The 144179-nt window shown below is 43.9% G+C and overlaps 2 protein-coding genes across 6 annotated transcripts; one reads left to right on the plus strand and one right to left on the minus strand.

Moving 5' to 3' along the window:
* Positions 1 to 3563: 3563 nt before the first annotated feature.
* Positions 3564 to 69625, minus strand: clybl (citrate lyase beta like). 4 transcript variants are annotated; one of them, XM_068329939.1, is made up of 8 exons: positions 69565 to 69625; positions 35430 to 35643; positions 17588 to 17776; positions 10052 to 10153; positions 8538 to 8631; positions 8035 to 8202; positions 4867 to 4991; positions 3564 to 3874 (listed from the first exon to the last, which is right to left on the minus strand). In XM_068329939.1, exons 1-8 carry the CDS (start codon positions 69612 to 69614, stop codon positions 3752 to 3754), a joined length of 1065 nt encoding a protein of 354 aa, XP_068186040.1. In that variant the 5' UTR covers positions 69615 to 69625; the 3' UTR covers positions 3564 to 3751. The 4 variants fall into 4 exon arrangements, with proteins under 4 accessions (XP_068186040.1, XP_068186041.1, XP_068186043.1 ...); XM_068329941.1 differs by lacking the exons at positions 3564 to 3874; positions 4867 to 4991 and adding exons at positions 7587 to 7698; positions 7866 to 7930; XM_068329940.1 differs by lacking the exon at positions 10052 to 10153.
* A 32951-nt stretch (positions 69626 to 102576) lies between these two features.
* LOC137604885 (G-protein coupled receptor 183-like) lies at positions 102577 to 107344 on the plus strand. Of its 2 annotated transcripts, none has more exons than XM_068329099.1 (2): positions 102577 to 102711; positions 105178 to 107344. In XM_068329099.1, the coding sequence occupies exon 2, from the start codon at positions 105201 to 105203 to the stop codon at positions 106326 to 106328; it is 1128 nt and encodes a 375-aa protein (XP_068185200.1). In that variant the 5' UTR covers positions 102577 to 102711; positions 105178 to 105200; the 3' UTR covers positions 106329 to 107344. The 2 variants fall into 2 exon arrangements, with proteins under 2 accessions (XP_068185200.1, XP_068185201.1); XM_068329100.1 differs by lacking the exon at positions 102577 to 102711 and adding an exon at positions 102752 to 104662.
* The last annotated feature ends 36835 nt before the right edge of the window (positions 107345 to 144179 follow it).

Raw genomic sequence — 144179 nt, forward strand, 5'->3', positions numbered from 1 at the left:
ATTAGGGATATCCAGAGAACCACTGGCGTCAAAAGTCTGTTTAAATTTCCGATCTCCCTGCCAGTGACATCCAGACAAAGACCCCCCCCCCCCAGTGAAGTTAGTGATGGTCCTCATGATCCTCAGGCTGCGGTGAATTAACGCAGAGGAAGTTACCCCCCCCCAAAAAAAGAAAAAAAAAGAATAAAAGCGTCTGTGTGCTTAAATGTAAACCTTTCTGATGTTTCTGGAGAAAATATCACACAGATAATTTAATCCAACATTTAGAACAAATATCACACAGATAATTTAATCCAACATTTAGAACAAATATCACACAGATAATTTAATCCAACATTTAGAACAAATATCACACAGATAATTTAATCCAACATTTAGAACAAATATCACACAGATAATTTAATCCAACATTTAGAACAAATATCACACAGATAATTTAATCCAACATTTAGAACAAATATCACACAGATAATTTAATCCAACATTTAGAACAAATATCACACAGATAATTTAATCCAACATTTAGAACAAATATCACACAGATAATTTAATCCAACATTTAGAACAAATATCACACAGATAATTTAATCCAACATTTAGAACAAATATCACACAGATAATTTAATCCAACATTTAGAACAAATCAGAAAATGAAAGAAGAAAATGTGTGTTTTAAAAATAAATTAATATTATTAATAATTGCGAAATTTTCTCATTTTATTTAAAAATATCCTAAATTTTCCGACTTGAATTATATCTAAATTTTTCAAATGTAGAATGATTAATTAAGAAAAGATAAATAAAAAGACTTTAGTCATTTTAATGTTAAATCCTTCCTATAATTTTAGAAAAGGGATTATTTGTCAGAAACAAATGTTTGTCTTCCTGAAAATGAACAGGGACTTTAATAGTTCTGCAGCAGACAATGGATTATTATAGAGACGTGGAACATGTTCTAATTTATTTAAACAATATTCCTAAATATTGAAACAGAGTTAATTATCTTAAACTAAATGTTTCACGTTGATCAGCTCCGCACACGTTACGTTTTAAACCATTTTAGTTAATAGCTTTACACTTCTCAAACTGTGCTCCAGTTACATTAATGAGCTATTTTATTGCTTTAGAATAATCTTGTGCAGCAATTACTTTGTCATATATTGTCATTAGAAGCCTATTAAAACATCAAGTCATTATTTGGGCCTCCCCCCGGCGGGGAATTAGAATGAAACCATCTCTGCCACACGGGTCCTATTTAGATTAATGGAAAAATATGTAAAACATTTGGTTTTAATTTTCCTCTGACGGTGTTTTGCATACATGCGTTTCCTCCGCCCGCGTTGTCTCCCGTAATTTATGAAGCAATCCGGGCTCACATGACGGGATTAGAATATCTGCTCCAGACTAATGGATTCCGTCACAATTTGTGATGTTATAATCGTATTAATTGTAATTTACTCTCTGAGGGAATAACGGAGATGTATTTATATAAAGGAGGAGATTCTATCGGCTCTACTAGAATAGAAATGTCACGTGACTCAGACAGGGACGTCACTGACACGTTCGGTTCTTTCAATTCCAGATTATTGGATCGTAAAATCGTGAAGGAGCAAAGAAACGGAAGGAAAAGGAGCTCCGTGAAGACATTTAATGAGGGGTGGGGTTACTGGATGGGGACAATAATAAATGTGACACTCGGGGAAGTTTTGTTAAACATAGTCAAATCATTTCCTCAGGAAAGCTGCCCCCCCACCCCCCGCGAGTTCCTCTTGCTGTGTGGGGGGGTACCTGTTGGTGCAGAGTGGAGCGGAACGCCCCCCCCCCCCAAACACAAACGGAACCCACACCTGAACACACCTTATTGATCAATAAGGAGAAAACACACAGAACTCCTCTGAGTTTATTCATGGAGACAGAAGTTACTGTGACTTTGGTAACAATCCTGTTATTATTATTATTATTATCATTGTTATTATTATTATTATTATTATCATTGTTATTATTATTATCATGATTATTATTATTATAATATTATCATTATTATTATTATTGTTATTATTATTATTATCATTATATTATCATTATTATTATCATTGTTATTATTATCATTGTTATTATTATTATCATTATTATTATTATTGTTATTATTTTTATTAACAGAGACTTTTGTCTTTATTTTAACAGGAACAATCATTCTTCACACTCATTCATTAAAGATGAAATCAACCCGACCTGAAGGTCAACAGAGTTTAAAACAGGAACGGTTCAGAGTGGATTTCATCTGGAACAGTGTTTAATGACAGAACACACCAACCCGTCACCCCCCCTCCAGAAACACATCAACACATCACCCCCCCCCCCCGAAACACACCAACACATCACCCCCCCTCCAGAAACACACCAACACATCACCCCCCCCCCCCCAGAAACACACCAACACATCACCCCCCCTCCAGAAACAGAGTTGCACACATCTGAGGCGTGTTTAAAGGCCGTGGGGGGGGGGACTCCCTGAAGGACAGCCTCCCTTACAGCAGCTTTGTCCGTTGATCTGGGGTGTAACGGGGTAAAACAAATAAACATGCTGGATGTGAATCACCAGCAAAAACAGTGAGGGAGGGGGACAGAAACCTGTGAGGGAGGGGGGACAGAAACCTGTGGCCAAATTCCACACCGCTCCGTGGGTGTTTGGGCTGGGTTCCATCTTTGTTCCTGGTCTGGTCTGGCACGCACCCCCATCCTGTCCCTGACACAGTAGCTCATACAGTACCGCAGACGGGGGGGGGGGTGCCTTTCATTACCATGGTCACCAATGGCACTATAAACCATTCAACACCCCCCCAATTATCCTCCCATCCACACCAGAGAGACAAAGCCTGAGTCCTGGTCTGTGGAGCAACACGGCCACTAATCTGCCCCTGACACCCCCCCACTTGACTGTCTGGAGTCAGAGGAGCACACACACACACGTGTGTGTGTGTGTGTGAGACGGAGACACGACTGAGGTTATCTTTAATAGACTGAGGAAATAATGTTTGAAGAAGCTGCCCGGATGGAGTCAGAGTCAGAGTCTAAGTCAGAGTCAGAGTCAGAGTCTCAGTCAGAGTCTAAATCAGAGTTTAAATCAGAGTCAGAGTCTAAATCAGAGTCCAAATCAGAGTCTAAGTCAGAGTCAGACTCTAAATCAGAGTCTGAGTCAGAGTCTAAGTCAGAGTCTGAGTCTGAGTCAGAGTCTAAGTCTGAGTCTAAGTCAGAGTCTGAAGACTGGGGCCCAATGAGGAGAACCCCAACAGTGGTGGTTGTGTGTGTCTACCCCCCAGCAGCTGCCTGGACCACAGAGATGATTGTCCATCATGACCTGCAGACGGGGGCACACACACACACACACACACACACACACACACACACACACACACACACACACACACACACACACACACACACACACACACACACACACACACACACACACACACACACACACACACACACACACACACACACACACACACACACACACACACACACACAGGGTGTTAACCCATGGTATGAACACACCGCCCGATGTTTGTACGTTTTATTTCACACGTGTCACAACAACGACTCTCCTGCTCTGAAACACTCCAAGTGTGGATTTGATGTCAGACATCAGTAAAATCGAGTCTCCACCACAATCTGGGGTCTGAAAAGGACAGAAAAAGTTTCCAGAAGCGTTGTTTTAGTCATGAACGTGGCGGCGTCTCCTCTCCCATCAGCCTCTAGACGACTCCTCCTCCAGTTGTGTCTGCGTCACGGCGACGGACAGGCTGATGATGTTCTGGGCCTGTTTGAGCGCCGGCAGGTCGATCATGACTCCACGGAACGTGAACGCACCCTGAGCAGAGAGACGTTCAGGGGTGTCTTAGCAGTGATTAGAGGTGTTTCATGTCACCTTTAAGGTGGAACAAATAATACAAAATAAACACTTCATTATAGGAAACAGAAAAAAATGCAACAACAACTGAATAAAAATTTAGATGAATAAACTATTTTATAAAATCAATACATATAGAGTCAATAGAGTCAATAGAGTCAATAGAGTCAATAGAGTCAATAGAGTCAATAGAGTCAATAGCTGGAGGGAGGAATTAAGAAAATAAAGCACCTGTCGTTCTGTAAAAGAAAGGAACTGACCCAACACACACACACACACACACACACACACACACACACACACACACACACACACACACACACACACACACAGCGTGGCAGAGGGATGGGTAGGACATGACTCCCTCGGGCGGCGCTGAGGAACAGCCCTGGCAGGGGGAGTTGGGGCAGATTGTGTTCCATCAGCTGATCGCCCACAGAGATCCACACACAGGATCCAGCCATGCACTAAATTAGGTACAATAATATTGTACATCTAATTGGCTCTGAGAGCCACCAGGGGTGTACAGTATGTATTTCTGTGGGACTACGGTGTCAGTGGGAACGCAAACGAGCGGTCCGAGCCCCCCACAGCAGACACACACAGTGTGTCGCCCTGCACACACACAACACAAAGTTTTAGTCAGCAAAAGCTGCTCCACTATCTGAAAGAGTGATGAAACTGATTTTATCTAATTACTCAAGTGACATTAAATGAGATTATAATCTGAGGGGAAATCCCAGAAACATGTAGTGTAATAAAGAATGATGGGCATCATCTGTTTACACCACTGTGGGCTCAGCAAATTACACAACCGTCTCTCAGATTATCAATGTTGGTTTAAACAGCATTGAAGCCCAGATAATCTCAGCAGTGATTATTGAACCTCTGTGGTGAAATATTCCAGCCGGAGACACTGAAGTGATGGAACCCCCCCAGGACGTTATGGTCACCTTTCCCTCTTTCTGGTGCTGTTCGAAGGCAGCGATGAGCTCTGTGGCCCACTGGACCCTCTGAGGGTGGGGGGAGAACTCCTCCTGCACCACCTGGACCTGCCCCGGGTGGATGACCTGCTTACCTGCGGGAAATAAACACAAATCTGTGTCCTCACATCAGAAGAATTTCAGTCTGGTTTTAATAAAAAAAACAACTCCCAATTAATAATAACAATCTTGATTTTCTATTGAAAAGAAAATACAAAAATCTGTCCAGATTGGATGAAAAAAATATCAGCAGAGAGGAAACAGGAAATGCAGGAGAGGGAAATGTGTGAGCTGGCCTCTGGTGTGGAGGGGCGTCTGACGGCAGCGCAGGACAGAAGGCCGTTGTCATGTTTACCCCCCCACGGGGCAAAGAAACCTTCTGCACATTTTATTTGACAACGTAAATTTATACTGTAAAGAAAAGCATCAATAGAATAATTGTTACATCTGTGACCATCTTAAAAAATGTATTATTACTGTGTTAATACCTGAAAAAATGTATTACTGTGTTAATACCTGAAAAAATGTATTATTACTGTGTTAATACCTGAAAAAATGTATTACTGTGTTAATACCTGAAAAAATGTATTATTACTGTGTTAATACCTGAAATTTTTTTTATTGTTTTATTACCTGAAAAATTTATTATTACTGTGTTATTACCTGAAAAAATTATTGTTTAATTACCTGAAACATGTATTATGACTGTTATTACCTGAAAAAAAATTATTACTCTATTATTACCTGAAAAAAATGTATTATCGTTTTATTACCTGAAAAAAAAAGTATTATGACTGTTTTATTACCTGGAAAAAAAAGTATTATTACTGTGTTATTACCTGAACAACGGCCATGAAACGACCAGTCCTTGTGTCACACCTGAAGCCTAACATGGATATAAGGTTGTGTGTCACACTCCTCATCCTCACACCTCCCCCAGTTAAACGTGACTAACACACAGACGTAATCCCAGTACAGTCACAGGTCAAACTAGTCTCTGTAAATTCAGGTTATGAAGCGTCTGAACGACGGCTCAGCGGAGGCAGCAGGAACACACTGCTGTCCCCGACAGAAAAACCCTTCAATTGAAAATACCCCCCCCCCCAGGAGACAGGAGGAGAGACGGGCTGGGATGGAGGAGAGAACCATTCCCTTCATCCGGCTACACTCACCTGGGTTAACCTCTCTCACACACACACACACACACACACACACACACACACACACACACACACACACACACACACACACACACACACACACACACACACACACACACACACACACACACACACACAACCAGCAGACTGGATCTGACGGCTGGATTATTAGATTACTAGATGAGTGTATAATTCAATAAACTGTGACTTCAGACTTATGCTGCTGCAGAGGGTCACACTGCAGAACATGAGCGTGTGTCTGTGTGTGTGTCTGTGTGTGTGTGTGTGTGTGTGTGTGTGTGTGTGTGTTCTCTTCGTCGTTCTCTCTGCCACCTGTTTTTCTTGTGGGCTGCAGACGGGAGTGTGTTTCTACACTCAGACAGGCTTAAATACAGTCAAAGAGGACATGTGTGTGTGCGTGCGTGCGTGTGTGTGTGTGTGCGTGCGTGTGTGACAACAGAATGACAGGGTACAGAAACAGCCGGGGTGACTCAGGTGCCCTCGGTTACACCCCATTGGTTCTCCGATCAGGCATCGCTCATGCCCTCCAGCCAATCACAGCCTGCCGTGTGGAGCTGACATTTGATTGGATGATAGCTATTTAGCAAAGTGCTGTGAGGCGGATGATGGAGGGGTCCTGGGGACAGAAGTGGGTTTTGTGGAGCCGCTGTGTGAAGTGGAGGTGAATGTTTAAACAGAGACGGACGTGATTAACCCTTTAAACCCCTCACACACACGTTTAATACGTGTTATATGTTCAGACCCTTGTATGTCAGCGGCGTGTTCGTCGTCCTGCTAATGGACTCTGATCTGGATTATGTGTCACCAGGTGGATTATCAGTGCACAGGTAGCAGCTCCTGGACGGAGTGTGTTATTACTGAACACACTCCTCCAGTAACAGCTGCTAATGCAGATTACAGAGTGGCTTTAACACTAATCCACCGCTCTGAACGGTGCTGTTCCATTTCAAACTCTTTATTTCATTCTCAGCCCGTTTCCATTATTAGCTGTTAAATCTGTTCCTCTTATGAATCACACATGTTGTGTGTCCACTACACATCTCTGATGCTGATGATTCCAACCAATCCTGAGTCCTTAAATAAACCACCTGTGAGGTGAGATTCACTCAAGGACTCACAGTTCTACAGCTCCAGAAACGTGTTCATATTTTATAGTTATCTTTACGATGTCAAGTTGACAAATTGCCGAAAATAAAAAATAAAATAAATAAATCTATTGAATGAATCCATGCACCAACAACCTCTCTAGTCAGTTTATGTGGATCCAGAATATGAAGGATTATGGAATAAAAATGTGATTAAAAAACAAACACAAAATATATAGAAATAAAGAAAAGGAGGATTAACTGAAACATCCAATTTTGGAACAGGTTGCCCTTCTTTCTGTGGCCTGTTATATGTACACACACACACACACACACACACACACACACACACACACACACACACACACACACACACACACACACACACACACACACACACACACACACACACACACACACACACACACACACACACACACACAGTTGCCTGGCTACAGTAACTCCTCTTTTTCCTCCTAACAGCCCTAATTCGTCGCCACACACTGGTTTCCACACACAGGTAGTCTCCAGCCGTCCTGCAGGTGGAACATGAATGTCAGACAAACATTTAAGAGGAAATTGTTCAGAATTTATTTCAGCTGCATTCAAATAGCAAAAAATAACAATGAGTTTGTTGTAAAAAATATATCGGTGTTAAATATGAATGAACCCCCCCCAGCATCAAAATAAACTTTAATCATACGTCTCGTCACAGGAGGAACCCCACGCAGGAGCCGGGGGCCGGTGAGAAACCTGCACCAATGTTTCCTGAGGATCAGGTGAAGTCCATCAAACACACACACACACACACTAGGAGCAGCAGGAGGTGTCCACACACACGTTAAGGTCACGTCAGGTGTGACACACGTTACCTGTGAAGCCCATGAGCGCCCCCTCTCTGGCTTGTCGCCTCAGGCCCCCCAGGTCCTTGTAGTCGATGTGGACCAGGTCGATGGCCTGCAGCCCGAACGCCTTGGAGGTCACCACCACCTTCTGCCGCGCGTACAGAAGCTCCCCCGCGCCCTCGGTCCGGGTGGCGCCTAAAGCCCCGGGGCAACAACAGACGTATGAGGGCTGAGTGGAGGGGCAGATAAACACGATGGGATGAGGTGCAGATGATGATGATGATGATGACGATGATTATGATGATGATGATGAGGGACAGAAGCCAGAAGATCAGCTGCACTGAGGAACTCCTCACACCTCATGGTCAGAGTTTAAATAAACCTGAAGCCTCTTTAAACACGGATCAGGTCAATGGGGGGGGGGGGGGGGGACTTTAAACGTGTCTTTATTTATTCAGAGACATTGTGATGAAGGGTCGGACATGTGGACAGGAAACGCATCACCATCAGGAGGAGGCGGAGCTAATGACCTATGCTGGCGCAGAAGTCGTCTGAGCCGAACACCACGCCGTCATGGAGGAGGCCGGCCTGGGGGGCGAGCCGACGGATCTCCTCACATACCCCCTAGAGTACAAACACAGGATGAGTTCAGGGAGGGAGGGGGCAAAGCAGGAAGTTGCGGAAACAAACGCAAACCTGTTTTTATTCCGGTAATCTACGATATTCCAGTGATCAGGATTTAATCCACTGAACTCACATTCAGCTGAGTCAGAAGATTATAGCAACACTTTGGTTCTAAACACTTTAATCTGGATTAAAAGTGAATTTGTGCAGAAGTTTTTGCATGACTCACCAAAACAAGGTAATAAAAGTTAAATCATTTTGTTAAATACATAAATTATACATTTAAAAAGTGAGTAAATTCAGGCAGGAACTGAATTAGTAGATAAAAACCTGAGATATATAACCGCTGGTCCAGATTTGACTAATTAACAAACTGATCTCATGAGGAATGTTAATATTAACATTAATTAAATACTAAACAGCTTCCATTCATCAGACAGACGGATGTGTTTTCACTACAAACCACACCACGCTCCTGTCGTGTGTGTGTGTGTGTGTGTGTGTGTGTGTGTGTGTGTGTGTGTGTGTGTCTCTGTGTGTGTGTGTGTCTGTGTCTGTGTGTGTGTGTGTGTCTGTGTCTGTGTGTGTCTGTGTCTGTGTGTGTGTGTGTGTGTGTGACTGTGTGTGTGTGTGTGTGTGTGTGTGTGTGTGTGTGTGTGTGTGTGTGTGTGTGTCTGTGTCTGTGTGTGTCTGTGTGTGACTGTGTGTGTGTGTGTGTCTGTGTGTGTGTGTCTGTGTGTGTGTGTGTGTGTGTGTGTGTGTGTGTCTGTGTGTGTGTGTGTGTGTGTGTGTGTGTGTGTGTCTGTGTCTGTGTGTGTCTGTGTGTGACTGTGTGTGTGTGTGTGTCTGTGTGTGTGTGTGTGTGTGTGTGTGTGTGTGTGTGTGTGTGTGTGTCTGTGTGTGTGTGTGTGTGTGTGTGTGTGTGTCTGTGTGTGTGTGTGTGTGTGTGTGTGTGTAAGGTGTGTTGAGTCTTGAGACACGGGGTGTTCAGGAACGCAGACAGACCATCATCTCCATCACGACACACACATTAAATAAACACACACATGACCACAGACAGAGAATCAGAAGTGAAGACAAATGAAAGCAGAAGCAGCTGGTTTGTGGCTGACGTCCTGACCCCCGGCTCACGCCCCCCCCAGATGAAGGTGTGATGGACCAGAACACAGAACGCTTTGATGCTCACCAAGATATCATGAGAACTTCTTTCACTCTGATATTAAAGATTCTAATTAAAAAGCGTCAGAGTCTGCTGGGACACAGACAGGAAACAAAGGACCGTCCCAGAGCGCCCCCCCCACTCCATTCTGGACACTTGAAGTCCTCATCCCGCTGACACACTCTTTAATCTCGAGTGAACAACTGACAAACAGCAAAATATCTGACGCAGGCAATTTTGGGGGGTTTGTTTGTAATCTACCTTAAAATTGAGCAGACCCACAGCCGTCTCCACAAAGGTGACGAGGCGAACGGGTTCCGTCAGCCGACGGCCCCCCAGGCTGCTCCGAAACCTGTCAACAAACTAAAGACAGGAGACGGCCTCATCAACAGCAACCCATAACGTCCACAACAATCACTGCAAAGCACTCGTCACATTTATATACATTTATTACACGTTTATACATATCTATTACACATTTATATATTCTGTTACACATGGTGACGTCCATCATGAGACCGACCGTCTAACAAACCTCTGCTGGTCTGGATCTGCTGCAGAACATGTGGTGAAGCGTGTTGTCGGTGACACGAACGAGAGCAGAGGAACCCCACACTGAGGACGAGGCTACCGCTTCACTCCATTTAAATGAGGAAGAAAGAAACGCTCCAGTCCAAAAAAAAAAGACGCCATATGACACATCTTCAAAATTCACAGTGGGGCCAAACAGACGGGGGAGGAAAGGAAACGTGAACATGAAGCCTCGCTTCTGATGACACACTTGACACATTTATTATCTGCATTCAGTTGTTATTCAGAAACAAATCTACCCGGGTTCAAACGCCGACCAGAGCGCAGGAGAGAGGTAACACAAGCGGGGGGAATGAAATATTTTACATTATCACCAGGGTTCCCCCCCGTTTGAAGCGCTTCCTTTTTTCAGAGCTGCAGCAGGAGCTCCCCTGAGACACACACATGTTAATGCACACACGCACACGCACACGCATGGCCAACCAAAGACGGAACAAAATACCAAAAAGGGGAGAAGAAACAAGATTTGGGGTGTCTTTGCAGTACTCTGCCCCCCCCCTCCATGGCAGGGAACATGGAGGAGAGGGTGTGATGCTCTGAGGCCTTTATTCTGAACGACTCCTGCTAATATGCACGCTCACCTAAGTAGGGCTTTAAATCCAACTTTAATTCTTTGAAGACCAAAGCATTTCAATGTTTTCCAGGAGACCGGTTCACAGCTGGCCCTGGGCTGCCAGTGGGGTCGCCCAAATTCCAAAATCTATCATCTGGAAACACACAAAAGCCCCCTCCGTCAGATATTTCCTTTCAAAGCCAGTCAGAAAGAGAGGAGAGAGCAGAAATGTCCGACTCCATGTCCCCCCTCCTCTCCTTTCTTCCTGCTCTCTCTTTGACACGGGGGGGACGACAGATAGAAATAACCTCAGGTACGACGGGGCTATTTTTTAAACCAAGAGCAGAATTACCCCCGCGCTTGCAGTGGCCATTGCAGTGAAAGAGAGGGCCTCCATTGAAGGATTTCAGAAATCGGGGTAATTTTAATCATCTCCATTCAATCTCAGTTGGATAAATCATATCTGAGAGATTTGCATAAATACAAACCATCAAAGACGCTCCGTCTTCAAAGCGCTTTGGGGACCAATGGGCTTTGTACTGTAATCATCTGAGGTCACAACCCTGTGGGAGCAGGGCTGCTATGGCAACATAAAACTAACGCTGGGGGCTTAGCATAATATCCCCCCTCCCTCGCTAACACAGGAAGAGATGGGGGTGGGGGGGTCCGAGAGGGAGTGTGAGACCAGGGTGTAGATAGACCTGTTCTGTGCAGAGGAACCTGGATGGGGAGATGGAGGTGATGTCATACAGAGACGCCCCCCCCCCCCACACTGAACGCGGCCCCAGTAAGTTGTGCAGGCGGTTTGGGGGAAAACAAACGCTGCTCAGCGTGACGCCCGTGAATAAAACGTGTCTGATGACATGTTTGTGTGTAGACGCCTCTCCACTCCGGATCACCAGAGGACCTGATTCACCACTGAAGAGCACCACTGTCGTGTTTGTTCAACGCTCCTCTGGAACACAAACCTCTAGCCGCCAACGGCTTTCAGAAGCACGCCATTCAGACCCAAGTGAAGAAAAGAAACAGAAATAACACCTCTTCCTCCGCTCAAAGCCGGCTCCAAACGAGGAGAACCGCAGTTTTGCCTCCCGATCATGAAAGGAGAAGGCGGGCGAGATGGAGCCACAGAAAGGAGGCTATAGTGGGACAAGTTTCAATTAATTTTCTTCAAAAGGGGGCCAGATTAAATGTTTCCGGCCTGCTGAAGTGTTCATTTCACAGAGGGGGAGCGGAGAAAGGGACGAGGGGCGGGAACTGGAGGAGGAGGAGCAGGACAGGGTGCGATTCTTTGGGTCCCGCTGCACACCAAATAGTGTGGTGGGCAAAGAATGCACACGCCTCCCAATGTGTGTGAGAATTGTCCCCAGACAAAGGAGGGAGTTACGCCTGTTACAGCCCAATAAGGCCTGTCAGTCACACAAGGGCTGGGGGAGAGGAGGCCGGCTCAGCTAAAGGTTCCACACAAAGGGAAACAAGCAAGTCCATCTTTTAGCGACAAATCAGTCTGAGGTTCCTGAGCCACTACCAATAAAAAAAGAGAAAAATAAACAAGTGAGGGATTTACAGCACGGCCTTACAGCGGTGAAGAAACTCAGACACAAGCCCACAACACCGACACAAGAATGAACACGCAGCCCTCAGAAGAGCATGTGTGACGACACGTGTGGACAAACAGTTCTACACAAAAACAACGAGCTCTGAAAACACCACCAAAACAACAACAGAATAATAGTGGGGGGTATCGGTGGCAAACAAGCAGCTGTGAAATAGCTTTTGTTATTATTACTGTTATCATTATTATTATTATTATTTATTGTAATTATTATTATTATTAACGATATAATATTAATATAATAACAACAACAATACTACCACTAATAATAATAATGATAATAATGATAATAATGATAATAATAATAATAATAATGTTAATAATAAAATGTAGCCGCAAGAGGACACAAGCCAGTGTCTTATTGTGCCGGTCTCAAGCCCGGATAAATACAGAGGGTTGCGTCAGGAAGGGCATCCGGCGTAAAACTTTTGCCAAATCAAAGATGCGAATCAAACCTATGACTTCCATACCGGATCGGTCGAGGCCCGGGTTAACAACGACCGCCATCGGCGCTGTTGACCTACAGGGCGCCGGTGGAAATTGGATTACTGTTGGTCGAAGAAGGAGAGGAGGAAAGTGCGTTCGCACGAAGAAAGAGAAAAGGAACACCAAGAGTATAGGACTGAGAGTAGGGACGTTGAATGTTGGAACTATGACAGGAAAAGGTAGAGAGTTGGTTGACATGATGCAGAGGAGGAAGGTAGACATACTGTGTGTCCAGGAGACCAGGTGGAAAGGTAGCAAGGCCAGAAGTTTAGGAGCAGGGTTCAAGTTGTTCTATCATGGTGTAGATGGGAAGAGAAATGGAGGAGGAGTTATCTTGAAGGAGGAGTTTGTTAGGAATGTCCTGGAGGTAAAAAGAGTGTCGGATAGAGTGATGAGTCTGAAGCTAGAAATAGAAGGTGTGATGTTCAATGTTGTTAGTGGGTATGCTCCACAGGTAGGATGTGAGCTGGAGGAGAAGGAGAAATTCTGGTTGGACTTTGATGAAGTGATGCAGAGCATGCCTAGAAGTGAGAGAGTTGTCATTGGAGCAGACTTCAATGGACATGTTGGTGCAGGAAACAGAGGTGATGAGGAGGTGATGGGCAGGTTTGGTATCCAGGAGAGGAACGCAGAAGGACAGATGGTAGTTGACTTTGCAAAAAGGATGGAAATGGCTGTAGTGAATACTTTCTTCCAGAAGAGGCAGGAACATAGGGTGACCTACAAGAGTGGAGGTAGGAGCACACAGGTAGACTACATCTGGTGTAGACGGTGTAACCTGAAAGAGATCAGTGACTGCAAAGTAGTGGTAGGTGAGAGTGTAGCCAAACAGCATAGGATGGTGGTGTGTAGGATGACTCTGGTGGTAAGGAAGATGAAGAGGACAAAGGCAGAGCAGAAGACGAAATGGTGGAAGCTGAAAAAGGAAGAGTGTTGCAGGACTTTTAGGAAGGAGTTAAGACAGGCTCTGGGTGGTCAGGAGGTGCTTCCAGATGACTGGACAACTACAGCTAATGTGATCAGGGAGACAGTTAGGAGAGTACTTGGTGTGTCATCTGGAAGGAAAGTAGATAAGGAGACTCGGTGGTGGAATGAGGAGGTGCAGGAGTGTATACAGAGAAAGAGGTTAGCTAAGAAGAAGTGGGACACTGAGAGGACTGAGGAGAGTAGACAGGAGTACAGGGAGATGCAGCGTAAGGTGAAGGTAGAGGTAGCAAAGGCCAAACAAGAAGCTTATGATGACTTGTATGCTAGGTTGGACAGTAAGGAGGGAGAGACTGATCTATACCGGTTGGCAAGACAGAGAGACAGAGATGGGAAGGACGTGCAGCAGGTTAGGGTGATTAAGGATAGGGATGGAAGTCTATTGACAGGTGCCAGTAGTGTGATGGGAAGATGGAAAGAGTACTTTGAAGAGCTGATGAACGTGGAAAATGAGAGAGAACAAAGACTAGAAGAGGTGACTGTTGTGGACCAGGATGTAGCAAAGATTAGTCAGCATGAAGTGAGGAGGGTATTGAAGAGGATGAAGAGTGGAAAGGCAGTCGGTCCTGATGATATACCTGTAGAGGTATGGAAGTGTCTAGGAGAAGTGGCGGTAGAGTTTCTGACTGGGTTGTTCAACAGGATCTTAGATAGTGAGAAGATGCCTGAGGAATGGAGGAGAAGTGTGCTGGTGCCCATTTTTAAGAACAAGGGAGATGTGCAGAGTTGTGGCAACTACAGAGGAATAAAGCTGATGAGCCATACAATGAAGTTATGGGAGAGAGTAGTGGAAGCTAGACTAAGGGCAGAAGTGAACATTTGTGAGCAGCAGTATGGTTTCATGCCAAAAAAGAGTACTACAGATGCAGTATTTGCTTTGAGGATGTTGATAGAGAAGTACAGAGAAGGCCAGAGGGAGCTGCATTGTGTTTTTGTAGATCTGGAGAAAGCTGATGACAGGGTGTCCAGAGAGGAACTGTGGTATTGTATGAGGAAGTCTGGAGTGGCAGAGAAGTATGTTAGAGCGGTGCAGGACATGTATGAGGACTGTAAGACAGTGGTGAGGTGTGTGTAGGTGTGACAGAGGAGTTCAAGGTGGAGGTGGGACTGCATCAGGGATCAGCTCTGAGCCCCTTCTTGTTGCTATGGTGATGGACAGGCTGACAGACCAGGTTAGACAGGAATCTCCATGGACTATGATGTTTGCAGATGACATTGTGATCTGCAGTGAGAGCAGGGAACAGGTGGAGGAGAAGCTAGAGAGGTGGAGGTTTGTCCTGGAAAGGAGAGGAATGAAGGTTAGCCGCAGTAAGACAGAGTACATGTGTGTGAATGAGAGGGACCCAAGTGGAAGAGTGAGGCTACAGGGAGAAGAGATCAAGAAGGTGGAGGATTTGAAGTACTTAGGATCAACAGTCCAGAGCAATGGAGAGTGTGGAAAAGAGGTGAAGAAGCGTGTCCAGGCAGGATGGAACGGGTGGAGGAAAGTGTCAGGTGTGATGTGTGATAGAAGAGTTTCAGCTAAAATGAAAGGAAAGGTGTACAAAACTGTGGTGAGACCAGCGATGTTGTTTGGTCTAGAGACAGTGTCACTGAGGAAAAGACAGGAGACAGAGCTGGAGGTAGCAGAGATGAAGATGCTGAGGTTCTCTCTGGGAGTGACCAGGATGGATAGGATCAGGAATGAGTACATCAGAGGGACAGCACATGTTAGAGGTTTTGGAGATAAAGTCAGAGAGGCCAGACTGAGATGGTTTGGACATGTCCAGAGGAGAGATAGTGAATATATTGGTAGAAGGATGCTGAGTTCTGAACTGCCAGGCAGGAGGCCTAGAGGAAGACCAAAGAGGAGGTTTATGGATGTAGTGAAAGAGGACATGAAGGTAGTTGGTGTGAGAGAAGAGGATGAGAAGACAGGGTTAGATGGAGGAAATTGATTCGCTGTGGCGACCCCTGAAGGGAAAAGCCGAAAGGAAAAGAAGAAGAATAAGAATGTTAATAATAATAATAATAACACAGAAATTCAAATAGTCTAAATGCTCCTTTCGTTAAGTCATGAAAAAGCTGAACAAAGGGAAAGAATTAGTGAACACCTGTCAGCAATTACACGTGGAAGAAAGAAAAGGCAACAGGAAGTAGATGTGTTCTAATTAAAACCTCAAGTTGAAAACTTCCTGCCTCTACTCCTAAGTGTGTGTGTATGTGTGTGTGTGTGTGTGTGTGTTTATGTGTGTGTGTGTGTTTATGTGTGTGTGTGTGTGTATATGTGTGTGTGTGTGTATATGTGTGTGTATGTGTGTGTGTGTGTGTGTATATGTGTGTGTGTGTGTGTGTGTGTGTGTGTGTGTTTATGTGTGTGTGTGTGTGTGTGTTTATGTGTGTGTGCGTGTGTGTGTGTGTGTGTATATGTGTGTGTGTGTGTGTGTGGTGGGGTGTGTGTGTGTGTGTGTGTGTGTGTGTGTGTGTGTGTGTGTGTTATAAGCCAGACTTCTTTATTCGTCCTCTTTTAATAACTAAACTCTGTTCCAGAGCTTTTCAGCGTGACGACACGATGGAACAATCACTGATGTAGTTTAGTGAACGTGTTTCAGTCGAGAGCTTCCGATGTATGAACGTGTGACAGGAGGGCTGAACAATATTCAGACAGCCCTGCTCCTCCATATGGAGCTCATCATAAAGACCCACATTAATGATGTCACTGTCCTCTGACCTCTAGTGACCTGACATCCGTACAGCACCTTTATGGGAAGCCAGAGGGACGGTGAAGCCTAGCACACGCTCCCAGCACATGCTCCCAGCACACGCTCCCAGCACACGCTCCCAGCACACGCTCCCAGCACACGCTCCCAGCACAGGCCCAGTTGAGATGGACATGGAGCAAAGCCCTGGTGTGTTCGATGGCACCAGTTTTAAATAGAATCATTTTCATGTCATTGATTTGTGTTTGGAGAATTAAAGCGGTATCTTCAGAACAGGGTCCACAGCAGGTGGGTCTGTGGTCTGACTTTAGTTTGTTCTTCAGATCAGAATCACACGTTCACCTTTGCATGCAAACCTTATGGAATGATGAATAAGTGAATATAAAGTTTACGGGATGTTTTCATCCATTCTGATGGCTTTGACTCTGATTTGATTCATTCAGAGTCAGAACACGAAACCAGTGTCGGCCGACCCCGGGGGGGTCAGCGTGGCAGAAGGCTCCGATGTGTCGCTACACAAAGGTATCAGCTTCTGAAGCTAATCTGGAGAAATGTCATCCTGTTGTTGAGCAGCAGCCAAGAACAGCAGCGTCTGTCCCGGTCCTGCTGGTGGGATGGGGGCTTGTTGTGGCTGCTTTGAACGCTGCCCAGGTATCCTTTTACTTCATGACTTTGTGGAAAAGCACCAGTTTTTTTTTACCACTCTCAGCGGTAAATGAGTTATTAGCTTTGACATATATCACAGTACTAGTGTTTGTTTCGCTTCATAGAGGTTATGACAGAAATCTTCTTTAAGTGATCCATTCAGGACGCTAACAAAAGAAATACTACAGGAGTCTTTGTTAAGGATGTAAATGTCTGAGACTCACCCACTGCACCTCCGTCACCTCCTCCACCTTCGGTAACATGATGGCCGGAGGGAGGAGCGCCCCCTGCAGGATGACCTGCAGGTCAGCTTCAGCCAGACCGCTGGACACCGAGTTCACCCTCACACACTTCTCTGTGCGACCCAGGTCCAGTTCCACCAGCATCCTGGGGATGGTCTCTCTGGCCTCCGTCTGCAGCGACACACACACACACACACACACACACACACACACACACACACACACACACACACACACACACACACACACACACACACACACACACACACACACACACACACACACACACACACACACACACACACAGGAAGAGTGATGACGAGGATAAAAGAAAGATCCAGAGTGAAGTCTCTCTTGTGTCGGTAACACAGTAGCACACAGCGCTCTATTCAAACCAGATGCTGGGCCACAAGAATTCAGAGGGCTGGGGGGCTGGGGTGTGTGTGTGTGTGGGGGGAGCGGCCAGTGAGAGGAGAGGGTCTCTGGATGAAATGTGGTCTGAGTTAAGCAGCATTAGGAAACAGCAGCTCAGGAGTCGTCAGGTGGGATCAGAGACTCTGAGTGTTTCCGGACGACCAGAGAGAAGATCTGGAAAGAAAAACTCTCTCTTCTTCTCTGGTGACGTTTATTCATTAGATTCAATGTGGGACATTACAGGTAGTGAAGGTAGTCACTAATGTCACTAATAGATGGTGGTGAACATGCCAATCATGAATACTCACACTGATGGGAACTTGATGACACCTGAATACATCCAGTACTCTGGATCTCCTGGACTGAGAAACACCTGAGAGGAACACCTGAATGAAGTTGTTAGTGGACCAATCAGTGAAGGGTCTGGGGGTCTGAGGGAGAAACCAGTGAAGGGTCTGGGGGTCTGAGGGAGAAACCAGTGAAGGGTCTGGGGGTCTGAGGGAGAAACCAGTGAAGGGTCTGGGGGTCTGAGGGAGAAACCAGTGAAGGGTCTGGGGGTCTGAGGGAGAAACCAGTGAAGGGTCTGGGGGTCTGAGGGAGAAACCAGTGAAGGGTCTGGTGGGTCTGAGGGAGAAACCAGTGAAGGGTCTGGGGGTCTGAGGGAGAAACCAGTGAAGGGTCTGGGGGTGTGGGGGAGAAACCAGTGAAGGGTCTGGGGGTGTGGGGGAGAAACCAGTGAAGGGTCTGGGGGTCTGGGGGAGAAACCAGTGAAGGGTCTGGTGGGTCTGAGGGAGAAACCAGTGAAGGGTCTGGGGGTCTGAGGGAGAAACCAGTGAAGGGTCTGGGGGTCTGAGGGAGAAACCAGTGAAGGGTCTGGGGGTGTGGGGGAGAAACCAGTGAAGGGTCTGGGGGTGTGGGGGAGAAACCAGTGAAGGGTCTGGGGGTCTGGGGGAGAAACCAGTGAAGGGTCTGGGGGTCTGAGGGACAAAATCTTTTGTAAAAACAGAAGTGGATTTGAGTTAACCTGACTTTAGTTGTCTGAGCGCTTCTGGAGACCCCTGAAGGGTCAGAGGTCAGCTCCTGAGACTAAACAGCACTCGCACTAATCTCCTGGAATGCACAACTGTACCTGATATCACCACGACTCCTCCAGCACCAATAAAACACAGTATCATCTACATATCACAGATTTAACAGGGGTCATGTGGATCGCTGGTGTCACGTACACCCCCCCCCCCCTGAATGAGACCAGAGGGACTGTCCCCGTGTGACGAGTGTGCTGGGAGCGTTCACCCTGATACCCCCTCTGATACCCCTCCTCACCATAAGCCACCACAGACCGGTCACCGTATCCATGTCACTGAGAACGGGTGGAGCGTTTACTCACCCATAATTCACTCTTCATAAAGCTGCTACTTGAGGATAGAATTCAGTCTGTCCCTCCCCAGGTCTGAGACCCGATAAATTATCTGTGACAATCGCTGCTCGTCTCTCATTGGTCCTCCTGACTAAAGACACAACAATGTAGAACTGTTCGTGAACGACTCACGGACCCGACGAGTCCTGGTACACCAGCAGTCTGAGCATGTAAACACTCTTCATGACGGGGGGGCTGCTCATCACCAGGACGGAATCACTTTACTCCCTCCTCACAAGTTTTCCTGAACCCGTGTCACGATGGTGAGGTAGACCCTAACCGATCCTCCTTTCATCTCTCGTTATTATTCGGCCCAACTGGACCCCCGTGGGCTCCATGACGGCGAGCGTGAATAAAGCCCTTTGAACGGATGTATTTTACATTAATGGACGGCCGTCCAACAAGTGTCTTCAGACCTCCGTCCACAATCACCCGCCGTCCCACGGCGAGCACTCCCCAACGCCAGCCCGTCTGCTTTGATTTCATCCATCATCTTCATCATTAGAAGCTGACACACAAGGCAGGTGGGCGGACGAGCAGTCAGCCAGGCGCGCTGGGCCGACACACACACACACACACACACACACACACACACACACACACACACACACACACACACACACACACACACACACACACACACACACACACACACACACACACACACACACACACACACACACACAAAGGTTTTCAGGAGCAGAAAGGCTGACCTTCCACAGATGAGGTCAGGTTCTCCACACTCAGCCTGACCGTGATGCTCTACAGAGCGCTGCTATCCGTGCCCAGCGTGGACACTCCCTGGTAGACGCCAATCTGACGTGTTTCTAGCATCACCTTCCTGTCCAGCATCCAATCATTATCACCTTGAAACAAAGCAATGCCAAACATCCCTTTTGAACAAAAGACTCTGGATTTAAGCCCTTCATTCAGTTTGAACTTCTCTCACTAAAATGTGCACAACTCATGCAATATCAGTCCCACAAAACACAGTCTTCACAAACGTCCTCCTTGCTGGGGCTTTGGCATCACGGTGGTTTGCTGCACTAGTGGACTGGAGTGGGCTTGTGGTCTGTCTCTTCAGAGGGTTCTCCCCAGGAGTTTACAGACACAGGTGAGACGTCAGACGGCAGCATCAGCACCAGAGCATTCCATGACGGCAGTGGGTGTGATATGTAGAGCACAGGCTGAACACAACGGTTACCACAACGTTTAAATACAAATGGCCTGCAGCTCATTGTCTTCTATTATGTCCTCTGTCTCTAATACATGCTGCATCATTACACAACACAGCCTTCATCTAACCCTGTCTTCTCATCCTCTTCTATCACACCAACTACCTTCATGTCCTCTTTCACTACATCCATAAACCTCCTCTTTGGTCTTCCTCTAGGCCTCCTGCCTGGCAGTTCAGAACTCAGCATCCTTCTACCAATATATTCACTATCTCTCCTCTGGACATGTCCAAACCATCTCAGTCTGGCCTCTCTGACTTTATCTCCAGAACCTCTAACATGTGCTGTCCCTCTGATGTACTCATTCCTGATCCTATCCATCCTGGTCACTCCCAGAGAGAACCTCAGCATCTTCATCTCTGCTACCTCCAGCTCTGTCTCCTGTCTTTTCCTCAGTGACACTGTCTCTAGACCAAACAACATCGCTGGTCTCACCACAGTTTTGTACACCTTTCCCTTCATTTTAGCTGAAACTCTTCTATCACACATCACACCTGACACTTTCCTCCACCCGTTCCATCCTGCCTGGACACGCTTCTTCACCTCTTTTCCACACTCTCCATTGCTCTGGACTGTTGATCCTAAGTACTTCAAATCCTCCACCTTCTTGATCTCTTCTCCCTGTAACCTCACTCTTCCACTTGGGTCCCTCTCATTCACACACATGTACTCTGTCTTACTGCGGCTAACCTTCATTCCTCTCCTTTCCAGGACAAACCTCCACCTCTCTAGCTTCTCCTCCACCTTTTCCCTGCTCTCACTGCAGATCACAATGTCATCTGCAAACATCATAGTCCATGGAGATTCCTGTCTAACCTCGTCTGTCAGCCTGTCCATCACCATAGCAACAAGAAGGGGCTCAGAGCTGATCCCTGATGCAGTCCCACCTCCACCTTGAACTCCTCTGTCACACCTACACACACCTCACCACTGTCTTACAGTCCTCATACATGTCCTGCACCGCTCTAACATACTTCTCTGCCACTCCAGACTTCCTCATACAATACCACAGTTCCTCTCTGGACACCCTGTCATCAGCTTTCTCCAGATCTACAAAAACACAATGCAGCTCCCTCTGGCCTTCTCTGTACTTCTCTATCAACATCCTCAAAGCAAATACTGCATCTGTAGTACTCTGTTTTGGCATGAAACCATACTGCTGCTCACAAATGTTCACTTCTGCCCTTAGTCTAGCTTCCACTACTCTCTCCCATAACTTCATTGTATGGCTCATCAGCTTTATTCCTCTGTAGTTGCCACAACTCTGCACATCTCCCTTGTTCTTAAAAATGGGCACCAGCACACTTGTCCTCCATTCCTCAGGCATCTTCTCACTATCTAAGATCCTGTTGAACAACCCAGTCAGAAACTCTACTGCCACCTCTCCTAGACACTTCCAAACCTCTACAGGTATATCATCAGGACCGACTGCCTTTCCACTCTTCATCCTCTTCAATGCCCTCCTCACTTCATCCTGACTAATCTTTGATACTTCCTGGTCCACAACAGTCACCTCTTCTAGTCTTTGTTCTCTCTCATTTTCCACGTTCATCAACTCTTCAAAGTACTCTTTCCATCTTCCCATCACACTACTGGCACCTGTCAATAGACTTCCATCCCTATCCTTAATCACCCTAACCTGCTGCACGTCCTTCCCATCTCTGTCTCTCTGTCTTGCCAACCTGTATAGATCAGTCTCTCCCTCCTTACTGTCCAACCTAGCATACAAGTCATCATAAGCTTCTTGTTTGGCCTTTGCTACCTCTACCTTCACCTTACGCTGCATCTCCCTGTACTCCTGTCTACTCTCCTCAGTCCTCTCAGTGTCCCACTTCCTCTTGGCTAACCTCTTTCTCTGTATACACTCCTGTACCTCCTCATTCCACCACCAAGTCTCCTTATCTACTTTCCTTCCAGATGACACACCAAGTACTCTCCTACCTGTCTCCCTGATCACATTAGCTGTAGTTGTCCAGTCATCTGGAAGCACCTCCTGACCACCCAGAGCCTGTCTTAACTCCTTCCTAAAAGTCATGCAACACTCTTCCTTTTTCATCTTCCACCATTTCGTCCTCTGCTCTGCCTTTGTCCTCTTCATCTTCCTCACCACCAGAGTCATCCTACACACCACCATCCTATGCTGTTTGGCTACACTCTCACCTACCACTACTTTACAGTCACTGATCTCCTTCAGGTTACACCGTCTACACCAGATGTAGTCTACCTGTGTGCTCCTACCTCCACTCTTATAGGTCACCCTATGTTCCTGCCTTTTGTGGAAGAAAGTATTCACTACAGCCATTTCCATCCTTTTTGCAAAGTCAACTACCATCTGTCCTTCTGCGTTCCTCTCCTGGATACCAAACCTGCCCATCACCTCCTCATCACCTCTGTTTCCTGCACCAACATGTCCATTGAAGTCTGCTCCAATGACAACTCTCTCACTTCTAGGTCTGCTCTGCATCACTTCATCAAAGTCCAACCAGAATTTCTCCTTTTCCTCCAGCTCACATCCTACCTGTGGAGCATACCCACTAACAACATTGAACATCACACCTTCTATTTCTAGCTTCAGACTCATCACTCTATCTGACACTCTTTTTACCTCCAGGACATTCCTAACAAACTCCTCCTTCAAGATAACTCCTCCTCCATTTCTCTTCCCATCTACACCATGATAGAACAACTTGTAGAAAAATACAAACACAATTTTCTTGGTATCTCTTGAGATCTGAACTGAACCTGATGTGAAATGAGCTATAGTGTATCTCAAGTGAAAGCCGCCTCAGTGAATGTGTACATAATTATTCAATATATGTGTGTATGTGTTGTGTGCATGTGTTTGTGTTTGCAGGTTTCATTGTGGATGGGTTTTGACAGGTGACATGCTACCCCTAAATCTTGTAGAGGTGTGCAGGAGGAGATTGGGGCCTTCCTTCCTGTCAGTTGGAGGCTCCGTCGTATCTGTTGAGCTGTTAGGCAGCAAAACAACACCATCAGCATGGAGAAAGAGGAATTTAAATCCTGTCACCTGCTCGCTTGTTCTGCTTAAAACTGACAGCCGGCTTAGAAACCGCTAATTATTACACACTATTTATCCACTTTAATTAGCTATGAAAAGATCTCATTACCGTGCTTTGGTTACAGCTCATTACAAGATGCAATTTAATGGGTGTTTCTGTTTGTCTTCCTTTTCTTTTTTTAAATCTGAATTCCTGAGGGTATGTATACATTCTGGTAGAAAATGGAGAGCGTGAAACATTCAGTATGTCGACAAGGCCCCTCATTTGTTTTGGAATAATTTAAATTATTTACTGATTTTTCTACATTACCGAATATTTGGCCATTCTTACTAATTCGTGTCTCATTAACATTTTTAGATGCTGAATTCTAAAAAGTAAAATAAAGTGAAAGGTTCACAATAAAATCACATGTGACCTGCTGATGCTCCAGTCATTCACACAGATTCTTGACCAAACACATTTTGCCAGGGATCAAACCACCTGATGGTCTCCTGAGCCACAGACGACCCAGACTCCCTTCTCTCCCAGGGGGAAACACGTTTTTCTCAATGCGTATGAAAAATACAACTGCTGGATGCCAGTGATAGGCTTTTGACACTGGATCACCAGCACCACACTGGACACAGCTTCAACGGGGGGCCTGCAGCAAAGCTTGAACTTTACATGAGGTATTTAAAGAATTATTTGATGATCTTCTATATTAGAACTGTGTGTTAACATTAGAGCGCTGGCTGGACTCTTAAATCCTGTCATTTCAACAGAAAAGCAGCATTTCTTCTTCCCCCTGTGGAATGCACCAACATCTGCTGCACGCCTTTCTTCTCCTTGTCACCTTCTCCATCATCACTTCTCCAACTGGGGTTACTTTCTTAGTGCTGTGTTGCACAACTAATGTAGAGCAGAGCTGTGCACGTTTGCTGCTCTGCCAGTGAAAACACACCCGTGTAACAGGATAGAGAGAGAGGGCCTCTGTTCTCCATGGATCAGCACTTTCAGATTCCTGTCAGCCTCAATCCTCGTCCTGAGCCTGGAGCAGCCCTGAGTCTGTAGCTCCTGATCATTGACCATTGATTACTGTTCAATAAAAAGTTACACATGAGAAAATAAAGTCAGAAGCAGACAAACCCTCTCTGCTCAGGAGGAACGAATGCTATCAACACTCACCGTGTCACACCAAAGGACTTCTATCTATGGCTCACATCCATTAGCAGCCTCAGACACTTTCTCTCATGAACGTTTGCTGTGTTGAACACACCAGTATATAAATCCATGCCTGCATTTAACGTCCATTGATGGATGTAAACACAGTAAACAAATGTTCTGCATCAGAATTCCACTGGATAACATTTTTCCCAGGAGCTTTTTCTGTCAAGGCTTTAGTCATTTGAATCCACTCCAATGGAAAGCAGATCTTCCAGTGGAATAATGCAGTGAGCTCTGAGCTGAGGTCATGTTTCAGTTGACAGTTGGCTGCATAATTTATGTTAAGTTTAAAATCTCTGGTGTCACACACAGTTCATGCGTAGACCGTATCTTATACACTGACTGTGGTAACAGACCGTAATAACGTCCTCCTCTCTGTGTGTGTTTTCTACAGCTGCCTGCCCCCTCACTGCAAACACTGTCCTGGACAACACCTGCAGGTTTGTCTAATGAATGTCTTTTAATTCAATACTAAAGTTTGATAATTATAATCACATCTCTATCATCATAAAAGTCAGATTTAGTGGCTGTGAGCTGAATGAACGCTACACTGAAGGTTGTTCAGCAACAGGCAGATACAAGTTGAGAAACAAGTTTAATCCCCTCCCGACTGAGCTCACAAGTCAACACCATTTCCCCCCTTGTAAAATAACTAAAATCATGTTAATCAATTGGGGGGGGGCAGTGACTCAGCGGTACAGCGGGTCGTCCAACGCTCCCAAGATCGGCGGTTCAACTCAATTACAAAAAAGTCCCAAACCCTCTAAATTATGGCAAAAAAGACGTCTTTTATCAAATAATTACGTTGCATGCTAATAATTATATATAAGATATGGAAACAATGATAAAGTAGGAAAAGAAACACAGAAGTCATGAGAACACACAAACTAGGTCTTTACACAAACTAGGGGCGGCAGTGGCTCAGCGGTAGAGCGGAAGTCTTGGAACCAGACAGCGCCCAGCCATCGGCGGTTCGATTCCCGCTCCAGCCAGACATCTTCGGAGTGTGAGCTGACAGTGGGAGGTGTCAGCTCACCTCCCAGCCACTGCCGAGGCGCTCTTGAGCAAGGCGCTGTCCCCCCCACAAGCTGCTCATTGGGGCGCACCCCCGAAGTTGCGACCCGTCCCTCCACCTCTCTTGTACTCGTCATTAACTGGATGCCTACAGGCCCCTAGTGTGTGTTGTGTTCAGGGGCCTGTATACAATGTTGTGTGTGTGTATTCTGACTAACATATATATATATATATATATATATATGTACAAAAAAACTGGAGTGGAAAACATAATTTCCCCATTGTGTGGTTGAATAAAGGTGGATTATTATTATTAATACTGCACCAAATACAATGAGATCCGGTCTCAATGATGTTGTATCCATCCACCAACACGTGGTAAAGAACGAGATCCGGTCTCATTGATGTATCCATCCGCCAACACGTGGTAAAGAATGAGATCCGGTCTCAATGATGTTGTATCCATCCACCAACACGTGGTAAAGAACGAGATCCGGTCTCACTGATGTATCCATCCGCCAACACGTGGTAAAGAATGAGATCCGGTCTCAATGATGTTGTATCCATCCACCAACACGTGGTAAAGAACAAGATCCGGTCTCACTGATGCTGTATTCATCCACCAACACATGGTGTTGTCCCAAAGGACGACTCGCATCTTTCTAAATTGCTCTAAATCTCTCTAAATGTTGAATGAAAATAGGACCAGAGTGACGGCTCCTATCTCTAATACTCGTGTATTGAACAGGTGGTATCTTGAGGTACTACTGTATTAGAGATAATTTACACACATGTCAAAGAAAAAGCAACAAATCAACTCAATTTAAGCACAAACCAGGGATTTGATATCCACTAACAGGGACTACAAGACATCGGACCTCTGACATGTTTGCGTGACGTACAGTGACCTACAGTGACCTACAGTGGCGTACAGTGACGTACAATGATGTACAGTGATGTACAGTGACATACAGTGGGGTACAATGATGTACAGTGACATACAGTGACATACAGTGGCGTACAATCATGTACAGTGACGTACAGTGATGTACAGTGACATTCAGTGGCATACAGTGATGTACAGTGACAAAGAGTGGTGTACAGTGACTTACAGTGACGTACAATGGTGTACAGTGACTTAGAGTGACATACAGTGGCGTGCAGTGGCATTCAGTGACATACAGTGATGTACAGTGGTGTGCAGTGACTTAGTGACATACAGTGGTGTACAGTGACTTAGTGACATACAGTGGTGTACAGTGACGTGCAGTGACATACAGTGACGCACAGTTTCATACAGTAGCTCGCAGTTGTGTATAGTGGCGTACAGTGACGTACAGTGATATACAGTGATGCAGTGACATACACTGACGCACAGTGTCATACAGTAGCGTGCAGTTGTGTACAGTGGTGTACAATGACGTACAGTGACATAGTGTCGCAGTGACATACAGTAGCATGCAGTTGTGTACAGTGGCATACAGTGATGTACAGTGACGTGCAGTGACATACAGTGACGCACAGTGACATGCAGTGACGTACTGACTGTCCATGTTCACATGTTTGTGTGCACATGTCTTAATGTCTGTGTCTTACAGGTTCACCCTGTGTGTGTGTGCATTGTCTTGTGCTCTGCATGTGTCGGGCACTAGTGTGCGTGTGCAGGCGCATGCTGGTGTGCAGGAGGGGCTCCCCGTGGTGTGGGCTGTGCCACTACGCCATCTGGAGAGGAAATGGAGTGTGAAGTACAGTATAGTTTGGGACCAGGCTCCGTGGCAGCAGCTCAGCAGTTAGTTCATTAGTTCTAAACTTGCAGGGATTAGGAGAGCATCTCTACAGGAGGCAGGGAGGGGGGAGAGGGGGGGGCAAGGAGGAGGGAGGCAGGGACGGGGGAGAGGGGGGGTAGGGAGGGGGGAGGCAGGGAGTCGGGGGGAGGTCAGGGAGGGGGGAAGCAGGGAGGTTAGAGGGCTGCATGTGGGGAGGAGAGAGAGAGAGAAACACCAGGAGGAACACTGGACCGTAGGGCACTAAGAGACAGGGGCAGAACATCAGGGGCAAACAGGCTCACTCTGAGGAGAGAGGAGGAAGGAGGAGAGAGGAGGAGGAAGAGGAGGCGGAAGAGGAGGAAGAGGAGGGAGGATGAGGGAGGAGGAGGAGGAGGGAGGAGGAGGAAGGAGGAGAGAGGAGGAGGGAGGAGGAGGGAGGAGGAGGAAGGAGGAGAGAGGAGGAGGGAGGAAGAGAGAGGAGGAGAGTGGAGGGAGGAGGAGGAAGGAGGAGGAAGGAGGAGGGGGAGGAGGGAGGCAGAGGAGGAAGGAGGAGAGAGGAGGAGGGAGGAGGAGGAAGGAGGAGAGAGGAGGAGGAAGGAGGAGAGAGGAGGAGGGGGAGGAGGAGGAGGGAGGAGGAGGAAGGAGGAGGAAGGAGGAAGGAGGAAGAGGAGGGAGGAGGAGAGAGGAGGGGGGAGGACAGGTGTAGCCGTCAGTTCCGCTCTGGGGTTTCAACCTCCCCCCCCCCACTGATCATACAGATATGATGATATGTGTAAGAGTGTTAGAGCAGTCAGCCTTGTCCCCCCTCCCCCTCTGGGAGGCTCATAGCCTTAACCCCCCTGTCCCTCCCCCCCGCCTCCCCAGAGCAGCATTACTTTCCAGAGAGAACAGACAGGCCATTAAAGCAGTTTATTGTGGGGGGATGAACTGACCTTCATGACAAACCTTTTAGTAATGAATAACCCCCCCATTTAAGGTGGAGGTGAGTGATAATGAAGAGAATTCATGAATGAACATATGACAGGAGGGTTTAATGCCCCCCATGCTAATCCAGTGGGGTAACTAACTTGCACCGGGGTCCTTCAGAGGAATTTAATAGCAGCTAAATTATTCAGTTTAAACCTGTGATGTCAAACCATTTCTTTGTGTGGCTCACAATCAAAACTCACAATCAAACCCACAATCAAAACTCACAAACTCACAATCATACCTCACAATTAAACTCACAATCAAACCCACAAGCAAAACTCACAATCAAATTCACAATCAAACCCACAAGCAAAACTCACAATCAAATCCTCAATCAAAACTCACAAACCCACAATCAAAACTCACAATCAAACTCACAATCAAACCCACAATCAAAACTCACAATCAAACCCACAATCAAAACTCAAAAACTCACAATTAGAACTCACAATCAAAACTCACAATCAAACCCACAAGCAAAACTCACAATCAAAACTCACAATCAAACTCACAATCAAACCCACAAGCAAAATTCACAATCAAAACTCACAATTAAACTCACAATCAAACCCACAAGCAAAACTCACAATCAAAACTCACAATTAAACTCACAATCAAACCCAAAATCAAAACTCACAAACCCACAATCAAAACTCACAATCAAACCCACAATCAAAACTCACAAGCAAAACTCGCAATCAAATTCACAATCAAACCCACAAGCAAAACTCACAATCAAAACTCACAATCAAAACGCACAAACCCACAATCAAAACTCACAATCAAAACTCACAATCAAAACTCACAAGTAAAACTCGCAATCAAACTCACAATCAAACCCACAATCAAAACTCATAATCAAACCCACAAGCAAAACTCACAATCAAAACTCACAATCAAAACTCACAAACCCACAATCAAAACTCACAATCAAAACTCACAATCAAACTTACAATCAAAACTCACAATCAAACTCACAATCAAATTCACAATCAAACTCACAATCAAAACTCACAATTACACTCACAATCAAACCCACAATCAAAATTCACAATCAAAACTCACAATTAAACTCACAATCACACCTACAAGCAAAACTCACAAACCCACAATCAAAACTCACAATCAAAACTCACAATCAAACCCACAATCAAAACTCACAAGCAAAACTCGCAATCAAACTCACAATCAAACCCACATCAAAACTCATAATCAAACCCACAAGCAAAACTCACAATCAAAACCCACAATCAAAACTCACAAACCCACAATCAAAACTCACAATCAAAACTCACAATCAAACTCACAATCAAAACTCACAATTACGCTCACAATCAAACCCACAAGCAAAATTCACAATCAAAACTCACAATTAAACTCACAATCAAACCTACAAGCAAAACTCACAAACCCACAAGCAAAACTCACAATCAAAACTCACAATCAAACCCACAATCAAAACTCGCAATCAAACTCACAATCAAACCCACAATCAAAACTCATAATCAAACCCAAAAGCAAAACCCACAATCAAAACTCACAAACCCACAATAAAAACTCACAATCAAAACTCACAATCGAACTCACAATCAAACCCACAAGCAAAACTTACAATCAAAACTCACAATCGAACTCACAATCAAATTCACAATCAAACTCACAATCAAACCCACAATCAAACTCACAATCAAACCCACAGGCAAAACTCACAAACCCACAATCAAAACTCACAAACCCACAATCAAACTCACAATCAAAACTCACAAGCAAAACTCACAAGCAAAACTCGCAATCAAACTCACAATCAAACCCACAATCAAGACTCATAATCAAACCCACAAGCAAAACTTACAATCAAAACTCACAATCAAAACTCACAATCAAACCCACAATCAAAACTCACAATCAAACCCACAAGCAAAACTCACAATCAAAACCCACAATAAAAACTCACAATCAAAACTCATAATCAAACCCACAAGCAAAACTTACAATCAAAACTTACAATCAAAACTCACAATCAAACCCACAATCAAAACTCACAATCAAACCCACAAGCAAAACTCACAATCAAAACCCACAATAAAAACTCACAATCAAACTCACAATCAAACCCACAATCAAAACTCATAATCAAACCCAAAAGCAAAACCCACAATCAAAACTCACAAACCCACAATCAAAACTCACAATCAAAACTCACAATCAAACTCACAATCAAACCCACAAGCAAAACTTACAATCAAAACACACAATCAAACTCACAATCAAATTCACAATCAAACTCACAATCAAACCCACAAGCAAAACTCACAAGCCCACAATCAAAACTCCCAAACCCACAATCAAAACTCACAATCAAAACTCACAAGCAAAACTCGCAATCAAAACCCACAATAAAAACTCACAATCAAAACTCACAATCAAACTCACAATCAAACTCACAATAAAACCCACAATCAAAACCCACAATCAAAAACTCACAAACCCACAATCAAAACTCACAATAAAACCCACAATCAAAACCCACAATCAAACCCACAATCAAACCCACAAGCAAAACTCACAATCAAAACCCACAATAAAAACTCACAATCAAACTCACAATCAAACTCACAATAAAACCCACAATCAAAACTCACAATCAAACCCACAAGCAAAACTTACAATCAAAACTCACAATCAAAACTCACAATTAAAACTCACAATCAAACCCACAATCAAACCCACAAGCAAAACTCATAATCAAACCCACAAGCAAAACTCACAATCAAAACTCACAATCAAAACTCACAATCAAACCCACAATCAAAACTCACAATCAAACCCACAAGCAAAACTCACAATCAAAACCCACAATAAAAACTCACAATCAAACTCACAATCAAACTCACAATAAAACCCACAATCAAAACTCACAATCAAACCCACAAGCAAAACTTACAATCAAAACTCACAATCAAAACTCACAATCAAAACTCACAATCAAACCCACAATCAAAACTCACAATCAAACCCACAAGCAAAACTCACAATCAAAACCCACAATAAAAACTCACAATCAAACTCACAATCAAACTCACAATAAAACCCACAATCAAAACTCACAATCAAACCCACAAGCAAAACTTACAATCAAAACTCACAATCAAAACTCACAATTAAAACTCACAATCAAACCCACAATCAAAACTCACAATCAAACCCACAAGCAAAACTCACAATCAAAACCCACAATAAAAACTCACAATCAAAACTCACAATCAAACTCACAATCAAACTCACAATAAAACCCACAATCAAAACCCACAATCAAAAACTCACAAACCCACAATCAAAACTCACAATAAAACCCACAATCAAAACCCACAATCAAACCCACAATCAAACCCACAAGCAAAACTCACAATCAAAACCCACAATAAAAACTCACAATCAAACTCACAATCAAACTCACAATAAAACCCACAATCAAAACTCACAATCAAACCCACAAGCAAAACTTACAATCAAAACTCACAATCAAAACTCACAATTAAAACTCACAATCAAACCCACAATCAAACCCACAAGCAAAACTCATAATCAAACCCACAAGCAAAACTCACAATCAAAACTCACAATCAAAACTCACAATCAAACCCACAATCAAAACTCACAATCAAACCCACAAGCAAAACTCACAATCAAAACCCACAATAAAAACTCACAATCAAACTCACAATCAAACTCACAATAAAACCCACAATCAAAACTCACAATCAAACCCACAAGCAAAACTTACAATCAAAACTCACAATCAAAACTCACAATCAAAACTCACAATCAAACCCACAATCAAAACTCACAATCAAACCCACAAGCAAAACTCACAATCAAAACCCACAATAAAAACTCACAATCAAACTCACAATCAAACTCACAATAAAACCCACAATCAAAACTCACAATCAAACCCACAAGCAAAACTTACAATCAAAACTCACAATCAAAACTCACAATTAAAACTCACAATCAAACCCACAATCAAAACTCACAATCAAACCCACAAGCAAAACTCACAATCAAAACCCACAATAAAAACTCACAATCAAAACTCACAATCAAACTCACAATCAAACTCACAATAAAACCCACAATCAAAACCCACAATCAAAAACTCACAAACCCACAATCAAAACTCACAATAAAACCCACAATCAAAACCCACAATCAAACCCACAATCAAACCCACAAGCAAAACTCACAATCAAAACCCACAATAAAAACTCACAATCAAACTCACAATCAAACTCACAATAAAACCCACAATCAAAACTCACAATCAAACCCACAAGCAAAACTTACAATCAAAACTCACAATCAAAACTCACAATTAAAACTCACAATCAAACCCACAATCAAACCCACAAGCAAAACTCACAATCAAAACCCACAATAAAAACTCACAATCAAAACTCACAATCAAACTCACAATCAAACTCACAATAAAACCCACAATCAAAACCCACAATCAAAAACTCACAAACCCACAATCAAAACTCACAATAAAACCCACAATCAAAACCCACAATCAAAAACTCACAAACCCACAATCAAAACTCACAATCAAACCCACAATCAAACCCACAAGCAAAACTCAAAACTAAGAAGTGCTTCAGTTTCTCTAAACTTTGGATCACACTCTCAGCCTCTTGATGGTTAAAACTCATTCAAAATAAATTCTGAATGCGTTTCATTCCCTCGAGAGCCTCCAGGTCATTAACATATTGTTTTTGTCCAGCCAATGGGAGGAGACCCTGACCCCAGCACTGGGGAGGTCCACGTTCCTACTGGACGTCATTTTGAATCAAGGAAAACCTGATATTGTGTCCTAAACTACCCAGCATCCTTCATTGTCCCCACCAGTGAGCACATTGAGAAGATGTGAAACCTGCACACGGACATGTTCACGAGGAACAGGAACACGCCTGCAGTTCAGGAACATGCCTGACTTCAGGTGCTTTTTCTGATTCAGAAGGAAAACGTGCAGAAGAGTAGTTGTTTCACTGGTTTCTGCCGTGACTCTGTTCTGGTCAGATTCTAGTTTTGAAAAAGAACTCGTGAAAATTGTGCTGCATTGATGTTTCCACATCAATGAAACACTGTGTGTGTGCAAATTCTGTAGTCAGATTAACATCTGATAACTTAGTGGACAACAAGGTGCAGCAGCTTTTTCTGCACATTTCCATCCATCAACTCTCATTTTATCAGAGGAGCAGCGTCAAATACACCCCGCAGGACTCTAAGTCAAATAAAAAACAGTTTTCATGCTTAGCAACCAAATACACAATACAAATTCAAATAGTACATTTAGAAAATATTTTGATCTACACACACACACACACACACACACACACACACGCACACCCATGGCTTTCCATTTGCCACAGTGGAGTAACCAGCTGAGTGTGTGAGTGAAGAAAGGGTGGCCGTAGGAAAGGTGTGTTTTGTTATCGAGTAAATAGCTAATTTTTATATTACACAGTGTGAGTTAACAAACACACGATGGGTCACAGGATTTCTTTCACACTGAACCTGATTCTTAACACGGTCCTGTGGCACAAGAAAGAAAAGATGAAATCTGTCCTGATGCCGTTCTCACCCCACGTCAGCAGCATCACCAGGAGCAGCGGAGGTAAGTCAGGGCAAACACCCCACGTCCACTGTTACTGTACACAATATAATGTAGGTATTTCATGTTGGTTATGTAGAACAGCACTGGTGGATGACACAGGATAACCGTGCTGCAGGATGCAAAGGTAAAGGATTAAATCTGAAGCAGTGTCAGTTTATTTTATCGGAATATAAAATTTGCCGTCTGTTCTGAAGCTAACTGAAATGAGAGAAGACACACGTGGAAAAGTCAAGAATAAAGTTAATCACATTGAAAATTATACTCAGAAGTTTCCTGAAAACTGAAATAAGGTCTTATGTTTTATGTGAAATATGTGGGCAGGAGACAGAAGTGGCTGAAGCAGGGCGCCTGTGTTAAAATGAGATAGAGACACGACGCTGTCACAGCTGACAGCTCCTGACTCCAGTCTGAGGTCTCCTGAAGCATCGATGCTGCTTCAGAGCAGCTTCAGAGCAGCTTCAGAGCTGCTTCAGCGCTGCTCCCTCTCAAAGTTTCCCCTACTAAAAGCCAAGGCGCTGACACGCAGCAGCTCCACGGCGGGGTCAGCGTTCAGCCGTCAGTCACACGGCCATCATCTCCTTGTCTTTGTCTGCCACAGGAACGGCCTGGAGCCACACCAATCGTCTTTATTAACATGACTTAAAACCTTTGTGAGGTAAATTCTCACCCTGGCCCCTTCTTTATCCTCTGCTCCAATCACAATTTCATGGGCAGTTCAGCAGAGCCAATGGGGAGGTGGTGTGGGCGGGAAAAGAATGCTTTTAACCTGGTGCATCTGGTGCTTTCCCGCTGCTTCCCCAGTGGGACATGGTCACCTTGTTTTAAAGGACACTCATGGGGGGGCACCGCTGCCTTTATGCCACCATAATGGGGTGAAATGTGCTTATTTCAAACATCTCCCTGAGGTAGTTTTCCTTTCAGTGATTAAGAAAGAGCACCTGTCTGAAGGAGGGGAATGGAATTAAAACAATTCAGGATCACACAGCCGTGTGTGTGTGTGTGTGTGTGTGTGTGTGTGTGTGTGATTGTGTGATTGTGTGTTTCTTGAAATAACCGTTCACACAAAGCTGTATTTTCTATGATGACACCTGTGTGTATTCCTGTACCTTTTTGCTGAGGGCTACGCCGTCCTCACAGTCCAGGACGGCGCAGTCGACATCCAGAGAAGCCAGTTTCCTCAATTTTCGCTCATCATTACCGGGGCAGTAGAGAACTGCCCTGCGGGGTATGTAGCGCGGCGAGAGGCCCGCGGAGTGATGGCGATGACGCCATGCTTCAGCACACAACTGCCAGGATGCAGGCAGGAGCCAACTGCTGTCTCTGTCAACACAAATATACACATGTATGAGCACAAGGTGCACACGGAGATAGACCAGTCTGCTTTGTGTGTGTCAGAGTAAACATACTCCAGACACACTGCCATCAATCAGTAAATTAACACTTTAGTGAATCATCTGTCATGTGTACACAGCATGGATAATAATGAATGAATGGATAATAAAGGTAGTTGGTCTGTCTGGAGTATCTAGACTCTAGAATCTAGTTTGTGTCACACCTGAGGACAGAAGGAGTTCTCTGCTTCTAGACTGAGAGAAACTTTCACATCCTTTCCTTTGGGAGTTGGGTTTACCCCTCAGCTGTCCATTGAGGTGAATGACAGACGTTTACTCTCTTTGTTGAGAACAAACTCACCCAAACACTGACCACTCATATGCTAATGCAGCCAGAAAGAGAAGTGTGTGATCAGGAGTGACAGTGGTGTCTGCAGCTCAGGCATGTAAAGATAAACTACAACAAATAAAGATTTAAAGAACAGCATGTTCCCTCATTAAAGCTCTAAGAGCCATTTGTTACCAATCTGAATACGGATGGTAGAAACTACTTCACTGAGGATTCGCTTTTTTGGTGAAACATGACCAGATGGAAACAAATAATTAAAAGGATTTAAAGGTCTTGTTGGAGATTTTTCAATGCTTCATGGAGAATTCACCAGCAAAAACTCACTATTTTTCTGTTAATTTTATTGCATGTTGTACAGCAATATCTTTTTACAAACCATCCAAGGTAATTTGAGATGTTAATGTCTTTGAAAAATACGTCTTAAATTGCTTGATTCAAGAAAAGCCCTCTTCCAGATAACAACAAACTCAATCCAGTCCAAGCAGAGATTGAAATCATGCATCAGAAAACTTATAGCAGTGTGTCATCGACACAGTATGTGCAAAAAACAACAAACTAGTTACTGAACACCTGAGATAGTTCTCCATGTTTACAGAATCTGATGGAGTCTATTATTTACATCATTAGTTAATAAGTTGATCGTAAACATGAACGAACATGCATTCAAAAACAATAACAATAATAATAATAATTAATAATTAATAATAATAACAAAGTTAACAGTAGAAATAAATGTATTTTGTCCACAGATCATATCATATTGATCCTGCTATACAAAATTCCCTATTTCTAAAGTTTACATTATCAAACATTAAACATTCTCATTAGTTTATTAGTTAAAACCAGCTTTAAAAAAAAGTGAAAAGGAGTGTTTCTGTTCAAAGGAACCAGAAGTCACCATTTTCAATGTCTGCTATTAAACCTCACCAGACTTTACCAGACCTGGTGCTCCTTTACTTTTTGAGGGTCCATCTTAAATACATGCGCCTGTTGGTAGTGGTGTGGCGCTCAGGAGTTATAATAATACTAATAATACTAATAATAATACTAATATTATTATTAATAATAATAATAATACTAATAATAATATGATTATTATTGATAGTAATAATAACAATAATAATAATAATAATAATAATATTAATAATAATATTAATAATACTAATACTAATAATAAAAATAACAATGATAATACAATAACAATAATAGTAGTAATAATAACAATTATTCCCTTAGGGAAACTTCTTTTTTTCCACTCTAAATATTGACACACATATACTGTATATCGTACAGGCCTGTACGTACACACACACACACAAACACACACACACACACACACACACACACACACACACACACACACACACACACACACACAGACAGCCACAGACACAGACACACACAGACACACACACACACAGACACACGCACACGCACACACACACACACACACACAGACACAGACACACACACACACACACACACACACACACACACACACACACACACACACACACACACACACACACACACACACACACACACACAGACACACACAGACACACACAGACACACACACACACACACACACACACACACACAGACACACACAGACACACACTTGGTCTTTGTGCCTGAGGACAGAGACAGAAGCGACCTCACGTCGGCTCTGGTGTCCTGTGTTCAGGCAGTGAAGGTGAAACGTGAGCCTGTTAGCGCCGCCTCTGACAGCAGCGGCGTTAGCATCAAAACACACATCTGTGTTAACAGCACGAGGCTGTGGCCTCATTCACACAAGACCCAAACTAAAAGACAGGCAGCAACCAGCGAAAGAAATGAACATCTGGCTAAAACGTGTTGACTTCTGGGAGCTCCAACCATCACGTGACAGAGGAAGTATTAACATGTTCTGCTGCTACATATCACACTTCTTTCCACAATGCAACACGCTACACACGGGACCAACATGGTCTGGCTGGCATTGTTCAGCGTGAACACACACTAGTGCTGTGGAGACGTGTCAGTGTGAACGAGGCTTCAGAGGGACGGGGTTACCCCTCTGTTCCAGCCGGATGACTTACTCCCTGTTCTTGCCATTTGCTCTCTTAAAGAGCTAAAGTTGGTTCAATAGCCTTTTAATCCCGTCAACTATGCTTCAACATGCCCTCCAGTCCCAATCAGCCTAATCTGTACTTAGAAATATTGGTTTCTGCAGGCACTTTAAATCAATTCAGGTTTTAGTGAAAGTATGAGGGCCTCAGAGATATTCCAGGGAAGAAATCAGGGTTTGTAAAATGTACAAAATGTTCTGGAGTGGCATTCACGTTCCTGCCAAGGCCAAACAATCCTAATGTCTGCTTCGCCTTACCCACACCCAAAAACCTCCATTTAAAAAAAATGTGCGAAAAAAAAAAAAATCCAACTAACAAACTCATGCTATATCAATGCTGAAGAAAGTGGAAAGAAATCATTCTGTTCTGAAAACATAAAGCTGGAGCTGAAGAATGCAGACACCTTCTGGATAGAAATCAAGCTTGATGGAAAAGACCAAATCTGAACTCATCTTTTCAGTTCCAATGTTTTCAACGATGTCACATTTTTAGAGGAAAAGGTTCTATTCCTGTGAGCAGCGTGTGTTCCTACGTTACTGTTTCTGTTCACTGGCTTCCTTTCTTTTTACATGAAAGGTTATAATAACACAGGCTGTCTGCTACGTTAGCAGCTGTAAAGTGGGGGGACCCGGCCGCGGCGGCTCTGTTTACGGGTCTGAGATCAGAGCTAAGTGTGTGTTAGTGGGTTTATAAGATGCTGAATGGGACTGGGTCTCATTAGCAGAGGACCCACACCTTACGGAAGTGAAGGGGGAGGATGAGGGGAGGATCGGGGGGTGGTGAGCTCAGATGAGCTGACATAATACTACAGACCCGACCAGGGGACAGTATGTCTACTTCAGACAACAAATCAAGAAATGCTATCGGTGGCTAAAGGTTATTCTGACAAACAGTTGGATTTTGTTTCCTTTACGATCCTATGAACAGCCAACAGAACAGATTCTGCACATGTACCCCCACATACAGGGGTATGAAAAGGTTTGGAACCCCTGATCATTTTCCAGATTTTCCTTTATAAATCACTGGTTGTTCAGATCAACAATTTCAGTTAAATATATCATAGCAGACGAACACAGTGGTGTTTGAAAAGTGAAATGAAGTTCATAGGATTTACAGAAAGTGTGCAATAATTATTAAAACTAAAGTAGGCAGGTGCATACATTTGGGCACCTCAAGACCAAAATTACACCAATATTTAGTAGATCCTGTTTTTGCAGGAATAACAGCCTCTGAATGCTTTCTAGAGCTTCCAACGAGGGTCTGGACTTTGGTTGAAGGTATTTTTGACTATTGGTCTTCACAACTCTTCTCCAGTTTGTCTAGTTTCATGGTTACCAGCATGATCAGCACGCTTTAAATCACCACAAATTTTGACAATATCCATGTCTATTTCAGAACATTTACTTGTTCCTCTGCATGAATGTCTTAGAAGAATCTGGACAGCGTTTAGGGTTGCTGTCCTGTTGACCTATCTCTGATTCTGTCTCTGATTCTTAAACATTGTTAGAATCTGCTGATACAAACTGGAATCCATGTGACCTTCATCTTTAACAGGATTCCCAGTCCCTGTACTGGACACACACCCCCACACCGTGATGAAACCACCACCAGATTTTACTGTGGGCAGCGAGTGTTTATTTTGGAACACTGTTTTCTTCATCTGCCATGCGTACCCCCTCCCCCCCCCTTGTTTTGTCCAAACAACTCAATGTTAGTTCCGTCAGTCCAGAGAACCTCATTCCAAAATGAAGCTGGTTTGTCCAAATGTTCTTGAACACACCTCTAGAGACTTTGTGTCCTGTGTGCAGACAGAGCTTCTTCTGCATCGTTCTTCCACAGAGCATCCCTTTGCACAAAGTGCATTGAATAGTTGAACGATGCACAGTGACACCAACTGCAGAGAGATGATGTTGTAGGTCTGTGGAGCTGGTCTGTGGGTTGACTTTAACTTCTCACCAAACGTCGCCTCTCCTTATCTGACATTTTTCTTGACTTGTCACTTCAGGCCCTAACTACAACAGTTCCTGTGTTCCTCCATTTCCTCACTATGTTCCTCTGAGTGGAAACTGACAGCAGAAATATCTGAGCTAGCTTTTTGCATCCTTCCCCTAAAGCATGATGTTGAACGATCTTTGTTTTCAGGTCATGTTGCCACCCTTCAGAGAAGATGCACCAAGGAGGACAACTTACAATTGGCCACCGTAAATACCCTTCCTCATGATTGGCTTCACCTTTGTATGTACTGTAGGTCAAGGGTCAATGAGCTTACTAAACAAACTTTGTGTTCAAATAATTGGTGCTAAAGGTATTCAAATCAATAAAACAACAAGGGTGCTCAAATGCATGCACCTGTCTTCTTTAGTTTAAATAATTATTGCACACTTTCTGTAAATCCTATAAACTTCATTTCACTTCTCAAATATTAGTTTGTCTGCTATGATATATTTAACTGAAATTGTTGATCCAAACAACCAGTGATTTATAAAAGAAAATCTGGAAAATGATCAGGGGTTCCAAACCTTCTCATACCCCTGTAACTATGTCAGAGATGTACTGTCTTGTTTCATCTCCTCATGTGTTACCCTGTCGTGTAAATCAGAAAAGTGCACCAATATTTGTCTACGTAGCAGATGTGTCACTCACAAATGTCGAAGGATCTGAGACGTCACACTACATGGAAGACAACTGCATTAGACTGCTTCATACATGAGATGTGCTAAAATCTAACTTTAACCAAGTACTTAGTTTAGCACAAACCATGATAATGCTGTTCTAAGGCAGTCTTCTCACTAGTGCAAGGTGAAAACATGTAGTTTAAACTGTTCCCATAACATCACTTCCTCTACCCCGTCAGTCCAAAGAAAAAAAGTCACCAAGTTCTACTCAACTTTCCTTGAGTCTAATTTTTCAGTTTACATACAGGTCATCATTTTGTTTTACACCTATTTCTTTGTGTTAAGGAACATACAGGTATATAGCAATTTATTTACACAGCATTTACATGTTTTATTACACCACTAAAAAATAATGGAAAAAAAAATAGAAATGCACTTTGATCAGCAATAACCAATAAGGATTCAAGCAAAATTTGATCATGGATTGAAAACTGGGCCCAAAAACTCCTTTAGATCTCCTTTGTCCTTTAGATAAAATAATGAGTGTTTACCCTTAATCATTAAAGGACAAACTGTCATTACTAGTACAACACTACAGATATATGATATCCTTTTTGAATTACTGTAAAGCATTCACCCTTCAATAACAGTCAAAGCATAATCCCTCGTACTTCTGCGTTTCATCAATCTATTATAAAAAAATGAAAATATAATTTAGTAAAATAAAAATCACATTTAATTAAAATAAATATGAATCAAAGACAGCATGTTGCTGTGAACAATAATTACATATCAATTTAAGTTTATCAAATATGTGTTTTCTTCATAATTGCTATAATATTGTATTTAATCAATGCAAAATGAAAAACAATATACTATTAGCAGGGGCGGCAAGACGGTTCTGGGTTCGAGTCCCACTCTGTGTGGAGTTAGCATGTTCTCCCTGTGTCTGCGTGTGTTATTTCCCAGTTCTCCGGCTTCCTCCCCCCTCCAAAAACATGCAGCTTAGGTGAACTGAGAAGAACAAATTGTCCGTAGGTGTGTGTGTGTGTGTGTGTGTGTGTGTGTGTGTGTGAGTTGTTGTTTGTGGTTCATGTGTGTCTGCGGTGCACTGGCGTGGTGCTCAGAGAGTCCACCGCCTCTCGCCCACAACATAGACCATGTGCTAGTGCAGGGGGACCTGGTTCTTCCTGGTTCATGTGGCTGAAGTATGTCAGCAGGTCCTGAACGGTGAAGACACTGATGCTTTTGCCTGTTCCCCAGACCTTAGGCCAACATCTGGGACATCATGTATCGTAGCGTCCACCTCCACCACAATGGACCACAGACTGTCCAGAAGCTTGACTGATGCCGTGTTCCAGGAGACCATCCATCGTCTCATCAGGAGCATGTCCAGATGTTGTAGGGACAGCATGCGGGTACATGGGGGCCACACACATAAGTTGATCTGCCTACGAGCTTTCCACTTTGACTTTGGGTAGAGTTCTGAAATCGTTCCTCATTGAGCTCATAGGTTTCTACTCCTTCAATTACTTTGACATTATTTTGCTCTCAATTAATTACACTATGGACTTAATAAAGATTTTCAACTTTCAATATTTAACTTACCGACATCTGGGATGTGTGATTTAAGTGTTTCCTGTATTTTCTTTATTTTATCATTCAATCAGCCACAGTAGTCTGAAAAAAATGACTTAGTCCACATGAAAACCCTTTAAATGTCTTTAAATGCATCACATCATTATTTTTTTCCCAGAAATAATTTGCAGTTGATTGTTATTCACATGGCATAGCTTCAGCTATTTTATCTACAAATATGAGTCTCATGTAGGGGTTTATCTGAATATTTTTTTTTAAATTTACAGTAACATGAAGGAATATTTCTATTGATTATAAGAAAATATAGATGATAGATAGCTAGATAGATAAATTAATAGTTGTACTCGTGCTTTAAAAAGACCAACACTCTTCTTAACCCTAGATATTAGATGTTGCCATAGATTCAAAACTATAAATTGCAACAATAGCAAAATGAACCACTTTAGCGCATCGTTGATATACAGTATGTCTACAATTTGCGTACGATATATGAAATAGATTTAAAGTGTCAGAACCCAATCAAATAGCAGAGTTCTACTCTTATGTCCAAATGAGAAAGATGTGAATGTTAGAAGTTCAAAAACACAAAAAGACACTGTTCTTGCACGTTTGATGGCATGTCAGGAAAAAACAAATGGAAAATCTTTTTTTTGAGCTTCAGTCCAAACAAATAATGTTCACAGGTAGATGGACTGTCAGATAGCATATGCAATACATATACAGTACTGTTAGCTAATGGCTAAGAACTAATTAACTCGCTGCTATCCACTAGATCTCCATACTTCCACACACACTTCCACACACACTTCCAAAAGAAGGAAGGACGGACAAGAACATATTAGAGCTCAGTGAATATCCAACTACGACCTATGATATAATACACTGCTATCGTTGCCAGTGGTCAATACTCTATAATGACTAGCTTGTAGTAACTGCTTCATTATCATGAAATGATGTGGTTATTTCCAGTGGCTCGACTGGCTTCCACCTGGCAGCTTAATAGCCTAATTCAGTTGGTATTATTCATCGTACCACATGAATTATGGCAGATAACAAGAGACCCACTCCAGAAAACAGATCCTGACGACAGGCTCCCTCTCAATATGTAGATTCACACAATTATCTCCAGCATGGTGGTGGAGGCAGAAGCTGTGTCTAAAATGCACAAAATTAAAGATCTGTTTTTCTACCCTGTGATAATCAGCCACTTCTTAATATGCAAACTACATTCTGAGGTCTCCAGTGCTTAAGATTTCAGATTAAATTTGGTGAAAATAGCGATGAATAAAGAATAGGGATGAAATCGATGTTCATGAAGCATAAACAGTTTCACCATCTGCAGAAATCTGTCTGTGGGAGGGAAATTAAATGGTCTAAAAATCATCAATATTTACCTAGCTTGATGTCAACCTGTCTATCTGACACTCTTTTGTGTTTTTGGCAATAAAAAGAGATGAAGCGTTCCCCACACACGGCCCTCTTGCCAGCGTGACGCTGGGTGTGTGTTTTTCTTTCATGCAGCCTCAGGTCTGAGGACACAATTGGATGCCACAAAAAAAATGCTAAAAAATTAACCAGAGACACCAAAGGCAGGGAAAGGAAAGAAATCAAACGCTTGTCCTGTACCTTTTCTCTTTCTGCCTCTTGCTTTCTTTGCTTGCCCTCCAGCATTTTGAAGTTTGGAATGAACACTCCGTTCCCTGAAGATCAGATTAGTAGGAAGCCTCAGAGTTTACTTGGAGTTGGAAACTATTGGACTTATGATCTGGTTGATGATTTATTTTAAGAACAGACTGCCCTGTGCATTCGAGGAAGAGCTGGGTGATAACTTCTGTGTCTGCTCATGTGTTCCTCTGTCGTCATAAAAATATAACACATCACATTGAGAAAAGATGAGGATTTATCCAAGTCTAATCTAACTCCTCAATTAATTTAATTAATTTCAAGTTTGTTACGTAATTTTTAAACTTAATTTCATTGGTCTAAGTCATCATTGTAACTATCTTTCCTTTTCCTGCTTTGTAAAGCTAATTCCAACACTAATGCCCCTCACCATCAACAATTTGCCTGCCGTCTCCTCACATCTTCCCCCCCTTTCTAGTCTCATTACTTTTGGTTTTTATGCCTTAATCTACACAACAAGGATGCATCTCTGGTTATCTCCAACAGCTAATGTCTGCCTTTCTGTAAGCCGTCAGGCTGACCAGCGTCCTCCCAGCACACAAACCAGGACACAATGATTTAAGACAAGGCAAGATTTTAATGCCCACAGACGACAGCGCTTTCTTGTTTTGTCATCCTTCAGCATAAAACCAGTGACTTCCCGCCCCTCTTTGGAGGAGTATGTCTTTATCAAAATCTCATGTGATTCAAAGCTTAAAATGTAAAGGACACAAGAGCAATCATTCGTAAGAATTCCCGGCTGGAGATGACAAAGTTTTCTGTGTTTATTGTCTAAGCAGCTGTCTCTCTTTCTTTCCCTCCTGCCTGTCACAGGCAACTCAACACAATAACTGAATAGAATTCATTTCTACAAATAATACAATTCAAAAATTTTGGACAACATTATGCTTTAGATCACAGTAAAAAAATAATGAATATATCATTAAAAGTTAATTGAGAGGGGAGCACAAGAAGGTCAAGCAAGTCACTTCAGTCGCAGGGCATGAGGGGGTTAGCTTTTAATTTAGCATTTTTATTGACTCTGGCAAAACAAAATGAGCGGGCTCTGTAGGATTGTGCACTCTACATTGGCCTTTCAGGCCTTCAGAGTCCCATTGTAATACTTTGAAGAGAATGAAAGGAAACCCCACTGGTGGAAATGCAGTGGAACAGCCCCACAACAGGCCACAACTGTTCCCTTATGCATGAAAGGCAGGGACATAAAAGACAAGATGGACTTCTGAGGTAGGGCCAAAAACAAAGGCAACAAAAGTGTTGATCACGAGGGGATGACACGACTCGTCTCGGCAGAAGGAGCAGGAAGAAAAGGGGCAGGGGACAATAGAACTCCCCACCAAATGACATGTTGAAGAATTGAAAAATCCACACAAGAAGTGTCTTCTCAATTGACTAAACCCACAAGAGCGGGGTGACTGTCATCTGGACCTGGCCAGTCTGAAGGGGATGGACTGTAACAGCCAACATCTTTTCTCCCTGTAACTTTCTTTGCCCAAATCTGTCCCTGTTTTGGCAGAGTCGGAGACGCACTGAGGTGATGGCTTTAGTCTGGGCACACCAAACTGAAGCCAAGCCAAACCAAACCTAATCAAAGCGTGGTGGCTTCCGCTCCTGCAGCTTTCATTTTGATCTGTTGGCTGTCTGCGTGTCTGATCCGTTTCTGTGTGAGTCCTAAACACAATTATGCTGCTGCCTAACCTCCATGGAAACAGTCAGACAGACAAAAACATGTTGCTCTCATTCAGAAAGGATCCTTGTTTGAGGGACACAGTGTAATGACTGCTGACATCTGAGCCAATGTTTCAGAAGTCATTCTAAATAATGCTTCGTTAATAAGAACGCTTCCTGTTGATTTTACACGCTTGGCTTCCAAGCTGGGAACAACAGAGTTTCTTGTGTTTCCCACTGTAGAAAATTAACATTTTTCTTTTTACCACGATGAAGCAAACACAGCAATATTTTCTATGGGTGGGAAACCTAAAATGGAAGGGTGGGCAGAATTTAATCCATCAATGTTGATACATCCACCAAGGACAGGAATTTGTCTGATAAGATAGTAATTATGGGAAAAACAGCTTCATTTTGCTCACACCAATGACTTCTGCTCATTTTTTCACCCAAACATTTACATGATAAAAAGGCTTGTTCTCGTAAATGACGGCCCTATACCTCTAAGGAAATGGTGAGTACTACCACATGCCGAATAGCGCACTCCACAGGTGAAGGCCCTCCTTCATGATAGCCTAAGGCCTATCCTACAATTCTTCACACATACCCACAGGCCCTTTCACTGACCATCACCCTGTCTGATTAATGGATAGATGCTGTAATTGATTAGTGAAGAGGAGGTGGGAATAAGAACACAGGTCAAACGTCAATAATGTCCCCCTAACAAAGGCGGAAAACGTATCAGTGATAGCCTGCAGCCAGACCTCTACCCATCAAAGCCTGGCAGGGCTGACATGAAGGACCAGGCCGACTATCCAGCCTGCCTTGCCCTTCCTCCCCAATCCTCCTTTTCTTTTGGTAATGCTCTGTTTAAGTGACAGGAACTATTCTGGGAGCTGCTTGTCAGCTCACCTTCATAAAACGAGCCATAAAGCAGCAAATAACAGGCTTATACGGCTTCATTATGCTGCCTGTGCTGGATCACAGCCCTGGGCTGAGGGCTGAGGGGGGTCCCGGGGTGTGGAGAGGAGGGGAGAATGTTGGCAGGACAGCCGAGTTCTCGTGGAGGTTTGTTGCCCCTCCGCTGTCACCATGTCCATGTTTGCTCAGGATACACAGCCACTTGACCCCCCACCCCCAACACTATCTTTCCCAAATCCAAAGCAGGACAAACAAAGTGTTATGTCTCACTTAAGTAATGCCACTGTAGATCTGAGTTTTTTATTTTTCCCTCCTGCTGAATATATTATTCTGACAAATGTAAATATGCCGTGCCTTACTGAAAAATAGACTTTTTTGAGATAAAAGTTGAGACATTGAACAAATATATCTAACACCAACCATGATGGTGGCTCTAAACCGTTAAACACTATGAATGAGGAAAGCAGGGCCAGATGGAGCATGCATCTGCGACAGTAAACCTTTGGCCATGGCAGGGCTGGACGTCAGAGATATTCTCATTTATTTCATGCAAATATCTCTGGGCTGTTTTGCAGCCTGACAGTGGGGGCTGAGAGGTGGTCAATATCTCAGGCTCGGGCTCCAAAACATTTCCCCGGCTTTCCAGAGTCAGCTAGTCCCTGACAGAGAAGTCACCAGGAGAGCACCAGTGAAGTGAGTGAGTGTACTTGTGTTCATTCACGTCCATGAACCCATTCCTCCTACAGTACTTGTTACAGTACCTGTTACCAAGCAGAAATTCAGCCCTTTCAGGAGATTAACCCTTGAAATCTAGCTTCCAAAGAGCAACATGTATCAGGAAATGTAAGATGGGCAGTAATAGTCCAACAATGATGAGGCCTCCATTATGTTTTTTATAGCTTTGACATGAACTCTTGATAGTGCTGCTGTTGTTAGTAAGTCGTATATGCTGCATTGAAGGGCTGCTAGACATCTGTCAGGGAACTCACTATGATCACCAGAAGTAACAGTGCTCATCTGCCCCTTTCCCCACTCCCAGTCACATTGATACCAACGTCTTATCTCTGTAGTAAGGCTGTGAGGCAGCTGTACAAGTGCCCTCAATGTGATCATTGTCCGGTTAATAGTCACTTCCATCAACATTAGCACACTAACATGTTATCCAGAGGGGAGACGCTCTATTGTGTGACTGATACTTGTTCTCTGAGGAGAGGTTTTCAGTGCAGGGATTCCAGTTCACGGGAGAAAAGAGGTGGAGGAGAGGTGGCGAGCTTCCTGCACAACTCATGTCACTTGGTCTGTTTTCACTGGCAGCAGAGGGAGAAAGAGCGTCACAGAGACAGGGAGGTTTGATTGGTGTTTACTTTTAAGCAGTCTCTCAACCAATAGAAAAGACAACTGTCCTCACTTGATCTACCGACCCTGGCTATATGGGCAACGACCAGACATAGGTCACATGGCCTAAATAATCTCACTTTGTTATAAACACCACATAAAAACATATTGTGGGTTGTGATGGGGTTGATGTAAAGACAGTGACACGTGAAGATATAGCGATTGTGTTTGGCTAAAGGCCAGAATGATTCAAGTGTGTCACCATATGGGAACATGCACCCAGCCACATACATCCGGACTGTAAAACAACATTGCCATCTTGAGCCCCCTGCATCACTTGGGCCATCTGACACTGTGGAGCCTGAACGCATTACGACTGGCAGGGTGGCTGCACACTCCAGCTCCACTGGCACAGTTACATAACCCTCCATGATATCAATGCATTACTACCGCAGGTGAGAACACTGCTCACTTCTCAAGTACAGTGCAGTCATTTACATCATAGATAGTGTCACTAGTGGATGTCAAATTGAATTATCTAGACAGCAAAACATCAAATGATACACGCTGGAAGAAGCCTGTCATGGGAAAGCAGGATGGATTCCTCCTCACTGAATGGATTCTTTAAAGATTTAGTCTTGTGTTAGATTAGATGATGCATGAATGACTCTACAGGTGTCAAAAGGCCTCTGGTGGTGAAGAGCAACTGATGGGAAGAGAGGGGGGATGAAAACGAACGGGAGATAATAAAGGGCAAGGCTGAGTCTGGCTTAAAAAAACAGCAGAAAAATACAGAGCGGTGAGCGTGGTAGAACGGCCATGCTAAGGGATGGTCTTTTAACTAGCACAAGATCGGACAATCTGGGCTGGGGTGTGCTTAGATGAGACCTGGATGCGGATGTGACTGGTACAGTAGATCAGATGGTACATCAGACTTTTAGGATGGTTGGCTTACGATGTGATATGCACCGCGTCTGATCTCTTGCCCCCACCCATCCACCCATGCGGGCCCAGACACAAACACGCCCCTGTACCCCTCATCAGACCTCAGTAAGAAGTCTAACAGATGGGTGTACTGGAAAGATCCACTCAGGAGACCAAAAAATACTAAGGCGCTGTCGGTCTGACGTTTGGAGTTGGAGGGAAAGGACGACCACAGAAACACAGCAGAGAAAAACGGACATCTGTGGCATTTGTCTTATTTCCTCTCTAGTGGGGCATTTTTGGACCATTTTCATTTAATTAATGACACCCCCATTTTCTCTCTCTACCACACACACGCACACGCACACACACACACACACACACACACACACACACACACACACACACACACACACACACACACACACACACACACACCAACTTATTGCCTCCTGTCTCCTCCTTGTAAGTTGCCTGTGCCCCCAAGTGGTTGAAAATGAGAACTGCATCATCTTTAAATTTGCAAACAAGAACAGTAGCCAAGACCAAACTCAATAAATAAAACTTTACCTTTAAGTTGTATTTTCATGTTGCACGTTCAGTTTAACTGAATAGTCAGTGTACTTGAAAACATAAGATTAAGTCTAGCTGCTTAAATATCTCTTTCATATGAGCGAGTGTTTCTTTTCTTTCTCAGGAATTCAAGATCAATCCTGCCATTTTCCAACATGAACAGAAGTAGTCCCAAAAGAATGGAAATCTGCTCTGCAAGTTTCAGAAGATGCTTTAGTTTGGCAAATAATGTACCATCAAATTGGTAAGCAATTTATTCATTTTAAAATAAGCATTAAATAATCAAAATATGAGGTGACATCTGTACACTGCCAATATGCTGTGAGTTTGAGCTTCTCCTAATTTCTCTGAAGGATAACAAAGACATTCTATCACTGTTGAGACTTTTTAATTTGAAGGGGAGACTTTTTACATTGAAGTAATGAAGCCAATGCTGAATATAGAGTTGATATGACAGACAAGTCATTCTTTTACCCAAAAGGGATGTTTTTTGCCCTTACTTCTGCCCAGCCCCAAGCCTTTAATTAAGACTGGCTTAGGCCCTATTGATCCTGACACACCAGGAAGTTTCTTGAAAATCTGACTGCCAAAACCATGGAAGCATTATATAGGCCACAACCCCCTCCCATAGCAGCCCACAGCCCCTCCCTACAGTCCACATTAAAAGGATAGTTAGCTGGAAGATGGGAGCCCTTCTGGTTGGTCCATGAGACCTCGCATGATTAACGTATGGCTTCACATTCAGCATTGTCAAGCGTTAAAATGATCAATATCTTTCTTACACACAATGCTTAAAGCGGCATTTAATCTACACTGAAAATGGTTAAAACATAGTAACATTACTAATTTGATAATATTAAATTCTTAAATTGGCTTACATTTATCAAGCAAACGCAGGCATCCTCACTCTCTCCAATGACATCAACAACACATTTGGTGTAAGTAGGAACCAGGACAGACACACACACCCTTAAATTTAAGATTGCATTTTACATCAGCAGAATTCTCTGATAATGTTAATATACACAGTAGTTCACTAAAAACATCTTGTAGTTTATGATTTAATGTTATTAAGATCATTGGTTGGCTCATATCTAAGTGTAGAAATTTGGAAAATGCTCGTTTTTGAATGAAAACACATCTGTGTGAAATACAAAACTTTTTATTTCTACTGAAATCAGCACCCAACTCAGTTCTTGATGATGTGATCACTGAAATGTTTTCGTGTGTCTCAGCTCAGTATCACCTTAACCTTTGTGTGAGTAACCTACAGCAATGGTCCCCAACCTTTTGCACACCACAAACCAGTTTAATATCACACTATATTTTTAAGGTGTGCTGGAAAACAATATAAAATGATACAACCTGCATAAAAACTGGTATTTTGCAGCTCTCTTTATTTTTGAAATCACAGGTTCTTCTTCTGTCTCCTCACTGGCTCTTTTATCAGGTGCAGTTGGTTTACTGTTTCTTTTGCTAGCTTGGGAGTTTCAGTTTAGCAGTAATGTATTCTGTGTTACCGGCAGGAGCGGGTTACCTGCCTAAGAAGGTAGTCAGGTAACTGTAAAGAGTCGTAGACAGATGTAGTAGAGAGAATCCAGCACTTTGCTTCTGTTCCTGTCTCAAAGATCTTGGCTGTCTGAATTTACATGGATCACAAAAATGACAAATCGATTTCACAAATTGTACCCTCACAATATAACTTTCACACAACAACCTGAAGGTCTCGGGTGTGTCTAACAGCTGAATGTCTAGATTTACCCAGCTTTTTCAAGGTGTGACTAGTGTACCGTTATCCATACATACAGTATGTTCCATGGAAATGCAATAATGGCATAATGTAGGTCTATTTTATTCCACCTCTGTGACATCCATATAGATAGAAAGATAATTGAATTAGTCTTTTGTTTGAATGTGACATTAATAAGTAGGATGGGGCTGTGAATTTGTAAGACTCTATTATGTATGCGGTTCAAAACAAAAGACTTGGGAATCAACAAGTAGAACTAAACTCACATTACTCAACAAAGAAAAAAAATCTTCAAAGTGTAGAGACAGAATGTTTGGAAGCTCTTTGTCGTCCAATTAGAGGATGAAATCAACCGTCTTGTAACAAGGAAGGTACATTTTTTTGTGTAATGTTTGTCCATCCACCCATTCTCCCATTCTGTTATAGATCTTCTTTTGCTAATGGATTGATGCTTACAATTTAAAATTACACACTAGAACAGTGTTGACGTTTTATTGTCTTAGACTTGGTAGGGAAAGGATTTCATTGCAGCAATCTCAAGAGGTTTTAAGACTGACCTGCTAGAGAAGAGGTCCAGTTTAGCTGTTACTATGACGAGTGAACAAAAAAAAGGTGTACAATGCAATCAAATACAAGTCCCATTCAGTACTGTACTAGCACACATTTAGAACCATCCAGCATTTCAAACCTGGTCAGATAGCATGAGATCACCAGCATCCATCCCTTTCACTGATGTGGATGGACACATGACCCTTCTCTGAACAGACAGGTTTGGGCTATTTTAATCATGAACACTAATTATATGAATCCTGTATTAACACTATGGTAGATATATGTAGGTCCTCTTGACCTGTAAACATAAATTGCATTCTACATGAACAAATGTACAAAGTATAAATAGTTATGACATTGTAAGTCCTCAGAGAATACTGCTCACAAATCATTATGTGACTAACACAATACAGCAACATAGCAAACTAATTTCCTTACAGCTAATAGAACTGACTCACATTCAGGGTTTCATCAGCAGCCTGTTATGTTCTGGCAAAACTCTCTGAATACATGTCTTTTTTTTTTCAGACCAAAGGAGTATGAGAGATTTTAAATATAAAGCCACACAAAGAGAAACAACACTTTTCTTTTCCACATTAAACACAATAACATTCCACTCCAATGGCTCAGGAAAGGAACAAAGGCTGACAATGAGCTGCCGTCATCTGGGCTGTACAGCTGATGCAGCACTCCTAAAGGTGGTGTGGAAGTCTACGAAACATTCAGAAACATAAATACTGCTCCAGCCACAAAGTGGAAAGATTGGGCCCTCGCTTAGCCCCTGTCTCCATTACAGGTGTGGTCTGGGTGGGAGTGTGCAAAGACCAGTGCCCCTTCCTTCCCTTACTGGGAGGATCATGGAAAGTCAATATCAGATTTTGTACTTGGCACCAATGCGTTCCAGGACCAGACAAACTGAGAGTGAAGGCCTCGTATATGTTGTTAGTTAGCCAATCAGATCCAACCACGACAAATGTAACTTCACAATAAATCCATCAAAATTATTTTTATTCTCCACAATGTAATTCACAAGAAACACAGTTAAACCAATCAAAATGTATTATTGATATCTTCTTCTCGAGTAACTACGTATCATCAAATGATTCCAGTCCATTGTTGGATGCATTGTCTGGCACTCGGGGTTAGATCAGCTAGGTCCTCTTGGGTGCAAGAAGTCGGAAGGAGTGGGCAGACAAGAAGATGTTGCGTGGTCTGATCCTCTCCACACAGCCAAGAGATGTCGCCATTCTCATTAAACCCCCACTTTGTCAAGTTTGTTTTGCATCGGCCGACAGCAGTTCTCAGGCTGTTACGGCAGGACCAGAGAGGCCATGCTTCACTGGCGCCAGATGGAAGAGATTCGCATGGCCTGGTAGAAGACACTGTGTGTAGGGCATGGGTAAGGTGTTCTGTCCACAGAGTGACACGCTGCTTGTCCGGATTTCTGTCCAGAGCCTCTACAGAGCGCAGGAAGCTTTGCCTTGACTTTAGCCTTTTTGCTGTTGGCTCTTGATTGTAGAGTTGGTGGCGGGTGGGATGCAACTGTCCTCCAGATGCTTGGTGGAGCGATCCCGCTCAGTAGGTATAGGTCATCAACCTTTGTAGGCTTCAAGCAGCCAGTGACAGCACGGCAAGCCGAGTTTAGCACAGTATCAACCCTGGTGGCATGGGCTGATCTACACCAGACCGGTGATGCGTACTCCGCTGCAGAAAAGCATAGAGACAACGCTGTTGTACGCACTGTCTTGGCATCAGCACCCCACTTTGTGTTGGTAAGCTTCCTGAGAATGCTGTTCCTTGATGCAACTTTAGCTTTGGTCTTTGTGATGTGTTCCTTGTAGGTGAGAGACCTGGCAAGTGTCACCCCTAGGTAGACTGGATTTGAGATGTACTGTAGCCTCTTCCCGTACCAGCTGATCTGTAGCTTGCGATCGGCTTCCCTGTTTTTCAGATGAAATGAACAAATTTGTGTTTTGCCTGGGTTGGCCCTTAGGTGGTTGATGGAGTAGTAAGGGATGAGCAGGTCCAGTGCATTTGAAAGGGAGACTTCACCTGCTTCAAAGGTACTCTTCTGGGAGGCAATACACAAATCATCAGTATAGAGGAAACGTCTTGTGTCTGGTTGGGTTGGTTGATCATTAGTGTAGATGTTGAACAACAGGGGGGCGAGCTCACTACCTTGAGGGAGTCCGTTCTTCTGTGTCCTCCATCTACTCCGACTACCATTCAGGTCTACAAAAAATCTGCGATTTGATAGCATATTGCAGATCAGCTGGGTGAGCCTGACATCTGGCGTCATCTCATGCAGTTTCCTGGTTAGTATGCGGTTGTTGACTGTGTCGTACGCTGCAGATAGATCAATGAATCCAGCACCTGTGATTTTCTTCTTCTCAAAACTATCCTCAATGAACTGGGTTACATTCAGCAATTGGCCTGTGCATGACTTCCCAGGTCTGAAGCCTGCTTGCTCTGGCATAAGTAAGTCATCAACAAAGGGAGCTATGCGATTCATGAGGAGGCATTCAAACAGCTTGTACATGTGGCAGAGCAACAATATTGGTCTGTAGCTCTTTGGGATGGCAGGATTTTTGCCAGGTTTCAGTAGGGCAATGACTCTTGATTTTCTCCACATCTTTGGGATCATGTTGGAGGCGACACATTCATTTATCAGACTGAGAAATTATTGATGTGACTTAATGACAATGACCTTCCAGCAGGATATGTTAATCTGTTCTATTCAAAGTAAGTATGTTTGTAAGTCTTGGGATACAGCAAAATTAAGAAAAAAACAATCATCAAACATTAGCTACTAGAAAATTAGACTGAAGAATAGTTTGTTTTTTTTTAAATCCAAGCCAAATTCACAAATTTGAAGTCCTTTCACACAAATGGGTGAAGCAGAAATCTCATATACATATCAGATGTAGTGACACGGTGGTGCAGGGGGTAGCACTGTCACCTGACAGCAAAAAGGTTCCAGGTTCCATTCCTGAGTGTGCGGACAAAAAACATACAACTACACGTAAACTGCATGTTTAGGTCATACATACGGACTAAAAAATTGCCCATATGTATGAGCGTGTGCGTGAGCGATTGTCTTTTGTGTGGCCCCACAATGCGACCGTGATGTAGCACACGTCTCACCCCGAGGAAGCTGGGATAGGCTCCAACAACACCCATGACCCCCAAGGTGCAAAAGTGTCTGAATACCAGACAATTACAGTTGTTTCATCTTCAAGATGATGGATGGGTGGATGCAGGAATACAGAAACTGATTCCTGCTACATCAGGGTGAGCAGCACTAGCGTCGGACAGCGTTCCATTAAAAGTAAATGTGTATCGATCACTGCAGATTTTTGTGTCTGGCTCAAATTAAAAAATACCTATCAGCCCCATCTCAAATCATTATTATAACTAACTTTAGGGGATCTATGAATGTCATACAGATAGAACCCTGAGGAACTACTACTACTGCTTCAAAGGGAGTTCATACTTATGGGCTGGAAGTGTCACACTGAGCTGACCAGAGAATTCACAACGTTTTCCTAAATGGTGATTTCTGAACACAACAAAAAAGCTATGACATGGTCAAATGCTGTGGACACAATAAAACCAACCTCTGGACAGAATTCAGGCAGCAAGTGAATGTGTTAGGTAAAGAAATATTCCACTATGAAGTGAAAAGTTTCCTGAACACAGTGCATGATGGGTGTTGGCATATTGTTCCTGGAAATGTCTGCTGACTGACACGAGGGCATGACGGCTGACATGTGGCAGACATCTCTGATGTAGCCTCATTACTAAAGTGTTTATGACATTCTATGGAAAGTTTTAATCTACCCTGCTGCTGCAGAATAACGTGAATAATTTGTGAATAACGTGGTTCAGATTTCAACGACACAAAGCCTTTGTGTTGTTGAAGTCAAACTCAAACCTCTGTAAAGCAGATGGGGGCGACTGGGGTTCTGCTCCAGGTCAGGCCTGGACGCTGCCTTGTCCCTCTCAGCATTAGGGTCTTACTTCAAAGGAGCCGTATTGCTGTCACGTTCCCTCTGAGGAGAACGTAATGGAGACCGGATGCTCAGGCTTACACTCGGTCAGACCAACACAAGGACTAGAGAGAAAAAATGCTTTGAATGCTACCTTGTAAAAGGAAGAGCTCCTGTCTGGGCTTCCTGGCCTCTCCACTTCACTTCCTTCCTGAGAAGGAATGCTGTGTCAGAGTTTCTTAATTCATAAGGAATGGGTTCTTCTCAGATGCCCCATCACTAAAGGCAACAAAACTGAGTTCTCCAACCGGAGAATTTAATCCCATCCCATGGATTGCTGCAATGACTTTAAGTGTAAAATATGCTCCACTGTCATTTTATTAAATACCAATACAGTGTATTTCTGAAGCTATTGTAACATGCAGTATGTCATTACACTCCTAGACACAAAAGAAGCTTTCTTTTCAGGAGTCCTACAGTTACAGGATTACATAAATGGTCCTGTTAGCATTTTGCACACCAGTTAATCTAATCTAAACAAGGAGAAAGCTTTGATAATATGTTTTTTTTTTCTTCCTCCATCTTTGCTCTGGGTAACTCAGCGTAACACAAGGTCTCTACTTTGACTGTGGCTTCATCCTGTATTTTCCAATTATCACCTTTTAAGGGCCAGCTGGGTGCATTCCAAACCATCAGGGGGCAATTCCATTTCCATTGCTCTGAGACAAAGTCATTCTTAAGTACTTTCATTCAAAAGTTTTTAACCATCTAAATATATGCTATAGCTGCAGGTAAATGTTATCTATTCTTATCTATAGTGTCAAACTGAAAAAAGATGCACTTACTTTTAACTGTTCTTTTGCTGACCTAAGTTAACAAAAAAAAAAACATCCACAGTTTTAAGATAACAAGTTTGCTTTAAAAACACAGCTTGACCCAAACTTTCTCATTTGAGACTAATCAATGCAACTCTCCAGTGAGTGTTTAGCTCTGTTTACAATTACAGCTCATTATGCTGATTTTATTCTTCTTTTTCCATTGACTTGATTTTTAAGTAGCTCCAGGAATATTTTACATCTATCTTATTGTGGTCTATTTTTTCTGCCCCTTAAAATTCCTCACAATCAGAAAGCCTTTCCCCTTCTATTAAAATGGCCATTGCATCCCTGTGTGCGTGTGTGTGTGTGTGTGTGTGTGTGTGTGTGTGTGTGTGTGTCACTTGGAGGTGCAAGGGGGATAGCTGTTCCATTTGCTTTGCACATTAATGAACACTGCCCTCTCTGCCTGCCTTTAGGCTCTCTTTCTTAATTCTAGGGCTGTTCGCTAATGTAAAACTGTGTTTGATTTTTCCTCTCCGCTCCCTTTCAGACTGCATATAGCAGCATTTAGCTGTGAATTAATTTTCATGTTTGGATATACCCTGCTGAGGTGAGATGCCGGTGGCGCATAATCAAAATCTGCAACACTACATATGGGTAGAAAGGGCTTGTGGGTATTTTCACAGTGCAGATTTGTAGCTGGGTGGTGAAAACTAGAAGCAGGCTGGGTCTACAGGAACGGGACACCAGGAGCAGGACAATCAGGCATTTAAAAAACAAAAGGACAAATCTATTGTATTCTACTATTATGTAGAGCAGACTAACTTTTTGCAGTGTGCTGTCCAGCTGTGAGTGTAGTTGTGATAATGTGCATGTCTCTAGCAAAGGGACAAGATACGCACCCAAAGCCACAGCCCCAACACCAGCAGCACTTAACATGGTGTATCTAATGCCCCTGTTCAGTGTTGGGGGGCAGCGGCGCGTGTCCTGAGGTTTTGGAAGGGGAGTGTGGATAGCACCTAGTCTGACAGCTGTGCCCCCAACACGAGACAAAAGCCTGAGAAAGTAACGCATCATCGAAGACGGGACTAACAGGCATGTCGATTGGCTCGTGGTCTCGCCTGTGCTGCCGGCACAACATTTCATGGCCAATGTGACCCTATAGCAGGGGCTGGTTGTTCTCTCAGGATGGAAGCTTTAACTGGGAGCAAATTCCAGTCAGGACAAAGCGTCATGTGGTACATTCAGACTGAAGACAGAAACACAAACTGATTCATGTCACACAAACGGAGGGAACACAGCCCACCTTTGTGCATCAGGACTTTCATTGAAGTTTATTTGTAATCCTTTGATGGGGGGGTCTCTTTGTCAATCGGGACACATCAAAGGTAAACCAATCTACCACGCTGCTTGTGTTTGTGTGTACGCCTGTATGTCTGTATACCAGACTTTAACATCACAGCAAGGCATGCTTTAATCTGTCGGTTTAAAATGCTAAGGTAGCAGCCGTTGGCTAAACAAACTGGTTGTGAGGCGTCTGTCACAAAAATAACGCCAAGTGCATGAGGAACTCACAAAGTATGCAGCTTGCTTTCTGCATAACACAACTACTTCATGTGACTGTATATTTCTGACACATCTGTCATCATGAAAGCAGCTGTAGATACACTCAAACACACAAACTTGTTGGAATTACTGAGATACAGCAACCACAAAAACAAATCCAAATTTAGGATATTTTGCTGGGAAAAAATCTAGAAATGTAATCTACGAGCATTTTCCACCAGGATGACGTTTCCTCGATGGATGAAAGTAATTTATTTTGTGTAGAGGAGTCTCCACTCATGGGTTGGGCTGATGGAAGCAAACCAGATAATAATTACTTGTTTGTTGCTGCATCAACTATTAGGTGATAATTAGGCCAGGGCGAGAATTTTAACAGTTCTAAATGGTTTGTTTGATCTGAACATGGGCTCCCTGATGAATATGTGTGCTGCATTAATTGTTATTGCAAATGAAAGGCCAATCAAGCCTGTGCAAAACTGGATCTAATGGGTTATTAGGCAGTTCCCCTCACCACAGAATGAACACAAATATTACATGCTGACAGAAATACTGAAGAGGCAAACTATTAGAGGATACAAATTTTATCATGGAAGGAAATTTAAAAATTTATCCAAGGAAAACTGACATGCAAACATTACAGCCAAACCCCGAGTGGTGTCTGGTCTATCATATGCCCTGATCTACAAGTCACTCCGACTAGCCTATCCCTGGACAGATGCATTGTGGGGTCGCACCATCAACATGTGACGACAGCCAAAAAAGAGCACAGAGTGAGACAAGTGACTGAGTTCAGATGGCAGGAATTATAACCGACGAAGAAGAGCTGCGCACAGAACAGCATGAACAACGGACTCAGCCTCGTGGTTTGGGCCGCTGCTCGCACTCAGCTGTTGGTAAGTAATGACATCACTGACATAATCATCACTGACATCACCGTTTCTACGTGATGTGGTGGATCATAGCATCACCTGGAGCACAGCAAGTCAAATGAAACATCAGTGTAAAGTGAGGTATTCACAAGAGGGTGGTGCAGCCTTTTTAGTCTCCATATCAAAGACCAGCTTTGTTGGAAAATGGAAAACCTAATATGTAAAAACAGCAACATAGGAAAACTACCTCAACCTCACTACCTCCTGTTCCAATCAGGCCATCAAACAGCTGGCTGTCTGCTGTCTCCTTTGAGTGTGTGTGTGTGTGTGTGTGTGTGCGTGTGTGTGCGCGTGTGTGTGCGCGTGTGTGTGTGCGTGCGTGTGTGTGTGTACTGACCAGGTTTCTGACCTCTCAGTAGAATGAATAAATCTGTGTCAACTCATTAAAACAACATCAGCGATGGAGGAACCACAAACAGAAATTCCCTTTATTAGTCCCTCAGTGGAGAAATTTGCCATGTAACAGAACCGTAGGAGCGGGTGGTGGAGTTCAGTGCCTTGCTAACGCGCACCATGGCAGTGGCTTAGGAGGTGAACTGACACCCCTCCAGCTATCCATTCTTTTTTGTTTGCACTGGTCTTGACCCTGCCACCCTCCGGTCTCCTTGTGGACTGAGCTACACAGCTGTTGTCGGGTTGACAGAAATACAGCCCTGGTTCCTAAAACGTTGATAGTGTGGAAAACATAAACCAGGTTTATTTTTGGCTAAACCTGAACTGGGATGTATTTTACTGTGAGATGCTGATCAATCCATCCATCTTCTGTGGATGAGACACTCGTCATCATCTCATCTACAGACCTCAAGGACCTGCTGAGGCCTTTCTCGACTGGCTTTCTCCGAGAGACGGGGTGCACCCCAGATGAGATGCCAGCTCATCGCAGAGCATTTACTAAATGATATTTACTGAATTATGCTAATGTTTACAAAATTATTAATTTTTTGTCATCCTTCTACACATCCATCCAAACATCTCTTTTTTATAACTGCTCATCTGAGACGGGTTGCGGGGGCCTGGAGCCTATCCCAGCTGACATTGGTCCACAGGCAACATACACCCTGGACATTTCACCAGCTGACCACAGTGTTGACATGCAGAAATACACAAACATTCACACTCAAATTCACACCTAAAGGCACCAATTAACTACATCGCACGTCTTTGTGTTGTGGGAGTCGACACACCAAGAAGGAACACAGGAGGAACAAGCAAACTTCACCCTGATAGGATGCAGAACTTTCATTGTGTGAGCCAAGATGCTAACAATCACACCACCAGGCTACACTTCACAGCTCTGTGGCAACATATGCCATTATGCAAGATATACAGTGAAACTCTGATGGGCAAAAAGAGACTTCAGGTAGGCCTTTTATAAATGATCGATTATGACTGGCTCATCTGACCTGACAATTAAATTCCTGTTTTTGTCCGGTGTGAGACAGATTATTACCACCTATTAACTCCAGAGACCTGTCAGTCATACCCCATCATTACTGCACTGCGTTGTAATGTAGCTGCAGAGGCTGGCATGAGGAAACAGGCCCTCAGTGAGAGTGGTGGTTTCCGTTGAGTGCATTAAACAGGCATTATCTTGTTGTGCCAAACACCCTGGCAGAGGGCCTCGTAGTAAACTCTGGGTGGAACAGGGCAGTTGGAGTTTTTTAGCCGTCCTGGCACCGAGATATGGGTCACGCTAGGCTGCACTCTCCCTCACCCCGGCACCAGAGCCCGGTCTCTGACGAGATTAGTGGAGCAGCCAGGCGCTGTGTGGTGGTACAAAACTAATGCCTCCACATAGAACATTTACAATGGGCCTCGTCACACGTCAGCTCAGATCCCTTTGGTGCTGGGTCACAAGCGGGTGAGGCTGGTGTCTGTGCAAACACCTTGAGAGACCCCAGAAAAGGTAATAATCACATCATCCACCACTCATGCTATGACTTTCAGTGCATGAAGAGTTGTGCATGTACACAACCAGTACAATGGAGTTTACAACGCTCTCATATTTGTGGATATATCTCAGAATGAATGATCTACACAAACTGATATGTTTTTGTGGCTGGGTCTGTGCCTAAGCTACTCAGAGTTAAATCACTGGTAAAAATGGGATTAGGCAGGTTGGAATGCCAGGGTAATCACTCATGGAGCGGCAGCCAGTAGAAAAGGCCTCCTTAAGGAGAAGGGCTGAGAGCTTTGATTACTGCTCCGTCTTAAAACCGCATCCGATGAGTAAAGACAAGCGCTGGTCCTCCCCCACATTTACTGGGCAAGCTGCCCTCCTGGGTTCCTGTAAATAAGTGATGTCACAGGGCTTAATGATACCCAGACTAAACTGAAGTAGGTCCTGAAAGAAACCTACCACCAGCTTCAACAGGGCTGTGAGGATGCTAAAAAAACTGTCATGTCAACAAAAACAACATTTGTGCACATTGTAGTGAACGTCTCTGTGGGACTGCTGATGACGCAGTTGATGTTGGGAGTAATGAGCAGAATTGAGCGCATCCTTTTTATTCTATGAAGACGATAAAGTTCATTGTTAGGAAAAGAAACAGCTTCTCATCTATGATGAACGCACTGTCACTAATGCAGATGGAGAATGCTCACAAACTAAAAATGCAGTGTCTTTGGGATCTCTCCTGCTTTTCCCAACACAGACTGGTAGTGACAGTTGTTTCCAGTTGCTACATATAAAGGGCCCATCATAAAGCCCAGCTAGAGGAAACAGGATAAGCGCTTGAGCCAAGGCAGTAAAAACCTCTCTGGGAACTTGAAAGCTGCACAAATGAAGTCTGGTCTGCCATCTGGAAACAATGAACAAACAAAACCCAGCAGCCAAACAAACACCGTGAACGGCAAAGGACGAGAATGATGGAAGAGACGTAGAAATAGAAGGCAAGATTGAGTGTGAATGAGTGTTAAAAACGTGTGCAGCACGCATCATTAGCAGACGCTGATGGGAAGACAGACACAAGCCTTTGTCTCAAACCTCCTTTGATGCCAGGGAGATGGCCCTGCTGCCTGAATGTGTGTGGCTCCACTGAAACCTGCTTCTAATGAAGTACAGCCAACGGCCGCCTGTCTGCAGCTGGAGATGTGACGACAAGTTAGAAGTCACTTCCCAAAATGATAACACACTAAACATCCATGTAAATCAGGAGTAATGGGTACATTTTCTATAGACTCAGAGAGACGGTCCCGTCACAATCAGTAACATAGCTGAGCAATATAGAATTAAATGAGAAGTCTGCAGCCAGTGGAGAATCTAATGGCTACTTATAGAACATGAACATAGTACCTACTGGTACTGTAGGAGCCAAACACTACATCATTTGTCCCATATATGAACGGGTGACACGGTGGTGCATTGGGTAGCGCTGTCGCCGCACAGCAAGGCGGTTCTGGGTTTGAGTCCCGCTCTGTTGCATGTTCCCCCCGTGTCTGGGGGGGTTCTCTCTGGGTTCTCCGGCTTCCTCTCCCCTCCAGAAACATGACTTCAGGTTAATTGGCTGTTCCAAATTGTCCGTAGGTGTGAGTGTGTGTCTGTCTATATGTGGCTCCGTGGTGCACTGGCGTCACGTCTGGAGTTTCCCCTGCCTCGTGCCCTCAGTCATCTAGGACTATATACAGTATATATACTGTATAAATCATCATAACAGACCTGTCTATGGCAGTGAAAGTTGTGTAAATACAACAGATACTGAAGATGCATCCACAACACAACAGAAGCTCATCGGTTATGAGTCCAGTTCTCCTCACTGTCCTTAGATATGTAGATGCAGAGATAAAAAGAAACAGAAAATTAACTGACAGCCACTCAAAGCGTTCATTTATTAGAACTGTTCTGCACTGATGTGGCTCATTTGTTTTATAGTTTACGACAACACACAAATGAAATAAAAGGGGATTTTTATAAAACAGCAGTCGATACTGACGACCCTTCTTGAGCTGGTCGGACTATTTAGTGAAACTTCCCTTCAGTCACCAACATGTCAGCCCTCTGTGGGGCCGTCACCACGGAGACCAGATTCAAGCCTGACACCGAGGGGTTAGACCCAGAACTGCAGCCCCGTGGCAGAGACCCCAGTCCCACCTGGAGGTGTGCATGTGCTCACACACACACACACACACACACACACACACACACACACACACACACACACACACACACACACACACACACACACACACACACACACACACACACACACACACACACACACACACACACACACACACACACAGCCCCCTGCTGTGTCTGGTTAACAAACACTCTACTATAAAAGCAAGTCTCTGACTCATTAGGATGCTGTGTATCAGACAGGAAATGCTGGGTAAATTACACCTCATCGCCCTGGAAGTAGCCAGCCGTCACCATGGCAATGAGCCAACCTCAGCATTGTGAGAAGACCAAAACATCACTGAGGCAAAGAAAAGAGGGCAGATAAGTTTACCCTAAGAAACGATAAAAGGCTTCTTGTCAAGGATGCAAATGTGCACCACCGAGTCCCTGAGGTGGAAACGCAGCCTAAACCTGTGTCTATTTAATCCACCAAACAACTCTTTTGACCTTTTGACAGTAGAGCTGACTCCAAATCTGGAAGTAATATCCTGCCCACACGCAACTCTGACTGGTACCCAATTAATGCTGTTTGGGCTAAACTCCACCAGCCCACCACCATCTCTATTACAAGTTATTAGCAATGCCTACAGTAAAAGTGTCTGTGTTCACAAATTGATCAACGCAAAATAAAACTGCCCTGACCATCAAAAGGAAACGAGTCTCTGTCTTTGAGGAGGTCTGAGTTAAAATAATATTAATTCAGTCCAGTATCACCATTACATGTAAAATACCAAGAAATCCATACATGTATGAAAACTACACCACAGCAACAAGACTGATCGAGTGAATCTTTTGGAAATGTTTGATCAAAATGCAATTTAATCAGATCATTATAAGACAAAATCATTAATTAATTCTCATTGTCAGATCGATTTCCCCTCATGAACCTCCTGTCAGCCAAGTCCACCTAAAGCTTGTAGAACAGAATTCTTTTGTTGCATTATTCACACATTCCTCCCTGTCCGTGTTGATACAGATGCGGTTCCATGAGCGCTCTGGGGTCCAGAGAACTCCTGCTCTGCAGCCAAAGATGTGCTGTTGATCAAAGGCCTCAGCGCTGAAGCAACGACACTTGTTTTGGTTGGACTATTTTCTCTGCGAGGATACGGGGTAACATGTCCATCTGTTGACCGCATGGATCCACCTTGGTCAGCACTGGGACCAGTGTAGGCCTCTCTCTCTGCCATCCCTCACGGCTCCTTCAGCTACGTTTACTCAGCTGGTCGCCACGCCAGTCACCAGAGCCGTGTTTTCACATAGCAACATGTGTTACCTAACGCTCTGTAACACATTTCAAAGGCAGGACGAGCTGGGTCAACACCACGTAATAGAGCCATTTATTGATTCATTGGCTTAAAAAATACAAAGTGTAAAAGAAATGCCCCTTTAAGCTAGGGTAAATCCACCCACAGACAGGGCAGATGTAGTTCACCTGAACCTGACAAAACAAACAGAACATCTCATAGACCAGAGACAAAGAGGAACACAGGCTTTCTAAAGCGGCGCTACGGTGACGTCATAGCAGATAAGTCGACTCGAAAAAAGATTTAACAATTAATACTTCAAGAAAATTTTTGACCAAACTGCTTGACCCCAGTCTGTTAGGAGTCTGGTTACACAGTCACCTCGGTTGTTTTCTTGCTTGATTGGATTATGACCACACACCTCAAGCTCAGCCTCCTCCACCAATCAATGAGGAAATGAGGTGTCAACACACTGCTGTTTATTCAACACTCATTTATTTTTCTACCGGAAGCCGAAGCCGGCCCCGATCACAGAACATACCAGATGACTTCAGGGATTTTGTTTGAGCATTCTGAATAGTTTCTAATCTCTTAGAATATTAACAACATAAAAATTTCTAATTACATTAGCAAAACTTGTTTCTTTTTAATTTCCTTCAAGTGTATCTTATCTTTTCTCTTATTTTACAACAATATTAAAAAGATTTGACTGTAAAAATTAAAGCCAATCATACTTTGTGCTAATTAAGAGAATATAATCTTGGTAGTATTGAAATCCTGTCTTAATGTCTTTTACTACTAAGAATATGAGGCTTTTGAACTTCAGGCTGTGCGTCCATATGACCAAGCTAAAGGAACTGGTAATGGGAAGTCACCAGGAAGTCTGTAATGCTTCCAGTCAGCATGAGATGCCATCAAAATAAAATTCTGCACAGGAGCTGCTGCTTTAAAACAACTGGGGCAATTGAAACGTCCCCTCCCAAATTATGCTAAATGCCGCATTATAAACATTCTAGCATGACTGCCAAGTGTCTGCGCTGCTTTATGCTCCTCATCTTAATTGAAAACGTTATAGGGGTGCATTACACTGGGGGGTTTTATAAACTGTGCTATAAAGCCCTAGCAGGCCCTGAGAGGGGAAACTGCCCATTAACTTATAAGGTCCAGGCCTTGGCTCTCCTAATTGACAACCTCTAGGCTACTTTCATCACTTGTCGACTTCATAGCGGCAGCCAATGCTTCCTCCAGGATGCTGTTGCATCTTTGACACGAGGGTGTTTGTGACAAAGAGCAGTCTGCCGCCAATGCCAGTGTGAGAGCTCTAGGCCGTCCATAAAAAACACATACACACATACACACACACATACACACACACACACACACACACACACACACACACACACACACAAACACACACATTCCTCCCCGAACGGCAGTCATCTGAGAGCGCTGCGTTTAACCATGTAGCTGCTGCTCCCCCCAAACCGCAGACAAAAGTCTACATGAAGTCAGAAACGTCTTCTATTTGTGTCTATTCAGCGTTTAAATCAGCAAAGAAAGGCAGCGGACAAAGAGTTTCTGAAAACTGAGAAATAAATGTCTTTATAACCGGTGCAGTTTATCACAGAAAGCACAACACACACACCCATAGAGAAAAACACACACACACACACACACACACACACACACACACACACACACACACACACACACACACACACACAAACACGATCACCAGTAGTCACTTCAGTCCAATGTTACACTGTCAGGTTCTTCGATACCCACATTCAAATAGCTTGAATGTTTTGTGGGACTGAAGGGAACCCTGGATAACCTCAAATGAGGTCTAGAGTGATTTTCTAGAATAAGCGCCGTACCTCCATCAACTGGAATGAGATTCGCAAAACATGGAAACTGCGTTTAATTTAGTGTCTTAATAATAAACTAAAAGGAAAAACAACAAAAAAATGATCGTAGTTGTTAACTGGCTTATGAAATGGTTATTTAAGAATACAGTTGTGAATTAATTTATTACAATGCCAAACAGCATCACTGCAGTAACAAAGATAATCCATGTAATCTGGGCACATCAGAGACCTTTGCTTCAGATTAAAATGTTGCTGGTCTATGTCAGACTCAGCTGTGGAACTGGTTTAATGGTGGTTTTCATTGATAAACATTGTTACCAGAATTCCATGATGACTTGTGAACCAATAGAAACAAAACACTCAGGTCTTAAACATTACTGCTGTTGGCAGCTTTCACACACATCTAGAGCACCTCTTATTGACTTCATTGATTTATCTCTCTTCATTTACTCTGCTTATCTGTCGCTGCATTTTATTAATAATGTCTTTTGTAATTTCAATGTATTCCAGTGCTTTACTGGTATGTCATGCTCCAAATGTATTATTTCTTTAGCATGTTTTCATTGGGGTTTTTTTGTTAATTCATCTGATACCTCTTTATTACCTGAATTAATAAACTGGATAAATAAACTCACTTTTCCCTGGAACGGGTGTTGCAGTTCTCTAAATATCAGATGCTGAGACAACAATGTTTTCAGGTCAAATGGCTTGAAGTCTGTGGGTGTGCAGGGGGAACGAGAAGGGCTCCGATTACAGTGAAACAACAGTGAGTGTGTGACCAGTGAGCTCTTGAGCAAGGCCATCAGTTTCAATCCCAGAATGCACCAGAGAGGGAGGCTGTGAAGGGCCTGATGGTACTTTATAAAACATTATCATGAACTAAAATATCACAGAGATCGCAGACATCTCCAAGAGTTACTGTGTGTTATTATTCAGGAATCCAAGGATCTCTATGATTGTGAAGTCCTGGTGAAGCCACAGACTGAATATTTCCCCTATGAAGCAGTCTGTCGCCTCACGCTGGTCCCACAGTGTGTGTGGAGACGTGTAGCACTGGACCAGTGGACCACTAGACCAGTGGACCACTAGACCAGTGGTCCACTGGTCCACTGGTCTAGTGGTCCCTGGCTAGTCTTGATCCCTCTGTTTCTCCCCTTTCCTGCATTATTTAGTATAACCCTAACCCTACACAACACGCGTGTGTATTATGATGTATCAGCGGTGCGGGTTTGGATCTGTGGTGACCTGCAGGACACGACTACTACAGGTGTGGTGGTTCTGTCATGTATTCGCTCCATATTCATCTCATTCACTGTTTAGTCTGTCAAAAGTAAAAATCTAATCATCATGTTGCGACCCACAACAGTGGATATGAAAATGAAAAACAAAAAAAAAAAAGAAAATGAATAAAATACCTTGATATTAAACAGTAAATATCAAGGGGTGGCAGTGGCTCAGCGGTAGAGCAGATGTCTCGTAGACAGATCGCCCCAGCCATCGGCAGATCGAATCCTGCTCCCGCCATGATGTCACCGGGAGTGTGAGCTGACAGTGGGAGGTGTCAGCTCAACTCCCAGGCACTGCCGAGGCACCCTTGAGCAAGGCGCTGTCCCCCCTACAAGCTGCTCAAATTTGGGGCGCGTTCCAAAGCCGTCACTCTGCCTCCCTGATGTGTGTAGTTTAATGTGATTGTACTAACTGCATGCTTACAGGCCCCCTTGTGTTCAGGGGGCCGGTATACTTGTCAACTAACTGAGTGACTTTGTAATTTCCCCTTGCGGGGATCAATAAAGTATTCTTCTTCTCTTCTAAATGTTGGTCACATTACATAAAATGTTATATATTAATCAAATGAATGATTATTGTGCAGAATGGGAGCTCGTCTGTTGGCTCTGTCAGCCTGTGGAGGTGGAACAAAGGATTGAGGCGACTGTACTATTAATTATACTATGAATCTACTGCAGTAATGTTAAAACAGACTTACTCAATGTTAAATCTGATGTCTCAATCCAGTACCTGAATACTGTACATGTGTTTTTATTAGGAGGGTCACGAGGGTTCACACTCGTGTTTGTTCACCAGCAGAAAACACAACTGAAGTGGAACCGAATGGGGAGAGAAACAGAGAAGGAGGTGTGAACGGACCCCTGACCTCACTGTCCAATCAGCTAACAAGACGCTACGTTACAGCCACACAGTACACACACAGTACACAGTACACACACACAGTACACAGTACACAAACACACGCAGTACACACACAGTACACAGTACACAGTACAAAAACACACGCAGTACACACACAGTACACAGTTCACACACACACACAGTACACACACAGTACACAGTACACACACACAGTACACACACAGTACACAGTACACAGTACACAAACATACGCAGTACACACACAGTACACAGAACACACACACAGTACACAGTACACACACACAGTACACACACACACACACAGTACACACACAGTACACACGCAGTACACACACACAGTACACAGTACACACACAGTACACAGTACACACACAGTACACAGTACACACACACAGTACACACACACAGTACATAGTACACAGTACACAAACACACGCAGTACACACACAGTACACAGAACACACACACAGTACACAGTACACACACACAGTACACAGTACACAGTACACACACACACACAGTACACAGTACACACACACAGTACACAGTACACACACAAAGTACACAGTACACAGTACACAAACACACGCAGTACACACACAGTACACAGAACACACACACAGTACACAGTACACACACACAGTACACACACACAGTACACACACAGTACACAGTACACACACACAGTACACAGTACACACACAGTACACAGTACACAGTACACACACACACAGTACACAGTACACACACACACAGTACACAGTACACACACACAGTACACAGTACACACACAGTACACAGTACACACACACAGTACACAGTACACACACACACAGTACACAGTACACACACACAGTACACACACACAGTACACACACACAGTACACACACACAGTACACACACACAGTACACACACACAAACCCTGACGCTGCACCTACAGCCTAAAAAAACGGAACCAGTAACACCGGAGAACGGAACCAGTAACACCGGAGAACGGAACCAGTAACACCGGAGAACGGAACCAGTAACACCGGAGAACGGAACCAGTAACACCGGAGAACTCGGTCGCTGCTCCATCGGGAGTGAACCGATGGGAACCCGCGGACGGAGCCTCAGAGCCGGACTTACTTCGGACCAGACCTCCGGACCCTCCTGACGGATCTGATGAGCGCGGCCATGTTTCCTTGATGACGTCACCGACAGCGGGAAGCGATTGGCTACACGGTCTTTTCCCTGGTCTGAAGGAGCTATCTGATTGGGTGAAGCGCGGAGAGGGCGGGCTTTGTAGCTCTGTACGCACGTGAGAAGGTAAACAGCGGACAGGCGGGGTGGAGGTGGGGGTGGGGGGTTCTTCTCCTTCTCCTCTGGGCTTTTCCCTTCAGGGGTCGCCACAGTGAACCACATGCCTCCTTCTAACCCTGTTTTGCAAAACCAATATTAGATTTATTGGTCGCCATCTTCAAACACTTCATATTTCTTTTCTAATGGACAAATAATCAGAATCCGAATCCGAATCAGCTTTATTGGCCATCGTTTGTAGAAAGCAGACGAGGAATTTGTTTCCGGCAGGTGGTGTCTCTAACTGCATTCATAACCTAACTATTCTAAATACTTAAATATTATAAATAACTATAGGTGATGGGATAGCACTCAGAAAAAGACCCGAAGGTCGACAAAAAACACAAAATAAAGTAGAACAAGAGAGAGCTCTGTGCCGAGGCGTCCATCCGCGGCGCCATCATGCCATGAGAAATAATGAGAAAAATATTATTTTTTATTGTGTATTTTGAGTATATTTTATGCATGTTAATATTAGACTTAGACTTAGACTTCCTTTTATTGTCATTGCACAGAGACTCAGAACAGTGAATCTGGCGATGAAATATCGTTGCTTGGCAACCGGAGTACACAGCATTTGTTCGCATCGCTATTTCTATAGTGTTAGGAAACATATAAACAGTGTGAGGATAGACATAGACATGTTTTAAGTGTTATTAATAGTATGAGTCTTATAAATAAAATTTAATAAATAAATACATAATGGCGGCACGGAGCCTAAGGCCTGGCATGTAAACTTGAAATGTTGAAAGTTTTATATATATATATATATATATATATATATATATATATATATATATATATATATATATATATATATATATAGTGCAGACCAAAAGTTTGGACGCACCTTCTCATTCAAAGAGTTTTCTTTATTTTCATGATTATGAAAATTGTAGATTCACATTTGAAGGCATCAAAACTATGAATTAACACATGTGGAATTATATACTTAACAAAAAAGTGTGAAACAACTGAAAATATGTCTTATATTCTAGGTTCTTCAAAGTAGCCTCCTTTTGTTTTGATTACTGCTTCACACACTCTTGGCATTCTCTTGATGAGCTTCAAGAGGTAGTCACCTGAAACTGTTTCCACTTTACAGGTGTGCCCTGTCAGGTGTAATAAGTGGGATTTCTTGCCTTATAAATGGGGTTGGGACCATCAAAGTTGTGTTGTGCAGAAGTCTGGTGGATACACAGCTTATAGTCCTACTGAATAGAAATGAAATGTTGAAAGTTTATATATATATATATATATATATATATATATATATATATATATATATATATATATATATATATATATATATATATATATATATATATATATATATATATATATATATATATCCTGTACTATCCAGCCGGCTGGATAATACAGTGGTACAGCCGGCTGGATAATACAGTGGTTAAGTCAACTGACTTGAATGCAGGAGGTTGTGGGTTCGAATCCCGGTCGGGACAAACACTATCCAGTCAACGTGAAATGCAGAAAGGGGCGTGGTCTGGAATGCAGGGGGGCGTGGGCGTGGCTTCGAACCCCAGACATGGCGGGCACTATCCAGTGAGGGTCCTTAGGCAAGACCCTTAATGCTATACGAGCCTACCTCAAACAAGAGTGAACACAATAATGACAGAGTCATACCGGCTCGGACGTCGCCCGGGTTAACAAGGTCCGCGTCAGATGCTAGGGAAGAAGAAAGAGTGGAAGAAGAAGAGAGAAGAGAAGCAGAGAAAGAAGAGGAGGAACCAGAAACAATGTTCACCACCAAAGGCTTGTCAGAAGGCTTTTCCCTGTTAAATAAACTCCGTGCACACTTTGGAGAAATGGACATAGAACATAGAAACATTTGCAAGGATTGAACGGATGGAAAACGACGCTTTCCGTCCATATCGTGAAATTTATGAGGAGAAAAAGAAACAAACAATTCAGACAAAGCTCACAATGATTATGAAAAGATGGTCTCCCGCTCCCACCAACCCACACGCTGCCCCAGCTGACGATCCGGACGACCCCCAGCCATGAACCAGCGCTGCTGGATTGAATTTTTACTTAAGAGTCGATTTACGACCAAGTCGAATTACGACCGATCTGTCGGGCCCAATCGCGGTCGTAAGTCGACGACTACCTGTATATAATTATGTACAGTATATTTACTTAGCAGCTAACATTAGAGAAGAATATTGCACAGGGGAATGTTGTAAAAGGTGAGAAGTGCAGTTAGTGATCATGAACGGACCGGGGGTGATTTATCTAGCATTTAGCAATCAAATGGCCAGGGGAAAGAAACTGTTTTTTAATCTAGTTGTTTTGTAGCGGATGCTGTGGAACCTTTTGCCTGACGCCAACAGGGAGAACAGTCCATGGCGAGGGTGGGTAGGGTCAGACTGAATCTGGTGTGCTCTGGCTAGGCAGAGTCTATGTGCAATGTCCTAGATGGGACATATGTCATGATATTTTAAATGAAATAAAAAACATTGTTGTTTCCACAACAGTCACTTCCATCACTTTATTTATTATGATGGAAAATATGTGTTTTGATGGAAATGAGAGTGTTTGTGTTATGAATGCATTTATTCAGGTTATCTCACTTAAAATATTGTGCATTCAGTTATACAAAAGACTTCTTCTTCTTCTCCTTTGGGCTTTTCCCTTCAGGGGTCGCCACAGCGATCAATTGCCTCCATCTAACCCTGTCTTCTGCATCCTCTCCTCTCACACCAACTACCTTCATGTCCTCTTTCACTACATCCATAAACCTCCTCTTTGGTCTTCCTCTAGGCCTCCTGCCTGGCAGTTCAGAACTCAGCATCCTTCTACCAATATATTCACTATCTCTCCTCTGGACATGTCCAAACCATCTCAGTCTGGCCTCTCTGACTTTATCTCCAGAACCTCTAACATGTGCTGTCCCTCTGATGTACTCATTCCTGATCCTATCCATCCTGGTCACTCCCAGAGAGAACCTCAGCATCTTCATCTCTGCTACCTCCAGCTCTGTCTCCTGTCTTTTCCTCAGTGACACTGTCTCTAGACCAAACAACATCGCTGGTCTCACCACAGTTTTGTACACCTTTCCTTTCATTTTAGCTGAAACTCTTCTATCACACATCACACCTGACACTTTCCTCCACCCGTTCCATCCTGCCTGGACACGCTTCTTCACCTCTTTTCCACACTCTCCATTGCTCTGGACTGTTGACCCTAAGTACTTCAAATCCTCCACCTTCTTGATCTCTTCTCCCTCTAACCTCACTATTCCACTTGGGTCCCTCTCATTCACACACATGTACTCTGTCTTACTGCGGCTAACCTTCATTCCTCTCCTTTCCAGGACAAACCTCCACCTCTCTAGCTTCTCCTCCACCTGTTCCCTGCTCTCACTACAGATCACAATGTCATCTGCAAACATCATAGTCCATGGAGATTCCTGTCTAACCTGGTCTGTCAGTCTGTCCATCACCATAGCAACAAGAAGGGGCTCAGAGCTGATCCCTGATGCAGTCCCACCTCCACCTTGAACTCCTCTGTCACACCTACACACACCTCACCACTGTCTTACAGTCCTCATACATGTCCTGCACCGCTCTAACATACTTCTCTGCCACTCCAGACTTCCTCATACAATACCACAGTTCCTCTCTGGACACCCTGTCATCAGCTTTCTCCAGATCTACAAAAACACAATGCAGCTCCCTCTGGCCTTCTCTGTACTTCTCTATCAACATCCTCAAAGCAAATACTGCATCCGTATTACTCTTTTTTGGCATGAAACCATACTGCTGCTCACAAATGCTCAATCCTGCCCTTAGTCTAAGTTTCCCATAACTCCATTGTATAGCTCATCAGCTTTATTCCTCTGTAGTTGCCACAACTCTGCACATCTCCCTTGTTCTTAAAAATGGGCACCAGTACACTTCCCCTCCATTCCTCAGGCATCTTCTCACTATCTAAGATCCTGTTGAACAACCCAGTCAGAAACTCTACTGCCAGCTCTCCTAGACACTTCCAAACCTCTACAGGTATATCATCAGGACCGACTGCCTTTCCACTCTTCATCCTCTTCAGTGCCCTCCTCACTTCATCCTGACTAATCTTTGCTACTTCCTGGTCCACAACAGTCACCTCTTCTAGTCTTTGTTCTCTCTCATTTTCCACGTTCATCAACTCTTCAAAGTACTCTTTCCATCTTCCCATCACACTACTGGCACCTGTCAATAGACTTCCATCCCTATCCTTAATCACCCTAACCTGCTACACGTCCTTCCCATCTCTGTCTCTCCGTCTTGCCAACCTGTATAGATCAGTCTCTCCCTCCTTACTGTCCAACCTAGCATACAAGTCATCATAAGCTTCTTGTTTGGCCTCTGCTACCTCTACCCTCACCTTACGCTGCATCTCCCTGTACTCCTGTCAACTCTCCTCAGTCCTCTCAGTGTCCCACTTCTTCTTAGCTAACCTCTTTCTCTGTATACACTCCTGTACCTCCTCATTCCACCACCAAGTCTCCTTATCCACTTTCCTTCCAGATGACACACCAAGTACTCTCCTAACTGTCTCCCTGATCACATTAGCTGTAGTTGTCCAGTCATCTGGAAGCACCTCCTGACCACCCAGAGTCTTAACTCCTTCCTAAAAGTCATGCAACACTCTTCCTTTTTCAGCTTCCACCATTTCGTCCTCTGCTCTCCCTTTGTCCTCTTCATCTTCCTCACCACCAGAGTCATCCTACACACCACCATCCTATGCTGTTTGGCTACACTCTCACCTACCACTACTTTACAGTCACTGATCTCCTTCAGGTTACACCATCTACACCAGATGTAGTCTACCTGTGTGCTCCTACCGCCACTCTTATAGGTCACCCTATGTTCCTGCCTCTTCTGGAAGAAAGTATTCACTACAGCCATTTCCATCCTTTTTGCAAAGTCAACTACCATCTGTCCTTCTGCGTTCCTCTCCTGGATACCAAACCTGCCCATCACCTCCTCATCACCTCTGTTTCCTGCAACAACATGTCCATTGAAGTCTGCACCAATGACAACTCTCTCACTTCTAGGTCTGCTCTGCATCACTTCATCAAAGTCCAACCAGAATTTCTCTTTCTCCTCCAGCTCACATCCTACCTGTGGAGCATACCCACTAACAACATTGAACATCACACCTTCTATTTCTAGCTTCAGACTCATCACTCTATCTGACACTCTTTTTACCTCCAGGACATTCCTAACAAACTCCTCCTTCAAGATAACTCCTACTCCATTTCTCTTCCCATCTACACCATGATAGAACAACTTGAACCCTGCTCCTAAACTTCTAGCCTTGCTACCTTTCCACCTGGTCTCCTGGACACACAGTATGTCTACCTTCCTCCTCTGCATCATGTCAACCAACTCTCTACCTTTTCCTGTCTTAGTCCCAACATTCAACGTCCCTACTCTCAGTCCTATACTCTTGACGCTCCTCTTCTCTTCCTATGAACACACTTTCCTCCTCTCCTTCTTCGACCAACAGTAGTCTAATTTCCACCAACACCCTGTAGGTCAACAGCACCGATGGCGGTCGTTGTTAACCCGGGCCTTGACCGATCAGGTATGGAAGTCATAGGTTTGATTTGCGTGCTTGATTTGGCGGTAATAGTGAATAATGGTGAATAATGGTGAATAATGGTGCATAATGGTGAAATACGTGTATAGTCTGTTAGAAAAGGTGATTCTAATGAAATAACACATGTTTGGGAAAATGAACTCTTTTCGTGAACAGTGATGATGTATATCACACGTCACAGATGGTGTCTGCTGCTGTGTGAGGAAGACCGGAGGAGGGAGATCAGAGGGCCTCCATGGCCCCCCAGGAGGTTTCTGTCACACAGGGATGAATCCAGACCACTACCAGCTCCAGGTCCAGGTGTAGGTTAGAACCACCGTCATGTGTGGTCAATGTAAATGTGTCCTACTAGTGTCCTTCTGTCACATGGGGTCACGAGGCCGTTCACTTACCTACCACCAATATAACACGTCTGTTCACATTCCAGAGTATTTTTGGGGGGTGAAGTAATATTTTCAATAAATGTGTTTTTTCTCCATTCCGACAACTGTGAACCTGCTGGTTCTCAGAATCTACGTCTGTGAAACATCTCAGTGCTTGCTGCTTCTCCAGTACATTCATAATCAGATAACACAATTTGGATTATTTATAAAGATTTTATCCCTTAACAAAAGGGGCTTAGGTGTGGATCCACTCCTACATGGGATAATAACGCAACGGAGTTGGAAAATTCCATCCATGGGTTACTTGGAAACTGCCTCTTTCCCTCCCCCGACCGTTCATTTGTTGTCTGCTAATCCAGTTTTGATAGCATTTGGCACACTTTCTTTGGATCACAGCAAGATGCTCCACTTCCATTCTGGTCTCCCCTAGGAACCTCTGAGCCCCAGAAAGCAGCCGACACCGGGTCGCGCCGGAGCGCGGGGGTCCTCTGTGTCCTCATAAAGCACAGAAAATTATTTTCTGATTCAAGTCATCCCTTGTCACACACACACACACACACACACACACACACACACACACACACACACACACACACACACACACACCTTCACGATAATCATCAGATATTCTCAGTATACATTAATGCTTGTCAGTCTGTTCTGCTGCTAAATGTTGATCCATAGAATGAACCTCCTGTTTGCTGATAGAATATAAAATATGATGTCAGCGGTTGAAGCGTTTTCTCTTTGTCCATTCTCCGTCCTCTCTGATTCAAATGGACAATGCATCGCTGGGCCTGACGCCTCAGAAGTCTGGCTTCATTAAAACCTTGAACGCGTGCCAAAGCTGTAGTCATAGATAAAAGATATGAAAGGATAACGAAATTTATGGATGGTGAGTCACAGCTCACCCTGGCATTTATAATAAACAAATTGTATCTGTTTCCAATTTGAATTTCTCATTATACTGTGACTTCTGGAAAATGTGTTTTGATTTACTAATATTTTATCTAAAAAAACTGTATAATTGATTAGTTTTACATGGCTCTGATTTTAATGCTGATCGCCACACACTCCCCCATAGCTAAACGTTAACCAAAAAAAGTAATCCAAACGGCTTCTGAGGTACAATAACATTACACAAAAGGAACTGAAATATCAAATGCTTTTTTATGATAAACTAATTGGGTTTAACCAGCGTAATTCATCCCTTTGAAACTAACTTCTGTGAGGTTACCACAAAAAATAAAAGATGGTGGGATAGACTTCACAGCCCAAGTGAGTGAGATGGATATCAATGCAGTACGCCGGCCATGGCTTTATTAACCCATGGCTAAATCCCATCACACAAATGTCAGTGTATCCGTTATGAAACCATGACATTTAGATCCAAGGTCTCCATTGTGGTTTTAGAGAGAGCTGACGTTTGTCCATTCTTTGCATCCATCAAGCCTGCACACCACTAACTGTACTCTAGACACAAAAGGTTAAAGATCATAAGGGCTTATGTGTGTAAGTTTATTGCATAATAGATACTGTGGTTTGTGTAATGTTTTGTGACGGGACGGTCCTCTTGGATACTATTACATAAATTAAATATTTTAGTTATTTAATTACATTATTTTTACAGTATAGAGGATTTAAAGGACAGCGCTAGATGGAGGAAATTGATTCGCTGTGGCGACCCCTGAAGGGAAAAGCCGAAAGGAAAAGAAGAAGGTTTTTACAGTATACAAAGATTTGTGTTAATGAAACATTTCCTAGTTACACAGCAGACATTTTTTGGTTGTTTTTAATTCCCATCATTTTACAAAAGTACATTTAGTCTTAAAATGTATTTTTAGTTAGAAAAGCTTCAGCTGGCTTTTGTCTATATAGAATGTTTTTTGTCTTGAAAACACAACTTTTTTAGTGAAATTACAAATTCCACAATTTTTTTTGACCAGTTAACAAATTTTACTGGAATTCTTAAGCACATCATACTCCTCTAATGTACCATGTGCAGTATTATCCTCCTGCCGCTGCAAACACACAGCGACCAGGAGTCTGACGCCATTAGGAGCAGGAACCACGACGCATCACAAAGCCCGCACCTCGAAGTCACTTGGCTGAAGATCACAAGACGTTCAATGATTGCCTCTTTACATTAGGCTGGATCCCACTCCCCACCCCCCAGCGTAGGTTTCGGGGTAGACTGGGGGTGATGAGCGAAAAGGGTCCTGACTGGTGGAGTTGGCGAGCTCCTTCATTTAGAAATCTCTGTCTGGTTCTGTCATTTTCTACCAATGGCAGCCCAGGAAAAGAATTAGATATGATATCATGACAATTTTTCATGCTCTTCAAACCAGTGATGTTTTACCGACTCATTTGCTATGATACCTTGTTACGGATCCAGCTGTGAATCAGAGACGTGTCATGGGGCTAGAAGCCCACCCCCCGCTGAGCCTGGCCAATGACCTGGAAGGCAATAGGGGATGCCAGTGCCTGCAGCATGTGCTGCACTGACAGAGCAGCAGGGCACCGTCAAAAACCCTCTCATACAAACTTTGCAGATCACTCTGTTTTTAACAGATGAGTAAGCACTGATGCCGACTCTCTTTCCTCTGCTCTAACACAAGCTTTACAGATTTCCCTTTGCACGGCTGTGGCTGTGGCTGGCACATAGCAAGACCCTTTTCCATGAGGGGAATAGTGCAGTAGTGAATCTGGGATAGAAGTCTGCAGATAACATGTGGCAGGGTCACTGCGCAGGTTAAGCAACAATTCATCTGAGTGCCTGTAAAGGAAGTGAACTATGGTCGGCAAAGACCAGCGCACCAGCAGAAACAGCCACACAACCCACATCGATCTTTGACCTTTAAGCAAAACTACAATTCATTTTCAAAGTATTTTTGAAAAATTCTTATTTATTTCTGCAATTATGTAAGAACATTTTGAAATGCTCCAAAAACACATTTATCAATATGGTTATTTAATGACACAAAGCAGCAACTTGATCCATTCATTATTTTTTGCTTCTATAACAAGTGAGTTTAATCTGTTTGGGTTTCCAGATGAGAGCCCCCACGCAGTCCCAGGCCCTGATCACTTCTGCATTACCAGAGTAATGTGTCTGGGACTCGGAGCCGACAGCGTCAGGAGGTATTAGCCTTCATCGACCAAAGATGGTGGACAAAATCAGACAGCGACCCCTGACCCAATCCACCGCCAAGTTACTGACCCAGCTATGACGGGAGAAACAAAGAGCGTGATGGAACGAAAATCAAAAAATGTTGGGAAAAAATAAGGTGAGAAAAGTTATGTGAGTCCACATCCGTGTTGAAAGACGAGGATGAGGATCGAGGGAAGAGAGGCAGACAGACGGAGGCTGAATTTTCTGCATGTTAGCCAAATCACAGGAAATGGTTTTAAGGGCTTTTTTCCCTTTCGATTCACTCTGATTCCTCCTCTCTCACTTCATTTAACTGAATTAATGAGCAGGTCCAGCCAGACCTCCGAATATTTACTTCCTGGGCACCCGTTATTTTGTTTCAGGGCTGGGCTGTGATTGTTCATGTGCAGATCTTCAACAAAATAATAATTAATAAAATTTGCAATGAATAAACACGCTTAATTTTTATTTTGAATTTATTTGGTCAATTTTTTTCGGACATGTCATTACAACAGACTTCACATTCGTCATCTCATTTGTAACATCAACAATGTCTGAATAAAAGGGCTGACGGGTAGAAGCCATTGGGCCTGTGTATTTCAACTAAAGACCTCTGTCATTACAATATGTTTTCGACCAATTCATGTAAAAAATACAATAAATTTTGACAGTCATTGTGGCTCATTGTTGTTTCTTTCAGTCCGAGTAGACACACATGTCTTCACACGTCTACGTTTGGAAAGATATCTCCCTCTCAAAGACCTCAATAGACAGTAGAAAAGAATAAAAACTATTTCCTAGATCTACAATTGGAGTTGTGGGGTGTCCTGGATGTGCTTGTTCCCATAATAATACTCATCTCAGCACCGGGGACAAACACAGTGGGATTATAGCCTTCCACCACAAAGCTGGCAGACGAGGAACACCTACATCAGAGGGACCTAAAGCTGTGTACACATGGTCACCTCAGGACGGCACAATGTCAATGTGGGCCCCCCTCTGTGCTCTCCATTGAATGCATGTCTGTGAGGGTACAGGCAGCCTACCGATGGGTGGCTGAGGGTGGATCATACAGGACTGTTGCAGCTAAAGTTGTGTAAAAAAAAAGTTTGTTTAAAATGCCCTGCTTTTATTTAAAGGTGAAATCCAGTGGTGAGAGAAGCCCTGACTCCTCCATATGTTGTACATCCCACCTGATTTATGAAATAACACGACTTCATTCATTATTCATATTGGTAGTGGAATTATTACCATTTTCCCATTGGGATTGCTACTGATGCCATAAACATTATGAAATCACAGTTGGCCCAAGGCATCGCTGCTGCTGTGAGAAGTGGTCACATTTGACTAGTTAGCACAGAGCTGCACTCTGGAGACAAGCACTAACTGGCATACAAGTGACCCGTGAATTTTTAATACAAGCAAAGTGGTGACAATAAGACAAGTGACAAGGAAGAAAAATGAGTGTGGAGCTGGATCTCACTGAGGCGTGCTCCGCTGAAAACTCCGGGTCGAGTCCTGCTGTTTGTGCACCTTGAGCTGCAGCGGGGGCAACAGGAGGCGCTACGTCAATGTAGTCCACACTCTGAATGCACTGTTGTTACACCGGGACCCAACTTAAAAGATACACGGTGATAATAAAGCTACATTCATTTACAATTAATAAAGGCTTTACATGAGAGCTAACGTTGTTCTAAGTCACTATGTCGAGGCTCACTGAGACCGGTTCACCCTGATCCAGTTATTAACAGAATGGGCTGCAGGACAACCCCCTTTGTTCCACCCTTTCCTCCTCCAGCGATGGCCAGCCTGTAAAACCAGGATGTGTTGGCACCTTTATGATATAAATACCCTCGCACCCTGGGCATGAGAAAGCTGTCAACAGAACATTTGTTTTCCATTTTTCGCCAGCCAAAGCTGAGGGGGAAAAAGAAGACAAGGTGTTAAAAACGCACCGCAACACTAACTATTTTGCCCCTTGGTGAACTTTGCTGCTTAAACAGATGGGGCTTGAACTGATTCACTTTTATTTAGTACAACGGGATGATTTTTCTTTCCAGATCTGACCTCCTCATGTGTTTAGTGGTGGAACATTCATTCTAAAGGCTGCACATTCAGACACACAGCAGCTCAAAGCTTTCTCCCAAGCTCCATTCATGACTCTTTGTTGATTGGAAAACACAAGTGCATGTCAAGTGAAGTGAAAGACAAGAGATGTCAGAGGTGCGTGAGCTGACCCACGCATGAAAGCAAGCTATTACGACCCCACCGTCCCTCCAACATACCGTAAATAGATCAAAGCACATCTGTTTCTGTGTCCAGCAGCCACGTCTATAATTGCAAACTGGCCTTAATGGCTCAGAGCTACACATGAGATGCTAAGCAGTTTGGACACTGGAGATGCTCAAGCATATGAGTGGAGTGCAACCACAAGTAATTGCTGGACAAGAAACTCTTGGGCGAAGTGACGGCTGTCTATTTACCAGAAGACTGAAATAGATATCACAACATAGCCCAGGGACAGGGGGCCTGAGAGACCAGCGCTAACCTCACTGATGGAGGTAGGGGCAGCCCATCGGTCAAGAAAAGGGATACCACAGGGATGGAATAATTAATGAGATCAATACAGCTGGGGAACGTGCACTCAAGGAACAAATTATGTTGAAGGCAAAATATTGTATGTTAGGCAAATTACAGATGCCAAATAGTTAATGGTGTGAACTGTAGTCTGGAAGAGTCCAAGCTGGTCTTGGCTGAGTGGATTAAGTACTGAGTGACGAGAGAAGCCTCAAGTTGGCCAGTTGTCACAGTATGACACTGATTCGACCTAATGAGCGTAGTGCTGTCACTGCACATCTGCATCTCATTCACTTGTAGAATCTGGCAGACTCAAAACCTGCTGGAGTCGCTGCTAGATTCTGGAATTCAAGATATCCTCCACCTCGTTGCATCAGACGCAGAGCTAGGTGATGGAACAGGAACTTCACAAAACACCTCGCACCACAACACCAACAGCAATGAAGAGGCATGACCGCTGGTGATTTGCATGCAGTGAAAACACAAGAATGACTGAAGAACAATCTCAATTTGAATAAAATTTTTATTAACTTTCAGGAAACAAAATGATTTGATGCATTGTACTTGTTTATATTTGCGTTCTTGTAATTGCAAACATATCTTTTAATAAGATCTCTTTTATGTAATGCCAAAACTCATTAGCTAGTTGGTTATTTAATTAATAAGGTAAGTTGGTGATTCGTCTTTGTGAATACAGACATGGAGCTCAGGTCAGGCACAGTCGACAGTAGGATCCTGTGTTTATAAAACCACTTATATTCATTCATTCATCCATTCATTATCATCTACAAATGAGAATGAACTCCTTACTCATTACATGATAGTTTCTTAATCAAACGACCACCCAAGGCATCAAAATGCATTTCTAATAATGTAAATGCCATATCAGCTCAAACTCCCTCAATGTGATTCAGAAGACGTTACAGTGATGGACCTGGAGTACGTATGGTTGGTATGAGCCTTTGTGTTCATTAGGAGACCCAACAGAAACAATGAGGATGACTGTATGTCCTGTACGTGATGATGATGATTAGGTCGTGATGTCTCTGATCTTCAGAGGACAGCAGTCTCCCATCTGTCCTGGCTTTGAAAGCCTCACTGCAGACCAAGCAGCTACTCAGAAATTCCTTCTGGGCATCCTCCTGGAAAATAGCACAAAGGTTTACTAAACATCATTGTAGCGGCGGCACCAATTATTGTTAATATACATCAAATAGCCTCAGCCGAGGCCGAGAAACAGACTGATCACTCCAATGACGGCAACTGTCAGTCTGCTCCCCAATGAAGAGAGCTGCTGAAATAATTAGTCCATGCCCTGTCAATAAAACAATAATACAGCAGCCGAGGTGACATCCAAAATATGCACATCGCCTCAGATGACCTGAAAACCTGCCCCGTCGCAGGCTGGAGAACAAGGACACGTCTTCAAACGCGGCTGCAGATGAGTCCAGGCTTTGTTTCAGGGGAGATTTGACCGGCTGGGGGGACACCAGCAGGGGAACAATGAGACACAAGACAGTGGTGTCGGGATTTGACCCTAAACCCGTGTTAAGAATCTGCTGCACTTTAAACTTGTATATCAGATTTCATTAAAATTCAAAAGTGAACTAAACCAGGTCCTATGAGTGACAGCAGAAAAGCGAAATTGAAACACAGGCCATATATTATACATGAGAATTGAGGACAAATGCGATAAAAACCAACAGAAAGGGAATAACCAGTCAGACAGAAGGATTATTGTGCTGCAGATCCTGAAGATGGTGCTGCCCAGCTGCAATTCTCCTCTTCAGGTTTTTGAATAGCAGAAGTAAACACCCAAAACCACACTGTGCTGGAATCTTGTGAGACTCCATGCTGTTTAAAGGTGCATGACCAAATCCCTGCCACCTCAGGGGGCTGTTGCTGACCTCTGATTCACCCACACATGGGGAGTGAAATGAGAATCAATGGTTTATCACAGTAATGAAGTCATCTAAAAGTGATTTAGTCAATCAAATCTAAAAATAAAAGTTTCTGTGTCAGCAGTGTGTGTCTTTGTTGAGAGACTGATGAGTACAGGACTATTTTTGTGTTCTCTAGCTTTACCACTGTATCCATTATTCAGTCCTCAAATCCATCGGAATGTACTGTACATATGTATTCATTCTGCATGTCTTAATCAAACACTATAAGAACCATGCTTTCTACACCTGGCAGTAGCATCATTTTTATCCAACACTGCATATTCTAGGCTACTGTGGTTCAGCAATGTTAGAAAATCAGGTGAAGGTGCTGAATGTGTCTCACAGTAGAAAACAGTTCATTGGACATTAATCAAGAGCCGCTCTCAAGTTTTAGTCCTTAAGTTATGTTGAGTATATAGATGAGTAATATCTGTGTTCTGTTGTGTTGAATCAGACCCACAGTAGATCTACTTCAGTCAGTTATTCTTCAGACCACTGAGCTGAAAATAACCAGGAGACAGGATTAATAAAAACAACACCGAACGCTTCAAGAAATAACCACAGTGTTGTTTTTTCTCTACACGCATGCACCTTTTAAATGTACTCGTAAACTGTAGAACACTATCACTGAATGGCAGTAATATCATGGCCCCCCTTTAAATCTTGATGGGTCACAGTGGGCTTTGTGCCGTTTTTCCTTCTTTTGGTTGTCTGAAGCTACAACAAAGCTTTTTCTGTCACAATGTTTTTGATTAAATGCCCAAAACCCATAAGCAACTTCTGAGCTACTAAGAAGAAGCCTCTGGCACCAACGATCAGACCGCAGAAAGTCATTGAACTCCATCCTTTTTCAAGTCTTAACAATCAAGAAAACACTGACTCCCTCAATGTGTGTGAACCAATCAGAGTTCACCATCTGTGGCTGCTCTTGTGAGTCGTGTGTACGCGTGATGAGCCCATTAAACTGACTCTGTGTTCCATGAGATTTTGTTACATGTGGGAGAAAGGTGAAAGTCACAGCATGTTGGTGGGTGTGAAGTCAAAGGGACACACAATGAGCTGGTGTGTATTTTTCACAACCAGTGGTGCTCGTGTCACCACCGCGACATGTTAAGAAGCTCCAGTATGAAGGAAAGGGATGGGAGGCATTCTTTGAACTGTTGTCCACAGATACCTCTGACATCATATAATGATGGTCCTCGACAGTCACATGACCTCAGTCAGCAAAAGAAGGCTCTAATCTGCATCTCAGAACTATGTTAAACATGTAGAGCGGAGGATCACAGATTATCTCAGCCTGTGAAGGAAAGGGTTAAAAAATAGCTGATCAGTGATGAAGGTGACAAGTGTGAACGGAGTGCCTTCACACGAGCGTGGCAGTGGGGCAGGGACGAGGCCTGAGCGGGGCAGCAGGGCAGATGAGGGGGGAGATGTTGATGATGAGAGCCGACAGGAGCCACATGAGGCCCCCTCATAACACAGGGGGGGCCCGCGGTATGCCCAGCAGTCTGCACACACACACACACACACACACACACACACACACACACACACACACACACACACACACACACACACACACACACACACACACACACACACACATACTACACCTAGACATAAAAAGGCGTTGTTTTTTATTAAGTGTTATTACTGAATTACAACAATGTAATGTACGTATATTATATAAGAAGTATATATGTATGCATATATATTGTACAGTGCGCCCTTGTTACTTGAGGTTAATACGTTCAAGGAATCACCCGCAAAAACGAAATTTCGCGACAAACTGTTTTTCTTATTATTTACAGTAATTTCAACGTTTCTGAACCCCCCCATACTGATATTAAACCACCTTCTCTCTGTATCACCTTTAAAACACTCTGATAGACTGATTAAAACACTTTTGTGTCTCATGGAAGTCGGAGACTCACAGAACGTAGAACACTTCCTGATGCCGTCAACCAATAGAATGCTAGTACAGTATCACATGACTGCCTACTAAAAATCCGCAAGGAGGGGAAGCTGCGTGTTGATGCGCGAATGTGCAAGAGATTACTGTATTTGTATATGTACACACACACACACCCACACACACACCCACACACACACACACACACACACACACACACACACACACACACACACACACACACACACACACACACACACACACACACACACACACACACACACACACACACACACACACACACACACACACACACATTCATTAAAGCTTAATGAAACTTCCTGGACTGAATGCAGTCTTAATGTCTTCTATTTCGTTCAGGTCCCGTTGTCTCTGTTTAGTGGGGATTGTGCTCCCTCTAGTGGTCTCATGTTTTATAGCAGCGTAACTCTGGAGACACATACAGTAAAGAATTTTGACATCTGTGTGTGTAACCTCACTGTTTCCAGGAAGTCCTGGCCCACTGATAAACGACGACACAGCTTCATTTAATTCATCGGCTGCTGAACGGATCAACCAGAACACATTTTATCTGACTTATTTGTGGGGAAAGTTTCCTACAAAAATTCATTTTGGCAGTGGAAAAACATCCCAGATGTGGTCAGGCACCACTGGTGGACCCACGCTGGCCGCTCCACACACCACAAGTCAATCCCAGTTTGCCTCACCAACACAGCACTGGTCATCCTCCACATGAGGGTGTCTTTACCACAGAATGCCTTCTGGGCTGCTCTTTTATTGGCTGCCGTTGCAACATAATTGTGTAACGGTGCTCCAATCAGTTTGTGCCCCCACCCCCTCCTTTTCAGCCCACCCCTGACTTAACAACCAGAAAAAGGTCACGTTTCTGAGAAGTGACTTCCGTACATGTTCCATGCTGTGTCGTCACTTTCAATTTCTTAAGACCTTTCATGACACACTCCCGTCAACTCACTGCTGCAAACACCACACACACTTTGTTGTGGCTGTGGTGTGAAGTAGAAAACGGAGTACTGGAGTGTTAAGCAGAACGCAGCGTGTGGATTTCCTTTTATGAGTAATTGCTAAAAAAAAGCTTCAATTTTTCTCCCTTATTTTGAATCAATCATGTTCCTTCTTCTCTACAAAATGTGAATGCATGAGCAGCAGTGATCGTCCTCCACCCGTCACATCACCTGTTGGGCACAGAGGCCCGGCACACACACCTGTCTGGTCCTTTTCCGGTGTTCCATTCAGATGATTGGACGTGTTTAACTGGACTCCACATTAATGGAGCGATAAATACGAGCTGAACCTGCAGGTGACACGTCTACATCAGGGAGGTCAAAGGTAAAATAACTAACGTGCTTCAAGCCGAGGGCCGGACTGGTTCAATGTTTATTATAACATATTGAAATGAACATAGCCTATTGAACCAAGAGCTAACACAGTGCATATTATGTAATGATTAAATAGATAAAACAATAATTTCTTATGGCTCTGTCAGGAACTTTGAGGGGAAACATTTTCAACAAACAGCAAAAAAGTAAATGTCCTTCAAATTAATTGTATGGATCATAAACTGAAAATCCATTATTGTGCATGCATTATTGCATTACAATAATAATGTTGTGCATACACAATAATAATGCATTATTGTTCCAAAAAAAAATCTTGTTTGTGCTGCTCTACGATCCTACTGATCACTGGTTTCAAATAGTAAAATAAAAAGTAAAATCACTTGTATTCTGTCTCATGGCTCTTATCTGCAATTTTCCCTGAGTCCATTCAACTGAAATAAAAAATAAATAAAACAAAACACGAAAACCAACGGCACACAGAAAGAACAATACTTCCTTCAAGGAGACGTCACGTCTTGTAGAAACAAATGTAAAAACTGAACTGAATTTAAAACTGAAAATAGGTTCCTGTGAGGCTCACTGGTCTGAGGCTGACCTGATGTTTGATGGTGTCTCATCTTTAGTACAAGTTCATCAGTGTTCAGGGTCAGGGGTCATTCAGGTTCATTCAGCTGGTTAAGGGTGTGAGGCGGGGGAAACTCCGGGCCAGTGCACCGCAGAGCCACACAGACGACCACACACACTCATTTCTTCGGTCAACTTGGAGCGACCAATCAACCTGAAGCTCATGTTTCTGGAGGTGGGAGGAAGATGGAGAACCTGGAGAGAACCCCCCCAGACACGGGGAGAACATGCTAACTCCACACAGAGCGGGACTCGAACCCGGAACCACCTTGCTGTGCGGTGACAGCGCTACCCACTGCACCACGGCACCGCCCTGCTGATAAACAATGAAACCAAAGCCTGCTTGTTGCACTGCAGTGACTTCCGCTACTGTTGCATTGTGGGGAATTTATTTTTGGTGCGTGCAAAACACCAGCGTGTCGATGTGGCCTGTGGGCTGGTTCTAACAGTAATTCAAAATCATCCGGCGGCCCATAAATAATTTGCCGCGGGCCACATCTGGCCCGCGGGCCGTGACTTTGACATGTGTGGTCTATGATGTTCTCCTTACATTGTAACCACATCTGACTGGTGACTATTAGTGACCTGCTGCCCATCCAGCAGCCATCCTGTTCAATCACAACCACCTGAAACAGCTGTGGGGGGTGAGTAACAGCAGCCTGTTTGCTTTACTACACTTCTGCCTCTATGGGTCACGGAAACACCCCCCTGGTCTGACTGCTGGAACATGTCTTACATACATGTGCATTCCACAACACCCCATAGAGTCACCTGAGTTAAAAGTCTTTCTTAAAGACAAGAAAACATTCATTTAATTAAGGAGAAGTTTGCCCCCATCCACTTTTGTCTGAAGAACAAGATTTCCTCAGCAGAGCAGCTCTCTCCTCACATAAGTGTAGATCAGACCTTCTTTGCTGACATGAAACACGTCGCCCTTCCTTTACTTTCATATTTAAACTCTTCTAGGAATCGAACGTGTTTTCCCTTTAGATCAGGTTTGAATCTTCGTGGGTGGCTGGTGATTGACACATGAAGTTGCTGCTCGTGTCGGTCGCCCACACATCACAGGATTGTGACACGGGTACGACTGATTCACGTTTGCAGATCCCACGGAGTTCACCCTAACCACACAGAAACGGACTGTGGCAGGACCTCAAACCTCACCTACTAACAGTTCATCTAACATCTCCAAAGCAGCATTAGTCCTGTAAATGCTTGTATCACATCATTAAACTGTTGTCATACAGAAACAAAGAACCGTTCTGGACCGTATTTACAGATTGTGAGGGATTAGTGATGAACGTTTCTGGTCTGAAGGTGGCAGCATAAACCTCTGGACACTCCAGAAGCTCTGCTGGAATCTGAATCCCTTTACAAACTGTCCGTTTGTCGTTGTGCATCTTGTACCGGCTGGGGTGACAGCAGGACAATATTCAACATATTTTTCCCCCCAAAACAGGAAGGATTTCAGCAGTGATCTTTTCCTGATTGTCTGCTCTGGTTTTCATGATGGGGTGTGGAGTAACAGGCTGGTGGCTCTACTAATCTATGGGAGGAAGCAGAAGGTCAACCCTACCTCCATGTATCTGTGTTCACACTGGCACTGCTGGCAGAATGAACAAACCTCTCTGATTGGCCCATTGGTGGTTCTTTGTCCAAGCCAGTGATATTTTATAACAATGGTATACAGTACATCATACCATGTATCAGTGTGGACCAATCGCTGGCCATGGTGCATCCACAGAGCCCGGAGTGTTTGTTCAGCATGGAGGTGGGGGTGTGTTTGGGCTCTGGTTTGCCCACAGACAATTCTTCGGTTCCACAGTGGGCAGAAAAATCACCAGAGAAAAGAACGTGAACTATGAGCACTCCCACGTACCTCATCTCCTGCTTCTGGACTCTACCATCTCCTTTTCAAAGAAGTTATGGTGATTTGTTTTTGGCTTTTTCTAACCCTGTGTGTTTGCCGCCGTAGTGATTGTCTGCCCCGCCCTGACTGCTTTGCACCTGTTCCACCTCACCTTGTGTACATGTAGTCTTGTCACGGTTCGGCGTGGCAGTGCTGGTGTTTGGCAGGGAGATGGGCCAGGCTTGTGGGTAGAGCCACGGCTCCACACCTGAAGCTCATCCACACACCAGTAACTGATTTTCACACCTGAACACCGTTGGTGTTATCATGATGAGGCTTTTTAAGCCAGGTGGGAGTAGCGCTTTGTTGCTGAAAGTGATTTTTCTTTGAACGAGTACAGCACTATCTGTATCTGTTTAACCATCTATATCATCTGTACCTGTACTTGGAATGGGCGGGGCTTAAACAGGAAGTGGGTGTGGTTTGACCAGAAATGGGTGAGGCTTAAAACAGTACATTATTTTAAATCTGAAATTAATATGGATTGATCAGAAGTTGCTATATTGTTTATTTTAAAACTTTTGACAGAACAGCCTCAAAATTGAGATTCAAATCAATGTTTTTGATCACAAAAGTAGGAGAACTATTTACAGAACATGTTTTTTATGAACTCACAACATGAAGTGCATTAATGAATACAACACATGCAATAGGAAATTATGAACTACAAAGTATGCTAGAAAACATGCTACCGGGCTGACAGAGCGCTCGCTGAGGGGGGGAAGACCCGCGGCGGGGGACTCTGTGTTTACATCAGGGATGCTGCTGTGGTCTGCACACACTGCTCTCCTCTGGTGGAGCTCATGATCATCAGATGCCGGCCATTCTACCTGCCCAGGGAGTTTTCTGCCATATTGCTGGTGGCAGTAATCATCCCTCCCCCCTCCAGCAACAACAGGAGTGAGGCACTGAATGATCTCTACCATCTCATCAGTGAGCAGCAGACAGCCCACCCAGATGCCTTCCTCATTCTGATCAAATCATTCTGGTGGGGCACTTTAACCACGCAAACCCCAAGAGTGTGTTTCCAAAATGACATAGACATATCAACTTTGCCACCAGAGGAGCTAACATCCTGGACAATGTCTACACAACACATAAAGATGCCTACAAGGCCCGCGCCCTCCCCCACCTTGGGGCATCAGACCATCAGACCATTCAAAGACGCAGCCACCCACAACAACACCACAGACCTCCAGGAGTACATGGAGACCGTCACTGCATACATGAGGAAATGCATGGATGATGTCACGGTCACCAGAACCATCTCCGTTCGAGCCAACCAGAAGCCTTGGCTGACAGGTGAAGTCCACAGGCTCCTGAAGGCGTGGAACGCGGCCTTCAGAGCTGGGGACGAGGTGGACCTAAGGACAGCGAGGGCCAACCTGTCACAAGGCATCCGAGTGGCCCAGAGACAGTACTCCAGGAGGATCGCCACCCACTTCAGCGACAGCAGAGACACCAGGAACCTGTGGCGGGGGATTCAGTCCATTACGGACTATAAGCCCCTTCCACAGTCCCGCGACAGCTCCACCACTCTGCTGAACCAGCTGAATGACTTCTTTGCATGCTTTGAGGCAGACAATGGCATCCCGGCACAGAAGGCTCCACCCCCTCCTGGCGACCAGGTGTTGACACTTTATCTGGACAGCGTGAGGAAAGTCCTCAGAAGGACCAACTCAAGGAAAGCCCCAGGTCCTGACAACATTCCTGGTCGTGTTCTTAGACACTGCTGATGAGCCCACAGATGTCTTCACAGACATCTTCAACATCTCCCTGATCCAGGCTGTTGTCCCCACCTGCCTCAAAGCCACCACCATCATCCCAGTCCCGAAGAAGTCGCCCCCATCTGGCTTCAACGACTACCGCCCAGTTGCACTCACTCCCATCCTCATGAAGTGCTTCGAGCGGCTAGTCATGCAGCACATCAAGTCTGCCCTCCCTTCAACCCTGGACCCCTTTCAGTTTGCTTACCGGTCCAACCGCTCGACCGATGACGCCACCTCCACGGCCCTACACTCAACCCTCACCCACCTGGAGACCAAAGTGTTGCTCCCGTGTCGACGAGCAGACCACTCTGCTTGACACGACGTTCTTGCTGAACCTCGGCACCGCAATCATTCGCTCAGAATGAGTACTCGCTGCTGCTGCTGCAGCCCTCAGACACTTTCTGCACATCATCCCGCCTGCTGTCTCCTCCTGCAGGCTGAGTACCGGTGCGTGGAACTCTGGCAGTGCTCACACCACGGCTGCTCTTCACACATTCTGGCAATGTGTCCCCGCATGCCACACCGGAAACACACGACATCACCGCTCCCAGGCCCAGCTCCTCGTCGGCGCCGGTCACCTGCACCTGTTCGCCTCACTGGAGTTTGCATGGCGTTGTCGTCCAGGGCTGCTGCTTTACAGATCTTCTCCGTGTCCTCGAAACTCCTGAGCTTGGTTTTAAACTCAGAAAAAGACACAGTCCTCTCTGTGCTACATGCACCACAAATGGTTTGAATTCCTCTGGAAGTCCTTTCAAAACCATTCCTACCATCCATCCGTCACTCAATGTCTTTCCAGCATTTCTCAACGCCGTTATGGCAGTTTCTGCTCGGATCACATGATCAGGTACACTTTCATTGCTCCTCTTCTGCAGTGAAGTCAGTTCAGTGTATAAGCAAATGACCCGCGGCTTACCCGTGCCTGCATAGTAGTCTCTCAGAATCTGAAGTGCCTTGTGTCCATCATCATTTGCCTCTCGTATCACGAGCGACAGGCTTTTGTTGTCCAAGAACTGTATTAATTCGGCATACGCCAAGGCATTCTTCTCCTGGTCAGCCGCGGTGGCAGCGGCCGCATCTTCTTCCTCACCCTGTATGGGCGGGTCATTTAAGATGGTATTCTTCAGCCCCTGTAATCGCAAGTGAGCCAAAAGCTTTGCCCCCCATAGTTCATACCTCTGCTCCGATCCGTCAAAGCAGAGCCGACTTGACAAACGACTAGAGTCCTTTTGTGTCATGTTGTCCCGTTAGCTTAGCAGCACGCCAACAAACATACAAACAAGAACTTTCCACCTCGAAAATAAATCTGGCCACTCTGGGCCCATAACCTGTTAGCAGAGCCACACTGCAGTGGTAAAAACGTAGGCTATGCCAGAAATATTTAGGTGAGAAAAAAGAACAAACGGAACGCAGAATGAACGAGCCAGGAGGCATCAGTATTTCTCATACAACAGATCTGCTCGAGTTTATTTGGACGTCATTAAATACACAGTGTAACTATTACTTCCGGTCTAGCCACATCTGGTAAAGTACTTCACAATAAAGCATGTATTTTGTGATCATGTGATTTTGTGATACGTCAGAATGCTGTTCATCGACTTCAGCTCAGCATTCAACACAATCGTCCCCCAGCAGCTCATCTATAAACTGGACCAGCTTGGACTCAACACCTCCATACGCAACTGGCTGCTGGACTTCCTGACAGGGAGACCACAGGCAGTTTGAGGTGGTAGCAACACCTCCAGCACCATCACGCTGAACACAGGAGCCCCCCAAGGATGTGTTCTGAGCCCCCTCCTCTTCACTCTGTTGACCCACGACTACACACCGACTTCAGCTCCAACCTCTTCATCAAGTTTGCAGACGAGACGACTGTGGTGGGTCTCAGGAACAACAATGATGAGACAGCCTACAGGAATGAGGGGGGCCTCCTGGCTATGTGGTGCAAGGACAACCATCTCCATCTGAATGTGGAGAAGACGAAGGAGATTGTTGTGGACTTCAGGAGAACACGCACCCAGCATGCTCCACTAACCATCAACGGTGCTGCAGTGGAAAGGGTCAGCAGCACCAAGTTCCTGGGTGTGCACATCTCCGAGGACCTTTCCTGGGACCACAACACCGCTGGCCAAAATAGCCCAACAACGCCTCTACTTCCTCCGCAAACTGAGAACAAGAGCCCCACCCCCATCATTATGACTTTCTACAGAGGCCCCATGGAGAGCATCCTGACCAGCTGCATCACCCTGTGGTACGGCACCTGCACCGTTTCCTGCAGACCCTGCAGCGCATCGTGAGAGCAGCTGAAAGATCACTGGTGTCTCTCTCCCTTCCCTCACAGACATTTATAACACCCGCCTCACCCGCAAAGCCATCAGCATTGCAGTTGATCCCCCCCCCCCCCCCCCCCACACACACACCCTTTTCAGCCTGCTGCCATCAGGTAGGAGACTGCAGAGTCTGGGCCAGAACCAGCAGGATCAAGGACAGTTTTTGTCACAAGGTGGTCAGGAGGCTCAACTCCCTGTCATAGCCTTGAACTCTACCCTCACACTGCCCTGCCCCCCCCCCCCCAGCTCCTGACTACCTATCTCTCCCTCCCCCCGTCAACTCAGGGACTGCGCACACGTCACTTCCCCTACGAGATTAGAGAGTATAGAGATGTTAACCATCCGTTGTGTTTTGTCCAATACTCGGTGTTGTACTGCCTGTGTTGTCCTGTCTGTGTTGTATTGCCTGTGTTGTACTGCCTGTGTTGTACTGCCTGTGTTGTACTGCCTGTGTTGTACTGCCTGTGTTGTACTGCCTGTGTTGTACTGCCTGTGTTGTACTGCCTGTGTTGTACTGCCTGTGTTGTAATGTCTGTTGTACTGCCTGTGTTGTACTACCTGTTGTACTACCTGTTGTACTGCCTGTTGTACTGCCTGTTGTCCTGCCTGTTGTCCTGCCTGTTGTCCTGCCTGTTGTACTGCCTGTTGTCCTGTCTACCGTGGGTCAGAGAGGACTGTAATCTCATCTGTGCTGTATGTCGTGCATATATGGTACATTTGAGAATAAAGCTGACTTTGACTTTGTATGCATGAACAAGAATTGTCAGACTCAACACAATTTTCTAATTTTTTTCTTTTAAATGTTTGTTTTTCAATTATTTACTTTTACCACTTAATGTTCTTGCCATTTAAAAAAAAAATTTATACAATGTTGATTAAGGTGTGTGTGGGTGTGTTTGTGTGTGTCTGTTTGTGCATGTGTGTGTGACTGAGTGAATGTGTTAGAGGGAGAAAGAAAGATAGATGGAGAGAGAGCATGTGTGTGTGTGTGTGTTTGTGTGTGCGAACGCGCTATGTAACAGTTAAAACATCTATACAGTATATAAGTTTTTACTTTGAACTGAAGTTAGAAAGTGTCAAACCAAGAGCAAGTAGGAAAAAACCCCAAAAACCGTCTGTAGTGGAGGTGGTGACCGATGCGACACCAGCAGTTTTCAGCTCTGGTTAAATGCACCGCGTACATGCAACAAAACAAGTTCACCAAGTAACCAAGTAGACCGAAATAGAGGCAAACTGAAGAAAACCTAAGGCACATGTGTTAAACTCAAGGCCCGGGGGCCAAATGTGGCCCACCACATTATTTTATGAGAGCGTAAAAGGTTAAAAGTCTACCTTCCTCCTCTGCATCATGTCAACCAACTCTCTACCTTTTCCTGTCATAGTTCCAACATTCAACGTCCCTACTCTCAGTCCTATACTCTTGGCGCTCCTCTTCTCTCTCTTCCTACGAACACACTTTCCTCCTCTCCTTCTTCGACCAACAGTAGTCCAGGGGCAACCTTGTACCCTCTTAGAGATAGGGTGATTAGCTCAGTCACCAGGGAGGAGCTCGGAGTAGAGCCGCTGCTCCTCTGCCTCGAGTGGAGCCAGCTGAGGTGGCTCAGGCATCTGTTCAGGATGCCTCCTGGACGCTTCCCTGGGGAGGTGTTCCGGGCATGTCCTACCGGGAGGAGATCTAGGGGAAGACCTAGGACATGCTGGAGGGATTAGGTCACTTGGATGGCCTGGGAACGCCTCGGGCTCCCTCCGGAGGAGCTGGAGGAGGTGTCTGGAGAGAGGAAAGTATGGGCATCCCTCCTGAGACTGTTGCCCCGGCGACCCGGCCCCGGATAAGAGGTAGATGATGGATGGATATTAGTTACATCTGGCCCTTTGAGGACAGCCGTGAAAATGAGTCTGACCCCCCTGACCTGAGGAGAGCAACGTGAGCTACAGTGAAGCCACACACAGACAGATCAGTCAATGTGTGTGTGTGTGTGTGTGTGTGTGTGTGTGTGTGTGTGTGTGTGTGTGTGTGACAGAGAGTGGGGCAGCGATGCTCTGCTCTGGCTGCAGTGATATGTCTTTGTGGGGAGGGGTGGGTGCTGTGTGTGACTGGCCAATCACAAAGCGTGAAGACAGTCCGTTGTGAGGATTCTCCTTCACTGTTGTTTGAGTATGGACAAACTTTACTCATATCGCGCTCGTACTCGTTAAAAACGTGTTATCCGTTCCAGATACTCGTCTGAAACACGTTCCCAGCTCCGCCCTTATAAAGACTGTTTGTGTTGTCATGAGGTTTGTATAGTTGGGTTCAGTCGGTTCAGTTGTGACATCTTGCTGTCCACTTCTCATTCTGGAGTCTCTGTGCTCTATGTTCTCCCAGGTTTTTCTCAGGTTCACCCCCCATCCGCCCATCTGCTATGGACCTGCTCTTCCCATCCCACCAGTACCACCCCTAACCTAATTATTGGATGGGGTCCGGCTTCCTTTTTCCTCCGCGCCACCATACTGTTCCACCCCTCATCCACCCATCCGCTGTGGACCATCTGCTGTGGACCTACACCTCCCATCCACCAGTATCACCCCTCACCTAACCATCGACTGGGGTCCTGCTGCCTCTCTTCCTTGGTGTCATCTTACTGTTCCACCCCTCATCCGCCCAGCCGCCGTGGACCTTCCTCTGTAGACCTGCACCTCCGAGCCCACCAGTATCACCCCCATATCTCCATGTGCTGTGGACCTTATCCTCCAAGCCCACCAGTACCACCCCTCAACTATCCATCGGCTGGGGTCCTGCTTCCTTTCCTCCTCCTTCCTCCATACAGTCATCCACACAGCTGTAATTGTGCCTTGACTTTATCAACCTTAACCATATTGATACTGTCTCTCTCTGGCCTGTCTCACTCTCTCTCTGTCTCTCTCTCTCTGATGCTGTTCTTATCTTCCTTTGATTTCTTTTCCACCCAACCGGTCGAGGCGGATGGCCGCCCAAAAGAGTCTGGGTCCTGCCCGGAGTTTCTTCCTCATTGAGGGAGTTTTTCCCCGCCACTGTCGCTTATGCTTGCTCTGGAGGGTTCAGTTGGGTTTCTGTGTCTGTTAAAGCGCTTTGAAATGTCTGCTGTCATGATTAAGAGCTATATAAATAAAACTTGATTGATTGATTGATTCTAATGTTTGATAGGCCAAGACCTGAAGTTGAATGCTGTGGCCAAGCTGCTCTCCATATCTGGTCAAGAAAGGGTTAATCACAGGACATACATCCTCCTCCTCCTATATCTGGTCAAGAAAGGGTTAATCACAGGACATACATCCTCCTCATCTTCTTCATTTTGTCTTGTTGTACTGTCCATACCACCACAATGTAATGCTGTCTCTGTTCAGAAAGACGCACCACCAGCCAACCTGTGAGGAACTAGGGACCTTAAAGTATCCTAAAAAAGGTTGTAAAAAGAAATATATATTTTTGATAGAATGTTACGTATGCCTACATGTGTATTTTGTGTGTACTGTGTGTGGGTGTGAATGTGCATGTGGGTGTTTGTGGGAGAGATGGATGTGGTGTGTTGGTGTCCTGTGTGTTGTTTTCCCTAGACCCAGATCACCCAATCCAGCTCCAGTGCCTGCCTGGAGCTGTCCAACAAGGAGCTTCCCATTACCTGCTGGTCACTCCACCTGCTGCCAATTACCTGCCAATTGCATGTCTCGCCCCAAACACACCCTATATACGTCTTTTGTTTGCCGTTCAGAAGGAAGCTATATCTACGATCTCTATCTCATCTCTCACATCTCCATCTCATCTCTTTATCACATCTCTCATCTCAGCTCTCATTCTGTCTATCTCAGTTCCAGGTTCTGTGTGGTGAGTAACTGCTAGTGATGGGCAGATGAAGCCCCATGAAGCATTGAAGCGTTTCATCCCAATCGGTTCACGGTGGTTCGGAGCTTCATGAGGCTTCATTTGCTCTAGTACGACATCTACTGGATGCTAAAATATCAGGTGGCATGCGTTTGAAGTGTGCGGCATTTTGCAGAAAGCCTGTTAATAAAACTGTCAGCAAAAAAAAAGAAGTATGCAAAACATGTATAGTTTAGTGATTATAATATATATATACACAGTATATAATATATACAGGCAAACCTCAGTTTCCGACCACAATTTGTCCCGGAAGGCTGTTCAAATAGCTATTTGTTCGAATTCCAAATACAATTTTCCCATTTCAAATTATTTAAATGGTCTTAATCCGTTCCAAGATGCTAGAAAATTAACTGTTCTGGTAATTCAACATGTTATGTCATTTATATATCAAATTGTATAGTAATGAAACATATCAAAGAAATGCAAAAGAAAGAAGCAAACATGAGAAAGAAATCTGGTTAGCCCAAGATGCAAGTTATTGTCGTCTTTGGGACCGAAGTTCACGGTACCGTAACTCGTACCATAGGCAATGGAACGCAGATTAAGTGGAAAATTATTGAATGCAGTGAGGGGAGGGTGGTTGGGGTTGGGACAATGATTGTGTTTCTGTAACACTGAGGTATAGCCAGTGATTATACTCAGTGACATCATTGGTTTGTATTTAGAAACAACATTTTCTCCACTGGGGCAGGTTCCATTTCCTGATTCTCTCCCCTAAACTGACTCTCTCCACACTATCTATACCTCGCTCCAGAATATATCTAACGCTATCTAATTTCCTAATTGTCTCCACACTATCTAACCACAGCTCTCCACCAATCAACCACATTCTGAATGGAGTGTGATGCTTTATATCGGTGTTAGAGCGTGTGTCGCTTGCCGAATCAGTCACGTGGTATCGGTCGCGTAGCGGGGCGTTTCCGTGATGGGAGCTTCGATATGGAAGACACGTCCGATGCCTCGCTGCCGGCGAGGCTTCGGACGTCATTATTTACAGCTCCTCCCATCGATGAAGCAAGCCTCAATTCGCGCTTCGTGGGAACGCCCCTCTCCTGTTCGGCACACGCTTCGGAGCTTCGATCCCCGGCGTCACATCGTTAGTCACTGCCACTTTAGTTTAGTTAATCTTTGTTAGTTATTTGTACTGTATGTTCTGTTAGTCCATGGCCTAGGGGTAGCTAGACATACCACCCTTAGTTGTCCTTTGTCTAGAAACACCAGTTAGGAGGATGTTGTCTTTGTTGTATTTTGGTCAGTCTCTGACTGTCTCGGTAGTGTAGTTAGGCAGGGCTTTTATTTTGTTTAGTTACCTGCATTGTTTGGCTTGTGTTCTAGATTATTTTGTTAATTTTGACAACATCCATTACCCTAGATCGTGTGACATTATTTTTTAGTTTGGCAGTCTCACTGGTTTTGTGTTAAAGTCTTGTCTTAAAATATATAAAATCATCTGTTGCAACGGAAAAGTCTTTTGTGTTGGCTCCAGTTTATTTACATTTCAGCTGCTCGAGTTCCTGTTTGATTATTTTCCGGGTTTTTGGTTTTTGTTACTGCCATTTCGTCACATACTGTAGTCAACATTCTGCAGGGTTGTAACACAGAAAGGTGAAGGCCCATGGAACAACACATTACATCTTGTGGAGATAACGTCCATATCATCTGAATCCAGACTTCTTTTAAATGAATCATTACCATTGTGACGGCGTAAAGGAAGTCTTGAGTTTCTAACTCAATGTGCCCACAATACCTGGCAAAAAATACATGTCATCAACACATGGTGTAACGTCAGAGCATGCTCAAGTATTACAGATAACAGCTGAAACAGTTACAGATCAGCAGCTAAAATTAAATTAAACTGCTATTCTGATAAGGTGTGTCTTCAAAAGTTACTGACGGAGATCCTGAAGAAGACCGGCATGAGGAGAATTTTTTTTTTCTGTTTTCATTGAGCCATATGATGAGGGTGAACTTTAATTAATTTCATTTTAAATAAACTCATATTTGGTTTAACCTATTGATTTTAATATTTTGGTTTAGTTCATTTGATTACTGGATGGCTCTTTGTTTGTGTGCAGGGTTAAAGACGCTTTCCAGCCCAGATAAGACAAACCTGTAGAAGAGTGTGTAGTCATTAATGCAGTGCAGTAATCATGTTCACTTCCTGTTTTTTTCTTTTTTTACTTTTTTTGTCACATGTCAAGACGTGTCAAAGGTGATGTTTGTTTGTGCTTGATCTTGGCCACTGGACCTTACAATTAGAGAAGTCTGTAGTTTTTGTTTCATTAAAGAACTCAAATGACAACGTGCCATTTATCTTTGTCACAAGTTGAATTTTGTGTCGAAGTGTGTAGATGAATATCATCACCACTTCCTCACCCACCTTTCTTTCTCCCCCTCAGAGGCCTCATTCTGTCTGTGTGTGTGTGTGTGTGTGTGTGTGGTGTGTGTGTGTGTGTGTGTGTGTGTGCGGCAGGTGCACATTATTTGTAGTGCCGAGTCCCATATTTAAATGTATCCATTAACGTTTGTTGGGTTGTTGGAAAGGCTGCGTGGAGTTGATACCTTAGTTCCAGACTGTTTCAAATGATTATTGATGGGTTTCATGCTAATTTTGCACTGGATTTATTTTTCTAGACAATACCATTCTCATATTTTTTGTTAACCTTTGAGTAACCAGGTGTCTCATTTACAATCAGAACAAGGTACAAAAATGATAAAATCAATGGTCTACAGTAAGAATGGACGGAGTTAAAACCGGCTATTTTCTGACGTCTAACAGCTCCACGTCGACAACGTGCTGATGAACATGCTGACAGCTGGATATTTGTCTGTTCATTTATAAGTCATCAAGTTTATATATTAATTTATCCATTCATTCACGTTCCTCGCCAAAGATGCCAGTTCTGGGTCGGACCAGTACGCCCCGCCTGCTGGTGGGAGAACTCTGATGAGTGTGCTTGGTTTATAATACCAATACACGTGTTTTCATGTGTTTGATATGAAGTCTGATAGTTTTATTGTGGAATTTACACAGGTTACCGTGTGTGTGTGTGTGTGTGTGTGTGTGTGTGTGTGTGTGTGTGTGTGTGTGTGTGCGCAGTGAACCTGCTTGCCCAACTAATGTGTTTTGTTCTTCTGAAGAAGTCAGAAGAACATTACGGAAATGTCCTGTACAACTTTTGCAACCTGATGTGAACCACAGGCTGAGCAGCAGCAGTGAGTCCTGCTATCACACTTTAACTCAATGTAGTTCTACCTTGTTTTGGTACTAACAGCAGTGTGAACTTAACAATGGAGGTTTGGCCTTATACAGAGTACAACATCACTGTAAATACAATCATGTTTGTTTCTTCTTTTATAATCTGGATTATTAATCATAGAGGATCACATGTTTACATTTTAGCACCAAACTTTAATCAGATTAAAGCTAGTATAGAATAAGATAGACTGACCCTCCTCGGCAAAGAACTCAACAGGATATTTGTTTTTAAGTTTCTCCCTCATGACCCATTTGTTATGCACAGGTGTGCTGGAAGCTGACTGGTATCAAATCCTGTGAAATGTGCTCAGGTGCCTTGACTTTCGGTTTCTGCACAATGATACTCCACAGCGTCATCATGGTAATGGGTTTGACTTTAATTTTGTAATAAGGCCCCGGTAAGAACAAGACCAGTGTAAAGACACAGAAAGGACCTTTTATTAGCATTCAGCCCCATTGTTGGCTATGAATAGCCATGGCGGAATGGCGTGTCTGTCAGCAGCAGGTCTGCTCTGACTGTCTGGTGCCCAGAGTGAGTCAGATCCACAAGGCCGGGCCATGAGGAAGTCGGACTGCTTCCTCTACATCACACTGGCCTTGTTTTTAACAAAGCCAGGCCGCGGTCAATCACAAAACACACTGATTACCATCGGAATATTCTGTTTCTATTCAGTCATATTTAACCATCAACAGTATTTGTCACATTCCAGATGAATAACCATGGAGAATGAATGAATGAATGGATGAATTACTGAGTGGAGGAAAGAAAAGAAACACGTGAAAGTTTATGCATGTATGGTTGTGCTAACATAATGTAACAGATGTAGGAGGAAGTACCCAGAGTTTCAGGGGGATTCTGTTTGAAAAAAACAGGAAAGGAGTTCATGTACCCACAGATAAACCCCCGCCACCCAGTTACACCATTCTTGTGCATGAAATTAAACTGAATTTCAAATGTATACAAATATTTAGCAAAAAAAGAAAAATGTTTTTTTTTTTACCAGTTATTATCTTGTCTCATCCTTCCTGTTTGGTCAAAGCCTTTTTTCTTTCAGTTCAATTAATTTAATTTCAATAAACTTTATTTGTCGTCAGTGTCTCTGCTGTCACATGGACAGCATGTTGGGAACCTGGCAGTGTTTTTCATTTATTTATTCATTATTCTTTTGCTGATACATTTTGACTGTGGGGGTCGATACACCCTCACCACAAAACGTTTGCAATTCTGGGTCAAAAAGTCGTAGCACACTGGAGATCGTGGTGAAAAATCTGGGGCAGATTTTGGATTTCAAACCCCCCCCCCCCCCCTAACTGCTCCACCCCCTGCGGAGTTGAAGTTTTGAAACAGAAATTGTTTTTAACGAAGACATTTGAGAATCAATTTTGACAGTCATTCTGAGAACAAAACAATCAAAACAAATGGCAGAGGGGGTAATCCAGGTCAATAATAAGAAACTGAAACAAGAGACTGAATTTAATCTGGGGATTACCAGAGATAAATCTGAGTGCCACAGAGAGCAGCTTTGGTATTTCTTCACATCGAAACAACAAGGTGATAAAAATACCTGATGAGTCCTCTATGCAGCTGAAGCCACATCCTCCCCAGAGGATGGCATGAAGCATGAAGCACACCATGAAGCATATCCTTTCTCTGAAACGTAGCACAGATGGCACACACACACACACACACACACACACACACACGCACGCACGCACGCACACACGCACGCACGCACGCACGCACGCACGCACACACGCGCGCGCACACACACACACACACACGTGTTGTCACTCATAAAGGCCAAATTAAGAAGCTACATGCACCCATTTAGTCTAACATGACATTGCACACGTTTGGTACATGTTGTCAAAAATGTAAGAACGTAATTCTGAGAGATGGAACGTTTGAGAGAATGAAGAAAAAGAAGATACAAGGAAATGAACACACCAACAGAGAGAGAGAGATGGGGGGGAGAGAGAGGGAGAGAGGGGGGGGTGAGAGGGAGGGAGAACAACAGGATATTTTGTCACCATGGTTACTGGCAGTGGATCAGTGTGTCATGCTGTCCTCACTCAGGGCGGTGTGGTTGTAGCGTTGTCAGGACAACATTATGACTGAGATTAAGCTCACACATTGACGATGTCTTCTGGGGTACCGTGGCTCCACTACACATCAGCCAGACTTCCACCGGTGGGGTAAGTTCTCGTTACAAACTGTACGTCTGTTGGTGTCAGGGAGAAAACTTCATAGTGACATGGAGATGTTATGTGGGACAAACCATTTGCATCATACAAAGGTTGTTTCAGTCTGCAGTTTAATTTAATTAGTCAGAATCTTCTACATATTGTCTACATATGTACATTAAAAAACAACTTGAAACTATTTTTTTCTTATGTAAAGTTGCTCTTAAACTGTAGAATGACATTTCAGGCTGTAAATGAGCAACATTTACAATCTGTTTATCACACTTCATATTGGATCATGGAACAGTATTTGATTTCTCAGGACATTTTTAAAAACAACTTTCTGTACCAGAGTGAACACAACCAGTCAGTTACAACACACTCAGTTTCACAACGCGTCGAGGTTATAGGCGGATGTTTTCAAGCTCTTGGAAGGCGGGTAAGACTGACACAAAATATGACAACAGAACCGCATTTCATTACATTTATCCACCTGCATTAATATTTTGGATTTAGTTATTATTATTAGTTATTAATTTACTTATTATCTTATGGAAACTGTATGAAACCAAACAGTCATGTATCTTGTTATTGTGTCTTGTGTTCTTTTATAGTGAAAAATGTGATTCATCGTTCAACCAGAAACCCATTCATGGTCCTCTGAGGGTCCCTGCCCCCAATTTGAAAACTAGGAATTACAGCATTTTTGGAAAAAACAGTTGCATTAATTTATAGACATTACTTTTTATAAGAAAGACTTACAATTAGTAAAAACATACAGCTGCTGTATGTTTGCATGAATGAGCCAGGAAATGTGCATCTCCATGTCACCATGTGTTCAATTTCAGCTCAAAAGTCTCAACTTTCCAGCAGCCTGCCATTCTAAGGCAGAGCACCCTGAGGAAGTTGACTTCCTCATATGCAAGGTCGTCTCTCAACACCATGTTGTTTTGCATTCAGAATCACAGTAAAAACTCTTATTGTTCAGACTTCCTTTGTGTCACTTTTAGCGGCAAAAAGCATAAAAAAGGAATGTCCTGTGAGTTAAATACGTGCATCAGTGGGTAACACCACAGAAAAACAAGAAAAACAAATCGTTCTTTTGAATTCTGTGTTACTTAAATAATATGAAGACAAATTTAATGTGAGGCTTAACTAAAGGCTTTTAGGTCTCTTTTGAGCATTACTCAAAAAGAGCCACTAGGTGGCACTACACACCTCAATTTATCCACTACAGGTAGTCGTCGACTTACGACCGCGATTGGTCCCGACAGATCGGTCGTAATTCGACTTGGTCGTAAATCGACTCTTAAGTAAAGATTCAATCCAGCAGCGCTGGTTCTTGGCTGGGGGTCGTCCGGATCGTCAGCTGGGGCAGCGTGTGGGTTGGTGGGAGCGGGAGACGATCTTTTCATCATCATTGTGAGCTTTGTCTGAATTGTTCGTTTCTTTTTCTCCTCATAAATTTCACGATATGGACGGAAAGCGTCGTTTGCCATCCGTTCAATCCTTGCAAATGTTTCTATGTTCTATGTCCATTTCTTCAAAGTGTGCACGGAGTTTATTTAACAGGGAAAAGCCTTCTGACAAGCCTTTGGTGGTGAACATTTTTTCTGTTTCCTCCTCTTCTTTCTCTGCTTCTCTTCTCTCTTCTTCCACTCTTTCTTCTTCCAGCGCGATCAGTTCTTCTTACAGCGCGATCTTTCGTGAGTTCTCCAAGGAGAGGTTTTTTGCCAGTTTCACTATTTTCTCCCGAATCTGATCAAGTTCTTCGTCACTTTCAAATCCAGCAGAAGAGTTCACGTAACGCTTGACAGTTTTTCCATACGCCATTCATACATTTCTCCGTCACAGCCTCCTAAGCAGCCCAGCCCATCAGTAGTGGGCTGGGCTGCTGATCTCAGTGTGACTGAACAGCATGTGTGCGCCGTGGGGACTGGAGAGAGTGCGGGAGCCTCAGAGCGTGAGTACTGTGGCTGGAGGGAATGCCCGCGTTGCCCGGACATTGTGGTCGTAAAGTCGGTCGGTCGTAAGTTGCATAGGTCGTAAGTCGACGACTACCTGTATCTGAAAGGACAGGATATCCCCAGTCTTCTGAAGTCAGCTGTTGGGACTAAGAGTAAAAGTGCTACTGAAGTCATATCACCCTCGCACCATATTTTCTGATCTGTCAAATATATGTTGAAATAATAAAAATCACTGTTTTTATTTTTGTCTGATTCACATTTCACAGGAACCTATTCTGTTGTAGACACACAGTGAGAGGTTATGTTGAGTACCAGGTATAAAGATGTCTTGCGTAACTTTCGTTACATCCTGTCTGACATAAAAGAACCAGCGACATCTAACGTTGACACCGACACAATGCTTCATTTTTCTTTTAAATAAAATGGGAAAAGGAAAAATAATATAATATGAAAGCATGTATGAAGAAAATTATTTATAATCTAATTATTAACATTTCTTTTCTTTTTACAGTTACTGCTACTAAAAATATCAAGATGAGCGTTACCAATATGCCGATGACCTTGACGTCTTCATCCACCACCAATTCCTCTGATAATGCTACATGTGACACCCTGTATGACCACAGAGACTATGCCAGGGTCCTCATATCTCTTGTCTATTGCATTGTCTTCTTTGTTGGACTTTTTGGTAACTGCCTCGCTCTGCACGTCATCCGTCCCAATCTGAAGAAGATTAACTCCACCACTCTGTACTCTCTCAACCTGGTCATTTCAGACATCCTCTTCACCTTGTCACTACCTGTGAGGATTGTTTACTATGCTCAGGGCTTCCACTGGCCTCTGGGTGAGGTGGTATGCAAGATCTCAAGCTTCATCTTTTATATCAACACCTATGCAGGGGTCAATTTCATGACCTGCCTCAGTGTTGACCGATTCATTGCTGTGGTCCTGCCTCTGCGCTTTGCTCGATTCAGGAAGGTCAGTAACGTGCGCTACATTTGTATTGGGATTTGGCTGCTGGTCTTAGCACAGACCCTGCCACTGCTGGGCATGCCTATGACCAGAAAGCAACCTGATGGCTACATCACCTGTATGGAATACCCCAACTTTGAGGAGGTTGAGAACATTGCCACTATCCTGATTGGTGCTGTCTTCCTCGGTTATGTCATCCCTCTGGTCACCATGCTTGTGTGCTACTCCGGCTTATGTTCCAAACTCAACTTCATAGCTAAAACCAATCATTTAACAGAAAAGTCTGGCCGGAGCCGCAAGGCCATCGGTGTGATCTGCTGCGTATCCCTGGTCTTTGTTGTCTGCTACAGCCCCTATCACATTGACATCCTGCAGTACATGATTCGCAAGTTGGTTTCAAGCCCTGACTGCGCTGATCTCACGGCCTTCCAGATATCGCTGCACATCACTGTGTGTCTCATGAACCTGAATGCCTGTTTGGACCCTTTCATCTACTTCTTTGCCTGTAAGGGCTACAAGAGGAAAGTTTTGAAGCTGCTGAGGCTACAGGTCAGCATTTCCTTCTCCAGTGTAGTGAGGACTTCGCCAGAAGGCTCCTCCAAGGATGTTATAGATGGGAACAAGATTCCACTCAACAGTTCTTTTGGACCAACCAGTGACAGGCCTGCAGAAAGACGACCACTGCAATGAGTGAGGAAATGCTGGGACAAGAACAGGATGACAGACACTGCATTTTGACATACATTCATTAAAACCAGTCAAATACTGTGGATCATACCAGTGGGGACACTTGCTACTAAGCTTTGGACAGTGAGATCTTTTGGACTAATTTAATTTAGACTAAAGAAGACAAAGAAATGACTGAACTTGCTGTGTTTCCTCATTCAATTTAGTAAACTATGCGGAAGAGCAGAAACAATTGTAGTTAATGAGTGAAACGTGGACCCTCGTCTCCACCTGACACTGAGTCTTGATGTATGCTGGAATTTAACACCTATCTGATGACTGAAAGCTGAAAGCAACATCAGTCAATGTTTGCAGGTCCATCTGATTTGAGTTTCTGTACAGTATAATCAATTCAGTAACTTTTTTGGATGTATATGAAAATTTGCCCCCCAACAATGCCTTCATAATCCAGTCCCACAACCTGACATGAAAAAAATAAAAATAAGTTGTTATGGTAAAAGATTACAAACATTGAACTCCAAAATAAAAGGAGACTCAAACTATCCACTTACTTCACGTTTCAGGTCAACACAGCGTTATATCAAGAAAACTTTCAGCTGCACTGAAATGATTTTTTCTGTCTGCCAACTGATGAAGCTTATTTTTTTGGAGAGCACCATGGATTTATCGAACATTCCATTGTGATGAAACTGCATGTGATTTGTGATGTCACAATTTTAAAACTAATCTGTGGAGATTTCTCCTAAAGTTATGTTTTAATTCTGTTAATCACAGCAATACTTTACATGAAGTGTTTGTTATCTTGTCTTCCTCTTCATTGTCTTTGGCTGCAAACTCTTGATGTGTAACCACCACTTTTTTTTGTTTTTGTAATAGTGGGACCAGAAGTAGAACTGTGAAATTGTATAAAGTTAAATAAATTACATTTTCAAATTCATTGAAGATGTTTTAATGTCACAGGGAATTTAGACATCAAATTATTGTTCTGCCAGAATAATAAAATATTTTAATTTTGTTTATTTATTTATTTGGTTTATTTTTTTCGGACATGTTAATATAACAGCCCCCCTCTCTTTTCCCAGGTTTTACATCCAGAAAAGAGCTCCTTGTCTTTCTGCAGGAACCTGACACACGCAAAAGCTGGACATTACCAGTAACATCTGTAGACTCATCGATGGCTAAATATATGCATGGTGCTCTCTGAACAGCTGCATCCAGCTGTAAATATTTCTGATCTTCTGGTTGCGATTGACATCGGGATTGGTTTGATTTTTTCACACATCTCATCTTTCTGTTTTCCTTCAAATAATGTCTCAACAACAGGGTTTAAGCACTCCTTCACAACTGTCCCATCACTAAAAGATTTTTTATGTCCACCATGCCTTTAGTGAAGATTCGTTTGCGTTTTGCTCGGTTATTTCGTCTTCAGCTTCAGGGGACTTCAGGGGATAACTTTGCTCAACAGAAAACACAAAACTGCTCTGTTAAAATAAGGAAACTGAAAGGAACTAACATATTCATCAACGAGCATCTGACCAAACGAAACGCTGATATCGCCAGAAAAGCGCGGCTGATGAAAAGGCATGGGAAAATACAGAACACATGATCGAACTGTAAAGTCTTCATCAAACTGAACGGGACACCAGAGCAAGCTAAAGTACTGGTCATCAGGAATATGGAGGAACCTGACAGGTATGAAGGAGCACTATCCCGGACTCTAAGGTAGGACAACACACACAACATACCATCATAGTTCATTCATGTCCAACTAGGGACAACCGGGAAATATTACAAAGGATTGCAGATCATGATAAACTGGAACTTAGGACATTTCAACACACTGACCATGATCTGCTGGATCTGGAGCATGACATAGACCCGGACAATCATTTCTTCTCCAGCATCAACAACTAGTGCTGCTATTACACAGAGGAACAACGACACCATTAAAATGGACAAGAAACTATCAATAATACATTTCAATAGTAGAAGTTTATATACAAACTTCAATAACATCAAGGGATATTTAAATCAGTTTATAAAACCATTCCAAATAATTGCAATCTCAGAAACATGGATCAATACAGTCAAAGGAATGGATTTTGAACTGGATCAATATGAACTTCACGTAGCAAACCAAAGGAACAAGAGCGGGGGAGGGGTCGCTGTGTATGTGAACAAAAACTTCAATTACAAAGTAGTAGACAATATGACAACTGTGATTGATAACTTGTTAGAATGTATAACAATTGAAATGTACAGTGATACCTCTGTACTCGACCGCCTCTATACTCGACCAAATCGGTGCTCGACCAAAAAATTAGAGTAGAAAATGTATCGGCCCCTGAACCAATTTTCGGTGCTCGACTAGCCGAGTCGACCCGAACGCGCTCCTCGGCTGTGCTCCTCGGCCTGCGGGTAAGCGTCAGTTCGACTCAGACCGCCAGCAGAGTAACACGTACGCAAATTACGTACGCAAATTACGTACGCAAATTACGTACGCAAATTACGTACGGAAATTATAGCAAAATATGAAAGTAGTGTACGAGTGTCCGACCTCGCGTCGCAGTACGAAATGGCAAAGTCAACCATTTCCACTATGTTGAAGCAGAAGCAACTGACAATGGACAGGTTCCTTCTTAAAGAAAAGAGGAAGGCTACTGCCCAGCCAGATTCACCTCCACGGAAGAGAGAGAGAAGGGAGAAAACCCCTGGAGGCGCGTTACCTAGCGTCATCATGGAAGGGATTCCCCTTCCATGATGACGCTATTGCCATCAACCGCTCTCCAAAACGTAAAGTAAATTATATAAAATGGTTTATAATGCTTTATCTTTATCATGTACTGCTTGTGCACATTTACGTCTTCATTGTTGTTTAGATACACGTTCTTATAATATTTTAGGTATTTTTCTAAATGGTAAGAACGGATTAAAATACTTTCCATTATTTCTTATGGGAAAATTGGTTTCGGTGGTCGAACAAATCGGTGCTCAACCACCACCTCAGAACGGATTATGGTCGAGTACAGAGGTATCACTGTATAATGAAAAAAGTAAAAATGTAGTAATCAGTTGCATACACAGAGCACCAGGCTCTAGTGTTGACGCATTCAAGGAATGGATGGGAGAAGTTTTTTCTAAAACTAACCAAAAGGTTGTTTGCATCTGTGGTGACTTTAACATTGACTTGTTGAATCCTAATAAGCACCAAATAATTGATGACTTCGTCAATACAATGTACAGCACGAGTTTATATCCAACAGTCACCAGACCCAGTAGAATCACCACCCACTGTGCTACTCTAATTGATAAGATTCACATTGACAGTGAAAGTAATACAGTAAGCAGACTATTAATCAATGATATCAGTGACCACCTACCAGTTTTTGTAGTTTATAATAACAGCCAGCAGAGAAATCACCCAGAGGAGAGACTAAAGTACAGGCGAGTGAGGACAGAGGAAACTATGAACACATTAAAGAATGAATTACTGGCAAAAATTGGGAGAATGCATATAATGAAAAAGACATTGATAGTGCATATGAAACTTTTATAAAAAATATTCACATCATTACATAATAAAAATTGTCTAACAAAACAATATGACAGAAATCAAAAGTACAAAGATGGACCGTGGTTCACAAAGGGATTACAAAACGCCTGCAAAAAGAAAAATACACCATATACAGAGTTCATTAAAAGACGAACGAAAGAGGTAGAAAATAAATACAAAACATATAAAAATAAGTTAACTAATATTATACGGGTGTGTAGAAAGGAATATTACAGCACAATATTATGTAATAACAAAAATAACATTAAAGGAATGTGGGACATATTAAACAGTATTATTAAAAATGGTTCTAAACAACAGAGCTACCCTCAATATTTTGTTGAAAATAACATGAAAATGGATAATATGGATGATGTTGTCGACAGTTTGAACAGTTTTTTTGTAAATGTTGGACCCAAACTGGCAGATGAAATCCAGATTCATGTTTAGATGAGAAGTGGAGTGACAACCTTATAGAAAGAATCCCAGTTCAATGTTCCTCACAGCAGTGGAAGGAAAGGACATAATAGATATTGTAAATAAATGTAAAGGTAAAACATCTACGGATATTAATCAAATTGATATTGATATATTGATATGAAAGTTGTAAAAAAGGTGTGTGTGTGTGTGTGTGTGTGTGTGTGTGTGTGTGTGTGTGTGTGTGTGCGTGTGCGCGTGCTATGTCAGTTAAAATATTTATCAAGTATAGAAATTATTATTTTAACAGAGTTTAGAACAAACAGGAAAAAAAAGATGACTGGAGTGGAAGCGGTGGTTAAATCCACGCGTACGTGCAAAAACCAACCAAACACTGAAATAGAGGCAAGCTGAACAAAACCTAAGAAGAGGTGAGCTACGGTGAAGCCACCAACAGAGAGATCAGAAAATGTCTGCGTGTACCAGAGTGGGACAGTCTGTAGGGAGGGGCGGGAGGTATGTGTGACTGGCCAATCACAGAGCGTGAAAACAGTCAGGAGAATTTTCCTTTAGTCCGAGCACCAGTCAGTCAGTCATTTTCTAACCCGCTTAATCCGTTTACGCAGGTTGCGGGGGAGCCGGTGCCTATCCCGGCAGTCTCAGGGAGTGAGGCGGGGGACACTCTGGGCACGACGCCACATAGAGACAAACAATCACTCACACACACACTCCTACAGTCACTTTGGGACCGGCCAATCAACCTGAAGTGCATGCTTTTGGAGGTGGGAGGAAGCCAGAGAACCCGGAGAGAACCCCCCCAGACACGGGGGGGGTTCCACACAGAGTGGGACTCGAACCCGGACCCACCGTGTTGTGAGGCGACAGCGCTACCCACTGCGCCACCGCCGAGCACGGGTATTAACGGGTTATATTCGTGTCATACTCGTACTCGTCAAATATGCATTATCCGTACCGGATACACGTATGAAACGAGTATCCGGCTCAACCCCAACAGACACCACTTCACAGATTACAGGCCTGTTTCCTTGCTTCCACAATTCTCCAAAACCCTAGAAAACTTGTTCAATAACAGACTGGATAAATTCATCAATAAACATAAATTACTCTCTGATAGTCAGTATGGATTTAGAGCAAACAGCTCAGCATCACTAGCATTGATAGAATCAATTGAGGAGATCACCAAAGCCATAGATCATAAACTGCACTCTGTTGGAATATTCATAGATCTACAAAAAGCATTTGACACAATCAATCATGACATTTTAATCAATAAACTAGAGAGGTGTGGGATCAGGGGGTTAGTACTGCACTGGGTGAGAAGCTATCTGAGCAACAGGAAACAATTTGTGAAGGTGGGTGAATGTTCATCGTCATGCTTGTACGTTGCTCGTGGCGTCCCCCAGGGGTCAGTGTTGGGTCCTAAACTGTTTATTCTTTATATAAATGAGATATGCAAAATTTCAAAGGTATTAAAACTAGTATTATTTGCAGATGACACTAGAATTTTTTGTTCTGGGGGGGAATTGCACAAACTACTGGGGAGGGTCACTGATGAAATATGTAAATTAAAAAATGTGGTTTTAAGTTTCAAGTTTATTTATTTTTATATAGGCCAGATCCACAAACAGTGTCTCAAAGGTCTTTACAATCTCCACATGGACGATATCCCTCTGACCTTTGTGTCCTGTAGCAGTACGACCCTCACATCGGATAAGTAACAACTCCCCCCAAAACACTTTTAACAGGGGAAAAAATGGATGGGAGAAACCTCAGGAAGACTGCAGAGGAGGGACCCCTCTTCCAGGAGTGGACAGATGAAGCAATAGATAGGACATGTACAGATTAACAACACAGTAATAAACAATGACAATAACAATAATAAATGTATGACAAAGACACGCTGATCCATCCAGTAGAGCGAGTCACCACCAGCCGATGAAGCACACAGAGGTCAACGATCAGAGGATCCACCACTCTGAGGACAAACCAAACGGTGCCTAAGTCATTGATCTCAAAAAAGTTATAGTTTAAGGTTACTCTGCCAAAACCCCAAAACCACAGCAGAACCAAATGAGGCAGAACCAGACTCTCCTAGTGGATGGTGAAAACAGGACCACTGTACAGCTTGTGATATCGCCAGCCACGGAAGCAGACAGAGGTAGCCGATTGCCGATGATCCATCACACAAAGGCCTGTGAGAGAGAACAGGAGAAGGAGGGAGAGAGATGGAGAGAACAGGGGGAGAATGGTGCTAGAGGGACCAGAATAGCAGAGGATTAATGGGGGACAGGGGCCTAACTAAGAAATCCTACGGCTCGTCGGCAGGACTAGGCTAAACCTAAACATTGAGACTGCCACCCCCAATATTACTTATATGTTAGGTCGAACAGATATGTTTTGAGTCTAGATTTAAAGACATTTACAGATTCAGACTGTCTAATACCTATAGGGAGGTTATTCCACAAGAAAGGAGAAGGCCCTCTGGTCAGCTGACTTCTTTTTAACTCTAGGAACACACAAGAGACCTGTATTCTGAGAGCGGAGAGCCCTAGTCGGCGTGTAAGGTTTAACCAGATCAGACAGATAGGTTGAAGCAAGCCCATTAATGCTTTTGTATGTCAATAAGAGTACCTTAAAATTGGATCTAACATGAATCGGGAGCCGATGTAATGCAACTAATACTGGGGTGATATGGTCAAATTTCCTAGTTTTAGTTAATATTCTTGCTGCTGTGTTCTGAACCATCTGAAGGCCCCTAGTTCTAGACCGAGGCAACCCTGATAACAGAACATTACAATAGTCAAGTCTAGAGGACACAAAGGCATGAATCAAAATCTCTGCATCAGCCATAGACAGAGAGGAACTAATTTTGGAGATATTACGTAGATGAAAGAAGGCGATCTTTGTCACCTCTTTAATATGCTGGTCCAAGGCAAGAGTTGAATCTAACGTTACTCCAAGGTTCTTGACTGTTGAACTATGGGTTATAACACAGTTATCTACAGATATTGTTAGGTGTTGAAATTGGTTTCTATGTCGGGCAGGGCCAATGATTAACATCTCAGTTTTGTCTGGGTTTAGGAGCAAGAAATTACTGGACATCCAACTATTCATGGCGGAAAGACAGGCCTCTAGTTTAATTCAGATCGATCATCTGCTTTTATGGGCATGTAAAGTTGTGTGTCATCAGCATAACAATGGAAACTTATTCCAAAGCTGCGTATAATTTGACTAAGAGGTGCAACATACAGAGAGAATAACAGAGGACCAGTGTCAGACCCCTGAGGTACGCCATATTTGACGTCGGAGAAGGCAGAACTTTTATTATTGTAGGAGACGCATTGAGTCCTATCAGATAGATACGATTTTAACCAAGCAAGAGCTAACTCAACTGTTGAGTTTGACTAAAACTGTTTGACAGGAACAAATCATTAGATCCAAGTAAAACCAAATTTGGACCACAGGTCACTCCACATTCTCTTCTGTTCTCTCATTTTACCATATTTACATTACTGTGCAGAGGTCTGGGTCAACACATATAAATGTACAATAAATTCATTATCTATATTACAGAAAAGAACCATAAGAATAATTCATAATGTCGGGTATAGAGATCACACAAACCCACTATTCTTAAAATGTAGATTATTAAAAGTCACTGACATTGTTCATTTTCAAACAGCACAACTCATGGACAAAGCAATACATAAGACACTTCCTGGTAATCTACAAAAAATGTTTTTAATAGAGAAGGGAATTATAACCTGAGGGGGGAGCACAACTTAAGCATCAGAGGACATGTACAACACTGAAAGGTGTGTTTGTGTTTGTGGAGTAGGGGTGTGGAACAGGTTGTGTGTGGAACAGGTTGGGTATGGAGCTCAAGCAGTGTCCAAGCATGATCCAGTTTAAGAAGGGCTACAAGAACATGGTTTTCACTGGGTACAGGGGGGGGGGGGGGTCTAACAATCAGGTGTTTTTATTAATTCTATTTGTTACTTACTTTTCTGTGTATTCTCTTTTCTTGTATATATGTATCTGTTTAGTACTTCATTTGGTTATTTATTTATTTTTTGTACTATGCACTCTATTACTATCAGTAGGGAATTCATGTTAATGGAGAAGTGAAGAAGGGGTAGGATTAAATACATTTATGCTTCATCCTACTCATCGAAATTAACTTTTTTGGTAGCATTGGTGCTCCCAAATTTAGAAGTTACTGTAGTAGCACCAGCAAAGACTTCAGAAGCACTTACCCAGAAGCAAGGCAGTGACGGAGTATTAAAGATGCTCTATCCATGTCCGTTCCTCCTCTCTCCCTCGCTCAGGAGAGCAGCCGCAGCTGCGCTCTCATTGGTTCCTGGCAGGACCGCAGTCCTGCTCAGACTGTTTCACACATTCTCAGGCAGGTCCACACTCACGTGTCCGCATCAAACAAACTGTCGGTAGTGCGTTTGAGGGTGCACACTCGGCGCCTACGCGTTTACCCCACATCTACACAAAACTGTACGAGAGACGCTCACCTGAGGATGTTGCGTTGGTCCGCCTCCGGGTCAGGGGCCAAATCGAGGCACTACCTGGGTGTGGCTTAAATAGCGCATTGTGGCGCGCTGTCAGGCCAGCCCGGTACCTGGACTGAACCATTTTGGCTATTAGTGTATTGTTTTGTATTTTAAAACATCACTAAAAGCTGTTTTATGTTGCCCCAAACTCCACCATGCCTTTAGTGAACATTCGTTTGCATTTTTCTGGGTCATTTTGCCCTCAGCTCGGACTTCAGGGGTTAATTCTGCTAAAAAGATCTGAGCTTTGTTTCATAGTGGTGCTTCATGTCACCACTTTTAATTCATGCTACGTGTTCAGACCATATGAGGTAAAATGGTTTGAACTGCCTGACGGAGGAATAAACATACATTTGGTCCACTCATTGTTAACCAGCGGTTTTCCTCGTTCACCTCCTTCGTTTGGAGCTCTGCTGTCTCCCTTCTTCTGTGCTCCTGTAGCGGTAAACTCACAGCGGTAGAGAGCTGTCTCACTTCCTGGTACGGTGACAGACAGGGTAGACAAACGATCTGATTGGCTGAACTGAGTGGCGCTATTACCGTATTAACTGGAGGAGCAGCGCCCGCCGTGTGTAGCCGCGAACTGCAAGTAAAAATGCACCAAGAAAATCTACTCTGATGAATTTATCATGGAGTGGTCACGGGTCTGGACAGAACCATCACGCGGTCTGGCTCTATGGAGAGAGAGAAAGAGTGAAAGAGAAGAGGAAAAAAAAGGCGCACCAGATTTTTTCCCCGGAGTCGCACCGGTGATCCCAAATATATTTAATGATAAAAATTTGGCCGCATAAGCGACCAGAATGGTCGCAATTTCGAGCCCTGTCCTAATCCTAACCCTAACCCTAGCCCTAACCTTGTCCCTAACCCCTAACCCTAACCATCGTTTTTATTTCATTTTCATTCATTCATTAAAACAAAAAAAAGCAAAAAAAAAGCAAATTGGCAAACCTTAGCCCTACCCTAACCCTCTCTAACCCTAATCCCGAATCCCTCACCCTAACCCTAACCCCTAACCCAAGCCCCGAACCTAACCCTAAACCCTAACCCTTACCCTTACCCTTACCCTAACCCTACCCTAACCTTAACCATAATCCTACCCCTAACCCTCTAAACCTAACCCATAATTTAAACCAGTAACCCTAGCCTAACCCTAACACCTAATCCTAACCCCTAACTCTAACGCCCAGCATTAAAAACCTAACACCTAAACCCAACTGTAACCCCTAACCCTAAACTTAACCTCCCCCTAACCCTCTAACCCTAACCCCTAATCCTTACCCTAACTCTACACCATAACCCCTAACCCTAGCCCTAACCCTAACCCACTAAACATAATATAACCATAACCCTAACCCCCAAACCTATCCCTAACCCTAACTCTGTAAACTTAACCCTAACCATCTAACCCTAACCCCTAACCCTAACACCTAACCCTAAACATGACCCCAAAACCTAAGCCCTAACCCTAACCCTACCCTAACCCTTACCATTACCCTTACCATTACCCTTACCCTAACCCAAACCCCAACCTAATTTAAACCCTAACCCTCCAGGTCCCGCCCCACACTTTTCTCTTTTCAATAGACATCGACTCCCTATACACCAACATAGAAACCCACCTCGGCCTCTCTGCCATTAACAACATTTTCCTCTGTCACCCCGCCGCTCCCGACCCGACTCCGCCATTTTACAACTTCTAGAAATAACCCTCACCCGGAACGATTTCACCTTCAACAACCAGCACTACCTCCAGGTCTGTGGCTGCGTGATGGGAAGGAAATACTCCCCCTCATACGCCGACATCTATCTGGCCAAGTGGGAGGGGTCCGCTCTCCGCAACTTTAGATAGGTGCAATAATAGTAAAGAATAAATTAAGATGAAATATGAATATAAGTAATCTTATAAAACAAATAATTGTACTTTAGATGAATTGAGTAAAAATCTGGAATGTTGATCGCCCTTCTGGTTTAGAACAAACCAGAAGGGCGATCAAAAGTTGGCTATGAATCTGACCCTTGAATCTGACCCTTGCTTAGTGAATCTCTTATTTTAATAACGCAAACGTCTTTCTTTAAAAAAAATTTTTTTTTAACCTTTAACTGCATGTTTTATTTTATTTATTTATTTATTGTATATAATTTTAATAACGTGGCACTTAACTAAAGTTTTACCATTATTATTCAGATCATACTTCAAGTTGTTCTTTTACCAGAAGTGGCCACCAGAAATGGTTATTATTGTTATTTCATCAGTTAATTAATTAATTAATGAATTTAAACGTTTATCTTTTTCATATATATGCATATAAAAATATATAAATACGTTTTTCTTTTCTCTCTCCACTTCCTCTTTTCCTCAACCTCAAACACCTATCCCCCGTTTCCCTAACCCCAACCCCTGCTTTTCTTAATCCTAACCCCCCCCCCCTTCTTTCCCTAACCTTTAATCCCCAAACCTTTCCTTTTCTTTCCCCTCAACCCAACCCTTCTGAATTAAGTTAATTATTCTCACATTATCAGAGTACCCCCAGGATGGTGCAGAGGAAACACCAGTACCTGCCAACTGGGGATCGAGGGTTCAGACCGCAGCCAGGCCACATCTCTTTTAAACATTCTTCTAATCAAAACTGCCTCATATCTGTATGATCCCACAGCCACAACCAAGAAGCCATAACTCAGCCCTATAAACACAAGCTTCACAACCAGGCAAGCAGGGTTCATGTCCAGCTCTGGACATACACTATCACCTCCATCATCCTTTCAAAATAGGAGGGTTGGGTTGGTGCAGTGTTTCTATTGTGGACCTGTCTAACTATTATTTTATCTAGCTCTTTCCTGCTCCCTTTTCTTATTAAAAGAGTGCCTTTTAAAATTTAACCTCCATTTTATCCCACTTCCCCCAGGTTTTCCTCATTTCCCTAACTTTTCTTTCCCCTTCCCCTATTATTAATTGATTTTAATGTATTTTAATCTTTTTAAACTCCTGATTTTATTGATGGCATTTTAAGGTGACCCCACTCCCGGGCATGGCCCATGCGCCAGTGCACTTCGTAGTTCCTTCCAAGGAACTACGTATTTTACTGTACCTAACCCTACCCTAACCTTACCCCTAACCCTACACCCTAACCCCTAACCATAGCCCTAACCCTTTAAACCTAAACCTAACCTCAATGCTCAGGCAAGAATATCCCATTTCTCAAAACTCATCACAGATAATAAAAACAACCCTAAAATTATTTTCTCCACCTTCAATCTTTTAACAAATCCCAACTTTAAAAAACCTTCAGAGACACCAACAGACGCTCTCTGCGAGGACTTTGCAAACCACTTCGGAAGTAAGATCGATGACATTAGGTCCAGTCTTTTAACACATCAAAATGTAATTTTTAACACATCTGGACAGTTGCTTTTATCCGAGGTAACACTGGAGAGTTTTGCCCAGGTTGATGCAAGGACACTTGGTCGAGTTTTCTCCCAAGTAAAGCCTATGTGGTGGAAAGTTTTTAGCACAATAAAATAATATAATAATATCCATCCATCCATCTTCCACCGCTTATCCGTAGTCGGGTCGCGGGGGCAGCAGCTTCAACAGGGAGCCCCAAACTTCCCTTTCCCCGGCCACATCCACCAGCTCTGACTGGGGGATCCCAAGGCGTTCCCAGGCCAGTGTTGAGATATAATCCCTCCACCTGGTCCTGGGTCTGCCCCAAGGTCTCATCCCAGCTGGACGTGCCAGAAACACCTCCCTAGGGAGGCATCCCGGAGGCATCCGCACCAGCTGCCCAAACCACCTCAACTGACTCCTTTCCACGTGAAGGAGCAGCGGCTCTACTGTGAGCCCCTCGTGAACAGCAGTGTTTCTCACTTTATCTCTAAGGGAGACACCAGCTATCCGCCTGAGAAAGCCCATTTCAGCCGCTTGTATCCGCGATCTCGTTCTTTGGGTCATGACCCATCGCTCATGACCATAGGTGAGGGAAGGAACGAAGATTGAACGGTAGATGGAGAGCTTTGCCTCTCGGCTTAGCTCCTTCTTTGTGATAACTGTGCGGTAAAGCGACTGCAATACCGCTCCTGCTGCCCCAATTCTCCGTCCAATCTCACGCTCCATTGTTCCCTCACTCGTGAACAGGACCCCAAGATACTTAAACTCCTTCACTTGTGGAAGGACCTCATTCCCCACTTGGAGAAGGCAGTCCACCGGTTTCCTGCTGAGGACCATGGCCTCAGATTTGGAGGTGCTAATCCTCATCCCTGCCGCTTCACGTTCGGCTGCAAACCGGACCAGTGAGCGCTGGAGGTCACAGGCTGATGACACAAACGGCTTCCCTGACCACCGGGGTCCACCACGGTGTTCGAGGGTTACCGCCCCTTCCAGTTGATCACCTACTGCAGACAGCTACAACCTTGATGACGATTAGAATGTTCCAACATAGATAACCACAAGTTAACTCCCAACATGTAGAAAAACGTCTTATTGTTCTCGACCTTGTGTGTGATCTAAACTGTTACGACGCCTGCGCGCGTCTTTATCTAACCCTGCTCTATCCATTTTTTAATAAAAGAAAGCAGCCGGGTGGGACAGAGTCAGAGTCTACTTTGAATTGCACCAAGTCAGGTGCATCTCTTCTGTGTCTCTCCCTGCTGCAGCTGGTAAAACTTTAAAACCTCTCTGGGTGCCTTTGTCTGATGACCCTGGTCTAGCTTAGAACAGTTTTTGAGTGAATGTTCGAGATTTAGACCCAACATTTCTCTGGTGCCGAAACCTGGGACCCAAGACCTGGACTTCAAATCGACGCGGGAACGCGAAGGCCATCGAACCAAACCACATTCCATCACACTACGTTCGTCGCTCCGAAAAAGGCCTAACTTGACTTCCTGCGCCGAGGAGAAGCTCCGGTGACGGGTCCCCCGTGAACCAGGGCAACATCGGACAAGGTAAAATCTGATAAATAAAAAGAATTCAAGTGAAATTTTGTTGTATTGCAAGGCTGGACCATATAATACCAATTTAAATAAGCAAGAGATCTCCTAATAGGTTCAGTCTGTCCGGGACGACTGACCGGGCCCCCTCCCACGTAAAGTAACTCGTGAGAGCTGGAAAAGGGGTGCCTATTGAGTTGAGTTAGGACCTGAATCTTCCTGTATACACGGCAGTGCGTGTCGAGTTCCGGGAACCGACCCACGGTGTTTCAAACTGATTCCGCGGCGAAAAACGTTAAGAGTCCGTCAAGACCAACGCAGTGTGTCTTCGGTGCAACGTTTCTGCGTACCAGAGTCGACTATAAAGAAACCCTAAATTTTAAGAATCAAACGTTGGTCCAGCCTTCACAAAAAATACGTTAAAAAAAGCCCAGAGAAGGAAAAGTGCACTATAAAACGGTTCGAACCCAAAAGTGTTTCATTGTTTCATGTCATGTCTGTCTTCGATGTGTCCACTGCTTGGCTATAAACGTGAAAGTTAAGAGTGAATGATAAACTAACATCGGATCAGCGGATCCATTCTGTGCTGTGTGGCAGATTGTGTCTGTGGACAAGCGTTTGCTCCGTTCGCGCGCGTCGCCCGTTCACGCACGCACACACACACACACACACACACACACACAAACAGACACACAGACACACACAATCATCCTTTTCATTGTAAGACATTATTACTCACATTTAATGTAAAGAACATTTCTGTCGCATGAAATTTCTGAAATATTCTGATTTTATTTAAAACTAAATGAAGTTTTCTTTTCCGTTTTGTTTGTTCTAATTCGTGGTTGTAGTTTGAAGTTTAGGACACTACAAGCCCTCATTCCTCACACACACACACGCACACACAAACATTTGCACCATGGGACAGACCCAAGCAAAAGACATTGCAACCAAACCCGACGTCCGCTTTATGCAACAATGTCATGCGGACTCATGTAAATTTCTGAAAAAATGGATCAAGAAACACGGATTCAACCCATGTTTGAAGAACTCTGAGGAAATGACAGAATTGGTCCGAAGATTGCGAGAAGAGCGAAAGGAAAAACTGAGGAAAGGAAAGAAAACAAATGTGAAAGATGAGGAGCTGAAAATGGCCAAACTTTGGCTCGAACAAAGCACAAAGAGAGTCCTCGCCATCCGAGTGAAAGACGAAAAAAAGAAGGCAAGACAGTCAGCCACGATGGCTGCACTGGGCATCTCCCCAGACCACGAGACAACGCCCAAACAGCCATCCGAACACTCGACTGAAGCAATTGATCGCCACGAAAGCCAAAGCAAGTCTGACGAAAAACAGGAAGATCCTCAGAGCACCCTCGAGGGGCGGACCCAAAAGAACCGCCTCAAAAGAAATGCCAACCCACACCTACCAGATGATAGCTCACCCTCCCTCACCCGTCATGCTCGCAGACAGCAAGAACGCTTGTATCCTGAGCTGCCACAAGAGGGCGTGCAAAACTCACCTCAACAAATGAACAACCCATTCGCCACCAGCAGCCCTCCAGCATACACAGGCAGCCCACAGTTTCAACCACTCCCCAAAGCCTACGGCCCCCTCTCATGGCTCGATAGCCCAGCCCAAACAACTGGGGCCGTCACCCAATACCCCATGTTCGCCGTTGCAAATCCGGCCTACACAGGCCAGCCGGATGGCCAGCCACCAACCATCCTGGTACACCGCCCATGGACTCAGCAGGAATGCACCGAAGCTTGCAAGGGCCTTGGAGACGTCGAAAATAACCCCACAGAATGGACAATTAACTTCCGCAGCTTGGCTCTTAGCTACCACCTCAACGGCAGAGAAATGGAAAGCGCCCTTAGAATGGCTCTAGAACATCACTGGAGCTAATCTGAAAGGCTCCATTATTCCAAGTCACTGCAAAACAATCCGTTCCATTCCCTCTACCACTCACACCATTGCCCTGGATGAGATTTGGTGGCTTTGCGGTTGGAGAGTATATATGGCCCTGCCCCGAAATTCATCTGCTATCTGTGCGCCAGTTCGCGTATCCAACCACACCTACCTTCTGACTCTTGAGGACCTGCCCACCAGAAGAAGCCGATATGTGGATTTCAAACCTCATGATCCCATCTGGGGATCCGATGTCCCCTCGGAAAACAAACATTGGACAACAGGACAAAAAGTCCTCCTAGCCCTTTTTCCAAACATTGGGGTAGGAAAAAACATGTTGCGCCTTGAGACCATCGACTATCGCCTCCAAAGTTTTATTAATGCCTCTATCACCATCAATGATGCCCAGAACAAAGAACTTACTGCTCTACGCCTCATGGCTCTCCAAAACAGGATGGCCCTCGATCTTAGTCTCGCCCCCCAAGGTGGTGTCTGTGCAATGATCGGTGAATCCTGTTGTACCTACATCCCAGACGAGAACTCCACCATCATCGATGCTATGCGTACTATGACGAATCTTCGCCGCGCCATGTCCGCGGACCCTCACCCCCAAGCTGGCTGGCTCGATTGGCTCTTCACTGGCACATGGTCCCAGGTGCTGGTAAAAATCATCTTCCCCTTTGTCGCCGTCGTCGCCCTCTTCCTCCTGACATGTGCCTTTTGCTCATGTTGTGTGATCCCCATGTCCAAACGCATGATGAGCCAGGTGTTCGTTGCCCACCTCCATGCTTACAACCTTGTCAAAATTGAGGACATTGACTCTGACATTGACGAGGAACTATCCTCTATCTAAAGAACTTTCTCCCTCGTCGGGGGAGCAGGCACCCGCCTGGTCCCCTGCTACGTGGTATAGCCACCACCAAGCACCCGTCGCAACTTAAGCGATTGTGGCGCCTTCGGTCAGGCTCACCCTTTTTCCCACAGGTCATCCAGGTCATGAGACTGCCGCTCCGTGCGGAGGGTAGGAGGGGAATTTTCCCTAACTGTGCATTTTTCCATGTTCCCATTCCGAATTGCTTAGGGTTTTTCGCCCCTCCCTGGGTTGACCACCTGTTTGTGACGTTTCTCCCATGATGACACGATGAAAAGCTTTCGAGACAAGTTGTGTTTGATGTTTAGAAACCCACAACAGGAGGGAAATGTAAGATAAGCTAAAACTTAGATGAAGTATATGTGTGTTTCTAAAATATCATAATCTACATTTAGAAGTGCTGCACCCGAATGTACTAACAAACACATCCTGTTCCAGTTAATCACCTACTGCAGACAGCTACAACCTTGATGACGATTAGAATGTTCCAACATAGATAACCACAAGTTAACTCCCAACATGTAGAAACACATCTTATTGTTCTCGACCTTGTGTGTGATCTAAACTGTTACGACGCCTGCGCGCGTCTTTATCTAACCCTGCTCTATCCATTTTTTAATAAAAGAAAGCAGCCGGGTGGGACAGAGTCAGAGTCTACTTTGAATTGCACCAAGTCAGGTGCATCTCTTCTGTGTCTCTCCCTGCTGCAGCTGGTAAAACTTTAAAACCTCTCTGGGTGCCTTTGTCTGATGACCCTGGTCTAGCTTAGAACAGTTTTTGAGTGAATGTTCGAGATTTAGACCCAACAATTCTCTTTGAAGTCCAGGTCTTGGGTCCCGGGTTTCGGCACCAGAGAAATGTTGGGTCTAAATCTCGAACATTCACTCAAAAACTGTTCTAAGCTAGACCAGGGTCATCAGACAAAGGCACCCAGAGAGGTTTTAAAGTTTTACCAGCTGCAGCAGGGAGAGACACAGAAGAGATGCACCTGACTTGGTGCAATTCAAAGTAGACTCTGACTCTGTCCCACCCGGCTGCTTTCTTTTATTAAAAAATGGATAGAGCAGGGTTAGATAAAGACGCGCGCAGGCGTCGTAACAGTTTAGATCACACACAAGGTCGAGAACAATAAGACGTTTTTCTACATGTTGGGAGTTAACTTGTGGTTATCTATGTTGGAACATTCTAATCGTCATCAAGGTTGTAGCTGTCTGCAGTAGGTGATTAACTGGAACAGGATGTGTTTGTTAGTACATTCGGGTGCAGCACTTCTAAATGTAGATTATGATATTTTAGAAACACACATATACTTCATCTAAGTTTTAGCTTATCTTACACCTACCAACCTGCCTACTACCTACCTACTAACCTACCCACTCACCCACACACTCACCTACCCATCTACCCTAACCCTAACACTAACCCCTACCCCTAAACCTAACCCCTAACCATCTATCTATCTATCTATCTATCTATCTATCTATCTATCTATCTATCTATCTATCTATCTATCTATCTATCTATCTATCTATCTATCTATCTATCTATCTATCTATCTACCAACCTACCAACCTACCTACCAACCTCCCTACCAACCTACATTCATACGGACCTACCTACCTACCTAACAGCTACCTACCTAACTATCTACCAACCTACCTACTCTCCCACCCACTCACCTACCCATTTACCCTAACCCTAACCCTGTAACCCTATCCTTCTCTCTCTCTCTCTCTCTCTCTATCTATCTTTTTATGTATTTATCTATCTACCTACCTACCAACTTACCTACCTACTAACATACATACGAACCTACATACCAAACCAACCTACTTACCACTTACCTACCCATCTACCCTAACCCTAACCCCTAACCCTAGCCCTAAGCCTAACCCGTAAACCTAAGTCTAACCCAGTAACTCTGTCTGTCTGTCTGTCTTTCTATCTATTTATCTATCTACCTACCTACCTACCTACCTACCAACCTACATACATACAAACCTACCTACCTACCAACCTACCTACCACCTACCTACCTACCTACCTACCTACCTACCTACCCACTCACCCACCCACTCACCTACCCATCTACCCTAACCCTAACCCTTACCCCCTTCCCAAACCCTAACCCCTGATTTCCCCAAACCTTTCCTTTTCTTTCCCCTCACCCCAACCCTTCTGAATTAACTTATTTATTCTCACATTGTCAGAGTACCCCCAGGACGGTGAAGAGTAACACCAGTACCTGTCAACTGGGGATCGAGGGTTCAAAACCCAGCTGGGCCACAACTCTTTTAAATATTCTTTTAATTTAAAACCACCACATACCCGTATTGTCCCACAGCCACAACCAAGAAGTTTAGCTCAGCGCTATAAACACAAGCTTTACAACCAGGCAAGCAGGATTCATGTCCCACTCTGGACATACCCCATCACCTCCATCATCCCTTCAAAATATTGGTAGAGTGTTTTTATTGTGGACCAGTCTAACAAATATTTTATCTAGCTCTTTCCTGCTCCCTTTTCTTTTTAAAAGAGTGCCTTTTAAACTTTAACATCCATTTTATCCCACTTCCCCCAGGTTTTCCTCATTCCCCTAACTTTTCTTTCCCCTTTCCCTAATCTTAATTGATTTTAATGTATTTTAATTCTTTTAAACTCCTGATTTTATTGATGGCATTTTGAGGTGACCCCACTCTCGGGCCCATGCGCCAGTGCACTTTGTAGTTCCTTCCAAGGAACTACGTATTTTAATGTACCTAACCCTAACCCTAATTCCTAAACCTAATCCCTAACCCTAACCTTAATCCCTAACCCTAACCCCTAACCCTAACCCTAGCCCTAGCCCTAACTCTAGCCCTCACCCTAAGCCCTAAAACCCTAACCCTAACCCCTAAAACCCTAACCCTAACCTCCCTAACCCTAACCCTAACCCCCCTTACCCTAACCCTAACCCCCCTTACCCTAACCCTAACCCCCCTTACCCTAACCCTAACCCTAAACCCTAACCCCTAACCCTAACCCTCTAACCCTAACCCTCAGCAGTGTGAACACCCTCAGCGGCGTGAACACCCTCAGCAGTGAGAACACCCTCAGTGTGAACACCCTCAGTGTGAACACCCTCAGTGTGAACACCCTCAGCAGTGTGAACACCCTCAGCGGTGTGAACACCCTCAGCGGTGTGAACACCCTCAGTGTGAACACCCTCAGTGTGAACACCCTCAGTGTGAACACCCTCAGTGTGAACACCCTCAGCGGTGTGAACACCCTCAGCAGGTTGAACATCAGACCAGTCTGGAGTGAACAGGTCATTTCCTGATGCATTTCTTATGTCTCCTGTCTGACTCTCCTGCAGAACGTTTGGACCTGTTCGTGACACACAGTCTGCCTCCAGTCAGAGCTTGTGATTAATTCTTGATAATAAATTCCCACACATTCAATGGAGTGCTTTATTTTAGAATCTGGAGCTCTAAACACAGCTGACAACTATATTCAGGGGAGCAGCAGGTGATTTCTGAACCCAGAGGTCTGGGGATAACTAGCGATGGGCCCAGATTGAGACATGTTATCCATTTGTACAATTTCCTCTGGGATTAATAAAGTATAAATCTATCTATGTATCATCACCATCTAGAGGGAGAGACCGCCTGCAGTGTTGGAAACATCCAACAATCGTCAACACAGGATTGTTCTTCTGAAACAAGGCCCTGAACCCACAGGGAAATGTCTACATTAGTGTGTGGGTTTGACTGTCTTATTAAGGTTTGACTGGTTTTACCATCACCCGTCATCCATCCATCATCCGTCCTTCATCCATCATCAATCCATCATCCATCCATCATCCATCCATCATCCATCCATCATTCATCCATCATCCATCCATCATTCATCCATCCATCATCAATCCATCATCCATCCATCATTCATCCATCATCAATCCATCCATCATCCATCCATCAACCATCAATCATCTATCCATCATACATCATCCATCCATCATCCATCATCCATCCATCATCCATCATCCATCCGTCATCAGTCCACCCATCCAACTACCGGCCAATAAGTTGTCTCAGTACAACATGGAAGCTCCTGTCAGGCATCATGGCGACTAAGATGAGTAGGCACATGGATCAATGTACAGGTAGTCGTCGACTTACGACCACGATTGGTCTCGACGGTCGTAATTCGACTAGGTTGTAAATCGACTCTTGAGTAAAAATTCAATCCAGCATCACTTGTGCTGGTGCTTGGCTGTGGGTCGTCCGGATCATCAGCTGGGGCAGCGAGTGGGTTGGTGGGAGCGGGAGACAATCTTTTCATAAACATTGTGAGCTTTGTCTGAATTGTTCGTTTCTTTTTCTCCTCATAAATTTCACGATATGGACGGAAAGTGTCGTTTGCCATCCGTTCAATCTTTAAAAATCTTTCTATGTTTGGGTCCATTTCTTCAAAGTGTGCAAGGAGTTTATTTAACCTTTAACCTTCTGACAAGCCTTTGGTGGTGAACATTGTTTCTGGTTCCTCCTCTTCTTTCTCTGCTTTTCTTCTCTCTTTTTCTTCCACTCTTTCTTCTTCCAGCGCGATCAGTTCTTCATTCGTAAGTTCTCCTGATTCTTTGTCTAGCAACTCCTCGATATCTTCCACTTCACACTCCAAGGAGAGGTTTTTTGCACGTTTCACTATTTTCTCCCGAATCTGATCAAGTTCTTTGTCACTTTCAGGTCCAGCAGAAGAGTTCACATAACGCTTGACAGTTTTTCCATACGTCATTCATACATTTCTCCGTCACAGCCTCCCAAGCAGCCCAGCCCATCAGTAGTGCGCTGGGCTACTGATCTCACAGTGTGACTGAACAGTGTGTGTGCGGCGTGGTGACTGAAGAGAGCGCGGGAGTCTCAGAGCGTGAGTACTGTGGCAGGAGGGAGTTCCTGCTTTCCCTGGACATTGTGGTCGTAAAGTCGGTCGGTCGTAAGTTGCATAGGTTGTAAGTCGACGACTACCTGTATGAGCGGGGCACAGAAAGGAGTTGGTAGTAACACCAGGGGAGCCAAGCACCAGCTACTGGTGGACAGAGCAGTACACAGAGACTGTAAGAATAGGCAGACCAACTTGTGCACCGCCTGGATAGATTACCAGAAAGCCTACGACTCAATGCCACACACGTGGATACTGGAATGTCTGGAACTGTATAAGATCAACAGGACACTAAGAGCCTTCATCAAGAACTCAACGGGAATGTGGAAGACATCCCTGGAGACTAACTCCATGCCAATTGCCCAAGTTAACATCAAGTGCGGCATATACCAAGGGGATGTACTATCACCACTGCTGTACTGCATATATATATATATATATGTGTGTGTGTGTGTGTGTGTGTGTGTGTGTGTGTGTGTGTATGTGTGTGTGTGTGTGTGTATATATATATATATATATATATATATATATATATATATATTTGTACAAGAACTTTGAGAGAGAGCACACTACTTATGGACTACGTTATGGCTGACTTGTCAGACAATGCTGTGGACTCTCCTAAGCATCTGCATCACAATGAAGAACTTCACAACCTTCTGCCGCTCGTTTCTCAAGACTCTTCAGGAGATAGCATCTTGTATAAGCCAATTTTCCAAGGCTATCGAGATGATGATTCCCTCCTTTTCACGCCTTGTGAAATGGAAGAATCACAGACCTCGACCATCATCTCTGTAGGATATGTAAGTCCTACACCAGAGGCATTCTGTTGTGGAGAGTCCCTCCACAATGCTGCAACTACGGCTGACGTACCCTGTGGCCCTCCACCGTACTGTTCATACTGGGGACAGTACGGGAACTTCAGAGACTCAAACAACAGTAGAGTCTACATCGCAGCCACTCTCAACAACCTCCTGACACCTCCTGATTCAACACAGCCTCAGTCTCAGATGACAACAAACACCGATTTCCTTGATATTGTGAAAGCCTGTGTCGGCAGCTCCGTGAAAGTCATAGTGGTTAAGCATATTAAGACAAACTGTTACGGATGTCACACAGATCATCCGAGTCAACGGCGGCACGCTTGCCTCTATCCTGCTCAGCCAGGATATTTTTCTGCTAACTTTGAAGAGTTAATGGTGGACTTGCTGATCTGGGAATTTCTTCCAGCTATCAAGTATACGTTGGAGAAAGCCGGGTTGGACATAGTAGAGACTAGAGCTGAAGGAGCTGCAGAGGCCTTCCTACACAATCTGAGGGCTGAAGCAGACTTTTTAGAAAAAGTTGAAGCGATCACTGCGGGCTACATAGCTGGAGGAGGTGAGGAGAGGAAGAATTTGTTGGTTGAATTCCTAGGCTTCTGGAACCCTTAAATCGGACAATAATCTGCACAAAAAAAAGAAAAAAAGAAAAAAAAAAGGGGTGGTTATTTTTTCAAACCCTCTCCTAAAATAGTTGACGTTGCAATTTTGAAGCATGCGATTGCTAATTCTGTCAATGATGTTTCACTATATCAGACAGACGTGATTGTCGATAATAAAAGCCTTGATCTGTTTTGAACGTGTGTTGGCTATATTGGCTGTGTGGCTGTATTAGAGGATTGGAAAAAAACTGGTGTATAACTGTTCAAACTTAAATATTAATACTGTTTTGATAGCACAATGTGTAAAATTGTGGAACGTGTTTGTATCGGCATTTTCAATCATTCACATTTATATGTGCTGTATGCCTTTATAGTGGATTTATTATCATTGAAACTGAAAAAGTCACATGTAGTAGATGTGAACCACGTACTCGATATAACACAAGACTTCATTGTTAAACCTTTGCATGTGAATTGATATGTTTTTGAAGTATGTTGAAACTTTATCATAATCAATAGAACTCATGAAAAACACAATGTTCTATTTTCATCTGTTCACTAGCAGACATGACTTCAAGAAAGACAGAACGTGTATTCAAGAGAATATATTATGACCCACGAAAAGCGGGATCTTATGGAGGGATAGAAAGGCTTCAAAAAGCTGTAAAAGAGCAGACTGGTGAAAAAGTTTCAAGCGTTCAAGTCGAGGATTGGCTGTCCGGTCTGGATGCTTACACTTTGCACAAAACAGCTCGAAAAAAGTACGCTAGAAACTGCATTTTTGCACTACGCCCTCTCAATTTCAAGCTGATCTTTGTGATAAGAGTGCTCTTTTGAAAGACAATGACGGGTTTAAGTTTCTGCTGACTGTAATTGATGTTTTTTCAAAGAAGGCTTATGCGCGGCCCTTGAAAAACAAAATGGCTAGCGAAGTTGCAGCGGCGTTTGCTCCAATATTAGATGAGAGCGGTATTCCGAGTAAAATCCAGACTGACGCAGGAAAATAATTTTTCAACCACGTCTTCAAAAAACTGATGAAGAAACATGACATCCGACATTTGGCAACCGCGAGTGAGCTCAAAGCATCAGTCGTAGAACGCTTCAACAAAACTTTGAAATCCAAAATGTGGAGATATTTCACTGCAAAAAACACTTGCCGGTACTTATATGTAATTAAGGACTTACTGGATGGATACAACAACTCTTATAACAGCAGTATAAAAATGAAACTGTCTGAAGTGACTCCTAGCAAGACGTCACGTGTGTTTAAAAATTTGTATGGTACAGTCGATCTGTCTAAGCATACTGTGTTTAGATTCAAAGAGGGTGACACAGTCAGGATATCAAAGTACCGCGGCATATTCAATAAAATGTATGAATGCAATCATTCACTGATGAATATTTTATCGTGAATGAATGTCTCCCTAGAGTACCGCCGGTGTACAAATTAAGGGACATAAAAGGTGAAATTTTGAATGGGACATTTTATGAGCCTGAACTGCAAAAAGTGAGAATCACATCCGACATACTGTGTAGGATATAAAAAATTATGGATAAGAAAATCAAAAATGGTCAGAAAGTGGTTTTACTCCGATGGTGAGGGTGGCCTGCTAAAGAGGTTGTAGAGCTCGGGAAGAAGACAGACAAGAAAGTAAATGGCAGTCTTTCTATGTGACACTACCCTCCAATGCCTGTCATGACATTTTCCCGGACAATGTCAGTTCGAATTTCACAATAACTTTATCGCAACCCATAGAATGACATGGAACTTATTAGGTGGCGCTAGCAGAGATAATGTACTGCAACACGTGGAATAATGATGATTCTTCAGAAAACGCTTTTGAGATTTAAACCATCAAGCCCCGGACCTGACGCCTCTCAGCGTTAAAATTCCTACAGGTCGTTATGAGTCTATTGAAGAGATACTGACGGAGCTGAATAATACGATACACCACACACCGTATGGTGTAGCGGTTGTTTACAATTCTATAAAGAAAAGATTTTTTATAACAGGGAGTGAGAGGTATTCTATAAAATGTTCACCACGTTTGTCTTACATACTAGAGTTTGAGGAGGGCGTATGGGTGCGGATGGGTGGAAAAATAAAGCTAAATATCCTTGCGATATTAATGGGGGCGGTATAGTTTTTACGTCTATATGAATATCGTGGAAGCTCAACACACAGGGGACTATACAGTCCCCCTTCTCAGAATCGTTAAAAAAGAAGGGTCATACAGAGATGTTATCATTCTTTCGTACACACACCCTCATTACATCACGGTGGACAAACAGAGAATACAAGATGTACAGATTGAATTGAAAAGCGATTTGAACACTCCGATTCGATTCAGCTACGACAAGACCATATGCAAGTTACACTTTAGACCTGTATCATAGTCCTTCATCTGAATTAGAGACAATAAGTCAAAAAGAAATGAATTCACAAAGGTTTGTGAATTACCATGTGAACCAAAGCGGCGCGGGGTCATTGGGCGGCTTTGTTGGAGCTCCAGTTGTTTATGGGCGGGGCCTCGGTCCAGTGCTCAGCAGAGCCTTCAGATTTGTCCTTCCCTTTCTTAAACAAGGAGTTAATATTATTAAACTTGAAATCTGTGGCAAAGGGGATAGCAGCAGACGTGGTCGGGACAGTAACCAACCGTTTAATTAACCACAACGCGCAGCCACAGGAAGGATCGGGACTCCCGCAAATAGCAGGTAGAAAAGGAAGAAGAAGCTGTACGTGCGTTATCAGTCACCATACCGAGAAAAAAGCGTAAAACGCTGGCAAATTACAGAGAAAAGTTAAAAGTCAGCAGGGCGGACGAAATATATTTTAAACATGTCTCTCACACACCATCTCTCAACCGAGTGCACCAAGTCAGAGCTCGACCTCTTTGCTCCACCCATGACCCAACTGTCCATCGAACAAAACAATTACGTTGAGATTTTCCCTCTCAATTCAATAGCCGATCAAGAAGTGTTGGATTTCCTGATACCCGGAAGCGGAAATTTTTATTTAGACCTCAATTCAACTCTTATCTACCTACGGCTCAAAATCACCAAAGCAGATGGAGGTGGTTGGGACGCCCGTGGGATAATCCAATACCCACTAAATACTATCTTCTCACAGGTGGATGTGAGTCTAAATGATATCCTCATCAGCTCATCCTCCGCCACTCATCCTTACAGAGCGGTTATTGAAACGCTTCTTAATTTTTCACAAGAAATGCTGGAGAGCCAGTTTTCTGGAGGTCTCTGGTATAAAGACACTGGCGTCGACCTCGATTCGATTGTCATGACTGCTGACGCGCCCAACAGAGGGTTAGTCAAGCGTGCGAGCTTTGCAAGGGGATCAAGGACATTTGTCTTAATTGGGCCTTTGCACACCGACATTTTCTTTTGCGTGGCACAGAGGGGTGTTTCAATCACATCCAAGGGTTCATGTACAGTAAGCACTTGCTAGAATCTGAAGATACGGGTATGGTTGAATTACTTAATTTGAATGATGCTATTGTTAAGATCCTGCCGTCTCGCAGCAATGTTGCTTTACCTGTTGATTCAACTGTAAATGAAGAGTCCACAGATGTAGCCATTCAGTCTCGTGGGTTAGCCCATTCAGACACCATTAATATGCCTGCCACTAGTTCAGCTATTGTGACCTCTGACAATGTAGCACGTTCTCATTCACTCAGCATCTCAGGTACTGCTACCACAGCTAGCACAGACAGTGGTATACCAGATGATGTTCAGAAAATGCTTGAAAGTTTTGAGGAATTGGGTAAGAAACTACATCAGTTCATGACCAGTCCTACAACTCAGCCTACCTCACGAACCACAACCGTACAACCTGCTTTACAGAACAATAACACAACACACATGGATGGGGCCATTTCACATTCCACACAGCACCCCACATCTGCACACTTTACACCCCAAAGCAATAACACACACAATTTGAACATGTCCACCTCACACCCTACTACACACACCACACCTGGACACACACTTGTACACCCTCCTCCACAGAACCATGACACACCACACCATGCCCATCAGTCAGACACAACTCACTCATTCCACACACATGAGAAGATGGTGTCCCTGAAAGACCTGCCCTACCTTCACCGCCGTGAGTTTAAAGTACAAGGGGGCCAGATTGGTGATCATTCATCTGACATCAGCTACAACAGCGTCTGTCGGCAGATGGAGGAAGGATTAAAGGACAATTTCGGTGATGTTGAAGTGGTGAGAGGTGTGCTGCGGATCATTAAGCCTGGCAATTTCAAGGATATGCTCATGAATAAGGAAGATATGACTGTAGCAGAACTCAAGGGGTTTCTTCAGTCTCACTTGGGAGAAAAGAGCAGCACAGAACTCTTCCAAGAACTGATGTGTGCAAAGCAGAATGAGCACGAAACTCCCCAACAGTTCCTGTATCGTGTAATCGGCCTGAAGCAGAGAATCCTGTTCACATCAAGACAGGCTGAAACTGAGATTAAGTGCAGCCCAGAGACCGTTCAGGGAGTCTTCCTGCACACCGTATACCAGGGATTAGGCCACAAGCACAACGACATTCGCAGAGAGCTAAAGCCATTACTCTCTGACAGCACGGTGGCAGATGAGACCATCTTGAGGCATGTCATGAAAATAACAAGTGATGAGAGTGAACGACAGCGCAGATTGGGCTCAAACCCCCGTCAGAAGCACACAGCTGCACACAGTGCACAAGTCGACGCAGCACCTGTGAAAGAGTCCAATCCAAAGAAAGAGACTGCTGATCACAGGAACAAGACAGACAGTGTACAGCAGCTCACAGAGAGGATAGACTTGCTGACGAAGTTGGTTGACTCATTGGCTGAGACAGTGCAGAAAGACCGTGCTTGCCGCTGTTCTTCTCCTAAACCCCAAGTGGCCAAAAAGGAAAGACAGTACAGCTGCCAAAAGTGTCTCGAGAAGGGTTTACAGGACTGTAGACACTGCTTTTATTGTGGCGACGAGGGTCACAGAGCAGTGGGCTGCTTAAAGAAAACGAGGCGTCAGGGAAACGAGAACCGGTCACTGAGGGGGGACAACCAGTGACCAGGACGCCCTCTACGTCCCACCCTGAAGATGTGCACCCACAGGATCACCACGGCAGTGGAGAAAATAGGCCTCAAAGACTGAATGCAGATGCAGTTACTGTGAATAAAGAACGCCGTCACAGAAAGGCGACTGCCCGGTCCCCAGTACATCCTTCACCCCCCAATGAACCGATTGCCAGACTGATAGGAAGGAAAGCAGAAACTAAGTGTCTCTTTAATGGCTTGGCAGTCAGTGCCCTGGTGGACACTGGTGCCCAAGTGAGCATCTTTGACCATTCTTGGAGAGAGAGATACTTACCTGACCTGGACATTCGACCACTGGCTGAGCTGATGGAGGATGAAGAAAAGCTTAAAGTATATGCGGTGAATGGAGACCTTATTCCTTTTGATGGTTGGGTCCATATTACTGTAAACCTGCCGGAAAACCAAGACCCCGACTTGGCAATCAAAGTGCCATTCCTCGTAGGCCACTTGCCCTTGGAAACGCCACTGATTGGGTTCAACGTGGTGGAAGAATTGATAAAGGGGAAGCCAGACAGACTATTCCCAGTATTAACTCGGCTGCTCATGGGAGCCATGTCAATCCCCAATGACACTGCTGAGACCATAGTGCACTTTGTCCAGGCAAAGAAACCCGATGTGCATCAGGGACGTCTGAGGACAGGGCAGCAAGACAAAGTCATCCCCGCTGGCAGTGTCGCCTGGGTAAAGTGCAGACTCCCACCTAACCTTGACCCGTCTGATGCTCTGGTGTTATTTGAGCCTGATGAGAGTAATGTTCAGTTGCAGCAGCTTGATGTCGGCGAGGGTCTGCTGGAAATCCAAAACGAGAAGAGCCCATATGTAGCGGTTCCTGTGGGAAACCACATGAAACATGACATAACCTTGCCACGCAAATCAGCCATGGGTAGTGTCCAGCCAATTAAGAAGATAATTGACACTGACTCACCTGGAACGGACACAAGAGCCCACAGTGTCACTGCCTCTCCTGCTGATGCAAGTCCATCACCGCCAAAATGGGAGCCGCCAGTCGACATAAGTCACCTCGATGAAGAACAGCAAAGGGTTGCAAGGAAGATGCTGTATGAGGAATCAGCAGTGTTTGCCAGGGACGCCAATGATATCGGGTGCATCCCAAGTCTACAGATGGCGATAAATCTGAAAGACAACATCCCTGTGCAAAAGGCATACTCGTCAATACCAAAGCCCTTGATTGCCGAAGTGAAGGAGTACATCCAAGATCTCCTTGCAAAGGGATGGATCGTAAAATCGAAGTCTCCTTATTCAGCTCCTGTCGTGTGCGTCCGCAAAAAGGATGGCTCGCTTCGCCTTTGCATCGATTATCGACTTCTGAACCAGAAAACTGTTCTTGACAGACACCCGTTACCCCGGATCCAAGATCTGACTGACACCCTGGGTGGTCATTCATGGTTCAGCATCCTGGATCAGGGCAAGGCGTACCATCAAGGTTTCATTGACGAAGGCTCAAGACACCTCACCGCATTCGTAACGCCCTGGGGGTTATACGAGTGGGTGAGGATACCATTTGGCCTGTCAAACGCACCCGCAGCCTTCCAGAGGAGCATGGAAGAGATGTTGTGCTCCCTCAGAGATGAATCCTGTATACCGTATCTGGATGACATTCTATGCTATGCAAAAACATTCGAGGAGCATGTAGAAGGAGTCTGCAAAGTCCTGAAAGCGCTTCAAGAACATGGCGTGAAGCTGAGACCCGAAAAGTGCGAACTGTTTCGAAGACAAGTCCGGTATGTGGGTCGTCTAGTATCGGCAGATGGTGTTCAAGTTGATCCAAAAGACCCGGAGGCTGTGCAGTCCCTCAAAAATAAGACTCCACAGACTGTTGGCGATGTCAGAAGACTCCTAGGATTCCTGAGTTACTACCGCAGTTACATCCAGGACTTCTCCCGCATTGCAAAACCTGTATATGAGCTTCTCCAAGTTAAACCGAACCAGTCACAAGTCCAGACCCAGCGAGGAAAGAGCAAAGGCCCTCAGTTGGCCTCTAGAACTCCTGTGAACTGGACCGGCGGACACCAAAGAGTTCTCGAACAGCTCATTGACCTACTTACCAACCCACCAGTATTGGCCTACCCAGACTTCAGTCTGCCATTCTCACTGCACACTGACGCCTCAGAGCAGGGTCTCGGCGCTGTACTCTACCAGCGGCAAGAAGGCAAGTTGAGAGTGCTGGGTTATAGCTCCCGAACATTGTCCCAGGCAGAGAAGAACTATCGTCTTCACAGTGGGAAGCTGGAATTCTTGGCACTAAAATGGGCAGTGTGCGAGAAATTTAGAGACTATCTGTATTACGCTCCACACTTCACCATTTACACAGATAACAACCCCCTAATGTACGTTATGAGCACGGCAAAGCTCAATGCCGTTGGACACCGTTGGGTCGGGGAGTTGTCTGACTTCCGGTTCGAGATCAAGTACAGACCTGGGAAGGTGAACGTAGATGCGGACACCCTGTCACGTCTACCCCTTGACATGGACAAGTATGTAGCTGGGTGCAGTGAGGAGCTGTCACAGGAAGTTGTGCGTGCAACCTGGGATGGAAGCATGGCAGCCCAGAAGCAGGATGTAGCCTGGATTGCAGCCCTCACACTCACCACAGACACTACGCCGGAGCCTTCAGTCATCCCAACCATACACCGGGATGAGCTGATTAAAGCTCAAAGGGAAGACACAGCGATAGGAGAGGTTATCAAGCTGAGAGAGACCAACGCAGTGTTGAACAACGACAAAAGACAGACCACAAGTAGGGCAGCAAGCAAGCTCCTCCGTGAATGGAACAAACTGCACCTGGAGAGTGGACTTCTTTTCAGACAGACCTATGAAAGGAAACAGTTGGTTCTCCCTGCCAAATACAAGTCTATGGTTCTGAAGCACCTTCATGACGATATGGGGCACGTAGGAACAGAACGAGTACTGTCCTTGGCAAGAGAACGCTTTTACTGGCCGTTTATGAAGAAGGAAGTGGTCGAGTATGTCACGCGGAAATGTCCCTGTATAAAAGAGAAAAAGCCAGTTAACCATGTCCGTGCTCCTATGGGGACAATCACGTCAAACTCACCATTAGACCTTGTATGTATTGACTATCTGCACCTGGAGACCAGCCGAGGCGGGTACGAGTACATCTTGGTTGTTGTGGACCATTTCACAAGATTCGCGCAAGCTTATCCAACAAAGAACAAGTCTGGGCGGACAGCAGCTGAGCGCATCTTTGATGATTTCATCCAACGCTTCGGATACCCTGGCCGCCTACACCACGACCAGGGGCATGAGTTTGAAAACGAGCTCTTTAAGACCCTCCGCCAGAAGTCTGGAGTTAGACATTCACGAACGACACCGTACCACCCACAGTGCAACCCAGCAGAGAGGTTTAATCGAACACTCTTGCAGATGTTAAGGACACTCGGTGCAAAGGAGAAGGAACGCTGGAAAGACCACCTCCAACATACTGTACACGCCTATAACTGTACGCGTCACGAGTCTACTGGATATTCACCCTATTATCTCCTGTATGGGCGACATCCCCGTCTCCCTGTAGACTTGTTGTTTGGTCTGATGGAAGAGAAAGACACTGTGCCACACAAGAGTTATGCAGAGAAGTGGGCAAGAAAGATGTCTGAAGCGTACAAGATTGCCAGCGAGAACAGTAGACAATCAAGTGCACGTGGCAAGTCCTACTACGACAAGAAACTGAGAGGTGTAGTCCTACGTCCTGGAGATAGAGTCCTAGTAAGGAATCTCAACGAGCGTGGTGGCCCAGGAAAGCTCCGATCTTACTGGGAAAAGAAGATCTATATTGTCAGGGAGCAAGTAGCAGACAACCCAGTGTATGCAGTATACCTTGAGGGCGGTGATGAACAGCAAACCAGAGTTCTCCACCGGGACCTGTTGTTACTCGTCAACGACTTACCTGTGGAAGCTCCACTGCATCCAGTTGAAACCACGCCTAAGAGACAACCCAAACCGAGACACAGCCAACCAAGTCATGCCAAGGTGAGCGAGCACCAGAGAGACTCAAGTGATTCCGATTCAGACGGAGATTATGGAGGCTACTGGTTGAGATTTCCTGTAAGAGGAAGAGAAGAGACAGGAGAGAATACTTACCATACCACACCTACCTTGATCCAGAGGCATTCGGTCCCTGAAGAAGTCAACTGTCTACGTCGAGTGCCTGTAAGGGAAAGATACAAGTCACAGCACCTGTGAGGAGAAAAAGAAATGATGAAATACTCACAAGGGGAGAACAAAGTCAAGAACAAATTCAAGTGGAAACGCAACCAAGCACATCGTACCTACCCGACCTTGATCCGGTGCTACTTGAACCTGGAAGTGAAGTCGATGAAGATGTTATTCCTGTGGAAGGAGAGATCATTGCACCCTCCCCTGCACTTGACACACCTGATGGGATCAGGCGGTCCACAAGAGAAAGGAGACCAAGAAAGATGTTTACCTACCAGACACTTGGTGAACCTTCGCTACAACCATATTCCAATGTCAATACAGTCTATGCATACACCACGCCATACATACCAACCTACTCATCTTACCATATTCAACCATCATTCCTATTTCCACCATACATGCCACACTCTTACACACCCTACACATGCACTACACCCACACTTTATTGAGTAGTTGAAGTTTTGTTTTGATTTTCTAGAAAGAGATTTGGTATGAAATGCCAGGAGCCATTTCTTATTTTGTCAGGGAGCGTGTGACATACACAAAAGTGTAGTCACATTTTTGTAATATTAGATAATTGTCTTGTACTTAGAATAGCCTTCATGTGGATTGTGAATAAATAGGGATCTATATTCTAGGAATACACCTATTCCACATTCCGCCACAAGGTGGCCGCTACGTTTCCAGAGACAGGTTAGCTAGGTGCCTACGTGACGTTCTTCTTCAGATGACCAAGGAAGAGAGGATAACGTACACAAAACTGACTCTGTCTCGTGTTTTTCCCTGTTTATTCAGGTAGGTATAACGCTGGCACATGGAAAACGTTTATTATGAGCACTTTGTACTATAAAACAAAACTTGACTCAGTTTTATGCCAGAAATGACATTACTTTCTAATAGTTTAATGTATGTAGCGGAATCTAGGGTTTTATGCTAACTTTCATGGCAACAGCCATTACGGCCGTCCACTACGTGACATGTGGGTGGTTTTCACTGATGTTATTTTTGTTGCTCCTTTAGTCTTACAAGCTCCTGTTTTGTGTTTTGGATGTGTGATTTATTGTTTACATTGAAAGAGTACATTTCCGTTTTTTTGTATATTGTTAATTCTCTCCAGTTTTGCCTTGAAGTGCATCCAGTTGTCTTTATACACTATATTATACTGATACAGTGTTAGCCTGTTAGCAGAGCAGAAGGGATATTGTGTTTTGTTCATGATTATTTCTTGATTTACCTAGTTACATGATGATAGAAATGATTACATGATTCTATAAATACTTTAATAGTGATGTGATGATTAAAAACAATAGTCATTAGGGATGTGACGGTACAAAAACAGAATGGACTAATTCTATGCAGTAAGTAACATGATTGGTAAAAATCAAACATTATTACAGTATATGGATGCTGAGAAATGAAAACATATGGGAATATGGATATGTATGTAAAGAAGAATGTATTGAATTGATGATGAAACTATGGAGAAAATATGTGTCATTGATATTTTGTGAACATGATTTATGATTGAAATGGTTGAACCTCTTTAAAACAAAGAACAGTAAAGTGATTTAAGAAACATGATTGTTAATAAATTGAGATGACCAAGGAAGAGAGGATAACGTACACCAAAACTGACTCTGTCTCGTGTTTTTCCCTGTTTATTCAGGTCTACCTAGCAGAGCAGTTTAAAATATAATCTGTTTTACTAGCCACACCCCTGGGGCGTGTAACACCTGTCATGACATTTTCCCGGACAATGTCAGTTCGAATTTCACAATAACTTTATCGCAACCCATAGAATTACATGGAACTTATTAGGTGGCGCTAGCAGAGATAATGTACTGCAACACGTGGAATAATGATGATTCTTCAGAAAACGCTTTTGAGATTTAAACCATCAAGCCCCGGACCTGACGCCTCTCAGCGTTAAAATTCCTACAGGTCGTTATGAGTCTATTGAAGAGATACTGACGGAGCTGAATAATACGATACACCACACACCGTATGGTGTAGCGGTTGTTTACAATTCTATAAAGAAAAGATTTTTTATAACAGGGAGTGAGAGGTATTCTATAAAATGTTCACCACGTTTGTCTTACATACTAGAGTTTGAGGAGGGCGTATGGGTGCGGATGGGTGGAAAAATAAAGCTAAATATCCTTGCGATATTAATGGGGGGCGGTATAGTTTTTACGTCTATATGAATATCGTGGAAGCTCAACACACAGGGGACTATACAATCCCCCTTCTCAGAATCGTTAAAAAAGAAGGGTCATACAGAGATGTTATCATTCTTTCGTACACACACCCTCATTACATCACGGTGGACAAACAGAGAATACAAGATGTACAGATTGAATTGAAAAGCGATTTGAACACTCCGATTCGATTCAGCTACGACAAGACCACATGCAAGTTACACTTTAGACCTGTATCATAGTCCTTCATCTGAATTAGAGACAATAAGTCAAAAAGAAATGAATTCACAAAGGTTTGTGAATTACTATGTGAACCAAAGCGGCGCGGGGTCATTGGGCGGCTTTGTTGGAGCTCCAGTTGTTTATGGGCGGGGCCTCGGTCCAGTGCTCAGCAGAGCCTTCAGATTTGTCCTTCCCTTTCTTAAACAAGGAGTTAATATTATTAAACTTGAAATCTGTGGCGAAGGGGATAGCAGCAGACGTGGTCGGGACAGTAACCAACCGTTTAATTAACCACAACGCGCAGCCACAGGAAGGATCGGGACTCCCGCAAATAGCAGGTAGAAAAGGAAGAAGAAGCTGTACGTGCGTTATCAGTCACCATACCGAGAAAAAAGCGTAAAACGCTGGCAAATTACAGAGAAAAGTTAAAAGTCAGCAGGGCGGACGAAATATATTTTAAACATGTCTCTCACACACCATCTCTCAACCGAGTGCACCAAGTCAGAGCTCGACCTCTTTGCTCCACCCATGACCCAACTGTCCATCGAACAAAACAATTACGTTGAGATTTTCCCTCTCAATTCAATAGCCGATCAAGAAGTGTTGGATTTCCTGATACCCGGAAGCGGAAATTTTTATTTAGACCTCAATTCAACTCTTATCTACCTACGGCTCAAAATCACCAAAGCAGATGGAGGTGGTTGCGACGCCCGTGGGATAATCCAATACCCACTAAATACTATCTTCTCACAGGTGGATGTGAGTCCCCCGCACTCTTGCCTGTGCGGGGGAATGATGAGACTTATAGCAGACTAACAGCTTTGAACCGCTGGCTGGCGCGCTACTGTAGGGAACAGGGTTTAGGCTTCGTAGATAACTGGCCTTCCTTCTGGGGCCGCCCCGAGCTGCTGAGAGCTGACGGCCTGCATCCTACTGGGGCAGGGGCAGCTCTTTTGTCCAGGAATATAGACAGGGCCTTACAGCGTCTTTAACAATAGCCATACAGCGCTCGGGCTGCAGGTGATTAGAGAATCTGCTAGAGTAGTTGTTGGTGCGGTTGTGGAGTCTAGACTAGGAAACCATCAGACTGATGGAATAGTTAGTGACGTTGAGACTGTCTCCTTCCCTCAGATTTTTAATAAAATGGCCCGGGACATTACCCATGTGAATCTTACTTCTGCTCTTATCACCATTGACAAGGTACTTTTCAGTGAAGCACCTGATCAGGTTATCCAAGACTCTATACCTGAAAGCATCCCAGTTATTGTATCACATCGTGTTTATAGGTCTTTACCTCCCAGATTTATTGAGACGCGGCATCTGATTAAGATTAATACATCCTCAGCTGTTAAACCGTCTAACAATCATGTTAGTGACACTACCACATTTCAATTTGGCCTTTTAAATATTAGATCAATGTCATCGAAGGCCTTGCTTGTGAACGATTTAATTCTTCAGCATGGCCTGGATATGATTGCTCTATGTGAAACATGGCTAAAACCAAATGTCTTCTTACCGTTAAATGAAGCTTCACCACCTGATTTTACATATGCTCATGCCGCAAGGGCTGATAAACAGGGTGGAGGTGTTGCTTTAGTCTACAAATCTATTCTGAACCTGACTTCTAATCTAGATATTAATTTTACATCTTTTGAGGCTCTTGTTCTAAAACCATCACCTACAGCTGTAAACAGCAGGCTTTATCCTATAGTAGTCTATAGACCGCCTGGTCCCTATTCTTTATTCTTAGAAGAATTTGGTGAATTCATTTCGGATCTAATTACTCAATCTGATGAGGTTATGGTGACAGGTGATTTTAACATTCATTTAAATAACCCTAGTGATCCGTTGTGTAAAGCTTTCCTAACCCTCCTGGACATGTTAGGTTTCACTCAGTGGGTTCATGAAGCAACTCATTCCAATGGTAATACCCTAGATCTGATTCTATCGCGTGGTATAAATGTTACTGCTGTGATTGTCTCTCCTCTTACGTCAGTGATATCTGACCATTTTCTTATTACTTTTAAAGCAGCCTTTACTTGTCAAAATAGCATTACTCCTGATTTAGTCACTACTCGCCATATCGGCTTGTCAACGGTATCTAAACTTAGTGAGCTTCTACCTGAGGTATTGACTCCTTTTACTGTAGCAACAGAATCAATCGAAAATTACACTAGTGATCTAAACTCAGCTCTTTCTAGTCTGTTGGACTCAGTTGCACCTCTAAAAACTAAAACCATAGGGGTGCGCAGGTCTACACCATGGTTTAACGAGGAGACACGCGCTCTCAGACGGGCCTGTAGGAGTTTAGAGCGCAGGTGGCGTAAATCTAAATCTAAATCATGCTACATCTCTTGGCACGAATGTGTCTTAAATTACAAACGTGCTCTATCCACCGCTAAAGCTGCCTATTTCTCCAGATTAATAAGTAAAAATAAACACAACCCTCGATTTCTGTTTAATACTGTAGCCAGATTGACCCAGAAACAGTCAACGGCAAGCAGCTTGTTATTGGCGGCTGATGATTTCCAAGATTTTTTCTGCCGTAAAATTGATAACATTAGACATGAAATTACTTCTTCAGCTTCACCTGGATCAAAATTTGATGTGGTTCCTTCTCTGGGTGTTAAAACCCAACTTCTCTCTTTAACACACTTTGAGAATGTCTCTCTGGTAGAATTATCGAAGTTGGTCTCATTCTCCAAACCTACTACATGCCTCTTAGACCCTCTCCCTGCTAAATTAGTTAAAGAATTATGGCCATTGCTGGGCCCTACTATGTTAAATGTAGTTAATCTTTCTCTTGCAACTGGTGTTGTTCCCACTAGCTTTAAAGCGGCCGTGGTTAAACCTCTGCTTAAAAAGCCACATCTCGACCAAGAGTCTTTAAATAATTATAGACCAGTTTCTAACCTTCCATTCTTATCTAAAATACTAGAAAGGGTAGTATCTCAACAGCTCTTAGATTATTTATCATTAAGCGGTCTTTTTGAACCATTCCAATCAGCTTTTCGGGCCCGCCATTCCACTGAAACAGCACTTACCAAAGTTGTGAATGATCTCCTATTAAATCTGGACTCTGATACCACTTCTGTTCTCCTTCTTTTGGATCTTAGTGCAGCATTTGATACTATAGATCACTGTATACTCCTTGACCGACTGGAGAGACAGTTTGGTGTCTGTGAGTTAGCTCTGGCTTGGTTAAAATCTTATCTATCTGATAGGACACAATGTGTCTCCTACAATAATAAAACTTCTGCCTTCTCCGACGTCATATATGGCGTACCTCAGGGGTCTGTCCTTGGTCCTCTACTATTCTCCCTGTATGTTGCACCTCTTGGTCAAATTATACGCAGCTTTGGAATAAGTTTCCACTGTTATGCAGATGACACACAACTTTATATGCCCATAAAAGCAGATGATCGATCTGAATTGAGTAAACTAGAGGCCTGTCTTTCTGCTGTGAATAGTTGGATGTCCAGTAATTTCCTGCTCCTAAACCCAGACAAAACTGAAATGTTAATCATTGGCCCTGCACG

Source organism: Antennarius striatus, chromosome 12 (genome assembly GCF_040054535.1).
Source record: "Antennarius striatus isolate MH-2024 chromosome 12, ASM4005453v1, whole genome shotgun sequence".
NCBI classification, from domain to species: Eukaryota; Metazoa; Chordata; class Actinopteri; order Lophiiformes; family Antennariidae; genus Antennarius; species Antennarius striatus.

What these genes read in the sequence shown, in the direction of transcription:
- clybl (XM_068329939.1), bottom strand. Translation starts at nt 69,614, where the DNA reads ATGGCCGCGCTCATCAGATCCGTCAGGAGGGTCCGGAGGTCTGGTCCG. An exon ending in AGGTGACGGAGGTGCAGTGG is followed by an intron (nt 10,154 to 17,587) that starts GTGAGTCTCAGA and finishes TCCTGTCTTTAG; the next exon opens with TTTGTTGACAGGTTTCGGAG. An exon ending in AGCACCAGAAAGAGGGAAAG is followed by an intron (nt 3,875 to 4,866) that starts GTGACCATAACG and finishes CTCTCTGCTCAG; the next exon opens with GGTGCGTTCACGTTCCGTGG.
- LOC137604885 (XM_068329099.1), top strand. Translation starts at nt 105,201, where the DNA reads ATGAGCGTTACCAATATGCCGATGACCTTGACGTCTTCATCCACCACC.